This window comes from Schistocerca nitens, chromosome 10 (assembly GCF_023898315.1).
Source record: "Schistocerca nitens isolate TAMUIC-IGC-003100 chromosome 10, iqSchNite1.1, whole genome shotgun sequence".
In the NCBI taxonomy this organism is placed as follows: Eukaryota; Metazoa; Arthropoda; class Insecta; order Orthoptera; family Acrididae; genus Schistocerca; species Schistocerca nitens.
The window spans coordinates 41,583,854-41,728,032 of record NC_064623.1 but is presented as its reverse complement, the minus strand read 5'-3'; positions in this window follow the sequence as shown (position 1 = coordinate 41,728,032).

Here is a 144,179-nt window from a genome sequence, read left to right as displayed (position 1 = left end):
CTCGGGTCGTATGCAGTCCTGATTGTGGCGCTCACCTGCACGGCGCCAAACACGCATACGACCATCATTGGCACCAAGGTAGAAGCGACTCTCATCGCTGAAGACGACACGTCTCCATTCGTCCCTCCATTCACGCCTGTCGCGACACCACTGGAGGCGGGCTGCACGATGTTGGGGCGTGAGCGGAAGACGGCCTAACGGTGTGCGGGACCGTAGCCCAGCTTCATGGAGACGGTTGCGAATGGTCCTCGCCGATACCCCAGGAGCAACAGTGTCCCTAATTTGCTGGGAAGTGGCGGTGCGGTCCCCTACGGCACTGCGTAGGATCCTACGGTCTTGGCGTGCATCCGTGCGTCGCTGCGGTCCGGTCCCAGGTCGACGGGCACGTGCACCTTCCGCCGACCACTGGCGACAACATCTATGTACTGTGGAGACCTCACGCCCCACGTGTTGAGCAATTCGGCGGTACGTCCACCCGGCCTCCCGCATGCCCACTATACGCCCTCGCTCAAAGTCCGTCAACTGCACATACGGTTCACATTCCACGCTGTCGCGGCATTCTACCAGTGTTAAAGACTGCGATGGAGCTCCGTATGCCACGGCAAACTGGCTGACACTGACGGCGGCGGTGCACAAATGCTGCGCAGCTAGCGCCATATCGACGGCCAACACCGCGGTTCCTGGTGTGTCCGCTGTGCCGTGCGTGTGATCATTGCTTGTACAGCCCTCTCGCAGTGTCCGGAGCAAGTATGGTGAGTCTGACACACCGGTGTCAATGTGTTCTTTTTTCCATTTCCAGGAGTGTACATCTACATGGATACTCTGCAAATCACATTTAAGTGTCCGTCAGAGGGTTTATCGAACAACCTTCACAATTCTCTATTATTCCAATCTCGTACAGCTCGCGGAAAGAATGAGCACGTGTATCTTTCCTTACGAGCTCTGATTTCCCTTATTTTATCGTGGTGATATTTCCGCCCTATTTAGATGGGTGTCAACAAAATATTTTCGCATTCGGAGGAGAAGGTTGGGGATAGGAATTTCGTGAGAAGATTCCGTCGCAACCAAAAACGCCTTTCTTCTAATGATTTCCATCCAAAATGCCGTATCATTTCTGTGACACTCTGTCCCATATTTCACGATAATACAAAACGTGCTGCTTTTCTTTGAACTTTTTCGATGTACCCGTCTGTCCTACCTGGTAAGGATCCCACACCGGGCAGCAGTATTTTAAAAGAGGACGGACAAGTGTACTGTAGGCAGCCTCCTTAGTAGGTCTGTTACAATAAAATGCAGCCTTTGGTTAGCCTTCCTCAACATTTTCTATGTGTTCTTTCCAATTTAAGTTGTGGGTAATTGTAATACCTAGGTGTTTACTTGAATTTACGGCTTTTAGATTAGACTGACGTATCGTGTAACTGAAGTTTAACGAGTTGCTTTTAAGACTCATATGGATGACCTTACACTTTTCGTTTTTTAGGGTCAACTGCCACTTTTCGCACCTTTCATATATTTTTTCTAAATCATTTTGCAGTTTGTTTTGATCTTCTGATGACTTTATTAGTCGATAAACGCAGCGTCATCTGCAAGCAACCAAAGATGGCTGCTCAGATTGTCTCCCAAGCAGAAGCCCTTGGAACGAGACGATATTCGACGAATGGACCGGCATGACGCTCCCTCACCTATATCACACGCAACACGTTTGACACGCCTTGGAGAAAAGTAATGCACCACTTCAACACGCACGAACGAGTATCCAGCGGCAGTCTACCCACGCAGGCTGTGCAGTGAAATATCTCCAGTCTTCTGACAGGTTTGAAGTGGTCCGCCATGAATTACTTCCCTGGGTCAACCTTTTCAGATATTTGGTGGTATATTCTCCTATCTCTGTCTTACAATAGAATTGTTACCCTCTGCGGTTCCCTTTAGTGCCATGGAAGTTATTCCCTAGTATCTTGTCACATGTCCTATGATCCTGGCTTCCTTCTTTCAGTGTTTTCCATATACTTCTTTCCTCACTGATTCCGCGTAGAACCTCATTTCTTATGATATTATCAGTCCACCGAATTTTCAAAAAAAAATTGAAATTGTTCAAATGAGTCTGAGCACTATGGAACTTAACATCTGAGGTCATCAGTCCCCTAGAACGTAGAACAACTTAAACCTAACTAACCTAAGAACAGCACACATATCCATGCACGAGGCAAGATTCGAACCTGCGACCGAAGAGGTCGCACGGTTCCAGACTGAACCGAATTTTCAGCATCATTCTGTAGCCCAATATCACTAAAACTTTGATTCTCTTCTCTTCCGGTTATCTCACAGCTCATGTTTCACCACCATACTATGCTGTGTTCCAAACGAACATTCCCATAATTTTTTTCCACCAATTGAAGCCTATTTTTGACAGTAGTTTATTAACTTTGAATAAAATTTTCATTTCCGTTCGACCTACTGCGAATTTCTTCCGGTTTACCTTCTCCACTATACTGTAGCAGTTCTTTCTGTGCATATTCCTAGTTTCCTGAAGTTGTGTTACTTGGCAATGACACACCACTCGGAAGCTGATTTCGTCCTGACGCGTTTTAACCCTGTTACGTAGTAGGCCGTGTCTGGTGTGTGCTACTTTTGTCCTGTACATTCTTATACTTTAAACTTTCAAGTATAAGGTAATGAAAGATTTATTTGCTTGTAGCTTCTTCGTGAATTTTATTATGCTTGCGTTCTATGTAGATGCATAGTCGTAGATGGTAACATATCTTCCAGAAAACAGTCTTCATACAGCTGCAAACCCTCACTGATGTTTAAACTTCCTGGCAGATTAAAACTGTGTGCCGGGCCGAGACTCGAACTCCCGACCTTTGCCTTTCGTGGGCAAGGGCTCCATCATCTGAGCTACCCAAGCACGACTTACGACCCTTCCTCACAGCTTTACTTCCACCAGTATCTCGTCTCCTACCTTCCAGACTTCACATAAGTTCTCCTGCGAACCTTTCAGAACTAGCAAAAAAAAAAAAAAAAAAAAAAAATCAAATGGCTCTGAGCACTATAGGACTTAATCTGAGGTCATTAGTCCGCTAAAACGTAGAACTACTTAAGCGTAATTAACCTAAGGACATCAAGGACATCACACACATCCATGCCCGAGGCTGGATTCGAATCTGCGACCGTAGCGGTCGCGTTGTTCCAGACTGATGCACCTACACCCACCCGGCCACAGCGGCCGGCGCAGAACTAGCACTTCTGGAAGAAAGGATACTGCGGATACTTAGCCACACAGCCTGGGGGATGTTTCTAGAATGAAATTTTCATTTTGCAGCGGAGTGTGCGCTGATATGAAACTTTCTGGAAGATTAAAACTGTGAGCTCTGCCTAGAAACTCGGGACACGAGTTCGTGTCTCGGCCCGGTACACAGCTTTAATCTGCCAGGAGGTTTCATATCAGCGCACACTCCGCTGCAGAGTGAAAATTTCATTCTCATTGTCTGAACTATCTCGATAGTCTTTATTTGTTTGAGCATAGCCCATAAAGCGGAAAGCCGATTGACCACGAAATGTAAATAAATATGACTGTGGAACCCCAATACTCTGTATTTCAGTTTTAACATATACGGGGTGTCAAAAGTTAGGCAACATATTCTATGTGTTATAGCAACCAAAGAAATTAAGATATTCTCACTATGTTTGGCTTATGTGATAGAGAACTCACAAAGTTTTGTTTTTATGTGTTCCAGGTTGACGTGAGTGAAATATAATGACAAAGGTTCAAGAAAATTTTCAGTGTGTGGAATGCTTAATTCAGACCGAAGCGGACAGGCAGTTCGAAGTACCCTCCAAACACGGTACAGCAAGCACCTACACTCGCAGATTTCACTTCGCCGGTTGTACAATGCAGACAGATAGGCTTCATATAAAGCATAATACTGGACGACCTAGAACAAGTGAAGCCCATTGCGTCAGCAATATTCTTTCCTTTCCACCGTTCATCGCATACGTCTGTTCGGAGGGTGTCGCAGGAGCTCCTAGGAGGACTGCGAAATGATTCCTTGGGTAGCGTTTATAGATGTATACATACCGACTGCAAATGTTGCAAGCATTTAAACTGGACGATTAACCACAGCTTAGGCAGTTCTCTGTGGACCTTCGCCATTTACAGGAGAATGTAAATTTTCTGAAAAACCTAGCATTTTCTGAGGAAACAACATTCCATGAGTGTGGTAAGGTAAACAAACACAATGTTCGCATCTGGGGCACGATCAGTCCGCACTCTGTGACGGAAGAGCTACTTGACAGACCGAAATTGAATGTATGATGTTGTTTGATCGTTGAGAGCACTGTTGAATCTTTTTATTTTCTTCTTCCTCTTCTTTCTTCGTGTGGGTCATCTAAGGACCACGCAGCAATTTCAATCCTCCCTTCTTTGTTGTTGTTTCTTTTTCCCCCAGAGTTCTTTCATCTCTGTGTATCCTTTTTCTCTCCTAGGACCATTTTGACCCTGTCTTCTCCTCTCCTGCCTTGGAATCTTTCCATTTTAGCAATTTCCTCTTGAAACTTTCTCTTTCCGTTGCATCTTTTCCACTTATGTGGTTTCTTTCCAAATCTTCCCTAACTTCTTGTATCCAGGCTGTTGTTGACTTCGTGATATTTAAATATCTGTTTGGTTAACCTGTTGCTGTTCATTCTGTATAAATGTCAAAAAAAAAATAGCAGTCGTCTCTTTCGTAGTGTTTCATTTATGTTTTCCATATTGCTATAAAGTTCATCATTGCTTCTTAATTTCCATACCTCCGCCACCGCCGAACTCAAGCCCGGGGCCTCATCTCGCAAGCGATGGGGAAGGAGGAGGGGGAGGAGTAACACCGCGTAAAAAAAAAAAAAACTGGGTCCATCTGGCTCCGGATGGTAACACCCTGTGAGGGCCCCTACCTAGGGTTAATAGGTGAAGTCCTGTCAACGGTCTCAAAGGCGGAAGAGGAATCCTAACTCCCAACGGCAGAGAGAGAGGAAGAACCTAATGGAGAAAACCATGAAAAATAATCATTTCGGACTAACAATCCGATCTTACCTCGGAATTTATTTCCTGCCATGGGCAACGTACAATTTCAATTGCAGACCGCTAGAAGAAAACACTACCCCAGGTGACAACTCGAAAGAGGAAAACACCATTGCTTTATGCAATGCATCGAGACCTATGGTTCTGGGGAGTCCCAAAATCAGCATTAAGGACGAGTCGGAGCATCCTTGGTATCCTTTTTGTTTTATTTTATTTTATTTTTTATTTCTGTAGTGGGAGTTCATTCTAACGTTTTCTCCGATTGCAAAGGGTTTTATGCAGACAGATAGGATTCATATGAAGCTTAATACTGGACGACCTGGAACAAGTGAAGCCGACGCGTTAGCGGTACTCTTTTCTTTCCAGCGTTCACTGCAGTCTTCTGTTCGGAGGGTGTCGCAGAGCTGTTCGCGTTACCGGAACTGGAGGGTGACGCAGAGCTCAATAATTCAAGAACAGTCCAGATAGTTTCCTGCCATTATGTAGACAGGAGTGACACCACCAGCAGTCGAGCAATGGTGTAAACGCCCAGAAGGTGACCCCTACGTCGGGCTGAAACCGGTTGGCGGTATTATAACAATAATAAATGCGATTAAGACTGTTCTTGAATTATTGATTAATCATACTAATTGCTGCTTCTCTCCACAACCATGTTGACCAAAAATCAATGTCGCAGAGCTGTTCTCGTTACCGGAATTGGCTGACTGACAAGATACAGTTGTTTTTTCAACAAGGTAATGCACCGCCACAGTTGGCTCAGGCTGTGCCACGTGTTCTACACCAAGTGTTTGCTGACAGCTGGATTAGTAGGGGTGGTCCAGTACCCGGCAGCTTAGATCGCCTGACATTACACCGAAGGACCTCTGTGGCTGTGTTAAGGACAGAGTAAACGAGCCGCCTCTCAATCACATCAGGATTTAAAGAATCGTATCGTTGCTACTACTGCCGCATTTGAAGCGGATAAACTACACCCTGTGTGGACAGATAATAGAGACTGGATGTTGTACGTGGCGCCAAAGGCGTACGTGCTGGAATTCATTGAATGGCATAAAAAAAGCCGGCGGGGGTGGCCGAGCGGTTCTAGGCGCTACAATCTGGAACCGCGCGACCGCTACCGTCGCAGGTTCGAATCCTGCCTCGGGCATGGATGTGTGTCACGTCCTTAGTTAGGTTTGAGTAGTTTTGAGTCTAGGAGACTGATGACCTCAGATGTTAAGTCCCATAGTGCTCAGAGCCATTTGGCATAAAAAAAAGACTATAAGATAGTGTGCAACATAAACCAAACATGGTGTATCTTAATTAGTACCATCTGAGATACCATGCACTGATAGTCCTTTCCCGTCGCTCCATTTGTTAGTGGACGAGGAAGGGAAAGATTTGCAGTGGAACACAGTACCTTCGCCATGCTGTACACAGCGGCTTGCAGATGTCTGCAGATGTAAAAATGTTGTGGTGTCGGAGCTTAAAGTTCTGCTTTTCTTACTGCATGCGTATGAAACTCACAGAGCCGCAACGTTTGCTGCTCTGTACTGATGGACACACGCACACTCACACGCACACGCACGCACACACACACACACACACACACACACACACACACACACACACAGACAGACGCGTTCTCCTCGTCCGGTGATTACTCTGCAGATGGGCCCCACGGGAGCTCTCCAGAATCTCGACGCACTTCCCGCCCCCTCCACCTTCGCAGCCACTCCCCCAGCCACTGGCCCGTGACGTCAGCAGAGTTGGCCCCTGGGACCGGCTCCGGCTCCAGATTGCACGCGGCCGACGAGATCCTTTTGCGCGCCCGCGAAACTCCGCGCAGCTCCGGCCGTAATATTCCATCACGCGACCCAACCGGCTGTGATGACCAGGCGGCCTAACCCGGGTGATCCAGCACCGGTCACCCGGCCTCGTGTCAAAGTGTATCACGGGATAACCGTGCAAGGGCGAGGGTTAGCGTCTCGAAACACGCATGCGATGAGGACCGAACTAATGCATCCCCAAGACTCACCCTCACAAGTTCCTGGATCCTTCTGGCCGTAGGGACATTAGAAGTAGATAAATCCTAATCACTGCTGTGTTTAAAGCATTTAGGGCTTTACTGGTTTGCGATACGTCTTCTTTCGCTCCGGCGCAGTTTTGTAGCTGCTTGTGAATAATTAGTGATTTAGTTAACCTTTGTTTCTTTCCTCTCCATAATTCTTTACAATGCTGGACGATTATGTACTGAAGCACCAAAGAATATATTCAAATATAAAAGTAAGTAAACAGGAAGATTACGGCGCTGCGGTCGACAACATCTGTATAAGACTACAGGTGTCTCACGTAATTGTTACATCGACTACTGCTGCTAGAATGGCAGGTTATCAACAATTAAGTGTGTCTGAACGTGGTGTTATACTCTGCGCATGAGCGATAGGAGACAGCGTCGCCGAAGTAGCGATGAAGTGGGGATTTTGCAGTACGACCGTTTCACGAGTACACCGTGAAAACAGGAACCCGGTAAAACATCAGATCCCAGACATCGCTGCGACCGGAAGAAGATCGTGCAAGAATGAGACCTACGACAAGTCGGACGAATGTGGTTAAAGTTTTAAAGTTCTGTGCCATGTCAAATGTTTTTACAAAGATTTTAGGGAGAGGATCTTAATTTGCTCACTGTGTGACAAGCTCGCCCATATTTTATGTAAGTGGCCAGCCAATGACAATTTACTGTAGCAATCTTGCTACGTTTTCCCTATCCTTACGTTCTACTTTCTTATGTCGCATTTTCCTTCTTTTCCTGCTTTCTTTGCGTGTGTGTTGCAGTTTTATCAGGTCTGTCCACATTTGTTCCCGTTAATGTGTATTAGGGCGCTGATGACCTCCACGTTGAGCGCCCATAAGCCCCAACACACACACACACACACACACACACACACAGACACACACACACACACACACACACACACACAACACACACACACACTGAAGAGAATCGTTCAAGGTGACAGAAGTGCAAATCGTCCGCAAACTGATACAGGTTTCAGTGCTGGACCATCAACAAGTCAGAGGGTTAACTAATCAACTAAACATCATCGATACGGGCTTTCGGAGATGAAGGCCCACTCAAGTACCCTTGAGTATTGCACGACACAAAGCTTTACGCCTCGTCTGGGTCCGTCATCACCGACATTGGACTGTTGATGACTGGAAACATGTTGCCAAGTCGGACGAAATGGTTCAAATGGCTCTGAGCACTATGGGACTCAACTGCTGTGGTCATAAGTCCCCTAGAACTTAGAACTACTTAAACCTAACTAACCTAAGGACAGCACACAACACCCAGCCATCACGAGGCAGAGAAAATCCCTGACCCCGCCGGGAATCGAACCCGGGAACCCGGGCGTGGGAAGCGAGAACGCTACCGCACGGCCACAGGGATGCAGAGATACAATTTGAAATGAGACTCGTCCGTTCCCGTGTACAGGTACGGAGGCAACCTCATGAATTCATAGGCCCTGAATGTCAGCAGAGGATTGTTCAAGCTGGTGGAGAGTCTATAATGGTACAGGACGCGTGCACTTGTAGTACTATAGGACCCCTGATACGTCTAGTTACGACTCTGACAAGTGACACGTACGTAAGCATTCTGTGCATCCGTTCACGTTCATTGTGCATTCCGACGGACTTTGAAAATTCGAACACTACCATGCAACACCCCACACATCCAGAATTGCTGCAGAGTGGCTTCAGGAACACTTTTCTGACTTTAAACACTTCCTCTGGCCACTAGACCACCCAGACACTAACATTATTTAGCGTATCTGGGATGCTTTGCAACGTGCTGTTAAGAAGGGTAACTCCACCACTTCGTACTCTTACGGATGTATGGAGAGCCGTGCAGGATTCATGGTGCCAGTTCCCTCTTGAACGTCTTTGGTTGAGTCCGTGCCACGTCGTGTTGAGCACTCCTGCGTGCTCGTGGGGGCCCTACCCGATATTAGGCAGGCGTACTACTTTCTTCGGCTCTTCAGTGTACAATTACCACCCAAAACATTATGAACACCTGCTTAATAGCTTCTTTGACCCTGTCTGGAACGATATATATACCCGATTCTGCTTATCAGGCATACGACAGTTTATTTGTAGCTTTGTGTGGGTATGTGGCATTAGATGTTTACGCACAGGTCGTACAATTCGCATACATAACGGGACACTGATCTGCGTACGTGGTAATAGCACTCGACAGCAGCCCAGAAAGGTTCCATAGGATTTGGTCGCCGAGACATCAACGTGACTTCTCTATAATGTTCCTCAACCATTGTAGCCCTGTTTTGGCTCCGAGACTCAAGACTATTATTCTGCTGAAATACCACCTTGCCGTCAGGGAAGACTTCAAGCATGAAGGGATGCAGAGATAGTTCGCAGGTGTCAATATCTCTTCCATTACCACCACAGGTCCCACGTAAACGCAGGAGAACGTCTCCCATAGGATAACACTGCACGTACCAGCTTGCGCCTGTCGTGCGCTGCACGTTTCGACCCGCCGTTCACGTCGATGACGGCGTTTGTGGAGGCGACCATCGACTTAGTGTAATAACAACATGATTCACGCGAAGAGCCGACACGATTCCATTGACCGACGGTAGAATCCCGACGATCGCATGCACACTGCAGTCGTGATCTCGTTGGGCCCACATATAAACACGAAGGGTCGGTCTACTGCGAAGCCCCATGTTCAACAATGTACGATGAACGGTGTGCTCCGAAACACTTGTGCGAGCAACAGCATTGTGCTATTTCGGTAGAGATGCCGCAGTTCACCATCTGTCCTTTATTAGAGATACTTGTTCACAGGTTCTGCATAATAATAATCTGCCTTTCGTCAAAGTCGCTTATCCAAATGGATTCCTCCATTGGCTGCCCATATCTTCGCTTTAGTGATTCCCCGTCCGTGTTTGCTCCTACAGGGTGTTTCAAAAATGACCGGTATATTTGAAACGGCAATAAAAACTAAACGAGCAGCGATAGAAATACACCGTTTGTTGCAATATGCTTGGGACAACAGTACGTTTTCAGGCCGACAAACTTTCGAAATTACAGTAGTTACAATTTTCAACAACAGATGGCGCTGCAAGTGATGTGAAACATATAGAAGACAACGCAGTCTGTGGGTGCGCCATTCTGTACGTCGTCTTTCTGCTGTCAGCGTGTGCTGTTCACAACGTGCAAGTGTGCTGTAGACAACATGGTTTATTCCTTAGAGCAGTGGATTTTTCTGGTGTTGGAATTCCACCGCCTAGAACACAGTGTTGTTGCAACAAGACGAAGTTTTCAACGGAGGTTTAATGTAACCAAAGGACCGAAAAGCGATACAATAAAGGATCTGTTTGAAAAATTTCAACGGACTGGGAACGTGATGGATGAACGTGCTGGAAAGGTAGGGCGACCGCATACGGCAACCACAGAGGGCAACGCGCAGCTAGTGCAGCAGGTGATCCAACAGCGGCCTCGGGTTTCCGTTCGCCGTGTTGCAGCTGCGGTCCAAATGACGCCAACGTCCACGTATCGTCTCATGCACCAGAGTTTACACCTGTATCCATACAAAATTCAAACACGGAAACCCCTCAGCGCCGCTACCATTGCTGCACGAGAGACATTCGCTAACGATATAGTGCACAGGATTTATGACGGCGATATGCATGTGGGCAGCATTTGGTTTACTGACGAAGCTTATTTTTACCTGGACGGCTTCGTCAATAAACAGAACTGGCGCATATGGGGAACCTAAAAGCCCCATGTTGCAGTCCCATCGTCCCTGCATCCTCAAAAAGTACTGGTCTGGGCCGCCATTTCTTCCAAAGGAATCATTGGCCCATTTTTCAGATCCGAAACGGTTACTGCATCACGCTATCTGGACATTCTTCGTGAATTTGTGGCGGTACAAACTGCCTTAGACGACACTGCGAACACCTCGTGGTTTATGCAAGATGGTGCCCGGCCACATCGCACGGCCGACGTCTTTAATTTCCTGAATGAATATTTCGATGATCGTGTGATTGCTTTGGGCTATCCGAAACATACAGGAGGCGGCGTGGATTGGCCTCCCTATTCGCCAGACATGAACCCCTGTGACTTCTTTCTGTGGGGACACTTGAAAGACCAGGTGTACCGCCAGAATCCAGAAACAATTGAACAGCTGAAGCAGTACATCTCATCTGCATGTGAAGCCATTCCGCCAGACACGTTGTCAAAGGTTTCGGGTAATTTCATTCAGAGACTACGCCATATTATTGCTACGCATGGTGGATATGTGGAAAATATCGTACTATAGAGTTTCCCAGACCGCAGCGCCATATGTTGTTGACAATTGTAACTACTGTAATTTCCAAAGTTTGTCTGCCTGAAAATGTACTGTTGTCCCAAGCATATTGCAACAAACGATGTATTTCTATCGCTGCTCGTTTAGTTTTTATTACCGTTCCAAATATACCGGTCATTTTTGAAACACCCTGTACTTGCTTTCGTTACTCCGGCCGTTGTGGCCTAGCGGGTCTAGGCGCTACAGTCTGGAACCGCGCGACCGCTACGGTCGCAGGTTCAAATCCTGCCTCGGGCATGGATGTGTATGATGTCCTTAGGTTAGTTAGGTTTAAGTAGTTCTAAGTTCTAGGGCACTGATGACCTCAGAAGTCCCATAGTGCTCAGAGCGCGCAACAACACCAGTGGCATCCAATGTCGTGGTGAGCAGTGTCCATAATGTTTCGGCTCATCAGTGGGCGTCTAACTAATTTTGACGTTAATGAAACATCGTTCGGCGCTTTTACTGTCTAATGGTTTGCTTGGTATGTCTTATACCAGCGTGATTATATGATTACCATATTTCGACCGTTAACGTTGTTATAGAAAAGACTGTTTCGTCGGATATGGTCTCTTTGAAATCAGGTAATAAAAGCTTTAGTTGTAAAAAATTTATTTGTTCATTCACGACTGCTTTCGCGCGGTTGTAAGCCCATCGTCATGTGAAACAAGTCTGCTGTAGGAACATGGAGATTATAATAAACGATTTTAAACCACTTAAAGCTTATTTAGTTGCAATAATAGGAATTCACTGCATAAATGTAAATATGAAGCTGATAAAATCTGATTAGTCAGAACTAAACACGATTTACGCGTCATGTAAACAACAAAATTATCTAATGAAATGGGCGGTTAAAGGGAGAGAAAAAGAGAAAACCTAGGAGAAGCAAATGTATCTTCTATTTATATTCTTTCTTTCATTCTTGGCCCTTTGTCCCGCTTCAAGGCGGGGTCGGCCATTTTATCCGGATATGGGATTGTTAGTTGCTGACAGTGGCCGGATGCCCTTCCTGCCGCCATCCCAAACCCACCTGCACGTAAGTAGTTTACCCCAACTGTCTGCATTTAGTGTAAGCCATGAAATAGGGCGAATGTTTTCAAATGCCTGTAAGTCGTGTAACTGAGGCAGAACTTGGGGACCAGCCCGGTATTCACCTAGCGGGATTTGGAAAACCGCCTAAAAACCACATCCATGCTGGCCAGCGTAACAGCCCTCGTTGTTAACCCGCTGGGCGGAACCGATCAGAGGCTGACGCGCCTACCTGAGTCCACGAAGAACCCCCTTAGCGCTCTCGGCTACCATGGATTAAAAATAGAGTTCAGACCTCACCATTATTGCTTTCTCCCTCGTCATAGGAAAGATAATATTTTTCTCTCTTAATGGCCAACCGTTGATATTTCTCCTTGTGGATACTCAATTGTCACTTTATTAAGTTCGTTTTTATCCAGTGGGCATTCTCCTTTTTTAATTTAAATTTTATCTTGAAATCATTTCATCAGATGTTTGGGTACCCCCGCTATTTGTACCCAATTACATAACCACTACTTTTTTATATATTTTGACGATCTTCATCTAACCAGTATTGATCAGTTACATATTACGTGGCCACCTTTGTTAACGATTGGGTTAGTGAGCTCTGACGCTATTCGTCACCAGATGGCTTTACTTTCCCTCGCATTATGACGCTCGCTTATTTTCATGTGCGTCATATCTTATCTCGCCTTCAAGTGCAGCCTGATGTCCTGTGTGCGGCGCTGCTTGTTGACATTCTCGCCAGACCCAAAAAAAATGCAAATGGTGCTGTTTCGCCCTAGGTACCTCAAAAACAAGAAGAACCAGGAACAAAGCGAAATTCATCTGAGGTACTTGGGGAAACCTGCTAAGACTATGAGAGACTGCCATGTACTTAGGTGCACACCACGATAAATATCTAAATTGGAAATTACACCAGACAGAGGCATTAAATAAAGCCAGGAAAAGACAAGAATTAGTTCGTGTAGTACAAGGTAGACTCGAGGGGTGCAGCAGTAACACAGCAATCAGTACAGTCCAAACCTTCACACGACCGGTCCTAGAAGAACAGTGCGACATCTGTAGCATTATGACACGCACAATAGACAACATAATGTACTCTGCCACCAGATAACTCCTGAGAATCTTCAAGAGGTTGAATAACACTACACATAGGGAAGAAATGTATAAAGCGAGAAGAATGACCCCACTACAAACAGGGTTAGCCAACCTCAAAGCAAAATATGGCTCTCACACCCTACACAACAGGCCGGATTTGGGAATAATTGGTAACAAGAAAACCGACAAAGACTAGGAAACAAAAATACAAGTACACGCACCCCAGCAGCACTATGTCCCTAAACACTACAAAATCATCCTGTAATTAGCATTGAAAATGCTGCCCCTAATACAAAACCAAGAAACTCCAGCTTACCTAGATGAAATAACATGAAACAACGAGATCGACAAAATTACAGCAGAACCACAACAAGACACCATCGACGACAAAGAAGAAACGAAATCCCAACTAAGGAAGCAAACTATATACCTACCAGTCACAGCTTACAGCAGTAGGGCAAGTAAAAACTAGACCTAAGATCAAAGAGCACAAGAAAATTTCCCTTGTTAGTATTGCAAAAATTTCCAATAAAACAAAATGTGTATGTAAGTAATAGAAAAATAAAATCTTTTAATAAATATATGTAAGACCACACACATGAACAGAGCATAAAAAAGCTCTCAAGCTATCCGCCCTCTCCCCATCAGGCATTGGGAATGAAAAGGTTAAGAAAGTAAACAAATCAAATAAAAAATGTTATATTCTCTAAGTTTTTCTCCCTTTGACCGCCCATTTCGGTGGATATTTTTGTTGATTATATTACTTAACTCTTGCTGAGTTCTCACCCGAGACTATCATCTTCATATTTACAATTGGGCAGTGAATTCCTGTTACTATAACTAAACAAGTATTAAGTGGTTTAAAGGTTATCCACGTTACTATTGTTGACATGTTTTAATGGGAAATAGGCTTTCAACCGACCGAAACCGGTCGTGATTGAAGAAATAAATCTTTTACTGTTGAAGTGGTTTATATCTGATTCCACGATGCTCAGCTGTGGATGAACTGTCAACCAAATTTTTAGCCTTTTTGTTCTGTCTACAAGTTTTTGAATTTTTGACAGCTATGCGGTTACCAATTTCTTTTGATTTGTTAATGTAGCCGTAAGTAGTACTACTGTATGAAATGCAATATTGGCAATAGTTACATATCAGAACAGAAACTAAGGCTAGGAAAAAATCGTGAAATATTAGCTGGCAGCTATAAAATGGCACTCTACGAGAAGCAGGCCTATCGAAAACCAGTGAAGCACTAAATACTTTAAAAACATCAGTCATTAGGACTTATAATGTCTGTATTTATTACTTCTGTTTTTATATTTATGGGCTTGCAGCTTTGTAAACCATTCTAACCTATAATGGTGCTGTAATAATGTTTTATTCAGCTGTACTTATGGCTATGAGTTCATGATCATTTTCAAAAGATATGCAAAACACAGAAGATGCCCGTACACTTTCATTAGCTATGACTTAGGTTATTTTTACGTTACAATTTGGAAGAACTTACGTCCTTGGAACATCAATAAAGCTGGCGGTGTCGAAATTTAATGTGTGTCAATAATTTGAAGGGCTTTTATAACTCTGAAGTTGGTGAGTACTATTTTGAGGTGTTTCATTTGTTTCTAAAATTGAAAGCTTCTGTTGACAGCTTCGTAACGATGTGGTATAGTTACATGTCTGGTTTATTAATTTATGGATTTGTGCGATATAATAATACATGTATTTTCTAGTGATAGTATTATCTTTGTACTGCAACTCGTATATCGTGCTGCGAACACTCACGAGCACGAACCTTCTGGCTGTGTTAGTGAAGCCACACACTAGTAGATCGAAGTTCTGCCCTAAAATTTAAAGCAGTGTTTGGGACAATGGAATAGTACACTTACCAATCGCAGCACCAGGGGATTACCTGATACCCGCCTTTTGAAAATACTGTATCTCCTTAAAACTTTCGTATCCAACAATAACAGTTAACGAATACTGCACTTTTTAATTTTTGTGTGGTGGTCGCCAAGTACCCCTTACTTGCTTACTTGGTAGTACATATAAATATAATTCAACAACAATTAACGAATTTTGTTTTTATTTTAAATTTTTATAGAGTGGTCATGAATTACACACCCTTGCCCTCCCTCCCTCCCTTCATAATACGCTTTATGGATAATGTTTATGTACTGTTACAAATAACTGAATAGATACAAAAGTTAAATTTTGTAAAACTATTGTGACACTATTTCTGTCTTACTGAAGCGAAAGCAAGATAAATAAACAGACAGAAGACAGCTAAATAGAAGCAGATTTTAACTGAGTCAGGGTTAGATTGTTCAATTGAAAAAAAAAAAAAAAACACAAAAATAAATTTTGTCGAACTACAGCGACATTACTTCTGGTGCACGGAAGCAAGAGTTAGATAAATAAAAGGAAACGTGAAAGGAAGCTGTAAGTAGCAGAGATGAGATTCTCAAAGAACGTGGAGCGTACCTTATCATGTAAATTTTATTCCAACCTTAGAATTGGTCTTTGAAGGTATGTCACTGCAAAGATGAAAAATTTAAGTGAAGACATCGTATATATAAGTTGTAGCATCTAGTAGGCACACTTCAAAGGTCATGTAACTGAAAATGAATGACTTCTTGAAACCGATTCAGTAGCAAGTTGCCATTCAAGTCAAGCCCATCTGCAGTGCTGGCTCCCATCAGTTTCGAGGTTATTCATTAAAAATTGTCAAGCAGTGACTTGCTAGTTGGAATGTAATCGCACACCGTTTGGTCTGAAAGTAGATTTTTTGTGAAAATCACGAAAATTTTTAACGACAGTCAACACAGTCCCTCTGGCGACGGACACGTTTCTCGCAACCAGAGACTAGTTTTTTGATACAGCCACTGCAGAATGTTCCACTTTTTTTTTTCGGGGCACAACGGCACTTATATCAGCACCTCTTCATCCCTATGCAAGTTATGTTCTCGAAGGCGTTATTAAGTTTTGGATAGAGATGAAAATCGCACGGGGCCAAGTCGTAGCTGTATGGACGATCGAAAACAGAAAACCCAAGCGGTCGGATTTTTTTCGATGTCGCAGCGCTCGTACGTCGTCTAGCATTGTCATGCTGAAGGAGAGGGAGCTCCGTGTGTGTGGACCAACTCTTCGAATTCGAAACTCGGATACAGAACTATTTCTCAATCGCACACGTTGCATACCCACATTTAGAGATTAAGAATGTAGATGTAGAACGTTAACAATGTTTGTTTTGTTTAAAAATCTTCAAGAGCTTTCACAACAACAACAAAAAAAAATTCGGAGGCATTACTTTTCAGCACGCCGTCGTACTGATTCAGTTTCCAGCTATCTCTGTATTCAGGTTTCTTATTCTTGATGGCATCCCATGCAATTCAGTACGAAGAGTTTAATAGTTTATTAAGTCCCTCCTTCCGCAGCAGGTTCGGTGTTCTCAAAAATTCTGTCTTTAATTATTTTTTATATACATTTTATACGACAAAACCACACGAGAAGGTCAATGCAGTAAACAGTTTTGGCCAGCTTATAATCATCTTCCTACTATAAATGATAAAAGAGTCAAAGAAAACTTATTAAATAAAATCTGCTAAGTAAAATCGTACCTAAGGGCATTGCCTCCAGTTATAGGCAACAGCAGATTATTACAGGTTATATAATGGTTCTTTCTCTCCTCGTCTGATAATCCTAAGACAACTGCTATGCTCATCGAAACAGTTTATGGCACCGTAAAACTCTAAGTCCACTGTGTTGTATAAAATACAAAGCCTAAACGAACAGTAACCAATCGCTTAATCTCTAGGCACAATACGTCATTTGTGATTCTTCATTTTCTCCTGGCAGTTTTGTTAATCGAACAGTCCACGGGTGTACAGAAGGATCAAAGTGTCCAAGGGCACAGTGTTTCGGCGATCAGACATGTCGCCATCGTCAGGTGCCCTGACGAACTGAGCTAATTAAGATGACAATCAACAAACGAAACGATCTGGCGACCACGGAGTACAAAGAACTTACACCAACTCCATCATCCATCAGAGACGCCGACGCCGACTCTCGGCCGCGGATCGTGGGTGGTGCGGAACGAGGGGGGGAGGGGGGAGGGGGGAAGGGGGATATTACTCAGCCACGCGCCCTCAGAAGCCCAGTTCTTCAGCGCAACTGACGATGTAGGCACGTCTGATCGCAGAAATATTGTGCCGCTGGACACTATAGTGTGTTCGTTCAATACGTCATTCTTTTCAGATCTCGTTTCTGCCGGTTGTACTTAATTTTCAATTTCCTTTGGTTTGTCCGTACTATAATGCTGCCGCGATTGTTTTCTAAAATACAATTTTTCCATCTTTCTCACTGATTCTGTTCTTGGACAGCCCCTGACTCTCCTCAACAATGTCATCGCTGCTACCTGTACTTCGCTGTCATTTTCTTGAATTACAGAGCTAACTACCAAGAATCAAAACAAATGTTTAAGACAATATGTACGTAGTTTTTTATGCAGACTCTCATTCTGTAATAAAAAATGGGGGTTCCCTTTTGAAAGTTTAAAGTTGCCTCCCGCCCCACCGCCAGGGGGGGGGGGGGAGATTGTTGGCTAATTTTAGCACCAGTAGGTGTCCCCCTCGAAAATAACCAACTTTGGATTCTATACATCTTTCCGTGTGAAACTTATTTTTCGAGTTATTCTGGTTTGTCAACTTAAAATTTACACCCTGCAAATTGTTGACTGAATCTCTTCTGATTCACTTCAGTAATCTCGTCTGTGCTGCATTTATTGTTTTGGAATTTTTCATTTTTCTAGTTCTCCGTTCCGTTTTGTTTCTATTAGAAACGAAAACAAAGGAACTGTGTAGAGACGGATCGAAAAATTTTCATTTCCCTGTATTCATCAAAATAGCTTCGAAATCATGACTCTGTTGTCCAAAGATACATGCATAATGTACAAATGTGTGAATATAATATCAAAATGAAAAAAATTATCCCGGACAGTTTCTGTACTCCGGACGCAGCTGCTTCGCTTACCTACAACGCGATTTTGTAAACGTCTCTAAGGCAACGCCTCTTCATACACGGCAAACTTTTCCTCCTACAGCCGTTTGTGCTTTGCAGTTGAAAGCTGTCAGAATAACAGCCAGGTGTCAAGGGTTTCCTTAAGTTGCCTCGGCTGCAGTATATTACAACTTCATGCAAGATGCGGCATTTTTTTCAGGTATATCAGTGTTTATGGCGTGGTACCTCCTGACACACTTGTCATACAATGATATAATTTCGTAGGTACATTTAGTGGCATATGTGGATAATATCTGAAAGTTTTGTTGCGAATATAGTAGGTATAAAAGGAGTAATAAATTCGAAAATCATGCATGAAGCGGCTGTTCTTCACCCATCTCATTATTTATCGCGTCAAATCTTATCATGGATTGCGTGGTATTCCTTATCACATCGGCACTTATCGAAGCACATGCGCCAATTTTTCTCTCTCGCATACCCCCGCCGTAGGTTCGAGTCCTCCCTCGGGCATGGGTGTTGTCATTAGCGAAAGTTAGGTTAAGTTAGAGTAAGTTCTGCGTAAGCTTAGGGACCGTTGACCTGAGCAGTTTGGTCCCGTAAGACCTTACCACAAATTTCGTAATTTTTCTGTCGCATATCTTCAGGTGTGGTTGGAACGTCTCTATAAACAATGTCTTGTACAAATCCCCACAATAAAAAATCCAGAGGCGTCAAGTCTGGCGAACGAGCCGGCCACGACACATCTCCCCCTCCGTCCAATCCAACGATTTGTGAATTGTGTCTGCAACTCATTTCTAGCCATCATCGAAAAATGTGCCGGACACCCTTCATGTTGATACCACATTCTGTTCCTGATTCCTAAAACAGACCTAATGTTTCTTGTAGGAATGTGGTGTACTTTCTACCACTATGATTTCCGTCGATGAAATAGGAACCTATAATTCTGTCCTCCAGAATCCCACAACATACATTAATCGACGACGGTTTTCTGTGTGCAACTTGCCGCTGACAATAATGAATGTTATGCTAATTACCATATCCACGGTTCGTGAATGTAGCCTCGTCAGTAAATAAAATCAAATTAAGAAGTGTGTCATCCCTCTGAATATGAACTTGAGTACATCGGCAGAATTAAATGCAACGCAGACAATCCGTAGCAGTCAATTCTTGGTGGAGACTGACTTGGTAAAGATGATATTTATGGCGATGCAGAACACAAACAATATTACTCAGGCTCATACCAGCTTCCCTTGCGATTTTGCGCGAACTAACACAAGGATCTCGAACCACCGTGGCAAGAGTACCAATTTCCGTTTCCTCGTTAGTAACTTTCCTTTGCCGGATATGTTTCCCACGTGTTAAATATCCGGTTGTCCTCAATTTATCACACACATATTTAACCGTACGACGTGTAGGGTGAGTACGTTGAGGATATCTTTCAGCGTATAAATCTTTAGCTCTCACTAAATTTTGTTGGCATTCTCCATGAATGAGAAGCATATCGATTTGTTCTTCGAAGGAATACATAACTCACATTCGTTTGATTAGACGATACAAGTCTTACCGTTCCTATTAGTGTTATATTGTTAAACCGTCGAGTGGCGTTTACATGTCAATGGCACGTTAGATGGATACGCCGCATTCGGCGAATATTTACTTTTTGCACGATATACGCTGGAGAATTGTCAGAGCATGTGTTTCGATAGTTGCGAAAGTGGTAAGGAATACCACTCAATCCATGATAAGAAGACTGCAGCTCTGCATTGATACCAATGGTTATCGCTTCGAGCACCTTCTGTAAACGGACGTTAATGTCAACTTTTTTACCTTCGTTGACCTTCACAGACCTTAACTGTTCCACATCATCGGATTCGTCTCGATTGCTCCTATCGGACAATAAGTAAAAAAACCATAGCACCATATTTGAAAAGAACAAGGTTGACCATATCTCTGACGTGACCCTACCTAGGAACAATAAACCAGCGTCATATTATGTCCCCCGTTGTCCCATGCAACATTTGAGTCACAAACGTTTCAGCCACTTTCATACTTTCGGAGTTATTCTAGGTGGCAATAGTTAGTGACTCACTCAGTATACTGATTACTTTCCTTGAGGTAACTGGTTAATTTCGTGGTTTTATGGATGCTGAATACGCATATGAAAGTCTCTTTCCTGTCACCTACAGTTTTCAGTGATACTTGTGCGCAGTGAAAAGAGGATTTTTCAAAATTGATATTGCATTTAAAATTAATTTATACTAACTAGGAAAATATTTGACACTGAAGCCAGTGACGGTTCGCATGAACAAATCTCTCGCCATTGACGTGCTTGTTGACAGACGTTAACCGGATATGTTCTTGCTTCTACTGTCGTATAATTTCACCCGTATCATGTTTAATTATTATGTAAGATACACGCAGTATGTGCTTCCTTATCTACTTGTTGGAAGCATCTCCCCATGGGGAATTCCTATACAATAATAAAATTTTGACGAATGCCACCACTATTAATTATCACGACATCTCTGTACTATTGTAGTCATTATTGTATAACAAGTAGTTTGGCTGGTCGCTGTTTGTTCTTGTTTAATTTAGCACCAGTGGCTGTGTTTGGTGTACCCTCCGCTTGTGCCAAGCCCAACGGATAGCGAGGTGTTTCTTGCGCCGGCTACCGCGCGAAGACAACAACGCAGCAAGAACTGGAGGCTTAAGCTGCCAGTTACGTGCCCTGCCTTACATGGAGACCCATTGTAACACCTGCTTACACTGAAAGCAGTGACAAAAGACTAAAGACGAAAAATTTATTCTCATCGATCTAACGTAAAGTAAAGTTAGCCTACTTTATCTACGTTCACTAGCGAAAGTAATTTTTTAAAAAGTAATATGTGTTGGAGACTGATTTATGCTTTAAAATGACGAACCAACGCTTCGGCTATAACTGTGCTATATCTTCAGCAGGGTATACAATAACATTGTAGCCGCGCGGGATTAGCCGAGCGGTCTGAGGCGCTGCAGTCGTGGACTGTGCGGCTGGTCCCGGCGGAGGTTCGAGTCCTCCTTCGGGCATGTGTGTGTGTGTGTGTGTGTGTGTGTGTGTGTGTGTGTGTGTGTGTGTGTGTGTGTGTGTGTGTGTGTCCTTAGGATAATTTAGGTTACGTAGTGTGTAAGCTTAGGGACTGATGACCTTAGCAGTTAAGTCCCATAAGATTTCACACACTTTTTTTTAATAACTTATTTTTATCGGCCACATATTGACTTTCATGCCTGACAGTAAAAATCCTTAAAAATAACTTAAATGAAATACGTAGTACATTTGGATGGGGAATTGCAGTTCAGGGTGGAAAAAAAACCTTTGAGGAAAAATGTAAATGAACGTATGTCGTCGTTGGCTGGGAGGCCCAATTCGGTGAAGTTCGGCCGCCAAGTGCAAGTCCTATTTTAGTCCACGCCACACTGGACGACTTGAGCGCCGGTGATGAGCATGAAATGATATTGAGGACAACACCCACTCCTCGAGCGGAGAAAATCTCCAACCCGGTCGGGAATCGAACCCAGGGCTGCTTGCATGGGAGGCGAGCACTTTACCACCCAGCTAAGCAGGCGGACACCTTTGAGGAATACCGATGACATTGTGATTGTGTCAGAGTCTGCAAAGGACATGGAGAACTTGTAAGTAGGCTGTTTAGGTTTTTTTATTGGTAACGCCACCTCTGTATGAAAATCACTGGCTGTGCTGTGTGCAGTCTGTGGCTAGTTTGCATTGCTGTCTGCCATTGTAGTATTGGGCAGCGGCAGCTGGATGTTAACAGCGCGTAGCGTTGCGCAGTTGGAGGTGAGCCGCCAGCAGTGGTGGATGTGGGGAGAGAGATGGCGGAGTTTGGAAATTTGTAAGATATACAATGATCTGTTATGTATATTATGAGTTTTCAACATTATTAAGGCAAATACATTGTTTGTTCTCTATTAAAATCTTTCATTTGCTAACTATGCCTATCAGTAGTTAGTGCGTTCAGTAGTTTGAATCTTTTATTTAGCTGCCAGTAGTGGCGCTCGCTGGATTGCAGTAGTTCGAGTAACCAAGATTTTTGTGAGGTAAGTGATTTGTGAAAGGTATAGTTTAATGTTAGTCAGGGCCATTCTTTTGTAGGGAATTTTGAAAGTCAGATTGCGTTGCGATAAAAATATTGTGTGTCAGTTTAAGCACAGTCTTGTATAATTGTTAATAAGGGGAAGTTTCAAACTAAGTGAACGGAATCAGTAAACTCGTGAAAAGAGGTTGTGAGATGAGCATCTACAAAAGAAAACCGAGGGTAGAAGGATGTAGTGGAGTCACATAAGGCGACGCTGAGGGAATTAATTAGAAAATGAAAGTAGTACATGAACTTTACTGTTTGAGCAGTAAAATAATTAATGACGGCCGAGGTTGAGAGAATATCAGAGACCAACAGGTAATAGAAAGAAAAGGATTTCTGAAGCAGAGAAGCGGTTTGACACGGAATACAAATTTACATTTTAGAGTGATACGTCTGAAAGTACCTGCAAGGAGCGTAGCCTTGTACAGAAGTGAAACTCGAAGCAGTTCTGAAATATGGTACTACCTAAGAACGCTGAGGGTCAGATGAATAGTTCCAAAAACTAGGGACGAAATAAATTTTTTATTTTATATAATTTCGTGGGAGAACAGCGATCTTATTTTGATAAAATTATGTCAAAGCAGTCATGGCCGTAGCTATGTTAACTTCAGACCGGTTTAGGCCTTTTAATTACGGGACATCAGCAGAGTTTGTACTGCAATAGCAAACGTAATAGTGCTGTATTACATAGAAAAGCCAGTGACACAGTATACACTAAAATGAGGTATCATTACCCATCTGGATGATGGTGATGGCGCCTGACCCGAAAATGGCTTAAGATTCTCTGAAGCGCCCTCTACCTCATGTAACTCTTGGCTGTTTAGTCATCAGCGTCAGTAACAGTGACTGAGGCATCCACAGCCATCACCGTCATCGAGATGGGTAATGATACATCGTTTTAGAGTATACTTTTACGTCACTGGCTTCTATATGCAATATAGCATAATTACTTTTGATATTGCCGTACAGACTGTGATAATTAAGAGGCCGAAACTGTTCAGACGCTAACATCGACTGAGACCAAGACTGCTTTTAAATAATTGTAAAGAAATTTTTGACGTAACTGGACTAAAAGATGGGACTGGTTGACAGGTTTTCAGCGGTCGAGGAATTGCCGGTTTGGTACTGTAATTACGTTTTCTGAGGGTGGAGGAGGGATAAACTTGTAGAGAAAGGATAAGCCGTGGGTCGAGAAACCGGATTCACCTAAATGTGGGTCACAGTCGTTATTCGGAGAGTAAGAGGCTCGCACAGGATATAATAGCGTGGAGAGATGCATCAAACCCGTCTCAGGACTGAAGGTCACAACTACAAGTACATCATAAATTACCTATATTTTATAGTGAGCAAGGAAAGGAAGGAACACCGTACATAGCTACGAACTTTCAATGCAATTGGTTGATCATCTCTGCAGTCAGTAATATCTTAGGGCTTTTCTTTTGTTTCGTTTTGTCAAGGAGTATATGAAGATATCAGCTGTGAACAATGCTGACCGGACAGTTCTGTTGTTGCGACAAAATACGCAGTAAAACTTCAGTACATACTCATAAATAACATACTTCAGGTACAGCCATTGTGATGTTTTTATTCAGATCAGTCACTGTTTTTAAATTTTTGTAGAGTAGCGGCACACTTTTTAAAAAATCATGAATGCAATCCATAATTTTATTCTTAAAAATACTTCAATAATTACTTAACATTGTTCACTTGCAGACTGGTATCAGTCGTTCATGTTCTTTACGGGAAACATGTCCAATGGTCAACTATAGATGGTATCTGTGAGACTTTAAACAAGAAGTAACAAGGCTTGAAACCAAAAATATTGTTAAATAAGGCTAAACCAGACTCTTTTCAATATTATTTAGAGGTCTCCTTGCATTTTGTTAGCTTATTCTTTAGTTTATCTTTATACTGCATATCGAATGTCATGCAGCAGCCCCTGGTTAAGCTGTATCCTACATTGAAAGAAATCGTTGACGGGTGAGAATGTTTAACGATTCATAGTAGTTATCGTGTCCCACATACGCTGTGGGTAATATTTAAACCTGTATCAGTTAGTCACAGAGCCCTGGGGGTGCAGACGCGGTTAGGTATGTGTGTTTCAATATAAACGGGACGAAGTACCACAATCTCGAGATTATGCTTAATTTAATTATTTCGACCGTGGTACCAGGTGTTTCTGTGTGAAAAGATTCATTGTGTGTTGTGGCTCACGCGACTTTTCTGACCAAAGTTTTCCTCGGCCCCTTTTTCAGAGAAGCAACAATTACAATACTAAAGAATACATTTTTCGATCCGCCGTTAACTGTTGTCAGTTTAATCTAATGGGCATAACGTAACGTGCTACTAAACGAACACACGATTGGTGGACGGCAAAAACGGGTGTGTGGAGAAGAGTAAATGTAACAAACATACGGACTAACTATTTACGGACTATAAGCAAGAGAACCTTAACGACATAACATGTAAGGGACTTTATCAGAGAGTATCGAGATAACAGCGCAGCAGACAGTTGTCCCACCGCCAGGAGAAGAGGTTCCATAAACATAACCTAACTCTGGTCATCTTCTACCAGAAACGTTGCTAAATACACATTAACATGCCAACTCCTTCACGATACGAGGTAAGGTTATGTGAACAAACAATTTCTGACCTGAGGTTATTACACTCAGAAATTTACACTTTCGACATGTTTCAACTATTCTTCGGTTTATGAAAATGTCATGTTCACTTTCGACACAGAGATATTATTTTTATAGGAAAATTTATTGTTTACTCGGCCGTATTCTACGTTCCTACGATTCTCTTCATCGTATATGCCATCTCATAGTCATTTGCAGCCAAAATTATTCGACCATCGGCGAATACTATACCAGATAAGTAACCATCTATGTAGCTTTTAATCCGTCTTGATTGCAAAATGTTTTGACTACTGCTCAAGCGTTTGGGATCCCTATCAGGTCGGATTGAGGGAGGACATAGAAGCAATTCAGAGGCGGGCTGCTAGATTTGTTACTGGTAGGTTTGATCATCACGGGAGTGTTACGGAAATGCTTCGGGTGTGAGTCTCTGGAGGAAGGGAGGCGTTCTTTTCGTGATTCGCTACTGAGGAAATTTAGAGAACCAGCATTTGAGGCTGACTGCAGTACAATTTTACTGCCGCCAACTTATATTTCGCGGAAAGACCACAAAGATAAGCGAGATTAGGGCTCGTACAGGGGCATATAGGCAGTACTTTTTCCCTCGTTCTGTTAGGGAGTGGAACAGGGAGAGAAGATGCTAGTTGTGGTACGAGGTACCCTCTGCCACGCACCGTATGGTGGATTGCGGAGTATGTATGTAGATGTAAATGTTTATTCATATGACCGGTTTCGGTTCCTCTAGAACCATCTTCAGATCTGTAACGATAATGATACTAATTTACTATTTCACGAATGCAAGACTTTTTCATCAGATCTAATCATCATCAAATGTACCAGAATGTACCTGATATTTCGGTTACAGGAGTAACCCGTCCTAATACAGTAACTTTGTCATGCTGCGTCACGCAACATTGGATGTCAGAATGCACGTCATTTATATTAATTATAACATTACTACAGACAGATGGCGTCCGGTACATTTGTTATATTACAAATGCGCACACTGTATTCAGTAGATTTTTGTAATTAACTTTTATCTCTAAAAATTCTTAATTAAAATCTGTAGATGTCTATGTTAAAATCTGTACGTATCAAAATTTAATATAGAACAGACTGGTAGGAACTTTGAGACCAGATTCAGAGAGCACATCTACTCTCATATGGGGCGCATATGGCGGCCTCAAAGCACTCAGTCACGAACATTGAACAAATTTAGACATCCTGCATAGAGGTCAGAAGGGACGGTTTCTTAACATTTTGGAAGAAATTGAAATATACACCCACAAAAAGAAAGACCCGGATTTAATCCTCAACGAGCAAAGCGAGTTCAGTCATAACGCCTATTTTAGTATTTATGACGACTTACTGATACGAGAACTGTTGCGTGTGGAGGTCCAGGCCGAGGGATGAGAGATGGTGCGTGATGGAGAAGCTGGAAGATGCGTGCAACGCCTGGCGTCGTTGACGGGGCCCTCCTGCGCGGCCCTCTTACCCACGGCGATGGACGTCAGACGGCTGAGCGAATCGCGGCACAACACCGAAATGGCGGGAAACACGGAAGCAGACCAGAGCCATAGATATAGAAATCGCCCTTTGTTTTGAGTTCGTATAAAAATGATAATTTTACTGTGTTTTTAAATTTCGGTAAGTACAGATTTTAACCTTGACATCTACAGATCTTAATTAAGTATTTTTAGAGATAAAAGTTAATTACAAAAATCTACTGCATGCAGTATGTGCATATGTAATGTAATAAATGTACCGGACGCCACCTGTCGGTAATAGTGTTATAATTGATATAAATAACCTGCATTGTGCCAACCAATTTTTTGTGACGCAGCATGTGAAAGTTGCTGTATTTGGACAGGTTACTCCTGTAACCGAAATATCAGGTACGTACTGGTACATTTGATGTTGATTAGATATGATGAAAAAGGCTTGCATTCGTGTAATAGTAAATTATTATCATCATCGTTACAGATCTGAAGATGGTTCTAGAGGAACCGAAACCGGTCATATGAATAAACATGCTGCAATCAAGGCGGATTAAAAGTTATAATGTAAAATCACTGATTGCGGCTATCCTACAGACATTATGTGTAAAACCTTCATCTATGTCTAACGCCACTCTTCTGCACTTTTTCATCCATATTTTTCTTAACATACTGGATACTAAAGAGTACCCTTATCTAAGTCTGGAATTGGTTGTAATTGGTCCTTACAGAACTGCCATAGGGCATTTTCTTACTGTGAGTCACTTGTGGCAAAGGATTTTGGGCCGTATGGTGCTTCGCTGTTAAGTTATAAGCAACTGCCGGAATTAAATACCACTTTGAGCAAAAATCTGGGTTGCTAATCTGACAAATTACACACATCAGAAACATGTCGCTCGGGTTTGGCGGGAGACGGCCTGAGTGTTGCGTGTGTGCTCCTTGATGTCTACAGAAATCACAGACAAAGTGGAATAGGTTTGTCGTATGGACTTGTTCGGTGAGCTCGTCGATATAGAGGCTGTACAAGCGTCTCCTCTGAGACACCATTTGTGCATTGGGGATGCTATATTATGTGTCTTAGTTTTGAGCTAAGCCGGACTTTACGAGTTCAGTCGTGCTTTGCATTGGTAAAAGTTTCCCTCTGTTTATGTTGCAATAATTCGTCTCTGTCGGTTGTGACTTCGATTTCTGACTTACGAATACAACCGATGCTCGCGTTATGTAAAATTTCCACTTCGAATAAAATTTATGCCTTGTTTTGATTGAAGAATCTTGGCCATTAAGTTTTTAAAAATGGCTCTGAGCACTATGGGACTTAACAGCTATGGTCATCAGTCCCCTAGAACTTAGAACTACTTAAACCTAACTAACCTAAGGCCATCGCACAATACCCAGTCATCACGAGGCAGAGAGAATCCCTGACCCCGCCGGGAATCGAAACCGGGAACCCGGGCGCGGGAAGCGAGAATGCTACCGCACGACCACGAGCTGCGGACATTAAGTTTTATTTACACGTTTCTTTACTGAAGTAAACTGAGTAAGTCCATTTACAGTCAGGTAATATCCATTGCTAAATGTTTCTGTCTGTTGTTAAATTTTATTTATACATTCTTTTACAGACCTAGGCTGAGAATACAAGCAGTTTTCTGATTTAGGTAAATCCGATTTATCTTATCATAAACGGTGAGGTAGCTAACACAGGCCACTCCAGATACGCACAGAATGAACAAATATATCGACGTGCCATTTTCGCCAATTTATAATGATCAATATGGCGAATTTCGTAACTTTCTCAAATTATTTTTTCATTTACAGTCGCCTACTTGCGACACCGACTTTCTTTTTTTCTGATGGAAGTGCATGCCATTTTCCTGCGGCATTTGGATGTATCTTGTAAGAGAACTTCAATGACATGATATGTATGGGACTTTATCAGACAGTATCGAGATAACAGCGCCGCAAAAAGTTGTCGCGCCGTCAGGAGAAGTTCCTCAAACGTCTGCCCTGTTGCACCAAATGTAAGCAACTGCATAACGCGTAACACAGATATGGTTCTTCTGTTTACCTGTATCCTTGAAGTCAATTGTCCGTCTTCTAGTGCTCACGAAGCTATTGAGACATTTACAATGTAACCGAAAAAGGGAATACAGCCTGTAGCGGATGTCGCCATACTGGTGTAGAAGCGGTGCGGTTTTGAGCACTTGGTGTGACAACGGCGATATTAAACACACGAATCATACCTGAGTTACTCGTTTGTATTCATATGGTATAATAGCGCAGACGTTTGTGGAACCTCTTCTCCTCACGGGGGAGCGCTGCTATGTAACATTTTTCATAACTATCCTGTCGCTGAAATTCTCTTAGAAGCATCTTTAAAATTCCAAAAGGAAAATAATATAGATCCAAAAAAAAAAGTTAAGTCTCGTGATTCGGCGACTACGAACGATAAAAGTTACTTTGGGACGTCAGGAAATTCGGCATATTGTCCGCTGTAGTTTGGCGAAAACTGCGCCACGGTAGATTCATTCATTCAGAATGTATCTGGCTGTAGCCTGCCTTGGTTGTCTCTCCATGTATAATTAACGACCGTGGACTGTACTGGATTTCTGACCTCATAAGTGTCTAGTCATGTCTCGATTAAATATTTACTGCCATTCCTTCTGTGAAACAAGAGCAATTCTTCATTTTTGTACTTTTTTAATAAAGCCTCAAATTCTTAGGTGTCTATTGTAGTAACGGACTTTTTTTTTCTGTTTGCTCTAGTAAAGCTTGAGTTTCATACTGTGCTGTATCGAAATTATTTTACAGAAGCTTTACGTAGCTCACATTTTGGAAAATCAACTGGAGGTTTCTCGATATATAAGTATTAAATATTTTCTGTTTTTATTGCGTACTTTTGGGATTGTGAATTTTACATGTTCGAATGAAGAAGGAAAATTACTTCTGTAATCAATTGTTTAACAAAATTTAGTTTGTATTTCTGGATGATATGCTGTGTATTTCTGGCTCGGAACTTCGCCGCTACCGGTTCCTAACTTACTACTGTATTGTAGATCAGGCGCTGAGCAGAAACCTCGAATACTGTTAGTGCACTGGTGCTGTCCCTATTGCTTTCCAGAGCACCTTCTTTGGCTCGAGATTAAGTCCGCATCACCTAGAAGCTTAACTTTGAATGGGAACCACGAAGAAGTTTGGTGAGTGACGCACTTTCAGGGGCAGGGGATGACGACATCGGAGGTGCGGCAGGAATCGCGTGTTGATGGGAGGGGGGTGGAGGAAGGGTGGAAGGGGTGTAGGGTCCGGAGTTCACGTAGGCAAGCCAACAGCCCAGAGAGGAGCGGGAGAGAGAGAGAGAGAGAGAGAGAGAGAGAGAGGGAGATGGGGCAGGACTGCCCCAGCTTGTGTGACGAGACCTGCCACCCAAACTTTGCCGCAAGCCTGCTCTTCTGCTCTTCAGACGCCCTTGTTTGACGGCCGGCCAATTTGCAGAGTAAGAGCAAGTGTTTGCAACTACTCTTGGTGCACTGCCGCCAGAGCAGCACCTTGAAGTCCTCCGTCGCTTGTGCTCCGAACACTCTTAGGTAGTTCTCCACGAACGCTTGTAAAACATTCAGAAATTTTTAGGGCAATTTCCATTAGAGGGCTCTACAATCACGCGATGTGACTATTATACAGTTTTTCATCCTTTATGCTAACCAGCCAAGAAGATTCTTCACCGGAGAAGCAAGTGGTGTTTTAGGAGTAACAGTAGATTTGAGATGGTGTCAGTACAGACTTATTCGAACATAAAATTCCACGTAACATGTGTTCAATATTTATCGAGTACAGAGATATAGTTCCTCACAAACATAAGTTTTCATTTCGCCTTTTTGTAGTCTAGTTGCTGTGTCTACAGTATTTTGCGATTTTTTTACAGTTCTTTGGGCCGTTTTTCCCAAGGTCGTATCCACGCCCGTCGATTCTTCGTTGTGTATACTCATTCACATGATTTTTCCGATGTGCAGAGAGTCTTGCTCTTTTCCTCTTGTTCGGAGGTTAGTAACAAAGTACTGTGTTTGGCCATCGTTTATCCCCTAGTCTCACCACATGTCCATACCATTTGAAATGCCGTTTTCCCGTATCTTCGGTTATGTTCGCAAGAGATTTCATTTGCTACCTGATATCTTTATTTGGGATCTTCTTTCACATTGAACCATTTGCTCGGCTTTAAGCCTTCTCCGGTCTTGTTTTGGTCATTTCACAGGCTTCTGTTCCATATAAACAAATGGTTTGTAACATTTATTCGTATATTTTCTAAAATGCATCAGCTCATTGGTTGCTTGTTTGTCCTCTATTCTGACTTATTTCCTGTTTACAGGAACCGTGATCTATGTTTATTTCCGATGGAATTAAAACTTTTGACATCTCATAGTAGTATTTCCATCTAGGATAATTAGATGTTAGTTTCCTAACGACAGATATTTACTTTTATGACATGATGTTTCTATGATTCCTTTTCGTCGTGTTGGCTGTATCAATGTCATCTGCAGCCAATGTTATTCGATCACAGGCGAACGGTAAAATCGATTGGTAATAACGAGCTATGTTCAGGCCCATTATATCACCCTCCTCCATCCATTTTTAAGAATTTCGTTCAGATAAAATTTATTCTCTGTAGATGCTATATAACACCATTGTCTATGGCTAGTGTCTGGTCGTATTAGTCGGGACATTTCTTTTCCTTTATTCACTGTCCAGTCACAATATTCGACGTCAACCTGCGATAACCACTCACAGAAGGCAGGTAGCACCAATAGCAGTGGAGGGCATACACAGCGAGAAACAGTAGTCGTTGACATGATGCTGAAACGGAGCGATTTATCTGACGTCAAAAAGTGTGTAATCATTACTTGTCAGTCCACGGGTGAAAGCATTTCCGAAACGATTAAGACTTTTAAATTGTCCACCTGCCGCCGTGGCTGAAGTATACTGTACATTGCAAAACGGCGCTTTTCAAAAGCGGTGCACGGGTAAGTGTGGTGCAGTATGGGCCATAGATGACAGGAGTGAACGGATGCTGGGGCAAATAGACGTGCAACCATTGGGCAACAGACAACCGAGATGAACCTATAGGCTAACATCAGGGTGTCCTTAGCTACTGTCTAGAGAACGTTTTGGCGTATGGTACTCCTTAGCATGCACCTAGCTCATGCACCCACGCTGACTGCTTTACAATGCCTATGAAGACTGGAATAGAGACGCCAACACCAAAACTGGGTGTCCACCAACTGGTGACATGTGGTCTTTGCAGATGAATCGCGTTTTCTGCTCCATCGATGTGGAACGTCTGAAAGCAAACAGGTTGCAACAATCGCCGGAATAGTCCAAGCCGGAGGAGAGAGCGCTGTGCCCTGGGGAAAGGCACAATGGATAAACACATATTTGCATGGTTGGGGGCGACTTCCAACGCCCACACGGCGTTTGTTTCTCCTCGAGAATATGATATCTATCAGCAGAACAATGCAACGTGTCACGCAGTTCGGGATGTCCGTGCGTGGTGCGAAGAGTACCACGATGAGTTAACCGTACTCCACTGGCCACCAAATTCTCAGCATGTACACCCAACAGAGTGTCTGTGGGACCATTTCATTTAGATTGTTCATGCCTCGGATTCCCATCTGAGAACCCTAGCGCCGCTGGCTAGTCACTGTGCAGGGCATGGCTCCACATCCTACTGATACCTTTCAGAATCACAGTGACTCCCTTACTGCACGTCTCGCATCTGTACGTGCTGCAAAAGGGGTGACCATTCCGGCTTTTGGAAGGTCGTCACAAGAATATGACTAGACAATGTATTATATAAAGATGATCGGCCTGCAGTTATGCTACACTATTCTGCTCCTATTTACACAAATGAATTTTTCACTGCAACTGTAATTTGTAGGGCAGTCCTGCGCATCGTTGCAGTATTTAAAAATTCTGTTTGTCCCGATATAGTATTTGTATATGGATATGTAAACCATGGTGTTGCGGTAGACGATTTCCTATCACATTCAAGTGGTTAGTCGTTTTTTCCGTAAATTGCGTGAGACTGGTCCAGTGCCCAGCAGTCGTATTTCACCTGAAAATGTAAATGAACAGTGTGCAAATAACAAATGGCCACTGTAACCGATCGGTTCTAGGCGCTACAGTTCGGAACCGCGCGACCGCTACGGTCGCAGGTTCGAACCCTGCCTCGGGCATGGATGTGTGTGATGTCCTTAGGTTAGTTAGGTTTATGTAGTTCCAAGTCTAGGGCACTGATGACCTCAGATGTTAAATTCGATAGTGCTTAGAGCCATTTTTGTGTAGATAACAGAAAAAATTATTCTGTTAGTAGAACATATCAGAGATGAACATGAAGGAATATGATAACGTATTCGACGTTCGGAGGGTGCTGTTGTCCCGCAACTATATATTCTATTAATGAAAGGCCGCTCCACTTGCTGATATGTACTTTACTGAAGTCCACAACAGGTTTAGGCCTTCGCATCCAGACCACTTTCAAGTGATCTCAAACTGGTGTGGATGTAAAGGCCTAAACCGGTCGTGGAATTAAAGTACGTATCAGCAACTAGAGCAGACTTCCATTAATTAATGAAGTCCCACTGCAGACGTAACTCCTGCATGGCCTCTGTCTTTATCGTTTGCAGCGGATTCATCATCTTCTAGGAAACGAAGGTGGACTATTAGAACTTTGCCGTTTGCCGATCAATTACATCAATACTGTTTCCTGGTGAATCCCTATTCGCTCGTGACGGTACCGATGACACTCTTAAGTCGCGTCGGTGCTCCAACGAAAACCGACGTCCCTTCGTGGAGACACAATCTCTAGAACGTATCTCTCTAAAAATGTGTTGTCGTTTGACATTCAGTGGACTGGGCCTTTTGTGTTACTCCTGTCGTATTGCCGTGTCTTATTACGGGGCCATGTTGTAGATTTTCCTTGAGAACGACTTTCTATTATTATTTAATGTTCTTTTGGCAACAGGGATGGGTATGTTCTTCCAGCACGAAGTTATTCCAGCGCATTCCAGTGGTCAGGTGACGCACAATCAGAACCTAACATTTCCTGAAAGATGGACCGACAGAAATAATCACTTTTTGTAGCCACTAATGGCCCCGAACCTGAGGACCTCACCCCATTAGATTATTACCTATGTGGATTGTTAAAACGCCGTCTATGAACAAAGAGTACACCACACGAGAAAAGCAGATGGTTGAGACTATGAATAACGTGGCTCCTACAATAAAGAACGCCAAGACGAGCCCACAAGAAGTACTTACACGAGGTACTGTCAGAAGAAGTGGAAAGTGCATTGAAGGTGGAATTTATGAAACTTTGGCCTTCTTGTATGCATTTGCTTTCTTCTATGAGTATTTGTTGTTGTTGCATTTTAATACATGCGTCACTGCAGGCTTTAAAAATTGAAACCTATTATATGGAACTCTCTATTCATATTAGTCTGTACCACGAGCAACTGGAGCATTTACTATTCCTCTGGAAAGCCGAGTGTAGGATATCAGCACTATCAAAGTGATAGCAGGCGATGATACTGTTCGTCGTGGGTGGTTCGTAAGGAAACAGAGAAACTAGGACATAGGCAGATATTTAATAAGGTCAGTTACAGAGGTCTCACGCTAATAACATTGCGCAACAAGAGCAGCTCTTGCCAGAGGGGAGGACATGTTTCTGGTTTTCTGCAAAAATAGTTTAGCTGCAGTGTGGCTACCGGTCCATCACAGCGTGCGTTTGAAACTAGGAACAACTAGAAATTCTCGTTAAACGTTAGGTACGGGGGACGCTACGATTTTTGTGGGCAGAACGTTTAATGTACAGACAGATTCACCGCGTAGTTACGGTGGTGCGTGGACCGAATAGAATGTAGTGTGTAGCAGAATGAAATGGTGCCAACAATTTTACCAACTCTGCACAGACGTTGATCATGCTAATCGAGAGCTCAGATCTTTCACCATGCAGTCTCCGTCTTTTCGATAAGCTGAAAGAACATTAGTGTGTGTGCGGTCCTGCCCACTCGTCTCTTATAGGGTGCGTAAAGGATGTTGCGTTCTCCGATAGCTATTCAACAATTCAAGCAAATCACATTAATAGTTTTTATTACAATAAAGAAGATTAACAATACTTGACTGTGTTACAAGAACGTGTCGCAAGCCATGGGCGACATGCAACGTGTCCTCCTCTATAGAGGGTGGTCCATTGATCGTGACCGGGCCAAACGTCTCACGAAATAAGTGTCCAATGAAAAAACTACAAAGGCCGAAACTTCTCTAGATTGAAGGGAATAACCAGATGGCGTTATGGTTGGCCCGCTAGATACCGCTGCCATAGGTCAAACGGATGTCAAATGGTTCAAATGGCTCTGAGCACTATGCGACTCAACTTCTGAGGTCATAAGTCGCCTAGAACTTAGAACGAATTAAACCTAAGGACATCACACATATCCATGCCCGAGGCAGGATTCGAACCTGCGACCGTAGCAGTCGCTCGGCTCCAGACTGTAGCGCCTAGAACCGCACGGCCACTTCGGCCGGCAACGGATATCAACTAAGTTTTTTTTTTTTTAAATAGGAACCCACATTTTTATTACATATTCGTGTAGTACGTAAAGATATATGAATGTTTTAGTTGGACCACTTTCTTCGCTTTGTAAAAGATGGCGCTATAATAGTCACAAACTACGTGGTATAATGTAACATTCCGCCTGTGCCGACGGTATTTGCTTCATGATACATTACCAGTGTTAAAATAGACCGTTTACCAGATGTTCTGAGAGCAAGAAATGTGATCTTTCTGGAACAGTCCACGGGTGTACTGCCGGTCCATAGCGTCCTATGGGCACAATATTTCGGCTATCAGACATGTCGCCATCGTCAGGCGCGCTGACAAACTGAGGTCCTGAGGGCGGGTGGCGGTCTTAAATTCCCTCCCCCTGCGAGGCGTTCTCTCCGCAGTTCCCGCCCACGCGTCAGTGGTCGCTGAGACGCTGGCGTCGGCGTCTGTGCTGGCGTCGGTGTCTGTGGCGGCGTCGGCGTAACTGCCTCGTCCGCCCTGGTTGCCCGTTCGTTTTCTTTGCTGAGCGTCTTTTTAATTAGACTCAATGCTGCTGAGGTTATAGCTATCTCGGTTGAGTCCTTCCCTGGTACGAACTTCGATAGCCTCTCTAACGACACTGTCCCAGTATTTAGGTATCTATGCCAAGACCCTACTACGTTGGTAGTCCATTTTGTGATTTTCGGACAAACAGTGCTCTGCGACCGCCGACTTTTTGGGATATCTAAGTCGATTGTGCCTTTGATGTTCTCGGCAATGATCTTCGATGGTGTGCACTGTGTGTCCAGTATAATTCTTCCCACACTGACACGGAATCTGGTATATGCCGGCCTTCCGCAACCCGAGATCGTCTTTGACACTTCCCGATAACGCTCGTGTTTTATTTGGTAGGCAAAAGACAGTTCCTACTCGGTGTTTCCTCAATATTCGTCCTGTTTTCCCCGATAGGGCGCCAGCATACAGTATATAGGCAGATTTCTCTTCCTCTGTGACTTCCTTTCTTCTCCAGACGCTGTACTGTAGAGGTGGGGCGGAGAGCTCGTCTGATCTGCCATTCCGAGTACCCGTTTTTCTGGAATACAGTTTTGAGGTGTTCCAGGTCACGGAGCAGACTCCTTGATTCAGAGATGGTGCGCGGCTAGGCACCAGTGTTTTTAGCACCCCAATCCTCTGCGAAGGGTGGTGGCAGCTATTTGCATGCAAATACAGGTCGATGCGCGTTTTCTTCCTGTATACCCCGTGGTCCAGGGTGCCATCTGCTCTTCCTTTGACCATGACGTCCAGGTAGTCTTCCTTCTGCTTCGTTCTCCATAGTGAATTTGATGTACGGATGTTGGTTGGTTGGTTTGGGGGGATCAAAGGGACCAGACTGCTACGGTCATCGGTCCCTTTTTCCAAAGACAAAGAACACCCACAGAGAATAAAAACGACGAACAGAATAGAACACAGACGATACAAAACAAGAGAAACTGAGACAAAGACAAGACAAAACGAACTAAAACCACACATAGTGTGACGGTGGTTGGCCGACCATAGAAATAAAAAAAGGAAAAGCCAACCACTTAGAAACACGTTAAAAAAGCAGTTTAAAAGCATAGGCCAAAGGCCAGAATCAACACAAAACAATAACAGAAAATAGAAACACTCAGATTAAATGATAAAAGCCCCCTGCCCGAATAAAACGTAAAACTAAGTCAGCCATTGCGGAGTCGTCTGTTAAAAGGGCAGGGAGCGTTTCAGGCAGCCTAAATGTCTGCCTGCCCACAGCTAAAAGGGGGCAGGCCATCAAAATGTGGGCCACCGTCAAAGCCGCCCCACAGCGACATAGAGGAGGGTCTTCCCGGCGCAGTAAGTAACCGTGTGTCAGCCGGGAGTGGCCAATGCGGAGCCGGCAAAGAACTACTGAGTCCCTGCGAGTGGCTCGCAGGGATGACCGCCACACAGCCGTCGTCTCCTTCACAGCACGGAGTTTATTGCGCGTCGTCAGTTCGCGCCATTCATCGGCCCATAGCGCCAAAATTTTTCGGCGGAAGACTGCCCGCAAATCAGTCTCTGGGAGGCCAACATCAAGAGATGACGTCCTCGTGGCCTCTTTCGCCAGACGGTCAACATTCTCATTCCCGGGGATCCCAACATGGCCTGGGGTCCACACGAAGACCGCAGAGCGGCCGCAACGCGCAAAAGTATGCAGGGACTCATGGATAGCCATCACCAGACGGGAACGAGGAAAACACTGGTCGAGAGCTCGTAAACTGCTCAGGGAATCGCTACAGATAACGAAGGACTCACCTGAGCAGGAGCGGATATACTCTAGGGCTCGAAAGATGGCGACCAGCTCCGCAGTGTAAACGCTGCAGCCAGCCGGCAAGGAACGTTGTTCGGAATGGTCCCCTAGAGTGAGCGCATAACCGACTCGACCAGCAACCATCGAGCCGTCGGTGTAAACAATGCCAGAGCCCTGATACGTGGCCAGGATGGAATGAAAGCGGCGGCGGAAGGCCTCTGGAGGGACTGAGTCCTTCGGGCACTGTGCCAAGTCGAGCCGAAGGCAAGGGCGACGAACACACCATGGGGGTGTATGCAAAGTAGCCCGGAAAGGAGGTGGAACAGTGAAAACCTGAAGCCCAGAGAGAAGCTCTTTGACGCGGACCGCTATTGTACAACCAGAGCGGGGCCGACGTTCTGGCAGACGGACGACCGATCGTGGGAACAGGAGACGATAGTTAGGATGCCCGGGCGAGCTTAGAACATGGGCAGTATAAGCGGCCAGCAAACGTTGGCGTCGGAACCGCAGTGGAGGTACACCTGCCTCCACTAGTACGCTGTCCACAGGGCTGGTTTGGAAAGCACCAGTGGCAAGGCGTATCCCGCTGTGGAGAATTGGATCCAGCACCCGTAACGCAGATGGGGATGCTGAGCCATAAGCCAGGCTCCCATAATCCAGGCGGGACTGGATTAACGCCTGGTAGAGCCGTAAAAGGGTAGAGCGGTCGGCGCCCCAGCGGGTGTGGCTCAAACATCGCAGAGCATTGAGATGCCGCCAACACGCCTGTTTGAGCTGCCGGATATGAGGCAGCCAAGTCAACCGGGCATCGAAAACCACCCCCAAAAACCTGTGGGTCTCCACCACAGCAAGCAGTTCGTCGGCAAGATAAAACCGCGGCTCAGGATGGACTGTTCGGCGCCGGCAGAAATGCATAACGCGGGTCTTGGCTGCCGAAAACTGAAACCCATGCGCCACAGCCCAGGACTGCGCCTTACGGATAGCGCCCTGTAGCTGACGTTCAACAGCTGCAATGCCAGTAGAGCTGTAGTAAAGGCAAAAGTCGTCAGCATACAGGGAAGCGGAGACAGAATTTCCCACGGCCGCAGCAAGCCCGTTAATGGCTATTAAAAACAGACAGACACTTAAAACAGAACCCTGTGGCACACCGTTCTCCTGGACGTGGGAGGAACTATACGAGGCCGCGACTTGCACGCGGAAGGTACGACACGACAGAAAATTGCGGATAAAAATCGGCAGAGGACCCCGAAGACCCCATCCATGAAGCGTAGAAAGGATGTGATGACGCCATGTCGTATCGTACGCCTTCCGCATGTCGAAAAAGACAGCGACCAGGTGCTGACGGCGGGCAAAGGCAGTACGGATGGCCGACTCCAGGCTCACCAGATTGTCGGTGGCGGAGCGGCCTTGACGGAACCCACCCTGGGACGGAGCCAGAAGGCCCCGAGACTCCAGTACCCAATTCAAGCGCCGGCTCACCATCCGTTCAAGCAACTTGCAAAGAACGTTGGTGAGGCTAATGGGACGGTAGCTGTCCACCTCCAGAGGGTTCTTTCCAGGTTTCAAAACGGGGATGACAATGCCTTCCCGCCATTGCGACGGAAACTCCCCCTCGACCCAAAGACGGTTGTAAAGATCGAGAAGGCGCTGCTGGCAGTCCACTGAGAGGTGTTTCAGCATCTGACAGTGGATGCCATCTGACCCAGGAGCGGTATCAGGCCAAGCAGCTAGGGCACTGCGAAATTCCCACTCACTAAATGGAGCATTGTAAGATTCTGGGTGGGTGGTGCGAAACGAAAGACTCCGACGTTCCATCCGCTCTTTAATGGAGCGGAAGGCCTGGGGGTAATTCGCAGAAGCTGAACTCACAGCAAAATGCTCTGCTAAGCGATTTTCAATGACGTCGGAGTCAGTACAAACTGCTCCATTCAGTGAGAGCGCAGGGACGCTGGCAGGGGTCCGATGGCCGTAGACGCGTCGAATCTTGGCCCAGACCTGCGACGGAGTGACATGGAGCCCAATGGTGGATACATACCGCTCCCAGCACTCCTTCTTGCCTTGGCGGATAAGGAGGCGGGCCCGCGCACGCAGCCGTTTGAAGGCGATAAGGTGGTCGATGGAGGGATGTCGCTTGTGACGCTGAAGCGCCCGCCGGCGATCTTTAATCGCTTCAGCGATCTCAGGCGACCACCAAGGCACAGTCCGCCGCCGAGGGGACCCAGAGGAACGGGGAATGGCAGATTCGGCGGCAGTAACTATGCCGGTGGTGACAGATTGAACCACCGCATCAATGTCATCAGTAGAGAGAGGCTCAAAAGCGGCAGTGGAGGAGAACAAGTCCCAGTCAGCCATATTCATAGCCCATCTGCTAGGGCGCCCAGAAGAGTGGCGCTGTGGTAGTGACAAAAAGATCGGAAAGTGGTCACTACCACACAGGTCGTCATGCACACGCCATTGGACAGACGGTAAGAGGCTATGGCTACAGATGGAAAGGTCAATGGCGGAGTAGGTGCCATGCGCCACACTGAAGTGTGTGAAGGCACCATCATTTAACAGCGAGAGATCGAGCTGCGACAATAAATTCTCAACGATGGCGCCTCGACCTGTTGCCACTGACCCACCCCACAGAGGGTTATGGGCGTTGAAGTCGCCCAATAGCAAGAAAGGTGGCGGCAATTGGGCGACCAGTGCAGCCAGGACATGCTGCGAGACATCACCATCCGGTGGAAGGTAAAGACTGCAGACGGTAATAGCCTGTGGCGTCCACACCCGTACAGCGACAGCCTCTAAAGGCGTCTGGAGAGGGACAGACTCGCTGTGCAGAGTGTGAAGGACATATATGCAGACGCCACCAGACACCCTTTCATAAGCTGCTCGGTTCTTATAATAACCCCGATAGCCACGGAGGGCGGGGGTTCGCATTGCTGGAAACCAAGTTTCCTGGAGAGCAATGCAGAAGAAAGGGTGAAGGCTGATAAGTTGGCGGAGCTCAGCTAGATGGTGGAAGAAACCGCTGCAGTTCCACTGGATGATGGTATTGGCCATGGCTGGGAAAGGCGTGACGGGACTGGGAAGGCAGATTACGCTGCCAGGTCACCTGCTGCCTCTGATTGAGCACCCGCGCTAGTACTATTCATGGCGTCTGAGGGACCGGCGAGATCCATGTCCTCAGCGGACGCCAGAATCTCCACCTCGTCCTCAGACGCAGAGCTGGAAGGTTGCGGTGGGGTGGGTGCCACCGCGAGTTCCTTGGGCTTAGAGCTCTTCTTCTTTGGTTTCTCACACTGCTCCTTGGGTTTAACTGGCTGGGAGGGCGTCACCGATTCAGTCTCTGGGACTGAGGAGGATCGTGAAGCCCTTCGACCAGCTGACTGTGGGCACTTACGCCACTGTCGGTCGTCAGCCTTCCCGCTGGTGGAAACCTGGGAAGGGAGGGACCCAAGGGACCCCTTGCGAGCGTGAGAAGCCGAAGAAGTGGGACACTTCTCCGGCTTAGAAGCCGGGACGGACGTCCCTGATGGGGGGGGATGGTGTTGCCCCTGAGGTAGGTGGCGCAGGAGCAACCCGGTGGGTAGAGCCCCCCACTGGCAAGGGGGCAGGAGGAGTTGTACCACTCAGCGATTCGGCCGGAAGTCGCGAAACGGATGGGGCGACCACAGGTGTTGTAGCAGCGGCATAGGAAGAGGACATTCTCACTGGATGTAATCGGTCGTATTTCCTTTTGGCCTCAGTATAAGTCAGTCTGTCCAGGGTCTTATATTCCATGATTTTGCGCTCTTTCTGGTATATTCTGCAGTCTGGCGAGCAAGGTGAATGGTGCTCCCCACAGTTGACGCAGATGGGAGGCGGGGCACATGGAGTATCGGGATGAGATGGGCGTCCGCAATCTCGACATGTGAGGCTGGAAGTGCAGCGGGAAGACATATGGCCGAACTTCCAGCACTTGAAGCACCGCTACGGGGGAGGGATATAGGGCTTGACGTCACATCGGTAGACCATCACCTTGACCTTTTCCGGTAACGTATCACCCTCGAAGGCCAAGATGAAGGCACCGGTAGCAACCTGATTGTCCCTCGGACCCCGATGAACGCGACGGACGAAATTAACACCTCTACGTTCTAAGTTGGTGCGCAGCTCGTCATCAGACTGCAAAAGGAGGTCCCTATGGAAAATAACACCCTGGACCATATTCAAACTCTTATGTGGTGTAATAGTAACGTTAACATCCCCCAAATTGTCACAAGCAAGTAAGCGGCGTGACTGGGCGGAGGATGCCGTTTGTATCAGTACTGACCCAGAGCGCATTTTAGACAAGCCCTCCACCTCCCCAAACTTGTCCTCTAAATGCTCGACGAAGAACTGAGGCTTTGTGGAGAGAAAAGACTCCCCATCAGCTCTCGTGCAAACTAAGAATCGGGGCGAATAACTGTTACCTCCAGACTGAGACTTACGCTCTTCCCACGGCGTGGCCAGGGAGGGGAACGTTTTTGGGTCGTACTTCTGAGCATTAAATTGAGCCCGAGAACGCTTAGAGACTGCTGGCGGCTGGCCGCCAGCGAGAGATGATGTACCACGCTTCATTGCGGGTCATCCGCCCTGATGCCACCTACTCCGACCAAGGGCCCTCCCCACGGGCGCCACCCAGCCGCAGCAATAGCCACCTGGCAGGACGGCCATTGCCGGGAGTCCTGATGCCCCAAGGAGATGGGCATCTACTCCTTGGCATACGTGGGGAGTTAACGGCGCAGGCATCAGTAGAGCGATCCCTGTGTTGTCAGGGGGCTACAACCAAGAGGGTACATGGCGGCCCCACCACAACGGGCTGGCTACCGTGCTGGATCTTAGGTGCAAAACTGTCCAAGGTCGTCGTCGTAGTTAAAAGAAACACTGCGGAGTGCAGCGTGGTAATCGCCCAAGAGATCGAAAACGAGCGGGACACCATTGCAACGACGAGAAAGCCGGCTAAAGGTCTAATTGCACGACGGATACAGTGCACCATGTAAGGCGCCCTTCCCCAATTGGCTCGCTCTTCGGAACAATTTAGAAACATGGAGGTCAAACCCGAGAGGGGACCATCACATAAGGCCGAAACATTTGAGACTCCTTTTAGTCGCCTCTTACGACAGGCAGGAATACCGCGGGCCTATTCTTACCCCCGAACCCGCAGGGGGTGATGTACGGATGTATGGAGGTCAGGTGTGTAAGGACGTCTACGACTTGTCCCTTGCATGGGGGCCATGTCACGAACGTGTCGTCCACATAACGGAGAAAGCAAATAGGTTTCCATTTGTATGGTGCCAAAGCTCTCTCTTCAAAGTACTCCATATAGAAATTCGCAACCACAGGCGAGAGTGGGCTCCCCAATGCGAGTCCTTCTGTTTTTTCATAGTATTCTCCATTAAAGAGAAAGTATGTGGAGGTCACAACGTGCCTGAAAAGGTCGCTCGTCTTCTCGTCAACTTTCTGTGCAATAAGCTTAACTGACTCTCGAAGAGGCACCTCGATGAATAATGAAAGAACGTCCAAACTCACCAGGATATCGGAGTATTTCAGCTAGGAGTTGTCGAGATGTTTTACGAAAACCACAGAATTACGAACGTGATGAGGGAATTTACCCACATAAAGGCTTAGTATTTCTGCCAGATATTTGGCCAGCAAATGTGTACGTGCCATAATGTTGCTGACAATTGGGCATAACGGCACCCATTCTTTGTGGACTTTAGGGAGTCCAAAAGTCATGGTGGTACAGGTCCTTGAGGTGTCAGTTTCTTGGATACACCCTCTGGTAAACCCGCGTCCTTGGGAAGAGCCCTAGTATTGTTCACCTTCTTGCTGGGGTCAACGTTGATCTTCCTGTAAGATTCGTCATTTACCATGTTCTGCATCTTCTCAACGTAGTCCTTATGGGAAAGAACAACCGTAGCATTGCCTCTGTCAGCCGGTAAGACAACAATCTCATGGCCCTTTCTCAGTTCTCGAATGGCTGCCTTCTACCTGCTGGCAATATTCGATCGGTTTAGTTCTCGTCAGAGTACGGCAGGTTTCCCGGCGTACTTTTTCAGCTGCTTCAGCTTGTAGTCGCGCAGCAACCTGTTCACCAGCACTGACAGTCTCCGCTACCGGCGTGAACACTATGAACCGGCAGTACACCCGTGGACTGTTCGTGCAAGAAATACGCCGGTAGAAACTGAACAGTAACAATGTGATCTTTGGTTGCCAGCAGCATTGCCGTTGCCAGCAGAATTGTGTAGGAAGTAAGTGAATGAATCGGATGTTGACCACGCTACTAAGCGGTGTGAAATTGCACGCAGCACCTACAGAAAAAGATGCACAGGATGGTGAATTTTGCAAATATGATTTCATAAGGAAACGAATTGCGACGTGAGGTACAGCTGTTGCTGCGTTGTTTACCGGTGCATAATTTCTGACGTGTTTGAGAAGGGGAAGCTCTTACTGGAATTTTCCTTTTTTGGCTCACTTTAGTTAGTTCAGTCATTGGGCCGCGATTAAGTAAAATTATCCGTTCACGTAGCTTGCCCTCAGAGTTGTAGAAGCACAACTACTTTACCAGTTCAGATGCTATCCCGATGTCAGAGTAATGTATTTTTGTATAAGTGATTTCTGTAAAGATGATGAAAATCGTTAAGGTATCAGCGGTTCAACACAGTTGTCCAGTGCTGGTCTCTTGGCGGTCACTCAGTAAATGCAGTATCTCCCAACGACTCCTCACGAAAGTTTCATTTTCTGTGTCTCACCATTGCGAGACAGTCATTGAGAACTACGTGATGTGCTTCCTATAGCTCCACATCCCGACAGTGCCCTAGCGCAACGCTTTCTTTCCTTGGACTGGTTTGCTGCTGCGCTGGCTCTCTGATTTTCTTCACTTTCGAGCACTGCCGAGTTTTCGTTGCAACAGGTAAGCCACGAAAATTTACTAGGGACAATTTAACATCAGGGAAGAGAGAATAGAATTATTCACAGTTAAGACTGGCATTACTAAAGTATTATTGGGTTCAGTTTCCAAGAATTTCAGATTAAATTTCATTCCTTTATCTCATACTCTTATTCTTATAGCACACTGTTACACTCACGTGTGTACCATTGAATGTTTCGAATTTTATTCACTTATTTTGTGTACGTGAAATCACAGGGCATATTCACTGAACCATATTGGTTCAAAATTCGTTTTTTAACTATACGTAAAATTTATATTCTGCTAGTATTTAGTTTTGGAACTGCATGCCACGTCACAAATTTTGGCACTGCACTGCCCAATACAGAATGTCGCAGGACAGTTTCTTTAGCAATAATTTTTAGGTCTTCTCATTATGTTGGTAAACGTTTATTCAAATACAGCTGTGCGATTAGATTTGGAGATTCATTTAATTCGACAGCGTTTCCTTAATTGCATGACTTGTATTGTTCAGAACAAGAACATAGACACCTGTTAATCTCTAGAAGAAAACGTTATAAGCGCTTGGCGAAGACACTGTAACACAGTTTAAGGATTGAACCCCCGTTATTGTCTCCCACTGCGACGTAGAGGTTCAAAATTTTGTTCTTGTGTAATGGTGCAAAATCGTGGCGCCCTGCGACGTCATCCTCGGTCTCTGTTTCACTTGAAACTGGGAGTTTTCGGTAAATGCGAGAAAAAGGCCATAGCTCAGAAGGTAGTGTGAGGTCAGTGGTGGGTTTATGATGTCACTTGGGACCCAATGCACCTAACTCTGCCCAGTACCACTGCGGACATGTCACACTATGGGAAGGTCGGCAAACCTCTTATCCACATTCTACCTCCTCTTTTGACGCCTCTGGCATGTGAAGCCAGGAGAAACATACCAGGCACCGCTGCTCAGAATCGACAGGGAGAAGTTTTGGGAAGTGGCTTAGAGGGTGCCAAAGAAACCACCCCTTCCTAGAGGCAGTGGATAGTTCAAATTGTTCAAATGGCTCCAAGCACTATGGGACGTAACATCGGAGGTCATTACTCACCTAAACTACTAAACTACTTAAACCTAACTAACATAAGGACAGCACACACACATCCATGCCCGAGGCAGGATTCGAACCTGCGACGTAGCAGCCGCGTGGCCCCGGACTTAAGCGCCTAGAACCGCTCAGACACAGCTGCCGACTGCAGTGGATGGCTCTTCGTGTAACTTCGAAGCGTGATGTCTAATTTAACGCGTTTGCTGGCACTGTTTGGATGCTATGACGTTGGAAAGAGTATACCCTCGTTTGAGTCAGCGAACTGAATTGAGTGCAGAGATGACGGGCAACATCCTAACGACACCCACGGCAGAAGGTGATTCGTTTGCCGCTCGGTGGGCATTGGATTCACGGTTGCGATGTAGTACCCAAAACAGTAGCTCCGTCGACGGTGATATTGTCGCTCCTGGTGAAGAGTCTGGTGCCACTTATGGTAAATGTAGCGTTGCACGTTTCTGTGATGACTGAAGAACTTTCCGCCGACAACAAACTATTGTGTTGATGTTGTCGTTCAATCTTCCCTCGGTGGTGTTTCCAGTGGGCCAGAGCTTCTGCAACCCCCTGGACACGCCTGTATTGCTGGTAGCGGTCGCTGCAGGCGATGGCTCGGGATATAGGATAGCCAGCCCCGGCCAAAACGTTAATATTTTCGAAGTATTTCTTGTTCAACATGTTGAATACGATGTGGCAGGATCTGCATCTGTGATACTTGGAAACAAATACCGGCACCACCAGCAGTGCCCCCCAAGTGAGTGTTTTAGTGGCTATAAGAGTAGCATCGTGGAATATACAAACAGTCAACGAAACAGTATGGTGACACACACATCGAAGACTGTCATGTTCCTCTCGTTCTTTTCTTGAGGAATAACGTCACTTATGTAAAATATTCTCAGTAATATTTGAACGGAAACAGAAGATACCTGGCAAGAAAACGGTGAATTCAACAAAATCATTGCTGGATCTTAGTCTCTACAAAGCAGATCATTTACATTACATGTCAAATAAATACGTTTCTGTGACACAAAACGGATAGGTGAGCCCAGAATCACATGCTAATTGCAAAGCCTTAGAATGAATGGTCTTTAGCGAAAATTTATTTTCTGAATTCTGGTATTATCCCCATACACCGCGTTAGCATTCACTAGCGCTAAAGGCCTGTAGTTAGTTGAATCCAGCACCTTTCAAATGTACAAACTTTTTGAAAGCTGTAGTTAGACAAGATCTACAAGTGGCTTAACTACAAATGTTAAATAGTAATTAGCATAGATGACTTGCATCAGTGAGTATACTGTTTCAAATTTCCTTCCAAAAAGTTGGAGAACAACAAAGCAATGAAAAGGGTGGTAAGGAAATTCAGTGACAATTCACAGACGCGATTTCTCTGCTGATGTATTTTAACTGGTCTTCATCAAACCACGAATAGATAAGACCCTTATCTTCGAAATTGTTTTAGATTCTGTAATGGAAACATAAGACAACTGAATGGGAATTTTAACACTCCTCCTGCACTGTTAGGTAGAAGATTGTCAAGCACTGTGCGGTCTCATTCCATTATGTAGATGTGGTCCATACTTGTCCTAGTTTTCAAATTTAAAGATACGAAAGTAGAGAGTAAACTGAAATGGATGATGGCTGAAGAATAAGTGTCTCATTTGTGTGGGAGATGCAAATATAGACGGAAGAGTGAACCAGTGCTGTTATGCAAATGTAGAAAATATACAACAGGAATACAAAAGTCCTAAACCATGATATAAGAAGAGGAAGAGACCAAGAAAAAGGAAAAGAGAGACAGGTAGGCAGATAGAGTGAGGTGGAGAGTGAGACAGAGAAATGCTGGTCCTGCGGAAGTAATAGACAGCGGCAAGAATTGGAAAGGAAAGGAAGCAGAATAAACAGTTGAGCGCAAGAGGCTTTAGAAAGCTAGAGTTTGACATTGAAAGAGAATAACGAAAAGTGAAGCAGGAAACTTAAAGTGGAAGAGTGGCAGCAGATGAGAGATAGTAAAAGAAAATAAAAGGCAGAAAAGAACGATAATGATGAAGAAAAGATTGAGGGCAGTTTTGAAACGAGAGAGGGGAGCTATAACTGCGAAAGAGAGTAAGGAAAAGTGAACCAGATACTGAAAGTGGAGGAAAGGGGGCAATTGAGAGATATTAAAAGAAAGAAAGAGACAGATAAGAACCAGTGTTGTGCAGAAAAGGGTGAGAGGAATGCTGCAAAGAGAGAGAGAGAGAGAGAGAGAGAGAGAGAGAGAGAGAGAGAGAGAGAGAGAGAGAGAGAGAGAAAGGTTGGGTGGAGTGCAGGCTGAGAAAAAAGTCACATATAATCTATAAGAGAAAGATGCAGAAAGAGCAGTGGCATAAGAAAATACAAAAAGAAGTAAAAATTACGGGGGAATAAAATAGAGAAGAAAGAAATAAAGGATATAGTGGAAACTGGGAGTTAACTTTTCATAAACTGTAGAAGACTGGTTCTGTAGTTTGAGCAGTGGGAGAGGTGTAAAGAACAGATCTTGTTCCAAGATCACAGTCAACGCAACGCATACACCCCTTTAGCCTATAAGGTACGTCACATTTCTCCAACAGCTGTGTGGGAGCATAGAACGGGTTCTAGTCTCCATACACAAATTAATATGATTGCAAGTGTAGCCTGGCATACTATTATTGTTTTCCTGTAAAAATTTCCTTGTAATGGAAACAAACGTAATTAATTGTTGTGAAATGAAATATTCATCGCTTTTCTAAAATTTGGTATTGTTCTCGTTCGATGGCAACAGCATATCTAATGATTTCGCTGGGGGACATTGACGCTGATGAGCATCCAGGGGTGGTGGTGGTGGTTGTGGTGGGGAGGGACTTCTTTCCTCTACCGGGCTACCTTGGGGCGCTGCGCCCCGAGCGCTATTGAAATCCGTGCTTCAATTACGCCGTGTGTAAGCCCCTGTGCCCGCCGGCGCTCAATTAACGGCGCAAACAATTATCGCTGGTGCATCGCGGACGGCGGCACGGCTGGGCCTAATTACACCGCAATTTCTCATTCCAGCAGAGGCACGCTGAAGCGGGGGAGTGATGTGCTGGAAAAGACTGTGGTAAGGGGGAAGGGGACATCAGCCTGGAGAAAGCGGCTACAAAAGGCTAGCCGGCGGTTTCCTAATACCACAGTAGCTTTTATATGTTTCCACCTTCAATTACACTTGTTTTTTCCCGACTGACGAAAGAATTTCGGTAGCCTAGTGTTACTTTCATGAGAAATGCAATCTGTATTACTAAACCGCTATCCCAATACCAGTCGTATGCTGTCTATCTGACGGCTTCCAGGGACGACCAATTTTTTTTTTTTCAGTATTGTAGAGGCGCGAGAAACAAGCTTTCGCATAATATGGCTTGCGGTAAGAGTTCAACATCACGAATGACGTTTACATTTATTACTTATTTACTATTAAAGCTATCCACAACACTCCTTGCAGACGGTATCTACATACATATCGGAATGTTCCCGCAATGTCATTGCACGACCGAATTTAAAAATTTGAAGTGGTGTCTTGATCTATTCTTATGTTAAAACTCTAACAGAGTAATACAAGCACTGCAGTTAGAAACTGTGTGTGTGCGCGCCTTGAGGCAGTAAATTCGACGGGACGCTAATACTCGCAATTTATTCTTCCATATGTAAGAACAAAGAAGTTTGGTTGCGGAACTGGATTCTTTTTACTTTATTTATCCTCCAGTGTTGCTTTTTGCCTTACACGAGGCATCTTCAGATAGACCTAAGAGAGAAAATGTTGCCGCGCGGGATTAGCCGAGCGGTCTAAGGCGCTTCAGTCATGGACTGTGCGGCTGATCCCGGCGGAGGTTCGAGTCCTCCCTCTGGCGTGGATGTGTGTGTTTGTCCTTAGGATAATTTACGTTAAGTAGTGTGTAAGCTTAGAGACTGATGACCTTAGCAGTTAAGTCCCATAAGATTTCACACACATTTGAACATTTTTGACAAAATATTCAGATGCCAGTAAACAGTCTAACAGACTAAAACCCTATACCACACTCGGAGAAATATTAAAAATGTATGAAAAGCTGACAAGGGCTACTACCCGCTTGGGCTTTCATGTATTCTAGGCCAGTTTTCCACGTATTTAACGTCTTCTATGTCATTAACTTGTTTTTTGTGTATTTTTAAATTTTGTCTGATTGTGTTCTGGTCTTATAACGCCTTATACTGATACTGAGTCATCAACATTTTATCGGCCATATCACAATATCTTTAAATCAGATCTTACAGGGCGCAGCACAATGTTTTTCCGAATTCCAACCACGACGGTTTCTTGCTTGGACGTTTGTGTGTGTGGCGTCCTATGGGGTTGTAACCATATTTTGCCAGTCAAGTCCTTGCTTGAAGTTCACTTAACACTGTTTGATTTTTGCATTTCTTCGAGAAATTGATCGTACATTTTTCATTCTATAACACCGACGAGGCGGAATGGGATAAAGCATTTTTTTGTGAAATTATTGCATAAACGTTGAAATTACTGGGAATATCTTCATTAAGTCCTTTACCGAACAATTTACACCATAGAACGCGCAATATTCGAAGAAAAGGTCGATAACATTAGCAAAAAATACACTACTGGCCATTAAAATTGCTACAACAAGAAGAAATGCAGATGATAAACGGGTATTCGTTAGACAAATTAATTATACTAGGTCTGACATGTGCTTACTTTTTGACGCAAAAAGGGTGCATAGATTCTGAGAAATCAGTACCCAGAACAACCACCTCTGGCCGTAATAACGGCCTTGATACGCCTGAGCATTGAGTCAAACAGAGCTTGGATGGCGTGTACAGGTACAGCTTCCCCTGCAGCTTCAACACGACACCACAGTTCATTAAGAATAGTGACTGGCGTATTGTGATTAGCCAGTTGCTCGTCCGCCATTGACCAGACGTTTTCAATTGATGAGAGATCAGGAGAATGTGCTGGCCAGGGCAGCAGTCGCACATTTCCTGTATCCAGAAAGGCCCGTACAGGACCTGCAACATGCGGTCGTGCACTTATCTTGATGAAATGTAGGGTTTCGCAGGGATCGAATGAAGGGTAGAGCCACGGGTCGTAACACATCTGAAATGTAACGTCCACTGTTCCAAGTGCCGTCAATGCGAACAAGAGGTGACCGAGACGTGTAACCAATGGCACCCCATACAATCACGCTGGGTGATACGCCAGTTTGGCGATGACGAATACACGCTTCCAATGTGCGTTCGCCGCGATGTCGAAAAACACGGATCCAACAATCATGATGCTGTATACAAAACCTGGATTCATCCGAGAAAATCACGTTTTACCATTCGTACGCCCAGGTACGTCGTCGAGTACACCATCGCAGGCATGCCTGTCTGTGATGCAGCGTCAAGGGTAACCGCAGCCATGGTCCCAGAGGTGATAGTCCATGATGCTGCAAACTTCGTCGAACTGTTCGTGCAGATGGTTTTTGTCTTGTAAACGTTCCCATCTGTTGACTCAGGGATCGAGACGTGGCTGCACGATCCGTTACAGCCATGCGGATAAAAATCTACATCTACATCTACATTCATACTCCGCAAGCCACCCAACGGTATGTGGCGGAGGGCACTTTACGTGCCACTGTCATTACCTCCCTTTCCTGTTCCAGTCGCGTATGGTTCGCGGGAAGAACGACTGTCTGAAAGCCTCCGTGCGCGCTCTAATCTCTCTAATTTTACATTCGTGATCTCCTCGGGAGGTATAAGTAGGGGGAAGCAATATACTCGATACCTCATCCAGAAACGCACCCTCTCGAAACTTGGCGAGCAAGCTACACCGCGATGCAGAGCGCCTCTCTTGCAGAGTCTGCCACTTGAGTTTATTAGACATCTCCGTAACGCTATCACGGTTACCAAATAACCCTGTGACGAAACGCGCCGCTCTTCTTTGGATCTTCTCTATCTCCTCCGTCAACCCGATCTGGTACTGATCCCACACTGATGAGCAATACTCAAGTATAGGTCGAACGAGTGTTTTGTAAGCCACCTCCTTTGTTGCTGGACTACATTTTCTAAGCACTCTCCCAATGGATCTCAACCTGGTACCCGCCTTACCAACAATTAATTTTACATGATCATTCGACTTCAAATCGTTCCGCACGCATACTCCCAGATATTTTACAGAAGTAACTGCTACCAGTGTTTGTTCCGCTACCATATAATCATACAATAAAGGATCCTCCTTTCTATGTATTCGCAATACATTACATTTGTGTATGTTAAGGGACAGTTGCCACTCCCTGCACCAAGTGCCTATCCGCTGCAGATCTTCCTGCATTTCGCTACAATTTTCTAATGCTGCAACTTCTCTGTATACTACAGCATTATCCGCGAAAAGCCGCATGGAACTTCCGACACTATCGAATGAAGGGTCATCTCGACTGCTAGTGATACGAGGCCGTTGGGATCCGGCATGGCGTTCCGTATTACCCTTCTGAACCCACCGATTCCATATTCTGCTAACAGTCATTGGATCTCGTCCAACGCGAGCAGCAATGTCGCGATACGATAAACCGCAATCGCAATAGGCTACAATCCGACCTTTATCAAAGTCGCAAACGTGATGGTACGCATTTCTCCTCCTTACACGAGGCATCACAACAAAGTTTCACCAGGCAACGCCGTTCAACTTCAGTTTGTGTATGAGAAATCGGTTGGAAACTTTCCTCATGTCAGTAAGTTGTAGGTGTCGCCAACGATGCCAACCTTGTGTGAATGCTCTGAGAAGCTAATCATTTGCATATCACAGCATCTTCTTCCTGTCTGTTAAATTTCGCATCTGTAGCACGTCATCTTCATGGTGTAGCAATTTTAATGGCCAGTCATGTATTAACGTAATTCTGATACATGTACAATTATTGTTAAGCTTAATACCAGATTACTGTTGCTGTTACTTCATTGAATACTATCACTTGTGTACCAGACGTATTTTCTAACTTGCGAATAGACAACGATTTTTTTGTCAAAAATGTGTGGCAACCATTTCCTTCTGGTAATTATGGACTAATGATCTAACAATGAGACGGATCATTGCTTGACTAGAAAGTGTTTTCTATGGACTTCAAGAATGCTCCCACTACATATTTTTTCGTCTTCAGTGAAAATATTTGTTGATCTCCCAACTGATTTGCCTGCTCTGTAGCTGAGATTATTCTTAGATTTACGAACCTTTCTTCCTGACGTTGATTTGGGTACGTTAAACACCTTGTATAGTTTTAAAACTCTTATTTCATAAAATAAAACTGTTGAAACTGCCATTTCCAGTTAGTTAATATCCGATTGCTGTCTATCAGTTTTTCTAATGTAAGGTAACACAGTTTGCGAGGTGCCGGGGCCAGCAGTGTATTTAACACTAAATTCTAGAATCTACATACGTAAATGATGCTCTAAGCCCCCCCCCCCCTATTCTAACTCCGACTTTTGCTGTTGCACAAGGATTAAAAATTATACACGAACTGACTGTAATCAACCCTGCAAGTGGAGTAGAAAAGAGTTTGGCACCTGCAATAATTTAATTTGATAAATAAGTTAAATAAAGGAAGGTTTCATAAACGTAGTGAGAAATGATGGGTTGCTCTACCGATTAACAGAATGAAAGTTCTGTCCAAAATAACAATATGATTTATTAAGACTAAACACAAAATAATAAACAAAAACACATGAATTCTAATTTATAATACATCATATTGGCTCAAATTGGATACACATACAAACACTGTAAAGGTGAAGTTGTCCCTGAACTAGATCGTGAGGTTTAAGACGAAGTGGTATGTGGAGCCAATTCCTTGCCACTCAAATCTCAAGAGAGACTCACGGCTAACCCAACAGTAATTGCTGCTACTCAAGACAGAACAAAGTTAGAAAAAGACGAACAGGCGCGCTCTGCTGAGCTCTGATTATCACCTAGGAAAATCCCTATCTGCCGGTGCTGCGGACATACATTACCAAACTGTCTTCTTAACTGCCCGAAACACGATCTGGCGTACCGGAGGCGAAGGCTGGTTGCTTCGACGTCCTCGACCGAAAGGGGAGAGCCGACTACCCCTGAGCACCCGTACAGAACCGAACACAGAACATTCCCGCCACCACGACAGTGGCCGTGGTTAAACGTTCCAATCAGCAACTCTAAAACCGGCGGAAAATTCCACTCCATTGACGGAGCACTACCATTCCACCAATGGAGATTCTTGGCGCCAATTTCTGCGCTGATTTTGCTACGTCACGGAGCTATGCCCTGAGCAAGCCAATCACAGTTACTATTTTGCAGAAAGCGCGGGAATTTTCCCGCCACAACTGCCTGGGTACACAAGTCATTCCCACGCCTCGCTGGTAGCCCGCCAGAAAGTGTTTTCGCTAAGTTTCTGCGAAGTAACGGAACCTCTAGCCCAGCCGCTACTTCAGGCCCCTCCGGGCGTGTCTTTTGACAATGTCGGCATCTGGAAAGCATTCACTCGACTGCCTCACACACGTCGGCTTAACCCTCTCGAGATGCAGCAGAGCCCGCCTGTCACCGGACCACCCGGGTGACGAGAGACGCTGTGTGGGAAGTCCGCGTGTGAAGGAATAGCAACTTTCCACCACATGCAATTAGAGAGGAGAATCGTAAGATAGAAATATGAGAGGGGCTCATGCCACCTCTCAAGTTTCGAAAAGCAAGGGAAAAAAAGAAATGTACAGTTTGAAATATACTTGCATCAAAAAACGGGTGGGGGGGGGGGGGGGGGAATGGGGGCGGCAGAAAAGGCCACTATCTCTTTAAGGGAAACCGTTGAGTCAGTATCCGCATTCCAATAAAAGTCAAAATGGCTACCCCCCTTCAGCTCAGACGTAGTAGCTCGTCACTACAGTAGGCTGCAGCATTCTTCAGTCTAGAAAACAACAGAGTTAGTTTTTGCCCCGCTAGGCAGTTTTGCCACGAGTTCCGCCACATGTAGAGAAAATGATTTTGGATTCAGGCGTTTCAGATGATCAACAATACGTAATTTCCGATTACATTTATAATCAATAAGTAAATCAATAAAATTTGGTGAGTCAAGTTTCATACTACGTTTCCTCCTATGTTCAGAATGCTGTAGGTGATGATCATGAAGCTAAACGCTCTGTTCCTCTTTTAATGGCGATATAAGCGATGAGACTCCTCATATGACAGGTGACTGACAAATTATTGTTTCAGCGTAGCCGTCAATGGCCCAAGCATTGTTTCTGAGATTGTATCTCATTACATTCAACGTAAGTCATTACTTTTCTCAAGTTTCATTAATCGCACAATTGGACGTATCGGACATTTCTGCAATGCAGCGAGAGCGTAGTAGATCCACTCATATCTTGCGTTTTGTGACATTATAGTAAAGAGATTGAGCAAAGCTAAACTGCTTCACAGACGTACTGACGTAAACTGGGGGAAGTCTGCACAAGAAAGATACTTTTTCAAAACGGAGCAAACCGGCAGTGTGTGCAGAAGATACGTACTGTGCGCAGATATGCACTGCAGTACGAGAAACGCAATTAAGCTGCACTCCCTTATTCTCTGGGAGTAATAGTACGGGTAACATGGATCCAGGGAAAACAGAACGGAATGGAAAATAAATTAAATTAGGGAAGTTCATTACACGAAGCGGACAAAAGCACCCCATACCCATATTGATGTAAGAGGAACGCTATTTTTCTTTTGCGACCAAGAGCCACTGCACGACGAATTCCTTTAATTGTCCAGCAGTCGCTCCAGCTATATTCTCCTATCTCTCTCTTTCCGCATGTGCAATTGAAACGAAAAGTCTTTCGTACAGTGCTGCAAATTAATTAATTAATTTCTGCAAGTTAGGAACCACGAGACAGATGATCGCGCATTTAAATGGGTTCTTTAGTTAATTCCAGTTATTGACGGGAAGTCATCTGGTGAAATAGAAGCTAAATCTGGGGATCCCTACAGAACTATTTAGCACACAGTCTGGGCAGCCCTCTTTGATGGTCTATATACGCTAATGTCACTTACCGTCTAGAACACTCCTGAGAGAATCAAAATGCATTACAAATTGGTTTTAGACAAGATATCCTTATGCTGCGAAAAGCTGTATTTGACTTTAATGTACACTGGCCATTAAAATTGCTACACCACAAAGATGACGTGCTACAGACGCAAAATTTAACAGACAGGAAGAAGATGCAGTAATATGCAAATGATTAGCTTTTCAGAGGATTCACACAAGGTTGGCGCCGGTGGTGACACCTACAACGTGCTGACATGAGGAAAGTTTCCAACAGATTTCTCATACACAAACTGAAGTCGACCGTCGTTGCCTGGTGAAACGTTGTTGTGATGCCTCGTGTAAGGAGGAGAAATGCGTACCATCACGTTTCCGACTTTGATAATGGTCGGATTGTAGCCTATCGCGATTGCGGATTATCGTATCGCCACATTGCTGCTCACGTTGGTCGAGATCCAATGACTGTTAGCAGAATATGGAATCAGTGGCTTCAGGAGGGTAATACGGAACGCCATGCTGGATCCCAACGGCCTCTTATCACTAGCATTCGAGATGACAGCCATCTTATCCGCGTGGCTGTAACGGATCGTGCAGCCACGTCTCGATACCTGAGTCAATACATGGTGACGTTTGCAAGACAACAAGAGTTCGACGCCGTTGGCAGCAGTGTGGGCTATGAGCTCTGAGACCTTGGCTGCGGTTACCCTTGACGCTTCATGAGAGACAGGAGCGCCTGCGATAGTGTACTCAACGACGAACCTCGGTGCACCAATTGCAAAACGTAATTTTTTCGGATGAATCCAGATTCTGTTTCCGCAACATGATGGTCGCATCCGTGTTTGGCGACATCGCGGTCAACGCACATTGGAAGCGTGTATTCGTTATCGCCATACTGGCGTATCACACGGCGTGATGGTATGGGGTGTCATTGGTTACACGTCTCGGTCACACTTGTTCGCATTGACGGCAATTTGAACAGTCGACGTTACATTTCAGATGTGTTGCGACCCGTGGTTCTACCGTTTAGTCGATCACTGCAAAACCCTAAATTTCAGGAGGATAATGCACGACGGAATGTTGCAGGTCCTGTACGGGCCTTTCTGGATACAGAAAATGTTCGACTGGTGCCCTGGCCATCACATTCTCCAGATCTCTCACCAATTGAAAACGTCTGGTCAATGGTGGCTGAGCAACTGGCTCGTCACAAAACGCCAGTCACTACTCTTGATGAACTGTGGTATCATGTTGAATCTGCATGGGCAGCTGTACCTGTACACGCCATGCAAGCCTTGTTTGACTGAATGCCCAGGCGTATCAAGGCCGTTATTACGGCCAGATGTGGTTGTCGTGGGTACTGATTTCTCGGGATCTATGCACCACAATTGCGTGAAAATGTAATCACATGTCCTAGCATAATGTATTAGTCCAATGAATACCCGTTTATCATCTGCATTTCTTCTTAGTATAGCAAGTAAATGGCTAGTAGTGTATGAAAAGTGTTATAAGATGAGGAAAGTTTGATTTTTTCCGGGTTCCGATGTCTTATTTTTTGTGTTAGAAATCGAGATTTCCTTGCTTTTGTGTCCTTGACATGAGTATGAGAACAATAGAGGTAAATTTTAGTCACGTGATAAAAAAGGCAATCTTCAAGGCTGTTGATTCAACAAAATGCCCAAGATCTGCAAGTACGAACAACTTAAAATGAAACCAATGTACAAAAAATGTTGTATGAAACGTGAACCGGAGACTGCTATTCTGTTGACAGAACACTCTGAAGGGGAAGATAAATCAAAACGAGACAGATGGATAAATGTATGTTTTTTAGTGCAAAAGTAATCGCCAAAACAGTCAATAAATTATTCTATCGTGAGACATGGTGGTCAGTGCCTTCATAGAAAAATGTTTGCGGTTGGCTACGGAACAATTATTGAACCCTGGCGTGCACCGAAGCAAATCGATAGCGAATTCATTCTGGTATCGACCCACCCACATGTCGCCAACCTTAATTCGACTACGCTGCAGGCTTTTCAGTGGGAAGCGCTCTCACGCTTCTTTCTCTCTCTCTCTCTCTCTCTCTCTCTCTCTCTCTCTCTCTCTCTCTCTCTCCCTCTCTCCCTCTCTCTATGCAATTTCTATATTTTTGAAGTCATGAAGAAATACATTCGAGGCCATTGTGCTTTTCGAACGAAGAGGTGTCCGCCAAAGTAAATCATGATTCTGAAAACATCCGTAAACATTTTTCCATGACGGTATTGACCGTCTTGTACCACAATGAAGTAAAAGTGTTAACAGAGATGGCGATTACGTTTCAAATAATTAACACCTTACTTACATTTTCATTTGAACGTCCTTCACAGAAGGTGCAGCAAATCTACTGAAGAAGTTGCCTTCACTACACTTGTCCGTCCTCTTCTGAAGCATTGCTGCACGTTGTTGGTTCGTAGCCAGATAGCACCGGTGGAGGACAACGAAAAAGTTCAAAGAAGGGTAACTGAGTATTGTAGAGGGAAGTTAACATAGCGCCACGAATATGATACGCGAGTTCGGGTGGCAGTCTTAGAAAAAACACTTATTTCATTGTGTTGGGCTGTGTTGGGGGGAGGAGACCAAACTGCGAGGTCATCGGTCTCATCGGATTAGGGAAGGAAGTCGGCCGTGCCCTTTTCAAAGGAAACATCCCGGCATTTGCCTGAAGAGTTTTAGGGGAATCACGGAAAACCTGAATCAGGATGGCAGGACGCGGGATTTAACAGTCGTCCTTCCGACTGCGAGTCCAGTGTGCTATTTCATTGTGGTGAAGTCTTTTCACGGGCTTATACGCATCAACTTTCTCCTACGAATACCTAAATATTTTGTTGACTTGCGACTACATGGGGAGAAATGATCACCATAAGTAAGAGAAATAAGAGATCGCATGGAATTAATTAGGTGTTCATTATTCCCACGTGCTGTTCGAAACTGGAACGCTCGAGCAATAGTCTCAGATCTTAATAAAATTAAATTTTAAGTCTGAATGTTCTACGAATCCACTACCGAATACTCAAGTGTTAGAAGCAGAGCAAAGTTGTAGGTGTAGGTTTTAGTAAAAGACGAAGAGAAACATCGGTATAACGTTACATGCCAAATGTGGTCTTAGTAAAAATTATAAATTTCTCTTAAACACAATAGATTTTTACGTAGTAATGTCTCAAAAACTGTTTTGTTCCGAACACCGATACCTTAAACAAAGAGCTTAGAAAAATCACAAAATTTCAGATACTCGGTGATTTAAGAAGTTTTATACAAGAAGGGGAATATCACTAATTCTTCCCCTATATCACATGTGTCAGTGTATTACGAGTTTTTAAGAAACGACTCCGACTATTTCAATTCATAAAGCACTTTAAACGTCAGCTGCTTCAACCTACATGTATTGGGTTATACGTTTCTGTTACTAGAAAGCCATGGCATAATTCCTCTAACCTGTTATCACAAAGCCGTTGTAATAACGTTTTAGAGTAAGGTGGTACTAGTAGGTAAGTATACGATGTCTTATACCTTTCACATAATTCTGATCATCTTTTCATTTCTCACCACGAAAATACTAACATTACTCACTGAATTCCCTTATAACATGAACTTGGAAATGAATTGTAACTTCGACACATTATCGATTTAAAACTGGAACTGATGTATTTTTGAATCACTGTACTGCTTTTAGTAATGTACCTCGTGATAAAATACGACACTGCTACTAAGTCATACCTCACATATGATGATGTATCGTATTATGCACATGCCAGTACTCACAGCGTATGTGTTTATCTTACCTGGAGATCAAAAATTTCTGAAGTTTCCACCATATTTGTTATTAGTTCAAAAAATGTTCAAATGTGTGTGTGAAGTCCCTAAGCTTACACACTACTTAACCTAAATTATCCTAAGGACAAACACACACACACCCATGCACGAGGGAGGACTCGAACCTCCTCCGGGACCATGTTATTTGTTCACAATATGTTACACTTATCACTGCTATGGTACATGTTGATGTGCAGAACTGAGTATGTTACGTCTTTTGGAAACGAAGTGAAGCGTTTCTCAAGAAAGCATTTTTAAGAACATTGTTTACCATTTCTTCTGTTGCCACTTACCTTTCTTTGGTACTTGCCACTTACTATTCTTTGGTAAATGAAGTGAGCCCAAAATCTGATTATATTATCTTCAAAACAATGGTCTGACTCGCCACTGGTATCCAGGTTTGGCTCGATCAGGACATAACTCAACACGTGGGGGAGCGTAGTAGCGATAAACATAATTAAAGGTGTTTATCTCATTGCCGCCGTATGGGTAAAGAGAAGCGGTAGCGATATCAGTATCAGGGTCAAACGCCTTATCACTGTGCTAACGGAGTGCGTCATACAGTCCAAACAATGACAGCACACGCATGCACCGTCTCCTGTGAGATCATTGCTCCATGTCCAATATGTGATATTTGCACGAGGATATGATCGACAAAACTCTGGGTGCAATCATGTGACACACACACACACACACACACACACACACACACACACACACACACACACACAGTAAGAAATATTCAGTTTCTCTATCCTCACCTCCCCCTCCCCATTCTCTCCCCCCCCCCCCGCTCCACCTCATTGTCACATACATGCACACAATGAGGTGACAGAAGTCTTGGCATATCGTGTCGGATCTCATTTTCACAGCTTCGTGCACCAAATGGACGCCGTTGGAGGTCACCAGCAGAAAATTAGAGCCACGCTGCCTCTATAGCCGTCCATAGTTGGGAAAGTGTTACGGGTGTGGAATTTCGCACCAACTGATCTAACAATTACGTCACGTAAGACGTTCGATGGGGTACATGATGGGCGATGTGGGTCGCCAAATCATTCGTTCGAAATGTCTAGAATATTCTTCGAACCAACAGCATACAACTGTGACACGGCAACATTGTACATACTCGTCCATAAAAAATTCATTGTTTTTTTGCGAAATTGGAGTCCAAAAATGGCTGAAAATGAAGTAGCTAAGCATCCATGGGACACAGTTCATTCTACGAGGGCAGTTCAATAAGTAATGCAACACATTTTTTTTTTCTGAAACAGGGGTTGTTTTATTCAGCATTGAAATACACCAGGTTATTCCCCAGTCTTTTAGCTACACAACACTATTTTTGAACGTAATCTCCATTCAATGCTACGGCCTTACGCCACCTTGAAATGAGGGCCTGTATGCCTGCACGGTACCATTCCACTGGTCGATGTCGGAGCCAACGTCGTACTGCATCAATAACTTCATCATCCGCGTAGTGCGTCCCATGGATTGCGTCCTTCATTGGGCCAAACATATGGAAATCCGACGGTGCGAGATCGGAGCTGTAGGGTGCACGAGGAAGAACAGTCCACTGAAGTTTTGTGAGCTCCTCTCGGGTGCGAAGACTTGTGTGAGGTCTTGCGTTGTCATGAAGAAGGAGAAGTTCGTTCTGATTTTTGTGCCTACGAACACGCTGAAGTCGTTTCTTCAATTTCTGAAGAGTAGCACAATACACTTCAGAGTTGGTCGTTTGACCATGGGGAAGGACATCGAACAGAGTAACCCCTTCAGCGTCCCAGAAGACTGTAACCATGACTTTACCGGCTGAGGGTATGGCTTTAAACTTTTTCTTGGTAGGGGAGTGGGTGTGGCGCCACTCCATTGATTGCCGTTTTGTTTCAGGTTCGAAGTGATGAACCCATGTTTCATCGCCTGTAACAATCTTTGACAAGAAATTGTCACCCTCAGCCACATGACGAGCAAGCAATTCCGCACAGATGGTTCTCCTTTGCTCTTTATGGTGTTCGGTTAGACAACGAGGGACCCAGCGGGAACAAACCTTTGAATATCCCAACTGGTGAACAATTGTGACAGCACTACCAACAGAGATGTCAAGTTGAGCACTGAGTTGTTTGATGGTGATCCGTCGATCATCTCGAACGAGTGTGTTCGCCCGCTCCGCCATTGCAGGAGTCACAGCTGTGCACGGCCGGCCCGCACGCGGGAGATCAGACAGTCTTGCTTGACCTTGCGGCGATGCCCAACGACTCACCGTGCTTTTGTCCACTGCCAGATCACCCTAGACATTCTGCAAGCGCCTATGAATATCTGAGATGCCCTGGTTTTCCGCCAAAAGAAACTCGATCACTGCCCATTGTTTGCAACGCACATCCGTTACAGACGCCATTTTAACAGCTCCGTACAGCGCTGCCACCTGTCGGAAGTCAATGAAACTATACGAGACGAAGCGGGAATGTTTGAAAATATTCCACAAGAAATTACCGGTTTTTTCAACCAAAATTGGCCGAGAAAAAAATGTGTTGCATTACTTATTGAACTGCCCTCGTATTAATGCACGCCCACACTGATATGGAGACACCACTAGCTTGTACAGTTTCTTGTTGACACTTTTGGTCCATGGCTTGGTGGGGTCTGCGTCATACTATAACCCTACCTCAGCTCTTACCGTCTGAAATCGGAAACCCATCTGACCACCCCATGAATTCCCACTCGTCTCCGGTCCAACTGTCAGTCACGAGCCGAAGAGAGCCATGCTGTTAGCATAGGCACTCATGTCGGTCGTCTGCTGCCATAGCCCGTTATCTCCATATTGCATCACACTGTGCTAAAGGATACGTTCGTTGTACACATTGATTTGTGCCGTTATTTCACGCAGTTTTGGTTGTCTGATAGCCCTCACAACTCCACACAAACACTGCTGCTCTCTGTCGTTAAGTGAAGGTGTCGGCCACTGCGTTCTCTGTGGTTTGAGGAAATGCCTGAAATTTGATACTCTCGGCACATCCTTTACACTGTACATCTCGGAATACTGAAATCCCTAATGTGAGACCTGAGTTTCTCCTGGAGTATACAACTTTCAAATAACTTCCGGGAATTCAGCCAGGTAACACTTTGTAACAACAACAACTACACATATAATACTTTTTTCTTCTGATGTTCGATAAATTAGTGTAATCGATGTTCTGATTTCATTTCTTTTTCTTTTCATGCCATGATGTTAAAGGAACTGTAACCAATTTTCGAGGTGAATATTAATGTTTATGTCAAATTGCAAGCAATATTATAACAAAATGGAAATGTAAGAAATGTTGAAACTATTGTAAGATGTCGAAGTTGTACTTGTGCGCCTGGTCCATACGTAGGCAATGTATTAGGATATGTGGAATGCGAAACCTTTGGTGAATACCCTGTCTGTAGGCGTGCGGTAAAAGGTGGATGGCAGGCGAGCGCGGGAAAATGCACACGGGCGCGGCACGGCATAACGGGCTCAGCAGTAGTAGTCGGAGTTGGGCATCGGTCTGAGTAACACGTTCTGGATCGATGAGGCTCTCCTGGAAAACGTAGTTTCATTGAGCCTCGGATGTGCCGGTTCCGACGACTATACAGCATGGCAAATTTCTATAGGCACTGAACGGACAATTATTGCGACGCTATGAAGTAGTAAAGTGCCGATACATCAATAGCCATAGCTGTGATTGTATGTGTGTTCTGCGCCTCGCCATCTCGCCGCCCGCCAACCGCCGCATCGATACGAACAGGTTGAAACTTTTAGTACTGTATTCGTGTGGACCAGTGTCACTTTTGTTCCTGACTGTTCAATAATAACTTAACTTTTAGCACAACTGTCCTATCATTTAATTATCCTTATCACCAACCTAGACAGGGTCCTTTCCAAATGTGCAATCCGAGTGTCCCGAAATGAAAGGTTAAAGTTTTTGTTAATAATAATTACCTGCAGACCTATCTATGTTAGAATGATGTTTAAAGAACTTTGTTGTTAATGAATATATAGTCAAATAATATAGGTCTGACTAAGTTGGAAGATAATGTTGAAATTGGTTTAGTAATGAAGTTTAATTAATTTGAAACAAAAATAATGGTAGTTAAATGAGCAGGAAATAAGCTAAATAGAGTAATAACTCATATATTGGAAATCTTGAGTGCTTAATACTTTCAATAATCAAAATTTCTGTACAGTGATCATAACAGTTTCAGGGTCCCCTCCCCCACCTTTTTCTTTTCTATTCATTTAAATTCTGAAGTGTGCCGAATTGATTTGACCAGCAAAGTTAAAGTCAATATAAAATCAAAATTTATTAGTGTTTTACCTTTTTCAAAATTGACATTATATGTGTGTTTCGAAAGTTCTGTTTCTAGGGTAACCTATGCCCGATTTTAATCAGATCAATAGACAGTACGAAGTTTGTAGTAAACATAGTGTATTGTTGTGTATTGATGGCTTGTTCATATTAGTACAGAAAGTGAAATCGTTAGTTCAGTAGATTTTCGGGTTCTAAAATTTACCATAGCATGCAGTGTTGTTACGTGTTGTTTTGTAAGAACGTGCACCAACTTCTACTGGGAAGGAACTCAGTTAATGCCTAATTAGGCTCGCGACCGTATTATTAACAATTTGGTAGCATCTGCTGTGTTGTTTCTTGTCCGTCCTAACGTGTAGTTGCACTTCAGACTTGCTTGACATATCATTGTTGTTACTGAGTGGGTGATAGTCTGATTTTGCCTCCATTCAGGTACACGCGGTCAACATATATACCAAAATCCTTTCTTATAAGGTGAAGCCCGTCAACGTACCATAGTACAGGCTTTAGTAAGTATCGTGCGCGATAGCGTAGTGTTACAACTTACGGCGGCCGCCGATATTTCGGCGGGGGAACACCCCGCCATTTTCAAGGCAAACTGCAACGGATAGGCGACGTACATGCAAATTTAAAACCTCTGTTCTCGGACTGATGGGGGAAAGATAACACACACACTGAACACCAGTGCCACCAAAGATGACCAAAGTCAGAGCTATCGATAGTGGGACTACGAACTCGCAGGTGAGGTAGCACTGACTCTTTCCCTCTGTTTTTTGAAAAGGGAGAGTGATTCCAAACAGAGTTTAAACAGAAACCTCCATCCCTGTTAACGAGGTTGCTCGCTAATTTAATCTCAACTGCCTCCTTAATAACACTCTCCCAATAGCTGGACGTGCATGCCAATATCTCTATGTCATTGGGGTGACCAGTATCCAAGCAATGTTCGGCAATGGAAGATCTATATGGCTGCTGTAATCGTGTGTGCCGTTTATGCTCAGTACATCGGTCCTCCACGGTCCTGATAGTTTGACCAATATGTGCCATGCCATAGCTACAAGAAATGCGATATACATCCGCCTTACGCAGACCTAGATCATCCGTAACAGAACTGAAAAGCGCTCTAATTTTAGATGGAGTTCGGAAAACACATTTCACTACATATTTCCGTAAAATACCACCGATCTTGTTGGAAGTGTTTCCCATGCAAGGCAAAAAGGCAGCAGACTTGGTGTCGACTCAGAATTATCATCAATCACCAGATGTATAGTTGGTAGATAGCGCAACGCACGTTCAGTCTATCACTATAACCATTTTGACGAAACGTAACTTCAAGATGGGACAGCTCAGCTGGCAAAGTCTCAGCGTCAGAAACGACATGTGCCCTGTGTATCAAGGTACGAAGTACCCCTTCACGCTGAGCCGGATGGTGACAACTATTATCCTGTAAGTACAAGTCGCTGTGAGTACGTGTCCTGCTGACTGCATGTCCCAATGATCCATTATCCATCCACCTAACCAACACGTCAAGAAAGGGAAGGCAACCATCCTCTTCCACCTCCATCGCAAAACGAATGTTCGGGTGGATCGAGTTCAGGCGTTCTAGAAAGACATTCTAGTTCTGCCTACCATGAGGCCAAACAAAGAAAATGAATTCCCTAATGATTTCCGAAATGGAATGCGCCATGTATTTAGCTTAAACTACCACTCCACGTTGAAGGTCTGTTAATTCCAGTCGGGCACCATTTCACATGAACACCTGAGTACAAATGGCGGTCTCGCCAACGCATTGGTCTTTGTACCTTCTGTAAGCGATACTACCGCCATCTGTATCGTTGAATAACTATCGCATGAGTTTTGTCATTTCAGTGTATATTCATGCAGGCAAAGATAAAAAAACAGAGTAGAGAAAGAATGAGAGAAAGTGAGCCGAAGCGAGAAAGGAATGAAATGGGGGGGGACTGGAACAAAGATAGACAGTAGGAAAAAGGTGTGCGTGTGTGTGTGTGTGTGTGTGTAGACAGAGAGCGAGAGAGCGAGAGAGCGAGAGAGCGAGAGAGCGAGAGAGCGAGAGAGCGAGAGAGCGAGAGAGCGAGAGAGCGAGAGAGCGAGAGAGCGAGAGAGCGAGAGAGCGAGAGAGCGAGAGAGCGAGAGAGCGAGAGAGCGAGAGAGCGAGAGAGCGAGAGAGCGAGAGAGCGAGAGAGCGAGAGAGCGAGAGAGCGAGAGAGCGAGAGAGCGAGAGAGCGAGAGAGCGAGAGAGCGAGAGAGCGAGAGAGCGAGAGAGCGAGAGAGCGAGAGAGCGAGAGAGCGAGAGAGCGAGAGAGCGAGAGAGCGAGAGAGCGAGAGAGCGAGAGAGATCGGTAATAAGGAAAGTAAAATTTGTAAGAGATGGATATTAAGAGTTCTCTAGAACTATTGTGCCTTAAAGCTATAGAAAACTAAGAACTGCGGCAAAGGATAAAACCGTAGAATGGTACCAAGCAAACCGTAATAGTTGATTCGTACAGGAATTTCAATCACACCGCTTGTCAACATAAAGATGTTTTCCCCAATTTCAGCACGAAAACGTATTACTCTTTGAGGTGGAAAAGAGGTAAAGACAGGGCTTGGCACATTCTGATACGTATGAGTACGGCTCGTGTCTTTCATTTAACTTTTTCTTGCTTCCTTAACCAAATAATTTTTGACATATTTGAATGTTTCCTTAAATACATTCCTCATTTCCTGTATTGATCATGATATCCCCACCTTCGAATTTCGTTTGTCATCTTGCACCACAGTTCTTTCTTTACGAATTATCTGAGACATCAGACTTGCCTGAATAAAGTCTGACAGTAGTTAGTTACACAAAGTAATCAGGGAAGAATCCGAGGATTTTACGCGACAATTTCTAAAACTGCCAGGTTCGCACAAGGGAAGTGTATTAAAAATTTTAATACCTGGTATTAATGTTCCACAACAGTTTTAACAACGAACAGCTGAATAATTACTACTGTGGGACATTAATACTGTGTGTTCAAGTGTTTAATACGTCTATTGTGCTCCAAGTATTTGCTTTGGATCATCGTACTGTTTTATGGCCAGTTTCAATAGAAAGTAATCCGTCACTTTTCTATTGCGCGTTAGTTCAATCATGAAAACGTTGGAACTCAAACTCGCTGAAGCTAATAACCGACTGTGAAATGGAGTAAGTTCATCCGTAAAGTTGGCACGAAGTCAAGGAGCTTTGGAAGTCACTAGCCAGCATTATAAAGGTTTACACTTTCAATTGCTCCAGTTTTGAGTTACCATCCTAGTTTAGCTACTAGTTAATGTGAAGAGTTACCGAATGTTAATTGAGATTTGTGCCAAAATGACATGTGCATTTCAGTAGGTTTGAAATACAAGCTAGTGAAAGTTTTCTAATTCCATGAAAGCAAAACATTTTTTTCTGTCTGATGTATTGTAGTCACAATTATCACTTTGGACGGTATTGCAAACTTGTCGATCCGGCTTTAGATAGACTCGCCGGATTTTTACAAAAAGTCAGACATATCGGGTGTTTTTCCGAACTTGAGGCTTCAGAGAGAAAGTTGTTGTTGTTGTTGTTGTTGTCTTCAGTCCTGAGACAGGTTTGATGCAGCTCTCCATGCTACTCTATCCTGTGCCAGCTTCTTCATCTCCCAGTACCTACTGCAACCTACATACTTCTGAATCTGCTTAGTGTATTCATCTCTTGGTCTCCCTCTACGATTTTTACCCTCCACGCTGCCCTCCAGTACTAAACTGGTGATCCCTTGATGTCTCAGAACATGTCCTACCAACCGATCCCTTCATCTGATCAAGTTGTGCCACAAACTTCTCTTCTCCCCAAACCTATTCAATACTTCTTCATTAGTTATGTGATCTACCCATCTAATCTTCAGCATTCTTTTGTAGCACCACATTTCGAAAGCTTCTATTCTATTCTTGTCCAAACTATTTATCGTCCATGTTTCACTCCATACAAATACTTTCAGAAATGACTTCCTGACACTTAAATCTATACTCGATGTGAACAAATTTCTCTTCTTCAGAAACGTTTTCCTTGCCATACCCAGTCTACATTTTAGATCCTCTCTACTGCGACCACCATCAGTTATTTTGCTCCCCAAATAGCTAAACTCCTTTACTACTGTGTCTCATTTCCTAATCTAATTCCCTCAGCATCACCCGCCTTTATTTGACTACATTCCATTATCCTCGTTTTGCTTTTGTTGATGTTCATCTTATATCCTCCTTTCAAGACACTGTCCATTCCGTTCAAGTGTTCTTCCAAGTCCTTTGCTGACAGAATTACAATGTCATCGGCTAACATCAACGTTTTTGTTTCTTCTCCATGGACTTTAATACCTACTCCGAATTTTTCTTTTGTTTCCGTTACTTCTTGCTCAATATACAGATAGAGTAACATCGGGGACAGGCTAAAACCCTGTCTCACTCCCTTCCCAACCGCTGTTTCCCTTTCATGCCCCTTGACTCTTATAACTGCCATCTGGTTTCTGTACAAATTGTAAACAGCCTTTCGCTCCCTGTAATTTACCCCTGCCACCTTTAGAATTTGAAAGAGTATTCCAGTCAACATTGTCAAAAGCTTTCTCTAAGGCTACAAATGCTAGAAACGTAGGTTTGCCTTTTCTTAATCTTTCTTCTAAGGTAAGTCGTAAGGTTATTATTGCCTCACGTGTTCCAGTATTTCTACGGAATCCAAACTGATCTTCCCCGAGGTCGACTTCTACTAGTTTTCCCAATCGTCTGTAAAGAATTCGTGTTAGTATTTTGCAGCTGTGACTTATTAAACTGATTGTTCGGTAATTTTCACATCTGTCAACACCTGCTTTCTTTGGGATATTCAATCCACAGTCATACTGGTAATCTATCTCGCAAACTCTTAACTTGCCTGAGATCACTCTTAAAGGTATGGTCCATACACTATGTTGCACAATTCCATCGCTCACAAAACTCAGGTAATAGTTTTAGTGTTCTCCTCGACTAATTTGCTTTTCACACTTTGCTATTAGAGCTTTGAGTTTTGCCATCGGAAATCTTTTTTAATATTCCTGGGGAACAGGACGAGTTACTGAAGAAATTTCTTTTCTTCCAAAGCGTACACTATTTGATCAAAATCATCCGGAATCCTGAAACTTCCAGGCAGATTATAACTGTGTGCCGGCCCGAGACTCGAACTCTTGACCTTTGTCTTTCACGGGCAAGTGCTCTACCATCTGAACTACCCAAGAGCAACTCACGACCCGTCATCACAGCCTTAATTCCGCCAGTACCTCGTCTCCTACCTTCCAAACATCACAGAAGCTCTCCTCTCCTCCGGACTCGTACTGGTGGACATTAACGTTGAGCGTGTATATCCTTCGTTTTCATGACGAATGTTTGCGAAGGAATCGCAACCCTCAATCGAGACAAGGCAATGATATTTTACGCTGGGGTCTGCATGAAGTCGATGTTATTATCCCAAAGATTTTTCATTAGTTTGGGGTTGGGACCCTTGGCATAGCAGTCCACTTAAGGAATGTTATCGCCGAGAAACCATAGCCTCACACGTGCAACATTGTCGGATTAGTACAAACGACCACCTTAGCACCTCTACTGTACACACGACAGGCAATTAGCGTGCTCATATGCGTAGTAGTGGGACCACACCCTATCCATGGAAAACACCCCCATATCCCTTCACTACCGCTTCCGTACTTCACTACTGCCGCTACATGTGATGACATTTAAAATTCTCCAGGCATTCAGCAAAGCAAATTCATTCACTGGATTGCGAAAGGGCGTAGCAAAATTCATCACTCGCAGTCACTCATTTCCAGACATCCATCCTCCAGTACCGTAGCTCCTTACACCTCAGTTCTCGTATAGGATTGACTACGGAAATTTTTAGCTTATGAGGAGCTGCTTGACCACTTTATTGCAATGTTTTTCCAACTCTACGTGTTTTCATTGTGCTAGCTGGGCTAATGGCAGCATTTTTGAACCACATGTGATAAATTTGACGGATTTCATGAGATATCTTCCAACCACACAGAGCAGTGCTCGGCTTGACAGCCCCAGTCCGTGAGCGAGTGGTCTTGATTCAGCCGCGATTCTTTCTTCATACACTCCTGCAAATTGAAATAAGAACACCGTGAATTCATTGTCCCAGGAAGGGGAAACTTTGACACATTCCTGGGGTCAGATACATCACATGATCACACTGACAGAACCACAGGCACATAGACACAGGCAACAGAGCATGCACAATGTCGGCACTAGTACAGTGTATATCCACATTTCGCAGCAATGCAGGCTGCTATTCTCCCATGGAGGCGATCGTAGAGATGCTGGATGTAGTCCTGTGGAACGGCTTGCCATGCCATTTCCACCTGGCACCTCAGTTGGACCAGCGTTCGTGCTGGACGTGCAGACCGCGTGAGACGACGCTTCATCCAGTCCCAAACATGCTCAATGGGTGACAGATCCGGAGATCTTGCTGGCCAGGGTAGTTGACTTACACCTTCTAGAGCACGTTGGGTGGCACGGGACACATGCGGATGTGCATTGTCCTGTTGGAACAGCAAGTTCCCTTGCCGGTCTAGGAATGGTAGAACGATGGGTTCGATGACGGTTTGGATGTACCGTGCACTATTCAGCGTCCCCTCGACCATCACCAGTGGTGTACGGCCAGTGTAGGAGATCGCTCCCCACACCATGATGCCGGGTGTTGGCCCTGTGTGCCTCGGTCGTATGCAGTCCTGATTGTGGCGCTCACCTGCACGGCGCCAAACACGCATACGACCATCATTGGCACCAAGGCAGAAGCGACTCTCATCGCTGAAGACGACACGTCTCCATTCGTCCCTCCATTCACGCCTGTCGCGACACCACTGGAGGCGGGCTGCACGATGTTGGGGCGTGAGCGGAAGACGGCGTAACGGTGTGCGGGACCGTAGCCCAGCTTCATGGAGACGGTTGCGAATGGTCCTCGCCGATACCCCAGGAGCAACAGTGTCCCTAATTTGCTGGGAAGTGGCGGTGCGGTCCCCTACGGCACTGCGTAGGATCCTACGGTCTTGGCGTGCATCCGTGCGTCGCTGCGGTCCGGTCCCAGGTCGACGGGCACGTGCACCTTCCGCCGACCACTGGCGACAACATCGATGTACTGTGGAGACCTCACGCCCCACGTGTTGAGCAATTCGGCGGTACGTCCACCCGGCCTCCCGCACGCCCACTATACGCCCTCGCTCAAAGTCCGTCAACTGCACATACGGTTCACGTCCACGCTGTCGCGGCATGCTACCAGTGTTAAAGACTGCGATGGAGCTCCGTATGCCACGGCAAACTGGCTGACACTGACGGCGGCGGTGCACAAATGCTGCGCAGCTAGCGCCATTCGACGGCCAACACCGCGGATCCTGGTGTGTCCGCTGTGCCGTGCGTGTGACCATTGCTTGTACAGCCCTCTCGCAGTGTCCGGAGCAAGTATGGTGGGTCTGACACACCGGTGTCAATGTGTTCTTTTTTCCATTTCCAGGAGTGTATTTCCATTTAACAGTCATAACAACAACATTTTGGGCGGCTTTTGAAGGGTGGAAATGTTCATGATGGATTTGTTACATTGGTGACATCCAGTAACTGGTCCACGTTCGAAGTAATCCATCGAGCTGGTACCGCTTCACCACTGCCAAAACTCCCCACCTCATTTTACAATGGCGGTGTACTGCTGGCGTGACATCTGGTGATGAGTTCCGCGCTTCAAATTGGTATTCAGATACTTTCGATGGATAAAATCCCCATCCCACTCTGTCTTGTGAAATAAAGAAAAATACACAGAAGACCAAAAGAAACGTACACCCTGTGTGTAGGGCCCCTGCGAACACGTAGAAATGCCGCAACACGACGTGGCATGGACTCTGATAATGTCTGAAGTAGTGCTGGAGAGAACTGACACCAAAAGTCCTGCAGCACTGTTCATAAATCCTTAATACGAGCACGTTGCAAGGCATCCCAAACATTCTCAAAAATGTTCTTGTCTGGGAAGTTAGGCGGTCAGCGGAAGTGTTTAAACTCAGAGGAGTGTTTCTGGAGCCAGTCTGTAGCTATTCCGGGCATTTGAGGTGTCGCATTGTCGTGCTGGAATTTCCCAAATTGGTAGGAACGCACAATGGGCATGAATGTAGGCAGGTGATCGGACAGGATGCTTGCATACGTGACACCCGTCAGAGTCGTATCTAGACGTATCAGGGGTCCCACACCAGTCCAACTGCACACGCCCCACACCATTATGGAACCTCCACCAACTTGAACAGTCCCCTGATAACATGCAGGGTTTATGGAATCATGAGATTGTCTCCATACCCGTACACGCCTATTCTCTTGATACAATTTGAAACGAGAACAGTCCCATCAGGCAACATGTTTCCAGTCATCAATAGTCCAGTGTCAGTATTGACGGGTGAAGGCTACGCGTAAAAAGGTTCAAATGGCGCTAAGCACTATGGGACTTAACATCTGAGGTCATCAGAACTACCTAAACCTTACTAACCTAAGGACATCACACACATCCATTCCGGAGGCAGGATTCGAACCTGCGACCGTAGCAGCAGCGCGGTTCCGGACTGAAGCGCCTAAAACCGCTCGGCCACATCGCCCGGCGCTACGCTTAAAGCTTAACGTCATGCAGTCACCAAGGGTAAGCAAGTCGGCCTTCGTCTCCGTAAACCCATATCGATGATGTTTCGTTGAATGGTCCGCACGATTACACTTCACGGTCCAGCATTGAAATGTGCAGCAATTTACCGAAGGGTTGTACTTCTGTGATGTTGAACGATTCACTTCAGTCTTCGTTGGTCCCATTCTTGCAGGATCTTCTTCCGGCTGCAGCGATGTCGGAGATTTGATGTTTTACCGGATTCCAGATATTCAAGGCACACTCGAGAAATGCTCGTACGTGTAAGTCCCCACTTCATCGCTACCTCACCGACTATAACACCATGTCCAAACTCACTTAAATCTTTATACCTGCCATTGTAGCATGAATAACCGATCCAACAACTGCAGCAGACACTTTTTGTCTACCGAGCGAGGTGGCGCAGTGGTTAGCACACTGGACTCGCATTCGGGAGGATGACGATTCAATTCCGCGTCCAACCATTCTGATTTAGGTTTTCCGTGATTTCCCTAAATCGCTCCAGGCAAATGCCGGGATGCTTCCTTTCAAAGGGCACGGCCGACTTCCTTCTCTAACCAGATGAGACCAATGACCTCGCTGTCTGGTCTCCTTCCTCGAAACAACCCAACTTGTTGTCTTATATAGGCAATGCCGACCGGAGCGTCGTATTCTGCCTTTTTAAATGCCTTTGTGTTTGAATACTCATGCCTATACCAGATTCCTTGGCGCTTCAGTGTATTTGTTTATTTGATTGTGAGCTACGCAAACATTGTTACAATAGACTTTTTGTAATCATCTCCATGTCGCTTTTAAAACTGAGAGATGGTTCGTGCAGCACCATTTCTCTACCTTTCAGTAGTAGATGCTCAATTTTTCAGTCACATTTTTCATTGCCCTCGCCGCCCTGAAAGCTAGAAAACTGCAATCGTTACAAACTATGAAGAATAACTTCATCTATTGGTATCCAACAACATTGATCCACTACATTTTAAAACCAAAATCGAAGGACCTGTATTGGTGTCCAGCGGACAGGTAATGGGCGAGAAGTTGATGGATTACTTCAGGGGAATGCCAAGTGACGAGTTTAACTAGCACAGGCGTTGCGGGTGTACGGGGACATAAGAGGCGGAATGTGTAATGTTACTACTTTCAACTTTCCAGCTTTGCGAAACCTGGTTTCCTACGTTGGCTGCTTTGGAAGTTTTAGATCTCATCTAAGCATAGAAAAAGAACTTCATTCTAATATTAAATGAACCTCGAAAAACTTGCAAGCCAAGTCCAATGGTGGCGCTAATAGCCACTAAACGCTTTTTCAATTCGGGGATTGGGATGAAAAGTTATTAAATGCTTTGAACTATACTGATGCAGTACTGTATGTTGGCACATTATATCACTGTAAATGATTGCCTCCCCCCCCTCCCCCCCCCCCCCCGCAATGTCATCAAAGCACCTCGGGGTCTCACGTGCGAGACTTTGCGGATAATGAAAGGTTGAGGATCCCTCCATCAAATTCAACTGTGGATGTCTAACTTCAGGGTGGTACATCGACACATGCGGATATACTGCCAGCCCTTAAGATTGTAACACCAGGAACAACAGACATGCGATTTTTACTCACTGGGCGTATACAGCATAGTGAGAAAATACATATTTAATATTTTAGAAGATTTTGAAACGTACACGGTGTGAAACATAGTAGACAGACATCGTAAGGGAGCAGAATGGGGAGCTCTGCAGATCTCACGGCCTTCGAACGCGGTCAGCTGATTGGCTGTCACTTGTGTCATACGTCTGTATGCGAGATTTGCACACTACGAAATATCCCTAGGTCCACTGTTTCCGATGTGATAGTGAAGCGCAAACGTGAAGGGACACGTACAGCACAAAATCATACAGCACGATCTCGTCTGTTGACTGATAGAAACCGCCGACACTTGAAGAGGGTCGAAATGTGTGATAGGCAGAGCTATCCAGATCATCACACAGCACTGCATCAGGATCCAGAGCAAGTACTATGACAGTTATGCGGAGGTGAGTAACTTGGATTTCATGGTCGAGCGGCTGCTCATGAGCCACACATCACGCCGGTAAATGCCGAACGACGCCTCGCTTGATGTATGGAGCATGAGCATTGGATGTTTTCCTGCCGACTCTCATCTGCATCTGACACAACCTCCATTTATGTAATGCTTGATGGCACCAAGACGTGATCACAGACACACACGGCGATTTCCAATCACTGTTAGTCTTTTGATAAAGAGGAGGTGGGATGCGCCATTCCGACTCCTCTTGCGGCATTCTGTTATTTCTGGATACCTGCTCCCCGCCACCCTATTAATCATACGAATGGCACATGGGAAAAATAGATAGTAATGCGCTGTTTTGCCTTTAATTTCTCGAAGTTACCCGTCGTAATTAAGTGAAATGTCTGCAGGACAAAGTAGTGTGTGTTCCGCCCCTTCCTGGGAAGCGCTCTCCCGAAATTTCAGTGATATACCTCTCCGTCATGCGCTACGCCTCTCTTGGAACCTCTGTCAGTGAAGTACCTTGACCGCCTCGGTAACGCTCACGCGCCACCTAAACGGTCCTGTGACGAAACGCGTCGCCTTTCGTTGGACCTTCTCTGTCTCCTTTACCAGTCCTACCTGGTAAGATACCATATTAATTAACAATACTCAAGAAACGGTCGAACAAGTGCCTTATTAGTCACTTCTTTCGTGGATTAGTTACATTTGCTTAAGGTTCTTCCATTGAATCTCAGTCAGCATCTGCTTTACGTGCTATTTGTTTTGTGTGGTCATTCCAGTCAAGGTCGTTGTGATTAGTTACTCCTACATACTTTACTGTAGATACTGTGTCTAGCGGTTTTTCATCAGCGGTGTAGTTGTACAGCAGTGGCTTCCTTTTCCTATGTATGTGCAATAAGTTACATTTCATTACTTTCAGTCTCAACTGCCAGGTAACCACCATTCGTCAGTAATAGAAAATAAACACTAACTCACAGTAAGACTCAGTTTTTACAATTTCTAATACACAATTTAAAAAGAAACAGGCGTCTTAATTTCACAGAATTTGCATATGATCAGTGAAATTGAACAGTTCAAATTTTTAGCTGTTCAGATAATTAATAAACTGACGTGGAGAGCCAGCGTTCAAGATCTTGTTCAAAGTCGTAATGCTGCCATTTCTACTATTCGAACGGTATCTGAAGTAAGTGATCGTTCGGCACGAAAATTAGTCTACTTTGCCTGTTTTCATTAGCTTATGTCATATGGTGTTATTGTGGTGTCATCGCCAGACACCACACTTGCTAGGTGGTAGCCTTTAAATCGGCCGTGGTCCATTAGTATACGTCGGACCCGCGTGTCGCCACTGTCAGTGATCGCAGACCGAGCGCCACCACACGGCAGGTCTAGAGGGACTTACTAGCACTCGCCCCAGTTGTACAGCCGACTTTGCTAGCGAAGCTACACTGACCAATACGCTCTCATTTGCCGAGACGATAGTTAGCACAGCCTTCAGCTTCGTCATTTGCTACGACCTAGCAAGGCGCCACTACCAGTTATATTTAGCTTATTATAAAACCTGTACCGTCAAGAGCAATGTACACCAATTATGGATTAAAGTTAAGTATTACATCATCTACGTACTTTATTTGCAATTCTCAAGACATTGTCCTGTTCCAGAACTCACGCCAGTCTGCATGTAATTAAACGCGTGCATTTCGGCCTCCTCTAGCAACACGGTGTTGGCTCTTCTGCCAACACTTCATATGGCGACGAAGATTGAACGGTCGTATTGCTCTTATTACATGTGTCATGGCTTCGCCACAATCTCCCGATGTACTGTCCGAATTTTATCGCTTGCAGAATCAGCAGACGCAAGCCTTATTGGATGCCCTTGGACAGCTCGTCCAGGGTCCACGTGCAATGCAAACCGATGCGGCAGCCGCCGCTCCACCGCTACCGCAGCCACAACACACAGTTGCACCACCTTTTCGTCCTTTTGATGCGGCACTGGAAAGCTGGACGGAGTGGTCACGCCAATTTGGATTCCATCTCGCCGCCTACAGAATTCAAGGTAATGAGCGGCAGCCATTTCTTCTTTCCGCCGTAGGCGTCCACACGTACCGAGTGATAGTGAAATTGTTTCCCCGACGCGACGTAGCAACTCTGTCCTACGACGAAATTTTGTCTGCATTAGATGCATATTTCAAAGAATCAGTCAATGTAGTTGCAAAAAGGTATACCTTCTTTCGTACAAAACGTACGGCCAGTCAAACTAATCGGGAGTGGGTTGCAACCTTGCAAGGCCTTACTAGGGATTGTGCTTTTGAGTGTGAATGTGGACTTCCTTATTCAGATACTATGGTACGTGATGCAATTGCACAGAACGTTTCTGATGTTCGTATAAGGGAACAGATTTTGAAACTTGTCAATCCCTATCTGGGACATGTAATCAATGCCCAAGGCATACATTCCAGTCCCGAACACCTCCGTGCCATACAAGACTTGCCTTCGCCGCAGAATTTGAAGCAGCTACAGAGTGTGCTGGGAAAAATCAACTATTATCATAAATATATTCCCCATGCCTCTTCCATTTCAGCTCCGCTTCATCGCTTACGCCGTAAAGGTGTTCCGTTCGTCTGGACGACGGAATGCGAACGCGCCTTTCGCCAGTTGAAATCGGCGTTGCTTTCAAATACTTGCCTTACGCCTTTCGATCCCCTGAAACCCCTTTTGTTGATGGTAGATGCATCGGATTTCGGGATCGGTGCTGTGCTTGCGCACAAAGATGGATCGCATGATCGCCCCATTGCCTTTGCGTCCAAATTGCTTTCGTCTGCGCAACGAAATTATTCACAGATCGAGAAAGAAGCTTTGGCTCTCGTATTTGGTGTTAAAAAGTTTCATTATTTCTTGTATGGTCGTCACTTTACCATCATCACAGACCACAAACCTTTGACATCGCTTTTTCATCCGGACAAGCCTGTACCTCCACGTACAGCGCAGAAATTCATTCGCTGGTCTATTTTCCTCTCGCAGTACCGCTACGATATCTTGTATCGGTCCACTGCTAAGCACAGAAACGCCGATGCGTTGTCCCGTTTGCCTGTTGCTGAGGATAGCGCATTAGATTCCTCCGAACTTACTTGCATGTTCATTGATTCGGAAACCGATGACGTGGTCGAATCGTTTCCGATTGATTTTCGTCGTGTAGCTACAGCCACAGCTGCTGACCCTGTCCTTGCTACCGTTTTGCGTTTTGTTGCTACGCAATGGCCGTTGTCGAAGTCACGGATCGAGGATCCGTTGGTTCGCCGATTTTTTGCTCACAAGGAGACTTTTTGTTCGACGTGGTGTTTTGCTGTTGCGTTCTGATAATGATCAGTCCAGGGTCGTGGTCCCACGTTCGTTACAGTCCTCTGTATTACGGCTTCTCCACCAAGGACATTGGGGTATAGTGCGAACGAAACAACTTGCTCGTCAGCACTGTACTTGGTTCGGAATCGATGTTGCGATTACGAATATGTGCTCTTCTTGCATGGCGTGTGACGAACACCAATCCGCACCACCGCGGAAATTCTTTGCATGGCCGAAAGCCACTTCCCCTTGGCAACGCTTGCACATCGATTTTGCTGGTCCATTCTGGAATGCTCGATGGTTGGTTCTGGTCGATTCATTCAGTAATTTTCCTTTTGTTGTCCGGATGTATTCCACGACGTCATCTGCCACCATCCAAGCGTTATCCGCTATCTTTTGCATAGAAAGTCTTCCACAGACTATTGTTTCCGACAATGGCCCACAATTCATGTCTGCGGAATTTCAGTCATTCTGCAAGGCCAATGGTATTCAACATCTGACGTCCGCGCCGTTTTCGACTCAGTCAAACGGTGCCGCTGAACTTTTGGTCCGGACTTTCAAGTCACAGATGTTAACGTTGAAAGAGTCGCATTCTCAGGAGGACGCGTTCTTGCTCTTCTTGTCCTCGTATCGCTCTCAGCCCCGAGATGGTCGTTCGCCGGCTGAGTTGCTCCACGGTCGTCCTCATCGAACCTTGATGTCTTTGCTACATCCGCCGCATCAGGTTCCTGTGCAGCGGCAGACGCCTGCTTTTGCTCCAGGCGACGTTGTCTACTATAGCAACTATCGCGGTTCACGGCGTTGGCTCGCAGGGTGCATTCTTCGCTGCCTCGGCCGCGCTATGTATCTGGTTTTGGGGGCCTCTGGTAAGGTGCGTCGGCACCTCAATCAGCTGCGCCTCTGTCGTCGCACGGGTTCTGCCGCTCCCCGTCTGCTTTCAGCGACGGTGCCGTCTGGTCAGCGCCCTGGGGACCCATCTACTGGCTCGCCTCAGCCCCAGGTGTTACCGACGCTGCCTTCCATTTTGCCCCATGGCGACGCGCCGCCGCCGCCTATTCTCCCGCCGGCGACGCCCGCAATGGACGCTTCGCTGCAGCCGCCAAGCGCCTCCCAGGGTCACGCGCTGACGATCGCTTCCCGTGACCAGCTGTCCTCCGACATGGAACTCTTGACCGCTCCGGACCAGATGTCGTCCTCGCCCGTCGGGTGCCCTGACCCGATGGAGGTCGACCCTTGAGGCCCTCCTGTCTATCTACGGGCGCATACACCGCATGTTGGCGTGCACCCTGGACTAGGTTTTCAGGCTTTTCCTAGCTCCCCTCGGACCGAATGGCCAGGTGCGGGTGACACAGCCTCGCCTGTTGTTGGCCTCCCCACCTCGTCGCGTACGTCAACATGGGTCCTCCCCACGGCGGGCGGAAGCCTTATAACACAACCGTTCGCCGATTTGCGGGGGAGGAATGTGGTGTCACCGCCAGACACCACACTTGCTAGGTGGTAGCCTTTAAACCGGCCGCGGTCCATTAGTATACGTCGGACCCGCGTGTCGCCACTGTCAGTGATCGCAAACCGAGCGCCACCACACGGCAGGTCTAGAGAGACTTACTAGCACTCGCCCCAGTTGTACAGCCGACTTTGCTAGCGAAGCTACACTGACCAATACGCTCTCATTTGCCGAGACGATAGTTAGCATAGCCTTCAGCTTCGTCATTTGCTACGATCTAGCAAGGCGCCATTACCAGTTATATTGAGCTTATTATAAAACCTGTACCGTCAAGAGCAATGTAAACCAATTATAGATTAAAGTTAAGTATTACATCATCTACGTACTTTATTTGCAATTCTCAAGACATTGTCCTGTTCCAGAACTCACGCCAGTCTGCGTGTAATTAAACGCGTGCATTTCGGCCTCCTCTAGCAACACGGTGTTGGCTCTTCTGCCAACACTTCAGTTATATTTTGGAGTAACAGTACAAATTCTCAAAGGATATTTTTAGCTCGGAAACTGGCAGTTCTGGCTATAAGTGGCCTAAGTTCGAGAACCTCATGTGAAATCTGTTCACTAGTATGGGTATTCTGACACTGGCCTCTCAAAATATATATTCTTTATTGCCGTTTTATGTTAACAATATGAGCTTCTAACAACCCTACCACAACAAAGGTCAAATTTAATAACGATTCTGGTGTTGCTCACGCTGTTAAATACTGCATTTTCGGGCAACAACAGTCATATTATGTGGCAGGTGTCATAAGAGCACAGTTAATAGTGATTTCATGTAATAATGAAAAATCTAGGCACTCATCTTTTTGTGTTTCCCACGCTGGGCTCGTCGTAAAATCATGGCTCAATCGTTGAAAATCTAGGTGGTTAACATTCCAAGCTCGGATGCAAAGAGGCCTAAGTTTTATTCTGCTATATTCAAAAGTTTTGTAGATGCGCTTCACAAACCATTCTCGAAGCTTACACTTTTACTGGACAATGGTGATAAAAAAAAATAAAAAAGTAAAATAATCAGCACTCCGAATTTAAGTTACAGTTCCTTTTAATTGCTTTTATTGCAATATCACGTAAACACAAAACATCACTTCACAATACAAAACATACTTGAAAACATCTTCCTCACAGTCACTGTTAAAGTTCACATTTTATAAGCTGACTACGTTATGCGTATTTCGAAGATGACGTCCAACGCTTGACTTTCTCAAGGTCCGACTCTCTAATAACTCAACAACTAACTATCGCTTACGCGCCCAAAAATCAGAGTTAAAAGTACGTCAACGATCATAGTGACAAAAGAAAGAATACACATAATATCATTGCAATATAAACATATCGATGTGTCAAAAGTGAAATCAAATCTGAATGCTGTCTCAGAAATATGTTAAGTAGTTAACAGAAATACAGTAGAATATTACTGGTATCGAGAGATGCAGGTGAGGTACCATAATGGTTACGTAATTCAAGTACCATTACAAGCTTATTCCCAACAATTAGCAGCTTTCACTCAGTTAATACTAGGCAGAAATCGAATTTGCATTTAGATCCGACTAGTGCAGAAAGCCGCGCAGTATACTGCTGCATCCCTTTTCAATGAGCTACCTCGGGAATTCAAAAATCTTATCTGAAATCCACACACATTTCAATCGAAACTGAAGAGTATCCTCATGGGTCACTACTATTGTGCCGATGAGTTTCTTCAAAAATTAAGCTCATTCCTATGTTATATTCTTGATTGCGTTTACAGAAACTAGTGTCTTTTCTATTGGGTTCATAAACATTTTATATTTTCTGTTATTACTTTTGTGTTGTAATTTTATGTACTGACACGTTGCATGACCTTTGAGATATTCCCCTGAATTTGGTCCTACGGAACTAGACGTGTACATAAACAAATAAATAAAAACCCTTTGCAGGTCATTCGGCAAAGATACTTTCTTCTGGCGTTTTTACTTTCTCGTAAACAACATCTGCGACAAGTCTTAAAGAATTTCCGACGCTTTCTACTAGATGATTTACATACGTTGTAAACACGAAATGTCCTATCGGACCTCCTGGACGTACTCCGGAAATTACATTTACACTTGTGGACTCTGGTTCGTTAAGAACAACAAGTTTACTACCGTCTGCAAGGGTGTCTTAAATCCAGTTGCACATCAGGTCAGATACTCGCTAAGCTAGACGTTAAGGAACACGGTATCTACCTGAGCACCGTTGTCTAAAACGCTGTGGATGCCATGGCGTAACAAAGCGAGCAGACAAGAGGCGGCGACGATGTTCAGATCACGGACTTACTTAAAACTCTGTACACATTTAGTGGGCAATTAAAACGTAATGTGAAAGTAGAAAGGTGCATTATTGTGTCTATTCCGAGAAGGTTGCATGAGAAGCTTTATGAGTCTGCCGGCCGGAGTGGCCGAGCGGTTCTAGGCGCTACAGTCTGGAACCACGCGACCACTACGGTCGCAGGTTCGAATCCTGCCTCGGGCATGGATGTGTGTGATGTCCTTAGGTTAGTTAGGTTCAAGTAGCTCTAAGTTCTACGGGACTGATGAGCTCAGCAATTAAGTCCCATAGTGCTCAGAGGCATTTCTCATTTTTCTTTATGAGTCTATTATGTAAATCATGTATTTGTGAAAAGGGTCCGGCAGTAAGCCTTCATTGTCTTCATTTGGTTAGCTTTTTCGCATAGCAAGAGGATCGAAGACGAGACGACGGTTTGAATTCCCATAACACTTAATTTTTAATCTATATTTCTTTTATCAATGGTCTCATTATTATATTTAAACATTTCAGATTTAATATAATGACAAAAACAGTGTATTTGCATGAAGCTTCAATTTATGTATTCGACGTCTGTTTGACAACAACCTGCAATGTGTGGAGTCGATAGCACATCCGACAACTAATTCAACATTACTCTTTCGGTCTGGCACACAGTAGTTTACTATATTACTAATTGTGTATAACATTATCCTCAACATTATTTATCGAGGTTTGACTTGGATTTTCCAAGCCTCTACCTCTCGTCATTGAAATTTTAATTATAAATATTAAATAGTCAAAGAAGATACGACACTCACTACATGTGGTTTTTTTTTTTCATTATGTTACCTCTCAAATGTCGTACAAATAAAATATTGAGTCCGGTGATGAAAAAATGAAGCTAATGGTAGCATTCCAACCGTTACCCAATCCACAAACCTATTGTCGTGCATGAACGCTAACAACATGACGACACCGTATTCTTACGATTAGCCCCTTTACACAGATGTACACTGAAGTACCAGAGAAACTGGTATAGGCATGCGTATTGAAATACAGACTACGGCGCTATGGTTGAAGACATAAGACAACAAGCGTCTGGCGCACTAGTTAGGTCGGTTAGTACTGCTTCAATGGCAGATCATCAAGCGATTTTCAAGGTGCTGTAATACTCAGAGCACGAGCGATGGGACACAGGTAGCGATAAGGGGGATATTCCAGTACGACCATTTCACGAGTGTACCGTGAATATCAGGAAACCGGTAAAACATCAAATGACAAACTGCCTATTGGCTTCTGTCTCGGGTTCTTCGGCCGACGTTCATCTAATGATTTTTCTGACGTTTCGCCAGCACGAGTGGCTGGCATTGTCAAAGCTTCACCCTCCATTGCAGGTGGTGAACTGGAGCCGAGCTCGCGGGCGCAGACTATATGTACCTGGCGCGCCAACGTCCGAGGGCTTCTCCGCTGTCATTTCCGGTGCGGTTCTCCTCTTGCTACCTGCGACGGTCGTTCGCTGCAGCACGGGAAGCCAGGATCCGTTGACCTTAAGGCTTTCCTCTTTCTTGTTCTAACTGTTCGCGTGTTTTTGTATTTCTACAGCTTCTCTGAACAAGCGCGTGTGATAATGCTTCTCTACAGCCAGAACTTCCGTGTCGGCGAATTTTATTACGTGGTCGGTCTCATTCAGTGCGTGCTCTGCCACGGCCGATTTCTCCACCTGCCCCAACCTGCAATGTCGCTTATGCTCTTTGATCCTGGTGTTGATGGATCGTCCAGTCATTCCGACATAAACTTTTCCGCAAGTGCATGGTATGCGGTATATTCCCGACATTGCAAGTGGGTCTCTTTTCTCCTTCGCCGATCTAAGACACTCTTTGATCTTCCTTGTCGGTTTGAAAATCGTCTTTACGCCATGTTTGCGCAATATACGGCCGATTCTGTCCGTCACTCTGAATGAGACCGACCACGTAATAAAATTCGTCGACACGGAAGTTCTGGCTGTAGAGAAGCATTATCACACACGCTTGTTCAGAGAAGCTGTGGAAATACAAAAACACGCGAATAGTTTGAACAAGAAAGAGGAAAGCCTTAAGGTAAACGGATCCTGGCTTCCCGTACTGCAGCGAACGACCGTCGCAGGTAGCAAGAGGAGTACCGCACCGTAAATGACCGCGGAGAAGCCCTCGGACGTTCGCGCGCCAGGTACATATAGTCTGCGGCCGCGAGCTCGCCTCCAGTTCACCACCGGCAATGGAGGGTGAAGCTTTGACAATGCCAGCCACTCGTGCTGGCGAAACGTCAGAAAAATCATTAGATGAACGTCGGCCGAAGAACCCGAGACAGAAGCCAATAGGCAGTTTGTCAACAAGTGGCCACGAAAGCCTTAACAATTTTGTAAAACATCATATGTCCCATGTCGCTGCGGCAGAAAAAAGATCCTTCAACGACGGGACCAAGGAGGGCTAAAGAGAAACGTTAAAAGTGACAAAATTGCAATACTTCTGCAAATTACTGAAGATTACAATGCCGGGCCATCAGAAAGTGCCAGCGTGGGAACCATTCAACGAAGCGTCATCGATATGGGCTTTTGGAGCCGAAGGCTCACTCGTGTACCCTTCATGACAGCACGACACAGCGCGTCGCCACCAAAATTGGACTGTTTATGACGGGAAACATGTTGTCCGGTAGGACGAGTATTGTTTCAAATTGTATCGAGCGGATGGACGTGTACAGGTATAGAGACAACCTCACGAATCCATGGACCCTGCATGTCACCAAGCGACTGTTCAAGCTGTTAGAGGCTCTGTAATGGGCGGGGGGGGAGGGGGGGGGAATGTGCAGTTAGTGTGATATGGCGACCCCTGGTACCTCTAGATATGTCTCTGACAAGTGGCAGGTACGTAAGCATTCTGTCTGATCACCTGCATCCATTCATGTCCATTATGCATTCAGACGGACTTGGGCAATTCCAGCAGGACAATGCGACACCTCACACGTCCACAATTGGTACAGAGTGCCTCCAGGAACACTCTTCTGAATTTAAACACTGGACATCAAACTCCCCAGATATGATTATTCATCATATCTGGGATGCCTTGCCACGTGCTTTTCAGAAGAGATCTCCACCCCCTTCTACTCTTACGGATTTATGTACAGCCTAGCAGGAGTCATGGTGTCAGTTCCCTCCAGCACCAATTCAGACATTAGTCGAGTCCATGCCACGTCGTGTTGTGGCACTCGGCGTGCTCGCGGGGGCTCTGCACGATATTAGACAGGTGTACCAGTTTCTTTTTCTCTTCATTGTATATTACTCATTGTGAATAACGTTTTCCACATTATTATGTATCAAGGTTTGACTTGGGCTTTCCAAGCCTATATATCGTCTTTGAAAATTGAATTACAAAAAGTAAATAGTCAAATAAGATAAATTCACTACAACTTCATGAAAATGCATGTGGTGTTTTCTTTCTTTCACAATATAACCTCTCAAATGTCGCATTAATAAAATAATGAGTCCAGTGATGAAAAAAATGTAGAGTAAGTCATGAAGGCGTTCAAGCCATCGTCTCGTCCTCGAGCCTCTTGTTGTGCACGATCGCTAAATACACGACCACAAGGAATTCTTGTGCCACACCATTCGCACATATATATGATTTACGTAAGAAGAGCGTAAAGCTTATCTTGCGATTTTCTCTGAACTGGCAGAGTAGGGCACGTTACTGCTTACGCACTATGTTGTTTTAATGGTCTACTATAGACGCACAAAATTTGAAGTAAATCCTGATCCAAACATCGTGGCCTCCCCTTGCGAGTTTCGCAAGTTCATTCTTTAGGAATCCATATTGATTTTTGTAGCAGATTTTCTTTCTCGAAAAACTTTTATTCATTTGTTTGATTCCTGCCAAAATGAATTGCTTTACAATCACTCATAGAAAACAACATAACAACCATCATAACAATTATAGCTGCATTAACCACAAACAAGTTCCGTAATTCCAAAACAGACTGAAGTCAGCGACATAGTCCTATAATTATCAGCATCTGTCCTACGACCCTTTTTGAAAGCGGGAAAGACCAACGCTTTTTTCCGTTGACCAGGCTGCTAAAAGGGGAGCAAATCCCTCGCACAATATTTTTAGTACCTTATAGTTCTCTGTTTCGGTCCTGATGCCTCTCCGCTACCTAGAAACAAATACGAAATTAATGTCACGTTACTATTTCGAGACGATTATTACAGCTTTATTATAGACCCTCGTACTATGGCAACGAGAACAATACCCCTGAAGCGTGACCAAGTTTCTGATTGCCCCCTGATAGCCTCAACAATGAGTATGCCCACTCTTGCGAAAAGACATCGGTGCGAAAATATATGTATTTCACTAAAGACAACAAGCCATGCCGTATCCGTGGCACTGAAGTGTTTTCATTCTAAACACGTTGTGCAACGGCCGGCGTCTCTTTCATCCTCCTCTTGTATTTTATGCTCAAGTCTCGCTACTCAACAGTTCCCTCGGGACTACTTTAGATACTATGAAAACACAGCACTCGTCTCTTTGGTACCCTCTTGCCCGGAGTTCGGCGCACCCAGCCTTGCGGAACTTTGTCTTGTCTCGATGGTTAAGCAATTACGGAACGCGAACGAGAGCACGAAAGAAGAGAAGAATTGAAATTGTGAGGGTGAGCTCGTAGTTTTCTTGGGGGAGAAGGGGAAACGAGGGGTGCATTCAAGGATCTTTGGATCGTACGAGAAACCTCGCATATGTTATCGAAATGTGTTGCGAACTACTGTCGAACGTGGATGGTGGACCAGGATGTAGCTTCATGTGTGTCACATTAACAACTGACTTTGAAAGGTGGAAGAGCTTTAAGTAGAAAGAAATCTTAGAACTGACTGGGATTTTTACTCTGGACAGTTGCATTTGTAGTTCGTGGTTTACCAACTGATCCACTTTTATTTCGTACACTGAAATCAAAGTTCGTTCGTACGAAACCAAAGTTTAAAATGTTTAATAAATTAATAAATAAAACGCTTCTTAGGAAAACTTAGGAAACATTGTTGAGAAGTAAAACTCTTCTTGGAAACCTGAGATGATCTTATGGTAACAACGAACACCAACAACCGTACTTTCTAAAAAAATATATTAAGTACGCGACCAATTTTGACACCACATTAATGTCATCTTCAGGCAGCTACACAAATTGAATGGTGATATCCGAACCCCAGTGCATGTCTATCCACTGGTCTCACTGAATTCTATATAGACGATGTGTGCTCTAGTAACATCTAACAACAACTGAATATATAATTCATGTGCTAATGCATCAAGTGTTGGATATCATCATCTAGTTGGCGCAGGGACCTGAAGATAACACTAATGTAGTTTCGAAACTGACTGCTTAGTTAACATGTATAAAGAGAACGTCTGTTGGTATTTCTTGATTCTACAAGCCTGTGACCACCTGCAGTCCCACGTTGACTTCAATGATGGATCATCTAAAACTTGAAATATTTTGGTTATCAGATTCTGGTAAACTGCACTGACGGGAAACATTCTCAACACCATAAAATAATATAGAGTAATGAAATTTCTGCCCACAGCGTTGCAGCAGTGGACACACCGGTTCCCGTGAGATCACCGAAGTCTAGCGCTGTCGGGCGTGGACGGTACTTAGATGGGTGACCATCCAGGCCGCCATGCGCTGTTGTCATTTTCCGAGGTGCACTCAGCCTCGTGATGCCAATTGAGGAGCTACTCGACCGAATAGTAGCGGCTCCGGTCAAAGAAAACATCATAACGACCGGGAGAGCGGTGTGCTGACCACACGCCCCTCTTATCCGCATCGTCCACTGAGGTTCACACGGCGGTCGGATGATCCCGATGGGCCACTTGGGGCCTGCAGACGGAGTGCAACGAAATTTGAGGAATACATTTGTTTAGGTACCATATTTAGGTCATCATCAGTGCAAGATATCAGGTTAATTTAAGCCCGAGACAAGCCATTATCCGTATGAAATGTTGGTTCATTGATAACCGATATAACGGCCAGAATGTTGTATGCAATTACGCAAACGTTGATGCATTGTGTCTGCAAGTGCCATATGTCAGCTTGTGGTTCAAAATGGTTCAAATGGCTCTGAGCACTATAGGACAACGTCTGAGGTCATCATTCCCCTAGAACTTAGAACTACTTAAACCTAACTAACCTAAGGACATCACACACATCCATGCCCGAGGCAGGATTCGAACCTGCGACCGTAGCAGTTGCGCGGTTCCGGACTGCAGCGCCTAGAACCGCGTGGCCACCACGGTCGGCTCAGCTTGTGGGATGAAGTTCCATGGCTGTTGCACTTGGTCAATATATGGATGGTTTGTTTAAGGATGACGCTGGAGTTTTCGTCAGACGATATCCCACTTGTTCTCGATTGATGACAGAACTGGTGATCGAGTACGCCAAGAAAACATTTCGACACTTGCTTATTGAGGTACACCAGCGGTATGACAGCGAGAGTTATACTGTTGGAAAATACCCCCTCTGATGATGTTCATAGACGGAAGTACATGTCGAATCACAACAATGACGTAAAGATTTGCAGACACGGTGCGTGGGATAGCCACGATACTCATTCTGTCATGCAAAATGGCGCACGAGACCACAACGCCAGGTTTAGGTCTAGATTGTCAGGCTGCAGAGAGGTTGATTGCAGGACCTACCCTGGCCTCCACCTAATGAACACACGGCCATCACTGGCACAGAAGTAGAACCCGCTTTCATCAGAAAACGCAACAGACCTCTATACTGCCATCCAATGAGCTCTCGATTTATAGCACTTAAGTCGCCAATGGCGGGGGTTTGGAGTCAGTGAAATGCACTCTACAGGGCGTCTGTCTCGGAGGTGACCTTAAAGAAAACGGTTTTTAACTGTGCGTTCTGTGATTGTGGTGCCACGTTCTGTTTAAATTGCCACTGCAGATGCAGTATGATGGAAAAGAACCATTCGCTAAATACAATGGTCTTCCCTCTCGGTAGTGCTACGTGGCCGTCTAGGAGCCAAGTCTGCATGCGACTGTACATTCTAGTGACCAGCGCTGCCAGCAATCATGTTGAAAGGTGGCTACACTGAGTCACAGCGCCAGAGACTGCGCCAAAGGTTGTTATCCCGCCGCCTCCACTGGTGCAGTAGTAGTTCAGAGAATGTCGAGGGCAGTTGTTCTGTTGGGCGAGAGAGTAGATGCTGTTCGGTTGGTGTAATGTTTAGATGGAAGATGTTGCTATTGTCACAGTATTTCTGAAAGTAGATGGGCTTTTGATTTATGATGCTGGTGTAAAGGAAAATTTTCGTCAATATATAATGAGGTAAAAAGGTATTACGGTTTTGTTTAATGACAATGCCTCTTGCTCACAGGTACTGTCAACAAAGCATCTGGCTCATGTTCATTTATTCGACTTGTAATTCTGGTTTCTATGTGCAATTATAGTATTTCTGGTTTTTCAATTAGCTCATTGTAAATGGTGTTTAAAATATTTTGTCGTATTGAGAAAGAACCGAGCCAGATTCATGTACGTTGACACACTACCACACACAGAATAGTTACACCTGTGCTTTTTTGTTCCGTAGCTTTTATAGTTGCAGGGGACTTATTTAATGAATTGTGTTAATGGAAATTCATTATTCTTTATTTTTATTTTATGCAGTCAGATTACGTGCTAATACTAGTCAGGGCCAACAGCTACTAAAATTATTGCATTCATTCATTAATATTTTTAATTAAGCCCTCATGCAATGTACAGTGGGTACATTCCAGCAATTAAGATTTTTCTTCTGTGGAGATCCGTAGCCTCTAAGTGTTCAGTAAACGAAACATCGTCCGTTATAAGCTATATTGTGCTTCATTAAAACGCGAAGTTGGCTAATTTTGGCAGTGAGCCATCATAAAGCACACTTGTTTTGTCATGTGTTATAGCAGAAAGGAAAACCAGCTTCTAGTACCTAGTATTAACACGACCTCGTTCAAACTCAGTGAGGTGATGTTAATGGTACGAGGTGCATTTAAGTTCTAAGGCCTCCGATTTTTTTTCTCCGGACTGGAAAGAGAGAGAAACATGCGCATTGTTTTAAAATGAGGCCGCGTTCATTGTCAATACGTCCCAGAGATGGCAGCACCGTACGGCAGATGCAATTTTACCGCCAGCGGCAAGAATGGGAACTGTTTTAAATACTTAAAATGACAATGTTTTCCTTACTTGAACAGCGTGCAATCATTCGTTTTCTGAATTTGCGTGGTGTGAAACCAATTGAAATTCATCGACAGTTGAAGGAGACATGTGGTGATTGAGTTATGGATGTGTCGAAAGTTCGTTCGTGGGTGCGACAGTTTAATGAGGGCAGAACATCGTGTGACAACAAACCGAAACAACCTCGGGCTCGCACAAGCCGGTCTGACTACATGATCGAGAAAGTGGAGAGAATTGTTTTGGGGGATCGCCGAATGACTGTTGAACAGATCGCCTCCAGAGTTGGCATTTCTGTGGGTTCTGTGCACACAATCCTGCATGACGACCTGAAAATGAAAAGAGTGTCATCCAGGTGGGTGCCACGAATGCTGACGGACGACCACACGGCTGCCCGCGTGGCATGTTGCCAAGCAATGTTGACGCGCAACGACAGCATGAATGGGACTTTCTTTTCGTCGGTTGTGACAATGGATGAGACGTGGATACCATTTTTCAATGCAGAAACAAAGCGCCAGTCAGCTCAATGGAAGCACACAGATTCACCGCCACCAAAAAAATTTCGGGTAACCGCCAGTGCTGAAAAAATGGTGTCCATGTTCTGGGACAGCGAGGGCGTAAACCTTACCCATTGCGTTCCAAAGGGCACTACGGTAACAGGTGCATCCTATGAAAATGTTTTGAAGAACAAATTCCTTCCTGCACTGCAACAAAAGCGTCCGGGTAGGGTTGCGCGTGTGCTGTTTCACCGAGACAACGCACCCGCACATCGAGCTAACGTTACGCAACAGTTTCTTCGTGATAACTTTGAAGTGATTCCTCATGCTCCCTACTCACCTGACCTGGCTCCTAGTGACTTCTGGCTTTTCCAACAATGAAAGACACTCTCCGTGGCCGCACATTCACCAGCCGTGCTGCTATTGCCTCAGCGATTTTCTAGTGGTCAAAACAGACTCCTAAAGAAGCCTTTGCCGTTGCCATGTAATCATGGCGTCAGCGTTGTGAAAAATGTGTACGTCTGCAGGGCGATTACGTCGAGAAGTAACGCCAGTTTCATTGGTTTCGAGTGATTAGTTAATTAGAAAAAAAATCGAAGGCCTTAGAACTTGAATGCACCTCGTATTTTTGTCATCTTAAAGGCATTCTTGCCTGACATCCACTTATCACGTCCAATCTCAAAGATAACTAACACTCACGACCATTACAGCGTGTATTTAAAGGAAACCTAATTTGCATACTCATAGTGGCGCTTCTGGCGCCATTGACATGCCACTGGCATGAACTTTAAATAGTCATCACCTTTCAGATGTATCCACACACCTATCAACTTTCTTTTAAATGGCGCAACTCCTCCTTGGTGTTGCAACTTTTTTCTTTTAGTGTTTTCTTTTTCTGAGGATCTTAATTTTCTTGAAACTAAGCCTTGATACCTCATTTCACTCTCCCACTATCGTCAGTTTCTAGCTGGCGTCTCAGCATGTGACGTGTGTTACTCCCCTGCGTGGTTATTGCTGCCCCGACTAGGCTTCAAAAGCAGTGTCGGGAGAGAGCTTCGAATAGCGCAGTATTGGATGGTTACGTACAGTCTTCATGCAGTGTGGAGCTGGGTTCAGCGGCAGTGGTTGGAGCAACCGACATGCAGTGTGAATCGGCACGACGTTTTTGAGGTTTTCGTTCACTCTCCTTCGCCACGACTGCTTAGAATACAAAATGTTTGGTCCGCCTACGCCGTGCGTGTCTTGTTCTCTGCCCACAGATTTACCGCTTCGCAAGCTATTAAAGCAGACGTTAGCCTTTATATTCATTACTTCGTTATGCACGCCTTTGTTCTTCGACTGTATGTCATCGTAGGACAACTTTCTTGCCCTGTCTTCTCTGTTTTTTGAAGTGACTTGTGCTAATCTGCTGGCCTGCGAGCTCCCTAAAGTTGGAATGCGCCCAGCTTTTACGTACAACTTTACCAGGAGCACGTGAATTATCTAGTTCTTTTTTTAAACTTCGGTTTCTTTTTAAATTGATTTATGTAAGAGAAGAAACGGTTTCTGGATGTTAATAGACTCAAGCGAAAAATAAAGTGGTATTAGTATAAAAAACGAAGATATGTAAAAAAGCAGAATATGATGCTGCGAACGGCAAGGCCTATATAAGACAAGTGTCTGACGCAGTTGTTAGATCGGTTACTGCTGCTACAATGGCAGGTTGCCATGTTTTAAATGAGTTTGAACGTGGTTTCATAGTCGGCGCACAACCAATGGGACACAGCATCTGAGGCAACAATGAAGTGGAGATTTTCCTGTACGACCATTTCACGACTGTACCGTGAAAATCAGGAATCCGGTAAAACATCAAATCTCGGACAACACTGCGGCGGGAAAATGATCCTGCAAGAAAGGGATCAACGACGACTGAAATGAATAGTTCAATGTGACAGATGTTCAACTCTTCCGCAAATTTCTGGAGATTTCAATGCTAGGCAATCAACAAGTGTCAGCGTGCGAACCATTCAAAGAAACGTAATAGATATGAGCTTTCGGAGACGAGGGCCTACTCGTGTACCCTTGATGACTGCATGATACAAAGCTTTACGCCTCACCTGGGCCCGTCGATACCAACGATGACTGGAAAAATATTGTGCGGTCGGACGAGTCTCGTTTCAGATTGCATCGAGTGGATGGACGTGTACGGGTATGGAAACAACATCATGAATCCACGGAACCTGCATGTCAGCAGGCGACTGTTCAAGCTAGTGGAGGCTCTGTAATGGTGTGGGGCGTGTGCAGTTGGAGTGATATGGGAGCCTGATACGTCTAGGTACGACTATGACAGGTGACACGTATGCATCCTGTCTGATCACAGTATCCATTGATGTCCATGCATTTCGACGGACTTGGGCAATTTCAGAAGGACAATGCGACACCCCACACGTCCAGAATTGCTACAGAATCGCTCCAGGACCACTGTTTTGAGTTTAAAAACTTCCGCTGCCCACCGAACTGCTCAGGCGTAAACATTATTGACATATGACGGAAGCCTTGCAACGTACTGTTCAGAAACGATCTCCACGCCGTCATTCACTTACGGATTTATGGACAGAGGTGGTGGATTCATGGCGTCAGTTCACTGCAGCACTACTTCAGACTGTAGCCGTATCCATGCCACGTCCTGTTGCGGCACATCTGCGTGTCCGAGGGGACCATACACGATATTAGGCAGGTGTACCAGTTTCTTTGGCTCTTCAGTATATTTGTTTTCACTATTAGAAGCTGGCCTGCTCTAGCATTATTATTATTATTTCTTTACTTTCTCAGACGTTAAGTCTGGTTGAGAATGGAAAGTGACGCGGACCTTGATCAAGCGTCACTTCCTATTAACTGTACGGTATGTGTTATATTGCATTTAGGAACTTTCGGGTAATTGAACATGTATCAATAATTACGGATTCCTGTAGTTGTATATATGTGTTTGGATGTAGCTGTATTGCATTGATGTACTGGTGGATATTGTGTGGTATGACTCCTGTAGTTGATACTATAATTGGTATGATGTCAACTTTATCCTGGTGCCACATGTCTTTGACTTCCTCAGCCAGTTGGATGTATTTTTCAATTTTTTCTCCTGTTTTCTTTTGTATATTTGTTGTATTGGGTATGGATATTTCGATTAGTTGTGTTAATTTCTTCTTTTTATTGGTGAGTATGATGTCAGGTTTGTTATGTGGCGTTGTTTTATCTGTTATAATGGTTCTGTTCCAGTATAATTTGTATTCATCATTCTCCAGTACATTTTGTGGTGCATACTTGTATGTGGGAACGTGTTTTATAAGTTTATGTTGTAAGGCAAGCTGTTGATGTATTATTTTTGCTACATTGTCATGTCTTCTGGGGTATTCTGTATTTGCTAGTATTGTACATCTTGCAACGTGCTGTTCAGAAGCGATCTCCACGCCGTCGTTCTCTTACGGATTATTATTATTATTATTATTTTATTATTATCATCATCATCATCATCCAGCCCTGTAAGTTGTGTGCAATGATCTGCAGCTAATGGTAAGACCTTAGCGAGATGCACTATGTGATGAAAAGTAGCCGGACACATGGCTGAAAATGGCTTACAAGTTCGTGGCACTCTCCATCGGCAATGCTGAAATTCATGCTGGTACATCTGCCTAATATCGTGTACTGGCCCTCCCTTAGATTTGATGACAGCTTCCACTATCGCAGGCATACGATCAATCAGGTGCTGGAAGGTTTCTTGGGGAATGGCAGCCCATTCTTCACGGAGTGCTGCGCTGAGGAGAGGTATCGCCGACGGTTGGTCAGGCCTGGCATGAGGTCGGCGCTCCAAAACTTCCCAGAAGGGTTTTACAGGCTTCATGTGAGGACTCTGTGCGGGCCAGTCAATTACAGGGATGTTATTGCCGGGTAACCACTCCGCCACAGGCCGTTCATTATGAACAGGAGCGCAATCGTGTTGAAATATGCAGTCGCCATCCATGAAATGCTCTTCAATAGTGAGAAGCTAGAAGGTGCTTAAAACATCATTGTGGGCCTGTGCTGTGATAGTGCCACGCTAAGCAACAAGGGGTGCAACCCCCTCAATGAAAAACAAAAAAAATGGTTCAAATGGCTCTGAGCACTATGGGACTTAACATCTGAGGTCATCAGTCCGCTAGAACTTATAACTACTTAAACCTAACTAACCTAAGGACATCACACACATCCATGCCCGAGGCAGGATTCGAACCTGAGACCGTAGCAGTCGCACGGTTCCGGACTGCGCGCCTAGAACCGCGAGACCACCGCGGCCGGCAATGAAAAACAGCAGTACACCATAACACCACCGCCTGTTGGCTCTACACATGCTGGCAGATGACGTTCACCAGGCATTCGCCATACCCACACCCTGCCATCGGATCGCCACATTGTGTATTGTGATTTGTCACTTCACACGACGTTTTGCCACTGTTCAGTCGTCCATTGTTTACGCTCCTTCCCACAAGCGAGGTGTCGTTTGGCATTTACCGGCGTTGTGTGTGGCTTGTGAGCTGCCACCGACCAAGTTTTCTCACCTCGCGCTTGTCACAGTACTTGCAGTGGATCCTGATGCAGTTTGGAATTCCTGTGCGATGGGCTGGATAGGTGTCTGCCTACTTCACGTTATGACCAACTGTCGGCGGTCTCTGTCAGTCAACAGGCGAGGTCAGCCTGTACGATTTTGTGTTGTCTGTGTCTCTTCACGTTTCCACTTCACTATCACATCGGAAACAATGGAACTAGGAACGTTCAAGAGAGTGGAAATCTCGCGTACAGACGTGTGGCAAGTGACACCCATTCATCTGATCACGTTCGAGCCGGTCGGAGTGGCCGAGCGGTTCTAGGCGCTTCAGTCTGGAACCGCGCGACCGCTACGGTCCCAGTTTCGAGTCCTGCCTCGGGCATGGATGTGTGTGATGTCCTTAGGTTAGTTAGGTTTAAGTAGTTCTAAGTTCTAGGGGACTTATGACCTCAGATGTTAAGTCCCATAGTGCTTAGAGCCATTTGAACCATTTTTGAACCACGTTCGAAGCCCGTGAGTTCCGCGGAGCGCCCCACTCTGCTCTCTCACGATGTCTAACGATTACTGAGGTGGCTGATATGGAGTACCTGGCAGTAGATGGCAGCACAGTTCACCTAATGTAATGCACCTAATATGAAAAACGTATATTTCTGGTGGTTTCCGGATACTTCTGATCACATAGTGAATTATTTGTATTCCTTCCCGGAAGAATTTACAGCTCCATTTGAGTAGTTCTCTTTTACACCTCAGCATATTTTTAAGGCGTATGACCGTATTGGTAAGATTATATAGGTGCACTCATGGTTAAATTTTCAGCTTTGGTGTAGCTCAGTGAGACATAGTTGGTGCTGCTGACTAACACCGAAAACAAAGTTGTCGGCGGTTTCTTTCCTCGTGGATCTCCCTTGCTTGTGGCCTTGTTGAAGTCCCTCGGCCATTTCCTAGCGGGGCTTGCTTTTGGTTTGCATTTGCATGCCCTTATTGTCTGCGCTCCAGCTGAGAGCCGTATGTCACCTAACTTGCGCTGTAAACGAAATTTTGCTGGCAGCCAGGGGGCCCAACCTGATTAACTGGATTCGCCCAAGGAATTTTCGCTTTAATTTTCTTGTTCTGTTGAATTCGAATTCTAACGTTGTTCCATTTTTCTGAATTACTTGTGGAACCCTCCTGGGTAATCCATAAAGGCGAACTGTTTTGTCTTGTCAGCCAGTTTTGAAGCCGCTTTCTGAAATTAATATAGAGCTCAGTTTTAGATTGTTTGTTAGATTTTTAAATTTTTAATTCTTTTGGAGCCAATATGGTTAAACTCTTATCTCCTTGATCTTTTTTAACGCCCGAAAAAGTGTAATAGTAATATTCACATTTGAACGCCCTTCGGTTGCTTAAATTTAACATCGCAAGTTAAGTTGGAATTTTCCTACCTTTTTTGCTTAAAAGAAAACTGTTGTTAATTTGAAAAGTAAATGTTTGCTGCCAGAAAGTTAAAGAGGCCTAATCTTTCCATTTCATTTCCCTTATCCCGGTATTTCGTGACGACGATGGTAGCTATAATCAGTCACCTTCCTCTAACATTACCTTTTTATATATAGAGATAACCGATACATGTTTGCTATCGATTCTTGCATAGGTTAAAATTGTCTCAGCTGTTTCATTAAAAGAATTGATATTTTGTATGTGATGTATCATGTTCCACGCTAAAATGTCTGAAAAAGAAATTAATATATTACAATCGATATGTATTGTAAGTTAAAATTACACTTCTTTAAAATATATTTGAAATTACGAAATTCCTGGTATACTTAAAATTTATATTATTAATTTTACAACCTAACTAACTATTACATTTATTTTTGGATTCGTTTATAAAATCATATTTTAACGAAGATTCCTCTTTAGTAAAAAAAGTTTGTAAACTCGTTTGCTTGGTAAACTTTTGGAATAACGTGAGTACCGCAGAAAATAACTGTTGGTGGGCATGTCCGTGATGGAAGTGGACATTTTCTAAGTTTGTCAAAAATAATGTAAATATTAGTGTTTTTGAACGTGGAAAATGTAAAAACGGTGTGATGTTGAAAGATGTGACAAAGAATAAAATTCAAGAATAATATATGCAAATCTTCATCAGTTATTTAGTGATCAAGGAAATACAAAATCGAAATTTCAGCTACAACAATGTACCCTAGACAAGACAGACATCGGCAGCAACAAAGAGATAATGAAGACGTGTAAAAAGTTATTCTTTGGTATATCTTACGCCACTCTAAGCTTTCAAATTTGGGCAAAGAATGAGAATTTTAATAGTGAGGAGTGGGACGGTAAGAATACATAGCTGAGTATCGGTGTATTTCTCTGCGGATCTTAATTTTCTTGTGCATTAGTGCAGACAATTCTCTTTAGCCGTTCTGTTGAGATCTATTTGACAGTTTCGCCCTTATTCCGACGCTGAAGCCAGTTGTGCGTAATTCTGGAATTTAACAAAGCTTGCCCTAATCAAGAATGTGGAAAACCTATCTTAGCATTCAACATGAACTTTGAATGCCTGGGTCGAGAGTTTATAAAACGACATGGCCTGCATCTGTCGTTCTGTAAGTCACTTTCAGATCATAAAACATCATTACATTCATTGTATAACGTGTAACGAGTTACGCTCTGTAACAATGTTTCATCGTCTCAAGATGACAGCTAGCACAATCGGTACCGCTCGTGCCGTTTTATAACGTAGCGAGCTAGACAAATAAATAACGAATCCTCGAATTTATTTTCTGTACTTGCGTGCCATTTGTAGCTACAGACTCGAGCACTAGAGCAGAAGACGAAATTAAAATGAAAGTCCAGTGATTCAGAAAGTGTGCGGTATCATTTCACTGATCACAATACTCATTCAAATTTATGACACTATGACCACTTGTATGAATATCAAGAGTAAGGATGGAAACCCAGTTCTAAGCAAAAAAGGGAAAGCAGAAAGGTGGAAGAGTATATAGAGGGTCTTTACAATGGCGATGTACTTGAGGACAATATTATGGAAATGGAACAGGATGTAGATGAAGACGAAATGGGGGATAAGATACTGCGTTGAGAGTTTGACAGAGCACTGAAAGACCTGAGTCGAAACAAGGCCCCAGGAGTAGACAACATCCCATTAGAACTACTGACGGCCTTGGGAGAGCCAGTCATGACAAAACTCTACCATCTGGTGAGCAACATGTATGAGACAGGCGAAATACCCTCAGACTTCAAGAAGAATATAATAATTCCAATCCCAGGTGTTGACAGATGTGAAAATTACTGGACAATCAGTTTAATAAGTCACAGCTGCAAAATACCAACGCGAATTCTTTACAGACGAATGGAAAAATTGGTAGAAGCGGACCTCGAAGATCAGATTGGATTCCGTAGAAATGTTGGAACACGTGAGGCAATACTAACTTTACGACTTATCTTAGAAGAAAGATTAAGAAAATGCAAACCTACGATTCTAGCATTTGTAGACTTAGAGAAAGCTTTTGACAATGTTAACTGGAATACTCTCTTTCAAATTCTGAAGGTGGGAGGGGTAAAATACAGGGAGCGAAAGCCTATTTACAATTTGTACAGAAACCAGATGGCAGTTACAAGAGTCGAGGGGCATGAAAGGGAAACAGCGGTTGGGAATGGAGTGAGACAGGGTTTTAGCCTGTCCCCGATGTTACTCTATCTGTATATTGAGCAAGAAGTAACGGAAACAAAAGAAAAATTCGGAGTAGGTATTAAAGTCCATGGAGAAGAAATAAAAACGTTGATGTTAGCCGAAGACATTGTAATTCTGTCAGAGACAGCAAAGGACTTGGAAGAGCACTTGAACGGAATGGACAGTGTCTTGAAAGGAGGATATAAGATGAACATCAACAAAAGCAAAACGAGGATAATGGAATGTAGTCAAATAAAGGCGGGTGATGCTGAGGGAATTAGATTAGGAAATGAGACACAGTAGTAAAGGAGTTTAGCTATTTGGGGAGCAAAATAAGTGATGGTGGTCGCAGTAGAGAGGATATAAAATGTAGACTGGGTATGGCAAGGAAAACGTTTCTGAAGAAGAGAAATTTGTTAACATCGAGTATAGATTTGTCAGGAATTCGTTTCTGAAAGTATGAGTATGGAGTGTAGCCATGTATGGAAGTGGAACATGGACGATAAATAGTTTGGACAAGAAAAGAATAGAAGCTTTCGAAATGTGGTGCTACAGAAGAAAGCTGAAGATTAGATGGGTAGATCACATAATTAATGTGGAGGTATTGAATGGAATTGGGGAGAAGAGGATTTTGTGGCACAACTTGACAAGAAGAAGAGACCGGTTGGTAGGACATGTTCTGAGGCATCAAGGGATCACAAATTTAGCATTGGAGGGCAGTGTGGAGGGTAAAAATCGTAGAGGGAGACCAAGAGATGTATACACTAAGCAGATTCAGAAGGATGTAGGTTGCAGTAAGTACTGGGAGATGAAGCTTGTACAGGCTAGAGTAGCATGGAGAGCTGTATCAAACCAGTCTCAGGACTGAAGACAACAACATGACACTATGACTCCATTTGAAGTACGATATTGCAGGCCCGCCTGCCTGAATGGATACACTTGTTAGCAATCGTACCGTAAGGCTGTTGTATTCTCTCCTTAGGCACGTTGGCCCACAGCTGTCGTAACTGGTCCCTGATATCCTAGATAATGGCACTGGGGCTGAGTAGACGTCAAAACTGGTTCCATGTATCCAGAGCAGGTTTGGGGATCTTACTGCCTGTAGCAGATCCTCACCATAAAGCAGACAGTTTAGTTCGCGACACATGTGTCACTCCTACTGAAAAATGGCACCGTAGTACTGTCGCAGAAGGGGTAACACATGAGGACTGACCAGCTAAGGTCGTTCGTGATAACGCCATCGCTTCGGGAGCAAGTAGGTGTACCAGCACCGCATGGAATCCGCCAGTCGGATTTACGAAAAGGGTTCGGTGTGACGTCCTGACTCGATGTTTTCCTTAGCCGATTTCCCATGTCACACTAAGTGAATATCGGGCTGGTTTTCAGGGTCTGCTTCAAACACACTATGCATACATTAGAACACATTCTCACACTTAGAATTCACGCTGTACGCCGACAGATGGGGTACAATGCTTCAGTACTGGAGGGTGAATGGGCTGTTCGGCCTCCAACACTTACTTCGCATAAGCGAGAGGGCGCAGAATGTCCTTGATCTTCCTTTCCGCCGTCAGAGTTCCCTCACTCACTGTTGTTGTTGTGGTCTTCAGTCCAGAGACTGGTTTGATGCAGCTCTCCATGCTACTCTATCCTCTGCAAGCTTCTTCATCTCCAAGTACCTACTGTAACCTACTTTCTTCTGAATATGTTTAGTGTATTCATCTCTTGGTCTCCCTCTACCATTTTTACCCTCCAGCTTCCCTCCATACTAAATTGGTGATCCCTTGATGCCTCAGAACATGTCCTACCAACCTATCCCTTCTTCTAATCAAGTTGTGCCACAAACTCCTCTCCAATTCTGTTCAATACCTCATTAGTTATGTGATCTACCTATCTAAACTTCAGCATTCTTGTGTAACACCACATTTCGAAAGCTTCTATTCTCTTATTGTCCAAACTATTTATCGTCCATGTTTCACTTCCATACGGGGCTACACGCCATACTAATACTTTGAGAAACGACTTCCTGACACTTAAATCAATACTCGATGTTAACAAATTTCTCTTCTTCAGAAACGCTTTCCTTGCCATACCCAGTCTACATTTTATATCCCCTCTACTTCGACCATCATCAGTTATTTTGCTCCCCAAATAGCTAAACTCCTTTACTGCTTTAAGTGTCATTTCCTAATCTAATTCCCGCAGCATCGCCCGATTTAATTCGATTACATTCCATTATCCTCGTTTTGCTTTCGTTGATGTTCATCATATATCCTCCTTGCAAGACACTGTACATTCCGTTCAGCTGCTCTTCCAGGTCCTTTGCTGTCTCTGACAGAATTACAATGTCATTGGCGAACCTCGAAGTTTTTATTTCTTCTCCATGGATTTTAATTCCTACTCCGAAATTTTCTTTTCTTTTCTTCACTGCTTGCTTAATATACAGATTGAATAACATCGGGGATAGGCTACAACCCTGTCTCACTCCCTTCCCAACCACTGCTTCCCTTTCATGTCCCTCGACTGTTATAACTGCCATCTGGTTTCTGTACAAATTGTAAATAGGCTTTCGTTCCCTGTATTTTACCCCTGCCACCTTCAGAATTTGAAAGAGTATTCCAGTTAACATTGTCAAAAGCTTTCTCTAAGTCTAGAAATGCTAGAAACGTAGGTTTGCCTTACCTTAATCTATTTTCTAAGATAGGTCGTAGGTTCAGTATTGCCTCGCGTGTTCCAACATTTCTATGGAATCCAAACTGATCTTCCCCGAGGTCGGCTTCTACCAGTGTTTCCATTCGTCTGTAAAGAATTGGTGTAAGTATTTTGCAGCCGTAATATGAAGTCATACCCGATGGCTCCCCCACGCCATGACGCCTCAAGTAACACCGATGTGCCTCTCCACAAACTGGAAGAAAGGGATCTCCCACGAGGGTGCTGTCATTCACCCCGAAGTTAGTCATCCGGCATAGTGCAAAACACATTGCTGCGCCATTCATTCCCACTCAGGACACCAATGTAGACTCAACGACAGGACAACGGTCCTTCAGAAGTGGCGTATGCCTCTGAACTGTCAGCGTAATGTTCAGTTATTCCCATTGCAACGGGACACACTCCTCTAGCATTACTTTTCCTCAACAGCAGTAATCGATACCCCTAATATTTTTCCAATTTTGGACAGATCAATACTATCTCAGCTGCTGTACTGAAAAATTTCATGTAACTTTATACACAATATGTTAAACTTCATGCTATAAGTTATGAACAGGAATTATAATCGATAAATACTAGTTCTGAATGTATAGTTAAAATTATTTTTTTTAGAAACATTTGAAATTAAGAATTATTTGGTGCACTTAGAATTTCCATTATTAATTACGCCATCTAGTACTGATTATGTTTATTTTTGAATTCATTTATGAAATAATATTCGAAACTAATAGAAGTTCATTTGTCAAAAAATGTAAATGTAATTTCGGCTTTGTTAATGTGAAAATTCAAAAGACTGCACAATATAGTAAAATGTGACATAATAAATTCAGGTAAAAGCAAAAATTCTGCAACGACAATCTTCAAAATTATTTAGATCAATTCAACCACAAGGAGCTAAAATGTGAGAATTTCAGCTTCAAGGATCAGACTCCTAGGCAGGAAGAACTGCAACCAATCCTACAAGGAAAGATAAGTAAACAAAAAAGATTATTGTAAACTTTCTCCTCTCCAATCTTCAGAAAAGACGTTGCTCATGGTGAACACTAGCTGCAACTAGGAAGGACGGGGTGGATTACATCGTGACCAGCAAGATTTCCAGATCTGTCCCAAATTGATGAGTGTGGGACCAACTCGGATGTCAACTGCGTCCCAATGTCAATATCGAGGATATTAACGACAAGTTACAGTAAGTGTGGACCAGCGTGCCTCAGGAGAGGATGCAAAGGATTCATGACAGCCATCCCAATCGAATCAGTGTGTGCATTCCGCCCAGAGTGGGTACATCATACTAAGTGGACAGTAAATCTGACTGGATTCCGCAGTGATTGACATAACATCACATACACTTTCAACTGGAGTAGTTTAATTTCGTTTCCCCCTCTCCCTCCGGGTGCTGCACATTTTTGTCGAACAGTGTTGTATGGTTTGTTGGTGCCGAAGCAGGTGAGCTACAGAAGACACCCACCGAACCACATGCGGCAACATTGGTAGTACTCTGGGGTTCAAGTGCCATATCTTCAGGCAATATTGTCATCTGCAAACGACGCCGTATTGTCACTTCACTGTACAAGGTCACCCATTGATGTTACAAACTTGCAAGGATGATGGAGAAGTGTAAATGTATCAGATCGAGATAAGGAATCGTGGTGTGTAAATTAACGACTCGAAAGCCTGAAGCAAAAATCGTTTTTCAAAGATCTGCACTTTCAAATACGTGAGCTAGTATTGTTGTTGCTAAGATTGTAGTGTAGGCAACTTTCAGAGGTGGAAATATGGACAAAAACAAGAAAATGGTTCCTAGCCCTTGACTTGCGAGCTGACTTTTCTCTGACGTATACCACGAGGTTGGGTCTCTGGGACTCCTACGTTTAAACCAAGATTTAATGCCAAAATCCTTTGATATTTTTAATTTATGCTATATAACATTTATTTTTGCAATTATTTAAGTGTTGATTAAATGCTTCTCGTTTATTTTATTGCACTAAACAAAGTCTGTAGCATTTTACTGTTTATCACACAGAAGCACCTAATTTTGTGTGGTTCTTTTAAATAGTACACAGACTGTTAGATTACTGAATTTTAGATTCCGAAAAATTATACAATCTCTGTAGCAAATAAATTTCCGAAAAAACTTAATTCCACGGTTTAAATTTGCGCATAAAAATTTCACCCTACAGGTACAAAAAGAAAGTGTCAAATTGACATTCATTGTTGGGAACTACATTTTTATTACCATTCAGAACACATTCGATATTAACATACGCTTTCAGTGTTTCATCGAAGAAACAGATCCCTACGACAACTTTCCTGAAGTTCTTCCTCTGAATGATAGTCTTGTTGGATAGCAGAACTGTGATCAGTGGCTAATGTAAAATCGTCGTATTTTTCGTTTATTTCTTGATTTATATCACTGACACCATCCTCCATAGACCAACTAACAATTTTATCTGACTCTGGGAAGTTAAAAATGACACATTCTTGCCAACACATTTGGAACTATACGGTACGGTTCTGAATAAACAGGTAGGTAGTTCGCGAGGCGCGGTCTAGGAGACTCCAACACCTATCAGTAACAGGTGCCAACAATAAAAGCAACCGACAACAAAACATCGTAGTCTTGGAAATTTAAGAAGGGTTGGGGGTGGGGAGGGGACGAGTATAGAAACGTTCCAGCACGACTGGCTTGGAGAGCGAGTTCCGAAGTTTTCGAGCGTTCTGAGAGACTACATTCGTGATTTGAGAGTTAGTAAACACAAGCTCAAAAATCATACAATCAAGCTATGAGCACTTGTTCATCTTCGTCACTGTGAAACAGTTCTCTTGAACAAGCTGCCCATAGCTCTTAAGGTATACATTTCAGAGACCACATTTTATGTACATTTTTTTCTTGTCTTGGTCCGCACTAACTCCTCTAAAAGTATGGAGACCAAAGAGTTGGCAGTAGATGTGTTTTACAGTAGCGAAGATGAACAAATGCTCATAACTTACGATATGTTTCTCAGAGCCCAATTTTACTTTTTTTTGTGCTCCATACTACCATTTCTTGAAGTTGTATCCCCTAAGATCTTAGCGTCAACAGCATCGTTACATAGTATCACATCTATTTTCACTAATAACTTTCGTATCCGTCTTTTCCGCACCAGGGTCCTTTACCTCAGATTGATACTTTTACCCTTCTCCATAATACCTCAATATTTGTATCATCGTCACGTTATCACCTTGTAGTACGGCACTACCACGTCTCCCTGGCTTTTTTAAAAGGAATCAAAGGTTCTCAGAATGCCTTGTTGCCGAATACGCTATAAAAATGAAGGCACTAGACTGTCTAATAATTTTTCCTTGTTGGGTCTATACCACTTCTCTATTTAACAGACAAAAATTCGGAGTACATCTATTTGGTATTAGTCTTAAAAAGAGTAGAATATATCATTAACTTTCAAGGTATATCTCAGCTCTGAAACGTGTCATCAGTAAAACACCGTGCGTACTCGATAGAAAAATTTAAATCTTAAAGGCTAAATACGTCGCTATGCTAACTTACTGTAAATATGAATTTGTAGAGAATTTCATGTTATTTAATTTACAAAGATGCTTTAATTGTATGTTCGTTGCAGACAGAATATTTTCACACGAAATTTGAAGTTTTTGTCTTCCTGTATCTTATTAGCGAATGCAAAGTATTGTCATTACCTTCAGAAGAAATCTAGCTTTTTATATATGGATTTGTCGTCCTACTCATATATGCCATATGTTTCACACGTATATATATGTCGCATACATATTTAACACACTATACTATATTTCATTCGTACTAGCAGCGAATTTCGACTTCTGTTTTCACCTAAATTCTGAAAATTTCTAATTCTGCCTGGGTAAGAAGGAAGCATAAAGTCCTATAGGACGGTACAAATTTTCATGAGTAAAACTAGAAAAAATGCTCGCGTTGGTCGAGATCCAATGACTGTTAGCAGAATATGGAAACGGAGGGTTAAGGAGGGTAATACGGAACGCCGTGCTGGATCCTAACGTCCTCGTATCACTAGCAGTAGAGATGACAGGCATCTTATCCGCATGGCTGTAACGGATCGTGCAGCCACGTATCAACCTCTGAGTCAACACATGGGGACGTTTGCAAGACAACCGTTTGCACGAACAGTTCGATGACGTTTGCAGCAGCATGGACTATCAGCTCGGAGACCGTGGCTGCGTTTACCCTTGACGCTGCATCACAGACAGGAGCGCCTGCGATGGTGTACTCAACGGCGAACCTAGGTGCACGAATGGCGAAACGTCATTTTCTCGTATGAATCTAGGTTCTGATTACAGCGTCGTGAGCGTCGCATCCGTGTTTGGCGACATCGCGGTGAACGCAAACTGGAAGCGTGTATTCGTCATCGCCATGCTGGCGTATCACCCGGCGAGATGGTATGGGGTGCCATTGGTTACACCTGTGTCTGCCACCTCTTGTCCGCATTGACGGCACTTTGAACAGTGGACGTTATATTTCAAATGTGTTACGTCACGTGGCTACACCCTTTATTCGATCCCTGCAAAGCCCTACATTTCAGCAGGATATTGCAGGACCGCATGTTGCAGGCCCTGTACGGGCCTTTATGGATACAGAAAATGTTCGACTGCTGGCCTGGTCAGCACATTCTCCAGATCTCTCACCAATTGAAAAAGTCTGCTCAATGGTGGCCGAGCAACTGCCTCGTCACAATACGCCAGTCACTACTCTTGATGAACTGTGGTATCGTATTGAAGCTGCAAGGGCAGCTGTTCCTGGACATGCCATACAAGCTCTGTTTGACTCAATGCCCAGGCGTATCAAGGCCGTTATTACGGCCGGGGAGGATTGTTCTGGGTACTGATTTCTCAGGATCTATGCACCCAAACTGCGTGAAAATGTAATCACATGTCAGTTCTAGTATAATATATTTGTCCAATGGATACCCGTTTCTCATCTGCATTTCTTCTTGGTGTAGCAATTTTAATGGCCAGTAGTGTAGCTTACTGCCATACAGATGGTCTAGTTTCTATTCCCGGCACAGCCAGAAAATTTTCTCTCGGCGTGTACTTAACCTCGTAATCGCAGTTGAGAAGGTACTTGAACGAGAACTAGCGGCTCCACCATCTACAAACCCGACAAGAGCGTCGAGATCCGTGTGCCGGCTCCAACCAAATTACGCTATTGGCAGAGTATGACATGATGGTCGGTCGGTCCCAACTGATCCCTCTTCGACCTGAAAGACGCACCCAGTGCCCAAGTGCGTTCTCAGAACGTTGAGAACTCCGCGGAATAGATATTACTTAATGTATATTGTCGTTACCGATTTGTTTTACCTCGCAAATTAGCAGGAAATTAAGTCGAAATCGACAGTTTTAAATCAACGTTTCCTTCTGATCACTTTGAGGAGAAGTGTGGAGCTGCTCCTTCGTTACACAATAATAGAGTTCCTTCATAATCTTGCTTGACGATGACGAGTAGGGAACGTGTTGAAACGTTGGTTCAAGCTCACTTACCCGAAACGGAGTTAAGTCTCGGTACCCTTAGTATTCTCTTACTTAACCTTAGAAAAGGAAATGGTTTTTGGAACTAAAACACGATTATAGACTTACGGAAATAATACCGTCTAGATCGCTTGGTATCTTATTTATTATACTATATCACGACCAATTTCGGGGATCAGTAATCCACAACACAGGTCGGCATTGCGGGATGTTGAATTCTCGCTTATTTCAGCAACAGCTCTACAAGCTGACAGTGAGGCGAAGCTTACTTTGCCCCAGATACTTACACTGTGTGTTAGTACAGCAGAAGCGAAATCAGTTTTGTGCTGCGTTTAAAGTCCCTTCATGTTCATGTGAATGATACACTGCGGTAACTTTTTGAGCATGTCTTGATGAGAAGAACTGGATTACCGAACAAGAAACAGCTGACGCTGCTTGAAGAAGAAGTACTGCTGTTCATAGTTTCGTAAGGAACAAAAGTATAGGAATGTCATTAATGCTGGATATCTTAGTTGAACAACGTTTAATCGATACATTTTTTAATGTCCTTCTGCACAAAAGTTATAGGGACAGCCAGATAATTGGAGAAAATTACCTACAATGCAGATTTATTTCGTCCCATGTACCTAACAGCCAATTTTTAATCCCATAAATGAATTTACTGAGTAACTCTTGTCGAATACAAGCGTTTCACATGCTTCATTAGACTCAGCAGCGCAGAGGGGTCGCTTGCTTTTGAATAAACAGCATCTTTCCGTGAGAGCTGAGAAGCTTCTAAATGCAACCGGCAGCATCTACCTTCCCCCACCCTCCCCCCAGCCACCCACCCAGTATTAAGTTAACGAACTTAGCAAGTAGATATTTGCATTTGCAACGAGCCTTTAGTTTGCGAGTCCATATATTCGTTGTCCTGAATCAGCCTAACAAGCAGTTTGTTAAGTTCTGACTGTTTGGTCAGATGAACCTAATCAGAACTAACTCTGCATCATGAACTTGTTAAAAAAAAGACATAAATCAGCATTCTAGAAGTAGAGACTTCAGGCGTGTTCTTCGTTAACAGGCGACGTGTTATTTTTCTGATTGTTTGGGGCAGTAAACTGTGTGCTTCTTGTAATCTGACGTGAACAGAATGTGTTGCATAATGAGTACATTGACAATACGCTAGCAAATAGACCGCTATCTGTATCCCTCCAAAACGTATGCGGCTGGGAGACACAATGGCAAGCGCCACAGGCGCCTATATTGAGTTAAAGGACAACTGGCGCTACCTATTAGCTGCAGAATGTAGTATTCCTGGAAAATGTTCTAATTTCACTCAATGCAAGTCAGAGCGATGATTCATGGCAAACACCAGTGGCTTCCTGCAGCTGGAACGTAACAGTAACCGACAGGTGAAATGGCTGACGCTAGGATAATTGAGATGTCCTTGGGGATCCTGATGTAACAGACCACAGTCTGATAATATTTACAGTGACTCAGGTGACGCGAAGTTTCGAAAGGGCAAGCGTCGTGCACAAGATCATGTCAGCTGAACTGAACTGTATAGTGGTGTACTTACTATTTTTGACGAACGTAACAGTAATATCGTCGCAAATTAGGTGTTAGAAAAGATTTACTGTGCTCTAATTGTATACCTTAAATGAATCTCCTTCTGATATTGTTGCAAAAAATGCTTCAAATGGCTCTGAGCACTATGGGACTTAACATCTGAGGTCATCAGTCCCCTAGAACTTAGAACTACTTAAACCTAACTAACCTAAGGACATCACACACATCCATGCCCGAGGCAGGATTCGAACCTGCGACCGTAGCGGTCGCGTGGTTCCAGACTGAAGCGCCTAGAACCACTTGGCCACACCGGCTGGCGATATTATTGTACTGCCTCTCAGAAAATTCTACAGTTCACTCAGTAGTTTCTCAGTTAACTTTCCTGAATAAAAGCGAAACGCAAGATCCATTCTTTACGGTAAAGACATTTTTAACAAATTTTAGACATATTGCCAAGGTAAAACGCCCATTCAATGGAACATTTGATCCAAGAACTGCCACAGTCGGAATAATCAGGCCTCCGTGAGATTTCAGTGCTCGAGGGTAGTTTTCCTGTTTTTACCGTCTGATGAAATGTTTTGAATAGACTGGATCCTTACGTGAGACAAGGAAGGGCCATAAGTGCCATTCAGGAAGACCAGACTCAGCCTAAACGCTGAAGAACGGTCAGTGTTGAGCCCACTCCAACAAAAGTACATACAAACAGCAGCTCTGAATGTCTTGACTGTCTCTCCTGAGGATAATGAAGGATAAATTTAACCTTTTCCTGACTAAATTCTAATGTGCCAACCTCCGCAGGTCAGTGACGTGGAGAAGTAATACTCTTTTGCAAATGAGATGATTGAGACCCTTGAAACTGGAACAGTCGTTAACGGTCAGGTTTAACCATTAGGTACGCTTCCATCTCCAAGGGCACGTCTGCAAATTGAAGTGGTTCCTCGGGGTATTATGAATCCAAAGATTCACGATGCTGGACATGATGTGTAATGGTTACTTACAGAAACGACCGCAGTCTGTATGATTATTTCATACCTAAAGGACAGTGTCTTCGAAGACTAACTTGGAACCCGTGCACGTCGAAAATGGTGTTCTTCAGCAATTCAGTTGAAAACGTAACACACTCGTGCTGCAGAGGGAATACAGCATGAAAACCTTTTGTCTTAAATTTCGGGTTGTCAGCTACACCAAAAAAATCCAAACACGACTCTGTCAATCAGTATTATGTTATAGTAGAAATAACTTTGTAACACATATTTTGCGTCACACTGTCTACACCATTTTCTTCCTGAAATGCATGAAACTTGAGGTTATTATTGAATGGCTAGTATTTAAGGCTTGATGGTGTCTATATGCGTAGATCATGTTCGTACAAATACTAATCATACCAACAAGAAAAAAAACAATATTTGCAACATTCTTTTGTTTTTTCAGGTATCTGTTAAGGATTTCGAACTGGCCTTAACACCGGGCAGCTGTCATTGAGACTAAGGGGTAGATGAATAGACGAAGTTTTCTCGGAACAGTTTCATATTTCCCTCACAATGAAAGTTTAAGCAGAAGAGGTGTAATAAAAGTAAAGAACGCATATCTCGTTCTCGAAAAAGGATGTAAAGCCTGTCATCGTCGTCTTAAATATTTTGCAGAAGTAGGTGAAAGCAGTGCCAGGCAGTCGCTCAAAACATTCCTGGAATTTGATGAATTTGATGTTCAACATTCTGGCTGTCAACCTATGGAATGTGTTCAGGTGCAAAATGATTTCTGAGTACCAACCATCTTAATTCACCAGCGAGACTGTCACGACACCTGGAGCAAACTGGAATTGAGGAAACGTGGGAAGCTAAACCCATTTCTTACGCTTCCATTAAAACACGAGTGACACCGACTAATTCAAAAGAAGAAAGCTGCTCACGTTCTGTCCCTCTCAAATTAAATCCCTTCCGTTCATCGTAGATTTTTAATCTCACTGAAACCAACACGTTTGGACAATGGACACCAGAAGGACCTGACAAAGATGCACATAAAATAAGTAAAAAGGTTAAATGTCTCTGGACAAGCCAGTTAGTTATAAAACGCAGAATACGAGCAGCTGCTCGAGCGTCATCAGCTAAAACATCCGGTAAAGTAGATGGCAGGGACAGGACAACACGAAATTGACTAAAACGGGGACACGACAATAAAACATGGCGCACTGTTAATGGCTGACCACAAGGGCACTGCGGGGCTGGGTCACCAGAGAGCAGGTAGCGGTGGCTAAACCGGCAATGCCCAATCCGCAACCTGGTCAGAAGGACCTCCTCGCGCCGAGATGGTCGGAAGGATGTTGTCCAAGCAGTTGGGAGCGGTTATACTGCCCGGAACTTGTTTCCTTGGAGGGATGACCAAGCATCCCACCACAACGACACAAGCCTCTTACATACATCCCCACGAACGTCAGATGACGGGACACAATGGGAGGCTGGCCGAGGCAGGAGGACTGCAGCCTTGGCTGCAGCATCCGCAGCCTCATTCCCAGGCACTCCTACATGTCCGGGAACCCACAGAAAGCTGACAGAACCACCATTATCAGCGAAAGAATGGAGGGACTGCTGTATCCGTTGAATCAAGGGATGGACCGGATAGGGAGCTCCAAGGCTCTGAAAAGCACTGAGTGAGTCAGAGCAGAGTACATACGATGAATGGCGGTGGCGGTGGGCATACTGAACGGCCTGATGGAGAGCAAAAAGCTCGGCCGTAAAGCTGGAACATTGGTCGAGGAGCCGGTATTTAAAGGTGGCGGCCCCGACGACAAAGGCACAGCCGACACCATCGTCAGTTTTGGAGCCATCGGTGTAAATAAAGGTGTGACCGGCAAGTCGAGCACGAAGTTCGACAAACCGTGAGCAATACACTGCAGCCGGAGTACCCTCCTTCGGGAGTGAGCTGAGGTCGAGATAAATATGAACCGGAGCCTGGAGCCAAGGTGGTGTCGGGCTCTCACCCTCTCTGTAGGTGGTAGGGAGGGCAAAATCCAATTGTCGAAGCAGGCGACGGAAGCGGACTCCGGGGGGCATCAGGGCAGACACATACAACCCGTACTGACGGTCGAGAGAATCGGCGAAGGACTCTTAAGAGGGGTGGTCGGGCGTAGACAACAGCCGGCAGGCATACCGACACAGCAGTACGTCGCGCCGGTAGGTCAATGGTAACTCGGCAGCTTCAGCATAAAAACTCTCGACAGGACTAGTGTACAAGGCTCCGGTCGCAAGACGTATCCCCCGATGGTGGATGGAGTTGAGCCGGCGTAAGAGGGATGGCCGAGCGGACGAGTAGACGAAGCTCCCATAATCCAGCTTCGATCGGACTATGGACCGATACAAGCGAAGCAGGACAGTGTGATCCGCTCCCCAAGATGAACCGCTAAGAACTCTGAGGACATTAAGGGAACGTGTACAACGGGCCGCCAAATAAGAGACATGTGGAGACCAACACAGTTTCCTGTCCAACGAGAGCCCTAGGAACTTAGTTGTGTCCACGAATGGGAGAACAACGGGACTGAGATGTAAGGATGGCGGAAGGAACGTTTTATATCGCCAAAAGTTGATACAAACCGTCTTCTCTTCAGAGAACCGGAAGCCATTTGCCACACTCCATGAGTAGAGGCTGTCTAGACAACGCTGAAGGCAGCGCTGAAGGCAGCGCTCCAGGAGGCATGTTCTCTGGGCACTGCAGTAGATCGCGAAGTCATCGACAAAGAGAGAGCCTGAGACATTAGGTGGAATGCAATCCATAATTGGATTGATCGCGATGGCAAAAAGGGCTACGCTCAAGACGGAGCCCTGAGGCACTCCGTTCTCCTGGAGGAAGACGTCGGACAATACGGAACCCACACGTACCCTAAACTTTCGATCCGTTAAAAAGGAATCAATAAAAAGGGGCAGGCGACCGCGTAGGCCCCACCTGTGCATAGTGCGGAGGACACCTCTCCAACAGGTATCATAAGCCTTCTCCAAGCCGAAGAACACGGCTACCGTTTGGCGCCTTCGCAAAAAGTTGTTCATGATGAATGTCGACAAGGTCACAAGGTGGTCAACAGCGGAGCGGCGGCGACGAAAGCCGCATTGGACATTAGTAAGTAGCCGTCGAGATTCAAGAATCCAGACTAACCGAGCATTAACCATGCGCTCCATCACCTACAGACACAGCTTGTAAGAGAAATGGGGCGGTAACTAGAAGGAAGGTGTCTATCCTTCCCGGGTTTGGGTATAGGAACAACAACAGCGTCACGCCAACGCATGGGGACTTGATCTTAGGTCCAGACGCGATTGTAGGTACGAATAAGGAAGCTTTTGCCCGCCGGAGAAAGGTGTGCCAGCATCTGAACGTGAATGGCATCTGGCCCCGGAGCAGAGGACCGGGACAGTGCAAGCGCACGTTCGAGTTCCCGCATAATAAAGGAGGCATTATAAGTTTCCAGATTCAGCGAGTGGAAGGAAGGTCGCCGAGCCTCTTCTGCCTCTTTCCTGGGAAGGAAGGCAGGATGGTAATGGGCGGAGCTTGAAACCTCCGCGAAAAAGCGGCCAAAGGCGTTGGAGACAGCCACAGAATCAACAAGGACCTCATTACCTGAGTACAGGCCAGGTACCGAGGAGTGGGCCTTAATGCCCGACAGCCGGCGCAGGCTACCCCAAACGACGGAAGAGGGAGTAAAACTGTTAAAGGAGCTGGTGAAAGAGGCCCAACAAGCTTTTTTGCTGTCTTTGATGACTCTACGGCATTGCGCTCGGAGTCGTTTGTATTCAATACAATTCGCCAACGTAGGATGGCGGCGAAAGGTGCGTGAAGCACGTCGTCGAGCACGGATAGCGTCCCTACAAGCCTCGTTCCACCAGGGGACGGAAACGCGACGTGAAGAAGAAGTAGTACGAGGAATGGAACGTTCGGCAGCATTCATGATAACAGCCGTGAGGTATTCGACCTGACTGTCAACTGGGAAAATCGTGGTCCGGAAAGGTCGCCAGGGAGGAGTAAAGTCCCCAGTCAGCTTTCAGTATGTTCCAGCTCGAAGAACGTGGGGATGTGGTGCAGGAGACGAACGACACAGGGGGTCGCTCGAATAGGTGTCAGAAAGGATATACCACTCGAACAGATGGGCAAGAGTGGTAGAACAGATCGAGAGGTCCAAGTGGGAGTAGGTATGAGTAGAGTCCGAGAGGAAAGTTGGGGCGCCAGTATTGAGGCAGACAAGATTGAGATGGTTGAAGACATCCGCCAAGAGTGAGCCTCTTTGACAGGATGCAGGAGAGCCCCAAAGGGTATGATGGGCATTGAAGTCGCCAAACAATAAAAACGGCGGGGGAAGCTGAACTATCAGGTGCATCATGTCAGCCGGCCTAACAGCAGATGACGGTGGAGTGTAGATGGTACAAACTGAAAAAGTAAAAGCAGAAAGAGTAATGCGGACAGCTATTGCTTGGAGTGGGGTGGTCAATGGGATGGGATGGTAATAGACATCGTCCCGAACGAGCAACATGACCCCACCATGAGCTGGGACACCGTCCACAGGGGTGAGGTCATACCGCTCCGAGGTATAGTGGGTAAAGGCAATACGGTCAGTCGGGCGCAACTTGGTTTCCTGGAGACCAAGGACGAGCGGACAGTGCAGGCGGAGGAGCAGTTGTAATTCCTCCCGATTAGATCGAATACCTCTGATGTTCCAATGAAACAACGCCATCGCTAGTCAAAAAGTTGGGGGAACGAGACGGGGGAAGAGCTGGTCACCTCGACGGCCGCGGAGGGCCAGGTTGCGAGGGAACAACGCTACAACCGACGGGAGGCGGATCCGGTTCCATCGACTCGTCGCCAGCTGCGGCCGCTGTCCCTGGTTGTGTAGGAGGGGCAGCATCGTTTGCCGACGAAAGGCCAGCTGAGCGCCTGGCAGCAGAGCCAGTCGATGCGACGGTCTTTGGGGCCGCGCTGGACTCGCTGGACGAAATGCACGCCTCGGCGCTCCAGGTTGGCCCTGAGCTCATCAGATTGTAGCAGGAGGTCACGATGAAAAATAACCCCCTGCGTTCTATTTAGTGCCAGATGTGGGACAATGGACACTGGGATGTCCCCTAGGCGGTCGCACGCCTGGAGCGCCGCCGACTGTGTGGCGGAGGTGGTCTTGATAAGAACGGACCCTGAACGCATCTTGCTGAGAGCCTCGATTTCCCCGAAGATGTCCTCAATGTGCTGAACAAAGAACATGGGCTTGGAGGTGGCGAATGTCCCCCCATCGGTTCGAGAACAGACCAAATAGCGGGGGAAGTACTTCGCCCCAAGCCGGCGGGCCTGTCCCTCCTCCCATGGAGTGGCCAAGGGGGAAAGGGCAGGAGAACCAGAACTAGAAACGGTACCTTTTCTTTTGAAAGACTCGGCCGCAGAGCGACCTGATACGTGTTTACGTTTCATCTGCGAAACGTCCGCCCCGATACCACCCACTCCGACCAGGGGCTCTCCCCACGGGCGCCACCCAGCCGCAGCAAGGGCCACCTGGCAGGATGACCATTGCCGGGAGTCCTGATGCCCCAAGGAGACGGGCATCTACTCCTTGGCCGACGTGGGGAGGGTGCAGCTCAGGTATCGGCAGTACGATCCCCGTGTTGTCAGGGGGCTACAACCTAGAGGGTACATGACCCCACCACAACGGGCTGGCTACCGTGCTGGATTTCTGGTGCCATGGAAAGTCCATCATGATCGCTGGTGCAGATGGAGATGCACTATGGGCGTAACTTGGACAACCCATCAGGTGTTTAGGCCCAATTTGAGGAATAGTGGGTATGGTTACAACGCCGGTGCAATGCTGAGTGCCAAGGTCTTAGTGCACTTAGGACCAGTGGTACACTACGTAAGGTGTCCTTCCCCAAAAGGCTCGTACTTCTGTAGAATTTTGAAAAATGGAGGTCAAACCCCAAGGGGGACCATCACATGGAAGGCCGAAACGGTTGAAACTCCTTTTAGTCGCCTCTTACGACAGGCAGGAATACCTCGGGCCTATTCTTACCCCGGACCCGCAGGGGGGTCTCCGTCGGAAGTTCGAGTCCTCTTTCGGGCATGGATGTGTGTGTTGCCCTTAGCGTAAGTTAGTTTCAGTTAGATTAAGTAGTGTGTAAGCTTAGGGACCGATGACGTCAGCAGTTTGGTCCTATAAGATCTTACCACAAATTTCCAAATTTTTCGCACCTCCGATGGGGGGGGGGGGGGGGGGGGGAGCCGCGCGAGACGTGGAAAAACTCAGCACAGGAGTAGCATGACGCCACAGTTTCTGGTGAGTCCTCATTCTGCATAAAGCATCGCGATGGAGGCTACAAGAGGCTCTGATGACGTTGCACATGGAGTTTTTTTTTTTTGTGGTTTTAGGGCGCACAACGTCAACGGTCATTAGCGCCCAGACTACTTTAGGAATGCACCGCGAGTCACAAGTTTAAAACAGCAACAAAACGGAAAACACGATGAAAGACATACTGACAGGCATAGGATTAAAAAAGAAAACAGCATAATCAAATGTCCTTTGAGAGGGTTGTCGAATTGATAAAATGAAGAACGCGAGCAGCTGCTCGTGGGTCATCCGCTAAAATGGCAGGCCAATATCGAGACGTAGGGTGTTAAAATTCGGACACGACGTTAAAATGTGGCGGACCGTCAGCAACTGCCCACATGGGCAGAACGGCGCCGGCGCAGCCGTCAGCAGATGGCGATGGCTGAACCGGCAGTGGCCAATTCGCAACCGGGCCAAAACTACCTCCTCCCGCCGAGAAGGGCGTGAGGAGGACGTCCAAGAAACGGGTAGAGCTTTCAAGGCCCGAAGCTTGTTGTCTGAAAGTGCAGCCCAATCGGCATGCCACAGCGAGACAATGCGCCGACAAATTACCCTGCTACAATCTGACGAAGGGACACCACAAGAAGCTGTCCGAGGCTGGAGGACCGCAGCCTTGGCCGCGGCATCTGCAGCTTCGTTCCCAGGGATACCGACATGGCCAGGAATCCACATAAAGCTAACCGGAGAACCGACGTCCACCAGCTGCTGAAGAGAGCGTTGGATCCGGTGCACGAAAGGGTGAACCGGGTACGGATCACCGAGGCTCTGGATAGCGCTCAGGGAATCTGAGCAGATGACATATGCAGAATGTCGGTGGCGGCAGATGTAAAGGACAGCCTGGTAGAGGGCAAAGAGCTCAGCTGTGAAGACCGAACAATGGCCATGGAGCCGATATTGGAAACTTTGTGCCCCGACAATAAAAGAACACCCGACCCCGTCATTGATCTTAGAGCCATCTGTATAAATGAAGGTCATATGAATGAACTTCGAACGAAGTTCGACAAAACGGGAGTGGTAGACTGAATCGGGGGTAACCTCCTTCGGGAGCGAGCAGAGGTCAAGGTGGACGCGAACCTGAGCCTGGAGCCAAGGTGGCGTGTGGCTCTCGCCCACTCGAAAGGTGGCAGGGAGTGAAAAATGAAGGTGTTGAAGGAGGCGACGAAAGCGAACTCCAGGGGGTAGCAGGGCGGAGACATACAACCCGTATTGACTGTCGAGAGACTCATCAAAAAAGGAACGATAAGATGGGTGGTCAGGCATTGCCAGTAGCCGACAGGCATACCGACAAAGCAGAATATCGCGCCGGTAGGTGAGTGGCAACTCACCAGCGTCAGCATGAAGACTCTCGACGGGACTAGTATAAAACGCTCCGATCGCAAGTCGTAAACCCCGATGTTGTATGGAGTTGAGGCGGCGTAAGATGGACGGCCGTGCAGAGGAGTATACGAAGCTCCCATAATCCAGCTTGGAGCGGACGATCGACCGATATAGGCGGAGGAGGACGGTTCGATCCGCTCCCCACGACATACCACTGAGAACACGGAGGACATTGAGAGAACGGGTACAACGGGCAGCCAAATAAGACATGTGGAGACCAACTAAGTTTCCTGTCAAATGTAAGACCTAAAAATTTTGTTGTCTCCACGAATGGGAGAGCAACGGGACCAAGTCGTAAAGACGGTGGGAGAAATTCTTTGTAGCGCCAGAAGTTAATACAGACCGTCTTCTCGGCAGAAAAACGGAAGCCATTGGCGACACTCCACGAGTAAAGACGGTCAAGAGAACGCTGAAGACAGCGCTCCAGGAAACACGTATGCTGCGCGCTGCAATAGATGGTAAAATCGTCCACGAAAAGGGAGCCTGATACATCAGCTGGGAGGCAATCCATTATTGGATTGATCGCTATGGCGAAGAGAGCGACGCTCAAAACTGAGCCCTGTGGTACCCCATTCTTCTGGCGAAAGGTGTCTGACAGGACAGAACCCACACGTACCCTGAACTGTCGATCCATTAAAAAGGAACGAATAAAAAGAGGGAGGCGACCGCGAAGACCCCATGTATGCATGGTGCGGAGAATGCCCGCCCTCCAACAGGTGTCGTAAGCCTTCTCCAAATCAAAGAACACAGCCGCGGTCGGGCGCTTCCGCAAGAAGTTATTCATAATGAAGGTCGACAAGGTAACCAGATGGTCAACAGCAGACCGGCGCCTACGAAATCCACATTGTACATTGGTAAGTAGGCGTCGAGACTCTAGCAGCCAAACCAATCGAGAGTTAACCATTCGCTCCATCACTTTACAGACACAGCTGGTAAGCGAGATGGGTCGATAACTGGAGGGCAAGTGCTTGTCCTTCCCCGGCTTAGGAATCGGGACAACAATAGACTCGCGCCAGCATGCGGGAACATGTCCCTCAATCCAGATGCGATTGTAAGTACGAAGAAGAAAACCTTTACCCGCAGGAGAAAGGTTCTTCAGCATCTGAATATGAATAGAATCAGGCCCTGGAGCGGAGGACCGTGATCGGCCAAGTGCGTTTTCGAGTTCCCGCATGGTGAATGGGGCATTATAACTTTCACGATTCGAGGAGCGGAAGTTAGGTGGCCTAGCCTCCTCTGCCTGTTTGCGGGGGAGGAAGGCAGGGTGGTAATGAGCGGAGCTCGAAACCTCTGCGAAAAAGCGGCCGAAGGCATTGGAGACAGCATCAGGGGCCACAAGGACGTCATTCGCGACCGTCAAGCCAGAAACTGGTGAGTGGACCTTAGTGCCAGATAGCCGGCGCAGGCTACCCCAGACAACAGAAGGAGTAAAACTGTTAAAGGTGCTTGTGAAAGCAGCCCAGCTGGCTTTCTTGCTTTCTTTAATAATACGACGACACTGTGCACGTAATCGTTTATAATTGACACAATTCGCCACTGTAGGGTGGCGTTTAAAGGCGTAAAGCACGTCGACGAGCACGTAGAGCGTCTCTACATGCTGCGGTCCACCAGGGGACCGGTACGCGACGTGGAGAAGAAGTAGGGTGAGGGATGGAATATTCAGCATCAGAGGATGACTTCCGTGAGGTGTGCGACCTGACTATCGCAGCTTGGGAATGTTTGATCCTGAAAGGTCGCCCTTGAAGAGAAGAGCCCCCAGTCTGCTTTGGAGATGTTCCAACTAGATGAGCACGGAGAGGGGGTATGCTGCAGGAGATGGATAACACACGGGAAGTGGTCGCTCGAATATGTATCAGAAAGAGCATACCACTCGAACCGGCGTGCAAGTTAGGGAGTACATGTAGAGAGATCTAAATGGGAATAGGTGTGAGATGTATCCGAAAGAAAAGTAGGGGCGCCAGTATTGAGGCAGACGACATTGAGCTGGTTGAAAAGGTCTGCTAACAGGGAGCCCCTCGGGCAGGATGCTGGAGAGCCCCAAAGGGGATGGTGGGCATTGAAGTCTCCAGTTAACAAAAATGGTGCAGGTAGCTGAGCAATAAGTTGCATCATGTCTGCCCTGGTAACGGCAGACGACGATGGAGTGTAAACGGTACAAATGGAAAATGTAAAAGTGGGGAGAGTAATGCGGATGGCAACTGCCTGCAGGCCGGTGTGCAACGTGATGGGATCGTAGTAAATATCATCCCGGACCAGCAACATAACCCCTCCATGAGCTGGGATACCTACCACAGGGGGTAGGTCAAAACGCACAGAGGTGTAGTGTGCCAAGGCAATTTGATCGCATGGGCGTAGCTTCGTTTCCTGGAGGGCTACGACGAGCGGACGGTGCAAGCGAAGCAGCAACTTCAAGTCCTCTCGGTTGGAGCGAATGCTGCGAATATTCCAGTGAATAAGTGCCATCGTAAGAAAAAAGGAAGATGAATGAAGGGGTCACCTCGAAGGCCGCTGAGGGCCTGGCTTCGAGCGAGCACTGCCGCCGCTATCAGTAGGCGGACAGTCATCGTCCATGGGCTCTATAGGTTCAGCGGCCATCTTGGGAAGATGGCCGGGAGGGGGAGCTTCCTCCGCCGGTGAACGGCCAGATGTTCGGCTACCAGCGGTGCGGCCAGGCGAAAGGGATGACGGCCTGGGGCGGCAACCGCTGGGTGGCGCAGGAGAAGAAATGCGCCGTGGCGGAGAAGGAGAACTGTGCTTCCTATTAGCCTTCTTGGATGGTCGTTTGGTGGAAGTACCGGACGAAGGCTGGGAGGTCGAGGTACGTAGGAAGTCTGCACGGGACGGTTCCTTCTTGAAGGCCCGTGCATCTGACTTCTGGGTCTTCGTCTTAGCAGAAGCTGATGAAGGGGCTGGTGTCTGTGGGGTGATGGGACGAAGAGGAGACGTCGACCGCGCGATCTTAGCACTGGCCGAACGGACGACCGTGGTGCTGAAGGTCAGATCGCAGGTCTGGGTTGCCACCTCCCTGGTAGTCCGAGGAGAGGCGAGGACAGTACTGTATTTCCCCGCTGGGAGCAGCGTGGGCTTCCTACTAGCCAATAGCTTGCGAGCAGCCGAGGTGGACACTTTCTCTTTGACCCGAATTTCTTGGATACAGCGTTCTTCCTTATAGACAGGACAGTCGCGGGAGGATGCAGCATGGTCACCCTGACAGTTCACACAACGAGGAGACGGAGGTGGACAGTCACCCTCATGGGCATCCCTGCCACAAGTGACACATTTAGCCGCATTGGAACAAGATTGGCGAGTGTGATTGAAACGCTGACACTGGTAGCAGCGCGTAGGTGTCGGGACATAGGGGCGAACAGAAATAACCTCGTAGCCCGCTTTGATGCGCGATGGCAGCTGAACACTATCGAAGGTCAAAAAAAGTGTCCGGGTCGGTACAAGGTCATTGTTGACCTTTTTCATGACCCTATGGACAGCCGTCACGCCCTGCTCAGCGAGGAAAGATTGAATCTCCTCGTCAGTCAAACCGTCGAGGGATCTAGTGTAGACCACACCACGAGACGAATTCAAAGTGCGGTGAGCCTCCACCCGGACAGGGAATGTGTACAGGAGTGTGGCCCGAAGCAGTTTTTGTGCCTGAAAGGCGCTCTCAGTTTCGAGTAATAAGGTACCGTTACGCAACCTGGTACAGTATTTGACAGATCCGGCTATGGCATCGACGCCCTTCTGGATAACGAAAGGGTTGACAGAGGAAAAATCCTTTCCGTCCTCAGATCGAGAAACGACGAGGAACTGTGGGGCAGGCGGTAGTACTTTTGTCACTGGTAGCTGGTCACGTTTCCGTTTTTGGGCAGAAGTCGAGAGAGATGGAGTGAAATCCATTGCGGAGAAATCCCCCATGATTGCCAGCGTCTCCGATGGCGCGCTCCTTCCTTGTGGGGACCCTCTCAGAGGGCACTCCCGCCTTAGGTGAATGTTTACACCTCAGGTCACACCTCCCGAGAAACAGACGGAGGGACCAATCGGCATGGTCAGAAGGTATCAGCTCAGGCAATCACCCCTCCCCGGGCCTGGCCTTTACCAGGGGGTACGCGCGTGCCTTACATGTCTACCCAGGGCGGGGAATTACGCGTTACCCCGTCACCGGCTACGCGTGCGAACGCGTGGGTCGGCCTTCAGGCGCGCACAGGGAGGAAGGAAGAAGAGGAAAAAGGAGAGAGAGAGAGAGAGAGAGAGAGAGAGAGAGAGAGAGAGAGAGGACAGTGTCTTAAACGCCGAGGCAGAGACCAGAGAAGGCAAGGAGAAGAAGGCAATGAGAAGGCAAGGAGAAGAAGGCAATGAGAAGGCAAGGAGAAGAAGGAATGAGAAGGCAAGGAGAAGAAGGAATGAGAAGGCAAGGAGAAGAAGGAATGAGAAGGCAAGGAGAAGAAGGAATGAGAAGGCAAGGAGAAGAAGGAATGAGAAGGCAAGGAGAAGAAGGAATGAGAAGGCAAGGAGAAGAAGGAATGAGAAGGCAAGGAGAAGAAGGAATGAGAAGGCAAGGAGAAGAAGGAATGAGAAGGCAAGGAGAAGAAGGCAATGAGAAGGCAAGGAGAAGAAGGCAATGAGAAGGCAAGGAGATTATGCAGGGGAAAGAGTAAGGAAGACAGTGAGGTGGAGAAGAGCAAAGAAAGGAACCAACCAAAGAAAGGAAGAAACGAGAAGTGAAAAAGCAAAATGACCGCAAATAGAGGTCGTGGAACCGTCCGTCTCCGGACGCAGGCGCTAACTACCCCCTTGAGGGGGAGGGACTCCTTTTAGTCGCCTCTTACGACAGGCAGGAATACCTCGGGCCTATTCTTACCCCGGACCCGCAGGGGGGGCACATGGAGTGACAGAAGCTTATATATGTCAGACTTGTTAAGGCAGAAAAGTGCGAGAATTATCGCACAATCAGCTTCGAAGCTCATTCATCCAAGTTGCTGACAAGAATAATATAAAGAAGAATGGAAAAGAAAACTGAGATTCTCATAGATTATTAGTTTGACTTTAGGAAGGGAAAGGGCACCAGAGAGGCAGTGCTAACGTTGCGGTTGATAATGGAAGCTAGACAAAAAATGGAAATACGATCATAGGATTTTTCGACCTTGTAAACAAGTTCGACAGCGTAAAATCATGTACGATGCTCGAAATCCTGAGAAAAATTGGTGTACGCTTTAGAGAAAGACTGCTAACATACAATACGAGTACGTACAAGGAGCAACAGGGAACAACAAAGGTGGTAGATCAAGAACGAAGAGCTCTGATTAAAAAGAATGTAAAACACAGGTGTAGCCTTTCGTCCACATTGTTCAGTTTAAACTTCGAAGAAGCAGTGACGGAAATGAAGCTTCAAGAGTGAGATTAAAATATCAATGATACGATTCGGTGATGACATTGTTATCCCCAGTGGAAGTGAAGATTAATTCAGGATCTGTTAAATGGAATGAACTTTCCAATGAGTATAGAATATGGACTGAGTGTATCGAAGAAATACGAAAGTACTGAGAGGCAGTAGAAATGATAACAGTGAGAAACTTATCATAACTGGTGATCACGAAGGATACGAAGTTTATGAATTCTTTTACCTACTCAGAAAAATAGCCCACGACAGACGGAATGAGAGGGACATAAAAACAGAGCAATGGCAAAAAGGACATTCCTGGCAAAGAGAAGCTTATTAGCATCGAACATACGTCTTAATTTGAAGAAGAAATTTCTGAGAATGTACGTTTGGAGCACAGAATCGTGCGGTGTGAGACGTAGACTGAGGCAAAACCGTAGCAGAAAAGAGTATAAGTATTTGAGATGCTGCTGTTGCAGGATAATAGGTGAGCTGCAAAGGTAAGTAATGAGAAGTTTCTACGAGAAATGGGCGAAGAATGATATATACAGAAAAACCTGAGAAGGGGAACAGGATGATAAAACATCAGGGAATAACTGTAGAGAAAGACAGAGACTGGAATACATCCGGCAAATAATTGAGAACGTGGGTAGCGAGTGCTACTCTGAGATGAAGAGGTTCACACAGGAGAGGAATTCGTGGCGGCCGCATCAAGATGACTAAAAAAAGTCACATTGATGCGATCGGCGTCTGTTCGAGATCAACGTGAAATAACCATCCCTAAAGCGAGTGGCAGCACAAGCTGTGTTGCCCTTAGCGTAAGTTAGTTTCAGTTAGATTAAGTAGTGTGTAAGCTTCGGGACCGGTGACCTCAGCAGTTTGGTCCTATAAGATCTTACCACAACTTTTCAAATTTTTTGCAACTCCCATGGGGGTCTTACGTCAAAGCGGTAGGTGGATCAAAACAAATTGTCCAGACACTCTGTGACCAAAATGGTACTGAAACAGAGGATGACAGACTAAAGCCCGAAATACTAATTGTCTTTTTCCAAAGTTGTTTCACAGAGGAAGACTGCACTGTAGTTTCTTCTCTAGATTGTCGCACAGATGACAAAATGGTAGATATTGAAATAGACGACAGAGGGATAGAGAAACAATTAAAATCGCTCAAAAGAGGAAAGGCCGCTGGACCTGATGGGATACCAGTTCTATTTTACACAGAGTACGCGAAGGAACTTGCCCCCCTTCTTGCAGAGGTGTACCGTAGGTCTCTAGAAGAGCGTAGCGTTCCAAAGGATTGTAAAAGGGCACAGGTCATCCCCGTTTTCAAGAAGGGACGTCGAACAGATGTGCAGAACTATAGACCTATATCTCTAACGTCTGTCAGTTGTAGAATTTTGGAACACGTATTATGTTCGAGTATAATGAATTTTCTGAAGACTAGAAATCTACTCTGTAGGAATCAGCATGAGTTTCGAAAAAGACTGTCATGTGAAAGCTCGCGCTACTCGTCCACGAGACTTAGAGGGCAATAGACACGGGTTCACAGGTAGATGCCGTGTTTCTTGACTTCTGCAAGGCGTTCGATACAGTTCCCCACAGTCGTTTAATGAACAAAGAGCATATGGACTATCAGACCAATTGTGTGATTGGATTGAGGAGTTCCTAGGTAACAGAACGCAGCATGTCATTCTCAATGGAGAGAAGCCTTCCGAAGTAAGAGTGATTTCAGGTGTGCCGCAGGGGAGTGTCGTAGGACCGTTGCTATTCACAATATACATAAATGACCTGGTGGATGACATCGGAAGTTCACTGAGGCTTTTTGCAGATGATGCTGTGGTGTATCGAGAGGTTGTAACAATGGAAAATTGTACTGAAATGCAGGAGGATCTGCAGCGAATTGACGCATGGTGCAGGGAATGGCAATTGAATCTCAATGTAGACAAGTGTAGTGTGCTGCGAATACATAGAAACATATATCCCTTATCATTTAGCTACAAACTAGCAGGTCAGCAACTGGAAGCAGTTAATTCCATACATTATCTGGGAGTACGCATTAGGAGTTATTTAAAATGGAATGATCATATAAAGTTGATCGTTGGTAAAGCAGATGCCAGACAGATTCATTGGAAGAATCCTAAGGAAATGCAATCCGGAAACAAAGGAAGTAGGTTACAGTACGCTTGTTCGCCCACTGCTTGAATACTGCTCAGCAGTGTGGGATCCGTACCAGATAGGGTTGTTAGAAGAGAGAGAGAGAGAGAGAGAGAGAGAGAGAGAGAGAGAGAGAGAGAGAGAGAGAGCGAGAGAGAGAGAGAGAAGAGAAGATCCAACGGAGAGCAGCGCGCTTCGTTACAGGATCATTTAGTAATCGCGAAAGCGTTACGGAGATGATAGATGAACTCCAGTGAAAGACTCTGCAGGAGAGACGCTCAGTAGCTCGGTACGGACTTTTGTTGAAGTTTCGAGAACATACCTTCACCGGAGAGTCAAGCAGTATATTGCTCCCTCCTACGTATATCTCGCGAAGAGACCATGAGGATAAAATCAGAGAGATTAGATTCCACACAGAGGCATACCGACAATCCTTCTTTCCACGAACAATACGAGACTGGAATAGAAGGGAGAACCGATAGAGGTACTCAAGATACCCTCCGCCACACACCGTTAGGTGGCTTGCGGAGTATGGATGTAGATGTAGAATACGTCATACAGCGTGTTGGGGGGGGGGGGGGGGGGGATAATCTGGTGAACACCTCAGACATGGTCGCAGTGGGGAAACGGAGCGATTTATCTGTCGTCCAAGAGTACATGATAATTGGCTTAAGAGCCAAGGGTTGAAGCGTTTCCGAAACGACTAAATTTGAAAATTGTTCATGCGCCACCCTGGTTAAAGTCTTCATTTCATGGTAAAAAGGCGCTGTTAAAAACCGACTCAGAAGCAGCTTGGAACACCACCAGCCACAGATGACAGGGGTGAACAACGGCTCCAGAGATGTGTAGCAGCAAATAGACGTGCAACTGTGAGAACTTTTCCCAGCGAATTTAATGTTCATATAACTTACGAATTTGCTGCCGTGTGACGTCGTCGGACACCGCCGATATTTCGACAGGAGCTCAACCTGCCATACTCAAGGCACAACTGCAAGGAGGAATCAATGTGCAAGGGAATTTAATACCTCGGTTAGCAGTGGAGAAACAACAAAGATACCACACACAACAAGTAACCGTAGAGTCAACACACAACCAAAGATAACCAACATCAGATTTATCAGTGGTGACTATTAACAGGTGAGGTAGCACTAATTCTGTCCCTCTGTTTTATGATGAGAGGCAGACCCGGATTCCAAACAGCATTTAGACAAAATCCACCATCTCTCTTGATAAGGATGCTTGATAGTTTGATTTCAACAGCATCCTTAGTAACAGTATCCCAATAGCTATACGTGCAAGCCAGAATCTCCGTGTTGTTGTATTCTATAGCATCACCGGTGTCAAGGCGATGTCCTGCAGTAGCGGATTTGCTCGGCTGTTGTAAGCGTGTGTGTCGCTTATACTCAATACACCGGTCTTCCATAGTCCTGATTGCCTGACCAGTATGTGACATGCCACAACTGCAAGGAATACAGTAGACAGCAGCCTTATGCAAACCAAGATCGTTTTTTACGAACGCCAGCAGGGCGTTAATCTTAGAAGGTCGTCAAAAAACACATTTCACATCATACTTCAGCAAAATACGGTTAATTCTGTTGGAAATGCTTCCTGCGTGAGGCGAAAAGGACGTAGACTTTGGTGCTACTCCGTTGCTATCGTCACTCACCCGTCGCACAGAAGGCTTCTAGCGCAACGCACGTTTGATCTGCCTCTCTCTATAACCATTCTGACGAAAGGTGACTTCGAGATGTGATAGCTCAGCTGCCAAACTTTCTGGGTCTGCGATAACGTGGGCCCTGTGAACCAAAGTACGAAGTACTCCTTCACGCTGAGCTGGAGGGTGACAACTATCAGCTCGCAGATAGGAGTCAGTGTGGGTGGGCTTCCTATAAACAGAATGTCCCAACGTACCATAAGCCTTCTTTCTGACCAACACATCTAGGAAGGGAAGGCATCCATTCTTTTCCACCTCCATAGTTAGCTGAATATTCGGGTGGATTGAATTCAGGTGTTCCGAAAATCAGTTTAAATTCTCACTCCATGAGGCCAAACAACAAAAGTATCGTCTACGTAACTGAAAAAAAAACCACGCAGTTTTCAACGTCACTGTCTCCTATGAACGTTCTTCAAAGTTCTCCATTAACAAATTGGCCACAATAGGTGACAACGGGCTTCTCATTGGAACTCCATCTGTCTGTTCGTAGTACTGACTATTGAATAAAAGGTAAGCAGAAGTCAGCTCATATCGAAACAAATTTGTTAACTCGACACCAAACTTGAACTCTATTAGCTGCACCGAATCATAGAGGAACGAGAGTGAAAAGAGAAACTACATCAAAACTAAAACATCAGAGCCATTCACACGCAATCCCTGCAATCGACGTAAAAAATCTGCAGAGTTCTTTATGTAGTGTTCACACCTACCTACTAGTGGGCTCAACAAAGTAGCATGATGTTAAGCTACACGATATTTCGGTGCACCAATATTAAAAACGGTAGGCCTCAACGGGACAGCATCTTTATCGACCTTAGTGAGGCCGTATAATCTAGGTGGTACAGTACAGTAAGAATGAAGACTCTTTATAGTCTCCTGTCAAAGAAATTTTCTTCAGGAGGTCATTAGTCTTTCTCTCAACACTTTTAGTAGGGTCAGCACCGAAACTGCGATACGCAGAATCAGAAAATAGACACTGCATCTTTTGAATGTAAACGTGCTTGTTCAACAAAACCGTGGCATTTCTCTCGTCCGCAGGTAAAATAACAATATCAGGATCCATTCTGAGTGAACGTAAAGCAGCCACCTCAGCTGCTGTAATGTTACACTTGGGTGGACGGGCCCCAGTCAACACACGACAAGTTTCCCTCCTAACCTCTTCCGCAGCCTCGGAAGGTAATTCATAAACAGCCTGTTCGACAGAACTAATAAAATCTATGACTGGCAAACTCTTACGCCTCGATGCGAAACTCAAATCTTTCCCCAGCACAGACAGAGCTCCTTCGTCAAACGTTTTCTCCGTGAGATTGATCACAGAACGTTGGGAATTAAAATAAGAATTAGACACTGAGCCAAGGAAACGTTCAAACTTCGCCCAATGACGAGCAGTTACAGATTGAAATTCAGTCAGACTGCGGCCAAGAGGCATCGTCAACCCAATCCCAAGAAAATTAAGAAACATTAAACGCCATCATTAAATGAAGCTGGAATAATTACTAAGAAACAAAACTAATTGACGGCGAGTAATATGGATCCTTTCATGACTTGGAGCTAAACCAGCACGTTGCTTGATGCGACTGGCGGCAGGAGAATTAAAATGATGCACAACCTTAGCAACCGTTGGAACCACATGATTTTGACACTTCAATAAACACCATAATGCACATTCCAACCTTACTCTACTGCTGCGAAGCTTATCCAACCTCCGCAAGCAACGATACATTTCCTCCCCGTAGAGGTAAACAATGTGAGACCTTAACTTTTCCCGGCGAACTAAATGTTCAAATAACTTACGGGTTTGCTGCCGTGTGACGTCATTGACCACCGTCGATATTTCTACGGGAGCACACCCTGCCATTCTCAAGGCACAACTGCAAGGAGGAAGCAATGTGCAAGGGAATTTAATACCTCGGTTCACAGAGGAGAAACAAGGAAGATACCACACACAGAACATGTAACCGCAGAGTCAACACATAACCAAAGATAACCAACATCAGAAATATCATTGGTGACTATCGATCAACAGGTGAGGTAGCACTAATTCTGTCCCTCTGTTTTTTGATGAGAGACGGAGCCGGATTCCAAGCAGCATTTAAACAAAATGCACCATCTCTGTTTATAAGGTTGGTTGATAGTTTGATTTCAACAGTTTCCTTAATAACGCTATCCCAATAGCTGGACGTGCAAGCCAGAATCTCCGTGTTGTTGTATTCCATAGAATGCCCGGTGTCAAGGCAATGTTCTGCAATAGCGGATTTTCTCGGCTGTTGTAAGCGTGTATGACGCTTAAGCTCAGTACACTGGTCTTCAACAGTTCTGTACTGAGCATGGTAATGGGGAAGACGAATGCTCGGCTTTTGGTTTATTGGGTGAATTTTAGAAAACTGTAGCGATGCTAAGAGAAATTATGACTCGTACAGAGACGTAAAGGGAGACGTTTCCCTCTCGGTCCTTCCATGAGCTTAACCGGAAAGGGAATGACTGGTGGTGGTACAAAGTACCTACTCTTCCACTTCATATCCCTAGGCAACATTACGCCTCGATGTTTCGTTGGTGTGACTGAGCCAAGCAGCACGCAACCAATACTGTATCCGTTCATTACTGTGTAGTTTTCCTTACACATCCACACTAATTTAGATTATGCTACATTTAGAGCAAGCTGCCATTCATCCCAACAACTAGAACTATAAATTCTAAGTCGTCCTGTATCCATCTGCAGTTACTCAACGACCATACATTCCCGCACGCTACAGTCACAGCAAACAGTCGCACACTGGTGCACCGCCTACCCTTCAGACTGTTCATGTATATAGTGAACAATAGCAGCCCTATCTTAATTTCCGAGGTCACTCATGTTGATACCCTTGTATCTGATGAACACTTACTTTCCTGAACAACGATCTGGGATCTAGTAATTAAGAAGTCTTCCAACCGCACCTATACCCGTGAAGCTATTCCGAATGCTCGGACCTTCGTTAACCGTCTACAATGAGCAACGTGTTGAATGCTCTGCGAGTATATAGGCGTGTGGACTCTACCTGTTGCCCTTCGTCCATGGTTCGCAGTATGTCGTGCGAGGTAAGTACAAACTAAGTTTGTCATATTACCAATCATTATTTGGAATATAACGACATAGACTTTCCGTAGAAATGTTGGAACACGTGAGGCAATACTGACCCTACGACTTATCTTAGAAGAAAGATTAAGGAAAGGCAAACCTACGTCTCTAGCATTTGTAGACTTAGAGAAAGCTTTTGACAATGTTGACTAGAATACTCTCTTTCAAATTCTGAAGGTGGCAGGGGTAAAACACAGGGAGCGAAAGGCTATTTACAATTTGTAAAGAAATCAGATGGCAGTTATAAGAGTCGAGGGACATCAAAGGGAAGCAGGGGTTGGGAAAAGTGTGAGACAGGGTTGTAGCCTCCCCCGATGCTATTCAATCTGTATATTGAGTAAGCAGTAAAGGAAACAAAAGAAAAGTTCGGAGTAGGTATTAAAATCCATGGAGAAGAAATAAAAACTTTGTTCAAAAATGGTTAAAATGGCTCAGAGCACTATGGGACTTAACATCTAAGGTCATCAGTCCCCTAGACTTAGAACTACTTAAACCCAACTAACCTAAGGACATCACACACATCCATGTCCGAGGCAGGATTCGAACCTGCGACCGTAGCAGCAGCGCGGTTCCGGACTGAAGCGCCAACAACCGCTCGGCCACAGCGGCCGGCCTTTGAGGTTCGCCGACGACATTGTAATTCTGTCAGAGACAGCAAATGATTTGGAAGAGCAGTTAAACGGAATGGACAGTGTTCTGAAAGGAGGGTATAAGATGAACATCAACAAAAGCAAACCGAGGATAGTGAAATGTAGTCGAATTAAGTCTGGCGATGCTGAGGGAATTAGATTAGGAAATGAGATATTTAAAGTAGTGAAGGAGTTTTGTTATTTGGGGAGCAAAATAACTGAAGATGGTCGAAGTAGAGAGGATATATAATGTAGACTGGCAATGGCAAGGAAAGCATTTCTGAAGAAGAGAAATTTGTTAACATCGAGTATAGATTTAAGTGCCAGGAAGTCGGTTCTGAAAGTATTTCTATGGAGTGTAGCCATGTATGGAAGTGAAACATTGACGGTAAATAGTTTGGACAAGAAGAGAATAGAAGCTTTCGAAATGTGGTGCTACAGAAGAATGCAGAAGATTAGATGGGTATATCACATAACTAATCAGGAAGTATTGAATAGGATTGGGGAGAAGAGAAGTTTGTGGCACAACTTGACAAGAAGAAGGGACCGGTTGGTAGGACATGTTCTGAGGCATCAAGGGATCACCAATTTAATATTGGAGGGCTGTGTGGAGGGTAAAAATCGCAGAGGGAGACCATGAGATGAATACATTAAGCAGATTCAGAAGGATGTAGGTTGCGGTAGGTACTGGGAGATGAAGCAGCTTGCACGGGATAGAGTAGCATGGAGAGCTGCATCAAACCAGTCTCAGGACTGAAGACCACAGCAACAACAGAGTTTCTGGTCTGCTCGTCTTGCTGTTGGAAAATAATAAATAAGCAGCTAAGATTAAATTAGTAACTGACTTTATCAATAGAGACTGAGCTTTTTCATTAAATTCTGCGTGGAATCATACTCTCACCTTTGTCGAATAAAAGAGGGACATAGTTAATACTTCTTGGTCAGCAGTTGGTTACTGATATTCACTAACGTTAACTTTGACGTTCGTTAACTCTAGCTGCGTAGTGACACTACATTCCATGGTGTATTTGTGTGTTGCTTTTCTGCGTATGACGTATTGAGGCTCTTTTTCGGCGTAGCCCAACCTACCGAGAGTTAAAAATATCCATGGGCAGTACTTCCTCCCTGCCTTTGTGCTTTGAAAACGGCAGGGTGTTCACCTGTAAAAATACCGAAGGTTGTCGAAGACCTCACCCGACTATTACACTCCTGGAAATTGAAATAAGAACACCGTGAAGTCATTGTCCCAGGAAGGGGAAACTTTATTGACACATTCCTGGGGTCAGATACATCACATGATCACACTGACAGAACCACAGGCACATAGACACAGGCAACAGAGCATGCACAATGTCGGCACTAGTACAGTGTATATCCACCGTTCGCAGCAATGCAGGCTGCTATTCTCCCATGGAGACGATCGTAGAGATGCTGGATGTAGTCCTGTGGAACGGCTTGCCATGCCATTTCCACCTGGCGCCTCAGTTGGACCAGCGTTCGTGCTGGAAGTGCAGACCGCATGAGACGACGCTTAAGCAGTCCCAAACATGCTCAATGGGGGACAGATCCGGAGATCTTGCTGGCCAGGGTAGTTGACTTACACCTTCTAGAGCACGTTGGGTGACACGGGATACATGCGGACGTGCATTGTCCTGTTGGAACAGCAAGATCCCTTGCCGGCCTAGGAATGGTAGAACGATGGGTTCGATGACGGTTTGGATGTACCGTGCACTATTCAGTGTCCCCTCGACCATCACCAGTGGTGTACGGCCAGTGTAGGAGATCGCTCCCCACACCATGATGCCGGGTGTTGGCCCTGTGTGCCTCGGTCGTATGCAGTCCTGATTGTGGCGCTCACCTGCACGGCGCCAAACACGCATACGACCATCATTGGCACCAAGGCAGAAGCGACTCTCATCGCTGAAGACGACACGTCTCCATTCGTCCCTCCATTCACGCCTGTCGCAACACCACTGGAGGCGGGCTGCACGATGTTAGGGCGTGAGCGGAAGACGGCCTAACGGTGTGCGGGACCGTAGCCCAGCTTCATGGAGACGGTTGCGAATGGTCCTCGCCGATACCCCAGGAGCAACAGTGTCCCTAATTTGCTGGGAAGTGGCGGTGCGGCCCCTACGGCACTGCGTAGGATCCTACGGTCTTGGCGTGCATCCGTGCGTCGCTGCGGTCCGGTTCCAGGTCGACGGGCACGTGCACCTTCCGCCGACCACTGGCGACAACATCGATGTACTGTGGAGACCTCACGCCCCACGTGTTGAGCAATTCGGCGGTACGTCCACCCGGCCTCCCGCATGCCCACTATACGCCCACGCTCAAAGTCCGTCAACTGCACATACGGTTCACGTCCACGCTGTCGCGGCATGCTACCAGTGTTAAAGACTGCGATGGAGCTCCGTATGCCACGGCAAACTGGCTGACACTGACGGCGGCGGTGCACAAATGCTGCGCAGCTAGCGCCATTCGACGGCCAACACCGCGGTTCCTGGTGTGTCCGCTGTGCCGTGCGTGTGATCATTGCTTGTACAGTCCTCTCGCAGTGTCCGGAGCAAGTATGGTGGGTCTGACACACCGGTGTCAATGTGTTCTTTTTTCCATTTCCAGGAGTGTATATTAAAAATGAAGAAATTCCTACAGCTGTATTTAAGGTGTCGATTTTATTTTAGCAACTAGTTTCAACGTTTTAACAACGTTATCTTCTGGCCCATACACTTGTTGACGTCAACTGCTTGCGATTGGTACTAGAAGTTAGTGGTGAGATATGGACGTGCTCCTTGTGGAAAGTGGTTAGTATCAGCCACATGCAGTTGACGTCAACAAGTGTATGGGCCTGAAGATGACGTTGTTAAAACGTTGAAACTAACTGGCAAAATAAAATCGACACCTTAAATACAATTTCTTCATTTTTAATGTAAATTCTTGCACGATTCGAAAGACGCCAAAAAATGTATTGCGAAACGATACAGTCTGCCAGTATTTTGAAGATGCTCAGGGGTGGCTCGATTAATAAACAACCTCTGTGGGTTACACTCTGTAGTTTACTGACGGCACATAGGTATAGTTATATTTGAGAATAAAAAATTAAATCACAGATAGTTACTCATACGTGAACTGACAACGCCACACCACTTACAAAGAATTAGATATGAACACCTCCACACCGGTCGTGTGATTTAGCTCACCTTTATAAAATTTGACTGTCATACGACTGAGACACCTCATAGACAACGCAATGAGGCTGTAAATTTTAATAATCCTCACTAGCATATATCACAAAATAGTTATTGATTATTACTTTACAGGAAGCACCAGATGGGAACATTAGTAGAACAAAGGAAAAGGAATTGGAAACTCCAAATAAGCTTTTGGTTTATTACAATAATTGCTTGAACAAACCATCACACAAATCAATACAACACGTAACATCTGCTAGCGTTAATACAGTTACACTTGTACCGCGCCGCGCGGGATTAGCCGAGCGGTCTAGGGGCTGCAGTCGTGGACTGTGCGGCTGGTCCCGGCGGAGGTTCGAGTCCTCCCTCGGGCGTGGGTGTGTGTATTTGTCCTTAGGATAATTTAGATTAAGTGTGTAAGCTTAGGGACTGATGACCTTAGCAGTTAAGTCCCATAAGATTTCACAAACGTTTCCTGAATATCTAATACACTGAAGAGCCAAGAAAGTGGTACACATGCCTAATATCCTCTAGGGCCCCCGCGAGCACGCAGAAGTGCTGCAACATGACGTGCCGTGGACTCGACTGTCTGAATCCTGCAGGGCTGTCCATAAAACCGTAAGAGTACGACGAGGTGGAGATCTCTTCTAAACAGCATGTTGCGAGGTATCCCAGATATCCTCAGTAATGTTTATATCTTGGAAGTTTGGTGGCCAGCGGAAGTGTTTAAACTCAGGAGAGTGTTCCTGGAGCCACTCTTTAGCAGTTCTGAACGTATAGGGTGTTGCATTGTCCTGCTGGAATTGTCGAAGTCCGTCGGAATGCACAGTGGACATGAATGGATGCAGGTGATCAGACAGGATGCTTACGTACGTGTCACCTGTCAGAGTCGTACCTTGACGTATCAGGGGTCCCATATCCAACTGCACACTTCCCACACCGTTACAGAGTCTCCACCAGGTTGAACAGCCCACTGCTGACATGCAGGATCCATTAATTAATAAGATTGTCTCTACATACGTACACGTCCATCCTCTCGATACAAGCTAAAACGAGACAGGTCCGTCCAGTCACCATTTTTCCAGTCATCAACAGTCCAGGCGAGTCGTTAAGCTTTGTGTCATGCAGTCATCAAGGGTACACGAGTGGGACCTCGGGTCCGAAAGCCCATATCGATGATGTTTCGTTGAATGGTTCGCACGCTGACACTAGTTGATGGTCCAGCACTGAAATCTATAGCCATTAGGGCTGTCACGTTGAATGATTCTCATCTGTCGTCGTTGGGCCCGTTCTTGCAAGATCTTTTTCCGGCCGCAGCGATGTCGGAGATTCGTTGTTTTACCGGATTAGTGATACTCACGGTACATTGGTAAAATGGTCGTACGGGAAAAATCCCCTCTTCATCACTATATGGATGATGCTGGGCCCCATCGCTCGTGCGTCGTCTATAACGCCACGTTGAAACTCTCTTAAATCTTGATAACTTGCCATTGTAGCAGCAGTAATGGTTCTAACAACTGCGCCAGACAGATGCTGTCTTATATAGGCGTTGGCAACGCCGTCGTCTGCCTGTTTACATATCTCTGTATTTGAATGCGCATGCCTACACCAGTTTCTTTGGCGTTTTAGTGTATTAAGGAAAGCAGAGAAATGATTCGCTTCACTTTGGTGAATGTGGGTGAAGTACTGCTGAATATTAAGCTCCGCCAACTCGTCAGTGTTCTGCGGGGTTCATCAGAAAACTTAACCTGTCACACTGCCATCAGATACGAGCTTGGAAATAGGGAAAAGAAATTAAGCAATACCTTAACTCGCGTTGCTGAGCAGAATCCATAGAGAGGTGCAACTTATGCTCCCTCAAAACAAGTATTACAGCCATTCTCAGTGCTAATACCAGTACAGGATTATCAGACAACAGCTTGCCTGTCGAACTTCCAACCGACCTCTTCTGCTCACACTAACAGTAACATTCAGTTCATGCCTAAAAGTGCTGAGTCGTGACAAACTAATAAAAACACGCACTTCTCTACATGGTAAGCCAGATTATCACTGTCTCAGTGACAACTGCCATCCGGCAACCACCTCCATACCACCACTTCTTTCCTTCCATCAAATTCAACGTGCTAGGCGTTCATTGGCTGACGTACTCACTCTAAAGATCGCCGCGAAATAGAGAATTGCTTTGTGGCTGAGGCATATCGAAATCAACGAGCGAATAATCGAAAGATATACCAAAGGACTCTCCCTGTAACGGGACATCGTCCTCTATCATTACTTTTCCGCAACAGCAGTTGTCGATACCAGTATTATTCTTCAAAATTTGGACAGGTCAATATTGTCTCAGTTGCTTCTCTGAAAATTTTCATATAATTTGAAACGTCCCCTTTTATCAATTTATACATACGACTCTGCTTATACTGACACACAGTATTTTTAGCGCAACGTAATCTGACTTTCAAAATTCCCTACAAAAGAATGGCCCTGACTAACATTAAACTATACCTTTCACAAATCACTTACCTCACAAAAATCTTCGCTGCTCAAGCTACTGCAATACAGCGAGCGCCACTACTGCCAGCTAAATAAAAGATTCAAACTATGGAAGGCACTAACTACTGATAGGGATAGTTAGCAAATGAAAGATATTAATAGAGAACAAACAATGTATTTACCTTGATATCATCATATATATAGCAGTTCATGACAAATTACAAAACTCCGCCATCTCTCTCCCCACATCCACCACTGCTGGCGGCTCACCTCCAACTGCGCAACGCTATGCGCTGTTCACAGCCAGCTGCCTAACACTACAATGGTTGAGTATTACAACAATGCAAAGCAGCCACAGACTGCACACAGCACAGGCAGTGATTTTCATACAGAGGTGGCGTTACCAATAAAAAAAACCTAAACAGCCTACTTACATAGCCCCCATGCTCCCCACAAAAAATTTTACAAATTGGTTTGGGCAGTGCCCAATACAGATTTGAAAAAATTTTTCATAATTACAATAACAAAGAAATCAAATGCACACACTTATCGATACAATGTTGGTCAAAAGCTAAAATTTTCTCACAGTCCCAAACGACAGTCCTGATCGTTTATCACAGTAAAATAGTAGTGTTTTTCTCAAAGTCTGAGCAGTAACAGAAAATGCACACGGAAGTAGTGGATTTCCATGCAGTCTTGAAGAAGTAGTGTTGTCCTTCCAACGGAAAGACAGTGCTGACTCTCGACATGCAGACAGGTCATGGGCCACAACAGAGCAAACCCACAGCTGAGTCAGTCAAAGTTTTGAAGAATATTGGTAGGTAGGTCATCACAGAGCAGACCCACTGTAGTCCTGGTAGAGATTACGGTATTGGTGGGCCACCAGAGGCGCAGACCCACTGCATGCCTTGTAGAAATAATGGTATTGATGGAGCATCAAAGATGTGGACCCACTGTAGTCCTTGTAGAGATAATGGTACTGGTGGGTCATCAAAGATGCAGACCCACTATAGTCCTTGTAGAAATAATGGTATTGATGGATCATCAAACATGTAGACCCACTGTAGTCCTTGTAGAGATGGCCAGCAGCCATCCGTTGTGACTGTGCAGGTGCACAATCACCATTGAAGAGTCTTGTGGATAATTTAGCAAGTCCATAACCACCACTTGTGCACTCACAAAGTTTTTGGAATTGTCCTTAGAACCAGCTATGCTGTTATCCAGTCCCTTGCTGAATTATTAACACACGTGCAAACAGTAACAGTCCCTACTTCTCACATATTGTCCATATACTATGACCAACAGAAATGTGTGCAGTGAAATGTAACTTACAAGTTACTTAATATGATGACCTGGTGTCAATTACAATTTTATAACATGAGAATACAATTACAAAGATACAGAAAACATCATTAAAAACATAATAGTACAGATAACATTCGTAGTAGTAGAGGCTTTACAAAAGAATAGAAATAAACATATACATCAGTGTTACAAAAATAATGACATAAGTACATACATAAAAGATCAGAATAATTATTGAAACATCGACTTCACACATGAGCATTAAAACAAAACAGAATAAATAATGTCTAAGCATCTTTACAAGTTAAATAACATATTATTAATACCAATTATATTTGAGGATAACAGTATTCCTCATCATAGTGAATAGTATTAGAAAAAAAATTCTATGAAACTACACAGAGACAGGAAGAAAACAAATACACAAGGGTACACAAACACATAGAGGGATAACACAATGGAAAGGACAGGGTTCGTTTTCAGTGTAACTTTTGTTACTGCAGTATTTTGCGAACAAAACCTTTTTTGTTCTTGGAGATCTCCCTTCATTCATCATTATTCCCAAAAAGTCCTATCTGTACCTCTTTTCTGTATTCTAACCATATTTCTTTCAAAATAAATATGGCTCATTGTACAATACTCATTTAGGCCCAAATCGTTTTCATATACCTTGTTAATGCATTGCTTCCAATTCATCATAGTTAGTTTCTTATATAGTCTACCCCCTCTTAAGCTAACTTAAATCTACTGAGCTCAGATGCTAAACTAAGGGACGAGGCAATGCAGCAGCACAAATCAAGTAACACAAACATCAATGACAAAAATTTCAAGCTGGCAAAGCAAGCTACAGTAAATCTAAATTACCAAGCAATTCAACATTACAACTAATATGAGGCAATGCGCAGCAAACAAGAAAAATAAATCAGGCTTAGCAGAATAACACAAATTCAAATTCAGCAACACTATGCCTGGCAAACAGCAGCAGAAAATGAAATATCTAAACATGACATAGCTCAAGCAGAAAAAATAGTACACTAAAGATAACAATGCAGATAAGGGAAATGTATAATCACATCTTAATGTCTAAGTAATTAAAGTGGTGCACCACAGGAAGTTATTCTACCAAAAATTTACCCAGTAGTTGAAAAGAAAATTCCATATGCAATTCCTGTGAAGGGAAACATCTTTTTATGCTCCTTCGTTTTTTTGAATAGATCATAAAATTATTTACTGGATCTGTAGGCATAAAATATTTATATTAGTGCATCTATTAAATTTTATTTTAACCAATGCTGCACTGCAGCTAGAAACTAGATATTAAACAAAATGAGTTAATAAATACATAAAGCAAGCCATATGGCATTTCTCTCAACTAGCACGACAATAGCCGTGAAATGTTTCTCATCGTTTCATTAGGCATTTTAGTAAATATCATAAATTAAGAGCTTCACAGTGTAATCATATGTTTTCAAGTTCGACCGTGTCGTTTTTGCGATGCTCTCTACAAAGGAACGTCAATAGCGAGGATAATGGCTTCCCTTTTTTTTTTCTACCTGTGCCGCTGAAAAGGGCTTGCAATAATGGCTTTTTCTCCATGCGTCTGACACACCTGGCCGCTCCGCTGGGTGCCCACGATGCATTACATGCAGGTTGTCACAGAACTTCCTTACCGAAATATTTACGACACCAGTTTCCGCTACAGTGACAGTCTCATATAAAAATATTTCACAGGTCAAGAATTGGGTTACAAATCTGTAGAAACAAAAATCCTATGAATATAACAGTGTTCAAAAAGATTTTCGTCGGCATTGTGATACATTCACGCATTTACACACATTTCATAACTGTTAAAGTACGATTCTCGGTTTCCAACCAGAGTCCCTAACTTCTATTGATTATTCATATACATATAAACATATAATCACATTCCTTATATAGCATCAGCTTATTGATCATAAACATACCTCAGCAGCATAATACACATCATCGTCGTAAAAATAACATCAAAACACCTCAGTCAACTCTCAAAATCGTCGTAGCTTCCTCCAATAATATCAAAACTTAAAAAAAATTCTCTGCTCATGTCAAAAGTGTCATCTACCTCAAACGTACTTTAAAATCATGCTCCCTTACCAAATATATCATTCAAAGCTCTCATAGTATCACAATGGTTCTGAAAAAATATGAACAGTTCACAAAGTACAAACAACATACAATTTCGTAAGTGTGAAGTTATCCAACTGTGTAATTGCGTAAACATCTGTCACTGACGTAGTAAAAAGAATGTTTGTTTCTCTGTCAAATAATCAGATAGCTGTGTAATTTATGTGTTGGAGAAATATGGTACCGATGTGTAAAGTTGTATAAGCAAATACCATATTAGCTAGGGCTCCTTGTGCTCGCCAAACACATGGTACACAAAGTAAGCGTGTACCCCCCAGAGGATTAATGTAATTATACCCTCAGGTGTTATAGATTATTGCAATGGAATGAAATGTATCACGGAAAACCTTCTTTGCAATTCAAAAATCTTGAAAAATAAATGGCTTAAGTACAAAATTAATCTCTCAAATGCGTGTCCTGTAGCGCTAAATGTGCGTCTTGCTGTAAGATAATTCTGTGGAAGTGTCGTAGTTATCGTCCTCCGAAAGCTAAGTTCTGCAGAAGTCAATGTACTTACCTCACGATACACAAAAGTGAAATGCTTTGCGTATAGATATCTTAGTTATTACGCTTATTGCCGTGATGAGGAAAGTACTGTGCTGTAACGTATTGTTGTGCTACGGAAAAGGCTGCCTCCTTGTAGCTATACCACAAAAGTTACTGCTAAAACATGTTTTACTTTCCAGAAGAATTCAGAAAAACTGTGCAGATATAAAACAGAAACACCGCAAAAGCAACATTGTAAACTGTCACTCATTAGTAGCGTCATGATAAAATTGTGTAGCTGTCAAAGAAACCAAGTGCTAAGTCATCTTTAATCCCACAGAAAGTACTTCAAATAAAGAATGTCTTTTCAAGTAAACCAAAATGTTACATGAAAATCTCATTAGCAGTGCCGGTATATGTTCTAAGTATGTGAGCCTGATAGTTGTTCTGTAATCGTGCAACTAACAAGCAAGAATGTACAAATACAACACTGTGTCGTCTGTTCACTATAACAATGCAATCGTAATTTCTGTTTAAAAATGTTCCATAGGTTCTAGACTGGATACATAACTTCAAACATTGTTGCATGTTAACAGTTTCTTAAGTCTGACAAAGCATACTAGAAATGTGAAGTGAAAAGTTTTATGGCAAAGACAAAGTTAAAAATCAGATTATCTTTCAATAAACGGTTTTACATGTGAAATGTGGTGTAAACCTTTACTCTTCATAGTACTCAGACTTTTCAACTGAAAAGCAATTGTCATGTTTTATACATCGGTAAAGAATGCTAAAATTTTTCTAAAGGCTAGCGTCTTATGTTATTTTTCTCGGAGCCAGCGGGCGCACGCGGCTGCCTGCTTGTGCGAGTCATTGTCTGTCTCTTTGTTGGCGCGCGCCGTTATTGGGATTTGGAGACCTAACTTCTACAAATTCACCGGGACGAGAGGGCCCTGCCCTGTTTAAATCCCGCCAGTTCTGATGCAATTCAGGTCTGTCGTTACGATCACATCGTCTGTCGTCATGTCGGTAGTTCCTGTAGTTTCTTTCTTGTCGGTTAAGTGGTGGAGAATTTCTCCCTGAATGGTAACTGCGCGCTGGACCGTTGCGTCTGAAGTTATTCTGTCTCTCGTAATAATAATTGTTTTGGTTCCCATATTGCCTGTTTCTCTGATTGTCTCTGTGATAGTCATTACCGCGGAGAGGTGATCTTTCCCTGTTACTATTACTCTGCGAGTGGTTGTCATACGGGTGGTGTCTGTTGTGATCACGATTTACGTTGCAAGAATAGCCTTGACGTGTCCAGTTAATATTTCTTTCATCGCGGAATTGTGACGGATGTGACCTGTAATTGTTATGTTCGTGTTTCCGCGTTCCGCGATTGTCAGTGTCAATTTCTAATTCTTGTAGCAGACCTTGAAAAGCTTCAATGTCGTCTTTGCAACGTCCTGCCAAAATAATATGTCGTAAATGTTCAGGCAGTTTGATTAAGCAAATGCGGATGAGTTCTGAGGGGCTGTATGGGTTTGACAGGTACTGATTCCTGTGCAACATGTCTTCAAAATATTTCACAAGAATGGAGAATTCAGATTGTTCGAAATGTTTCATCATTATGATGCCATGTTTTACTCGGTCTTGTGTGGCTTGAGACCAATATGCTGAGAGGAAGGCATGGTAAAATTCTCCTTCACTATGACAATCGTGAATGACCGAACGCATTCTTACAGCTGGTTCATTCTCTAAATAGCCACACATAAATTCTAATCTGTGTTCTAACGACCAGTTGGGAGGAAAACAATGAGAGAATTGATGAAGCCACGCTTGTGGATGAATGTCGTTGGCAGAATTCTTAAACGTTTTGAATTTACGTGTAGTAATGAACAGCTTATAGTCAAAATCATCGTGTCGGCGAGTAGCATATCGGTCATTGTTGCGTCGTGTCGGCGGTTCAATCTCAAAATTAGGTGCACATTGCCAATTTCTTACATAATTTCCGAAATGCCCTGTGTTATTATTTTGCGGCTTTTCCGTATTTCTAAGTCCCTCTTCCCGTGTTGGAGCGCGAGTGTCCTCTGAAATACGTAATTCTTGTATTACCTGTGTCAGCTGATCTTGTACTTCCCGGATTTCTCTTTGGTGTTGCGTATTAATTTGATTCAGATTTTGTTTCAGTTTCCTAATTTGTTCGCTCTCTTCTGTGTCATTAAAGACTACCGGTAATGTGTTATTCAGATTATCATCTACTTTTGTAGATAAGTTAATGAACTGATCTGAAAGTTCGGCTACTTTCTCCGATAGTGTACTCATTTCCTCAGTGTATTTTTCTGAACCAAGTTTCAGAGTATCTACTGTGTCCTTTAAGTTTTCTTGAGTTTTTGCAAGTTGCGTAACCGAATCGGTAGATGCAACTGAATCAATTTTAGCTTGCAGGGTGTCGTGATTTTCATGAACAATGATTTGCAGCTCTTTTATGGCTGCTTCGTGATTCTGTAATGCATTTTCATGCCACGAAAAAATAGGTTGGAAATGCTCACAAATTTGTGTTTTTACGTCATTACAGACTTTTTGACATTTCGATTCAATGTTATGTAACTCAGTAGTTAAATCTTCACGTGTTTGTTCAAGAGTTTGTTCCAATGAGTCTAACTTTTTAAGATTTTGTTCCACTGTGTCTAACTTTTGAAGATTTTGTTCCATTGTGTCTAACTTTTGCTGTGTTTGACTCTGATTTTGTTCCATTTGTTTCTGATTTTGTTCAAGCGTTGTGTCTAACTTTTGTAGCCTTTGTCCCATTTGTTGCATTAACTGTAATAACAATGCACTGGTGTCTGAAACACGTTCCTTAGTGCTTTTCGGCAGTGAAGTTGCACCGGCAACATTCACATTTTGACAAGCAGAAAATGTGTCTTGACTTATTTGAGAAAACGGTGAGGACCCAAATCCTGAATCCACAGCATTTGCGAGATTGTTTCCTGTCATTTCGGATTCCTGAGGCGAGCTGTCGCCGACCGATCGATCGATAATGCTTCCCTGTTCTCTAATTGTTTCGCTGTCTACACCATTGTTTGCCGCCCGCTCCATTTCCCTATGCACAATTACCAAATTACTACTTTGAACATTAGTTAATTCATTATTCGGTGGCGCTAACACACTGCTTTCGTCTTTACTGTCATTTCTCAGTTTACTTTGGAGCCTACTATTACGTTTTTCACACGCCATTATTGTCACAGTATTTCACACGACAACACAGAAAAACACAATTTGAAGAGCAAAAATAAGAGAACACATTAACATAACACTGAAAATAATATCTAGTTAATTGCAGCTGCGAAATACTTGGTGCAAATCTACATACATGCCACAACTGTTTTACTGTACAACAATGAAAAACTACAACTACAATGGAAATTCTCTCTATAATTACGCGCTAGCAATAAACAAAATCTACACTAATTACACAAACTACAAGAAAAATCAGAAGATTCCAGTGAGGTATCCTAGGCTAAGGGTCGACATATGAAACGTCCCCTTTTATCAATTTATACATACGACTGTGCTTATACTGACACACAGTATTTTTAGCGCAACGCAATCTGACTTTCAAAATTCCCTACAAAAGAATGGCCCTGACTAACATTAAACTATACCTTTCACAAATCACTTACCTCACAAAAATCTTCGCTGCTCAAGCTACTGCAATACAGCGAGCGCCACTACTGCCAGCTAAATAAAAGATTCAAACTATGGAAGGCACTAACTACTGATAGGGATAGTTAGCAAATGAAAGATATTAATAGAGAACAAACAATGTATTTACCTTGATATCATCATATATATAGCAGTTCATGACAAATTACAAAACTCCGCCATCTCTCTCCCCACATCCACCACTGCTGGCGGCTCACCTCCAACTGCGCAACGCTACGCGCTGTTAACAGCCAGCTGCCTAACACTACAATGGCGAGTATTACAACAATGCAAAGCAGCCACAGACTGCACACAGCACAGGCAGTGATTTTCATACAGAGGTGGCGTTACCAATAAAAAAAAAACCTAAACAGCCTACTTACAAATTCTATACTCTGTGTATTATATATAAAGCTAAAATTTATCAAAAGGATTTACTATATAAAATATTTTAGTTTAGACGGTATAATCTATAAGTACTAGCTCTGAATGTACAGTTAAACAATTTTTTTAGAAACATTTGAAATTACGAAATATTTGCACACTAAAGATATCTATTATTAATTACTCAACCCTGTACTGTTTACTATCTTTATTTCTGAATTCATTGCTGAAATAAAAATCCATATTAATAATGTAGCGAAAACTAGTTGGAATTCATTTGTTAAGAAAAGTTTTAAACCCTTTGGAATGTTGTTTTTCCCGCAGAGTGAGAGAGTCATAAGTTTGCCTCTGATATGATCGGACGTATTTCTGTA